At 44.1% G+C, this 141,159-nt stretch overlaps 10 protein-coding genes, 1 long non-coding RNA gene and 3 pseudogenes across 20 annotated transcripts; 11 read left to right on the top strand and 3 right to left on the bottom strand.

Moving 5' to 3' along the window:
* LOC121841099 overlaps nt 1-2,770 on the top strand; it is a 3,429-nt pseudogene extending 659 nt beyond the window's left edge.
* Nucleotides 2,771-6,436: 3,666 nt separating this feature from the next.
* LOC121841100 lies at nt 6,437-9,862 on the top strand (annotated as a pseudogene).
* A 3,691-nt stretch (nt 9,863-13,553) lies between these two features.
* On the top strand, nt 13,554-16,980 carry LOC121838843 (heat shock 70 kDa protein). Its single transcript, XM_042307454.1, has 2 exons — nt 13,554-13,704; nt 14,862-16,980. Exon 2 carries the CDS (start codon nt 14,885-14,887, stop codon nt 16,817-16,819), a length of 1,935 nt encoding a protein of 644 aa, XP_042163388.1. The 5' UTR covers nt 13,554-13,704; nt 14,862-14,884; the 3' UTR covers nt 16,820-16,980.
* A 3,650-nt stretch (nt 16,981-20,630) lies between these two features.
* Nucleotides 20,631-24,056, top strand: LOC121841101 (annotated as a pseudogene).
* A 4,350-nt stretch (nt 24,057-28,406) lies between these two features.
* LOC112225982 lies at nt 28,407-32,467 on the top strand. 3 transcript variants are annotated; one of them, XR_006080129.1, is made up of 8 exons: nt 28,407-29,014; nt 29,302-29,455; nt 29,582-29,643; nt 29,757-29,904; nt 30,840-30,943; nt 31,067-31,195; nt 31,833-31,933; nt 32,026-32,467. It is a non-coding gene; the product is annotated as an uncharacterized LOC112225982 (long non-coding RNA). The 3 variants fall into 3 exon arrangements; XR_002949666.2 differs by having other exon boundaries at nt 31,833-32,467; XR_006080128.1 differs by having other exon boundaries at nt 29,726-29,904; nt 31,833-32,467.
* Nucleotides 32,468-33,360: 893 nt separating this feature from the next.
* Nucleotides 33,361-38,978, top strand: LOC112225979 (2',3'-cyclic-nucleotide 3'-phosphodiesterase). Of its 5 annotated transcripts, none has more exons than XM_024390145.2 (5): nt 33,361-33,532; nt 34,966-35,729; nt 35,850-36,600; nt 36,718-36,845; nt 37,469-38,978. In XM_024390145.2, exons 2-5 carry the CDS (start codon nt 34,986-34,988, stop codon nt 37,931-37,933), a joined length of 2,088 nt encoding a protein of 695 aa, XP_024245913.1. In that variant the 5' UTR covers nt 33,361-33,532; nt 34,966-34,985; the 3' UTR covers nt 37,934-38,978. The 5 variants fall into 5 exon arrangements, with proteins under 5 accessions (XP_024245913.1, XP_024245914.1, XP_024245912.1 ...); XM_024390146.2 differs by having other exon boundaries at nt 34,966-35,759; nt 35,880-36,600; XM_024390144.2 differs by having other exon boundaries at nt 33,362-33,532; nt 34,966-35,753; nt 35,832-36,600.
* A 3,652-nt stretch (nt 38,979-42,630) lies between these two features.
* LOC112225978 (ATP-citrate synthase) lies at nt 42,631-71,364 on the top strand. 2 transcript variants are annotated; one of them, XM_042307188.1, is made up of 28 exons: nt 42,631-42,808; nt 47,484-47,663; nt 51,183-51,305; nt 53,727-53,789; nt 54,153-54,343; nt 55,549-55,628; nt 56,479-56,609; nt 57,956-58,074; nt 58,508-58,706; nt 58,808-58,925; nt 59,097-59,251; nt 60,554-60,647; nt 61,159-61,188; nt 61,923-62,064; nt 62,278-62,446; nt 62,538-62,642; nt 62,744-62,940; nt 63,034-63,115; nt 63,352-63,462; nt 63,620-63,747; nt 63,876-63,969; nt 68,609-68,763; nt 68,911-69,061; nt 69,218-69,361; nt 69,447-69,560; nt 69,654-69,736; nt 69,895-69,971; nt 70,119-71,364. In XM_042307188.1, the coding sequence occupies exons 2-28, from the start codon at nt 47,505-47,507 to the stop codon at nt 70,211-70,213; spliced, it is 3,309 nt and encodes a 1,102-aa protein (XP_042163122.1). In that variant the 5' UTR covers nt 42,631-42,808; nt 47,484-47,504; the 3' UTR covers nt 70,214-71,364. The 2 variants fall into 2 exon arrangements, with proteins under 2 accessions (XP_042163122.1, XP_042163124.1); XM_042307190.1 differs by lacking the exon at nt 61,159-61,188.
* A 428-nt stretch (nt 71,365-71,792) lies between these two features.
* Nucleotides 71,793-76,338, top strand: LOC112225977 (kelch-like protein 11). The gene is made up of 2 exons (XM_024390138.2): nt 71,793-72,399; nt 72,710-76,338. The coding sequence occupies exons 1-2, from the start codon at nt 71,870-71,872 to the stop codon at nt 74,292-74,294; spliced, it is 2,115 nt and encodes a 704-aa protein (XP_024245906.1). The 5' UTR covers nt 71,793-71,869; the 3' UTR covers nt 74,295-76,338.
* A 352-nt stretch (nt 76,339-76,690) lies between these two features.
* On the bottom strand, nt 76,691-79,636 carry LOC112225832 (kelch-like protein 10). The gene is made up of 5 exons (XM_024389931.2): nt 79,284-79,636; nt 78,524-79,010; nt 77,795-78,409; nt 77,562-77,711; nt 76,691-77,450 (listed from the first exon to the last, which is right to left on the bottom strand). Exons 1-5 carry the CDS (start codon nt 79,478-79,480, stop codon nt 77,082-77,084), a joined length of 1,818 nt encoding a protein of 605 aa, XP_024245699.1. The 5' UTR covers nt 79,481-79,636; the 3' UTR covers nt 76,691-77,081.
* A 310-nt stretch (nt 79,637-79,946) lies between these two features.
* On the top strand, nt 79,947-83,649 carry LOC112225831 (cytosolic 5'-nucleotidase 3). The gene is made up of 9 exons (XM_024389930.2): nt 79,947-80,111; nt 80,391-80,489; nt 80,633-80,702; nt 80,842-80,888; nt 81,076-81,161; nt 81,894-81,983; nt 82,165-82,327; nt 82,536-82,736; nt 82,959-83,649. Exons 1-9 carry the CDS (start codon nt 80,109-80,111, stop codon nt 83,067-83,069), a joined length of 870 nt encoding a protein of 289 aa, XP_024245698.1. The 5' UTR covers nt 79,947-80,108; the 3' UTR covers nt 83,070-83,649.
* A 2,640-nt stretch (nt 83,650-86,289) lies between these two features.
* LOC112225976 (peptidyl-prolyl cis-trans isomerase FKBP10) lies at nt 86,290-92,662 on the bottom strand. Its single transcript, XM_024390137.2, has 10 exons — nt 92,349-92,662; nt 91,498-91,643; nt 91,142-91,331; nt 90,907-91,052; nt 88,828-89,017; nt 88,570-88,715; nt 88,219-88,408; nt 87,734-87,876; nt 87,425-87,588; nt 86,290-87,204 (listed from the first exon to the last, which is right to left on the bottom strand). The coding sequence occupies exons 1-10, from the start codon at nt 92,540-92,542 to the stop codon at nt 87,016-87,018; spliced, it is 1,698 nt and encodes a 565-aa protein (XP_024245905.1). The 5' UTR covers nt 92,543-92,662; the 3' UTR covers nt 86,290-87,015.
* Nucleotides 92,663-93,573: 911 nt separating this feature from the next.
* On the top strand, nt 93,574-99,721 carry LOC112225724 (endoplasmic reticulum protein SC65). Its single transcript, XM_042307568.1, has 7 exons — nt 93,574-94,208; nt 95,532-95,681; nt 96,361-96,532; nt 96,637-96,765; nt 96,937-97,082; nt 97,986-98,069; nt 98,879-99,721. Exons 1-7 carry the CDS (start codon nt 93,741-93,743, stop codon nt 99,023-99,025), a joined length of 1,296 nt encoding a protein of 431 aa, XP_042163502.1. The 5' UTR covers nt 93,574-93,740; the 3' UTR covers nt 99,026-99,721.
* An 865-nt stretch (nt 99,722-100,586) lies between these two features.
* Nucleotides 100,587-131,515, bottom strand: LOC112225723 (disintegrin and metalloproteinase domain-containing protein 11-like). 3 transcript variants are annotated; one of them, XR_006080150.1, is made up of 26 exons: nt 131,021-131,515; nt 130,395-130,588; nt 125,207-125,283; nt 123,893-123,959; nt 114,958-115,040; nt 114,652-114,715; nt 114,426-114,486; nt 114,115-114,287; nt 113,945-114,016; nt 112,538-112,704; nt 112,158-112,242; nt 111,846-111,936; nt 111,301-111,352; nt 110,975-111,074; nt 110,594-110,665; nt 110,283-110,375; nt 109,939-110,019; nt 109,782-109,832; nt 109,038-109,101; nt 108,719-108,824; nt 108,062-108,181; nt 107,668-107,836; nt 107,416-107,527; nt 106,520-106,991; nt 103,570-103,587; nt 100,587-103,154 (listed from the first exon to the last, which is right to left on the bottom strand). XR_006080150.1 is itself a non-coding variant. In XM_042307566.1 (26 exons), exons 1-26 carry the CDS (start codon nt 131,076-131,078, stop codon nt 103,139-103,141), a joined length of 2,337 nt encoding a protein of 778 aa, XP_042163500.1. In that variant the 5' UTR covers nt 131,079-131,515; the 3' UTR covers nt 100,587-103,138. The 3 variants fall into 3 exon arrangements, 2 of the variants coding, with proteins under 2 accessions (XP_042163500.1, XP_042163501.1); XM_042307566.1 differs by having other exon boundaries at nt 106,520-106,610; XM_042307567.1 differs by lacking the exon at nt 131,021-131,515 and having other exon boundaries at nt 106,520-106,610; nt 125,207-125,279; nt 130,395-130,477.
* Nucleotides 131,516-135,625: 4,110 nt separating this feature from the next.
* On the top strand, nt 135,626-140,133 carry LOC112225830 (P43 5S RNA-binding protein-like). Its single transcript, XM_024389926.2, has 7 exons — nt 135,626-135,847; nt 136,286-136,490; nt 136,600-136,688; nt 136,842-136,915; nt 138,371-138,601; nt 139,478-139,531; nt 139,960-140,133. The coding sequence occupies exons 4-7, from the start codon at nt 136,880-136,882 to the stop codon at nt 140,131-140,133; spliced, it is 495 nt and encodes a 164-aa protein (XP_024245694.2). The 5' UTR covers nt 135,626-135,847; nt 136,286-136,490; nt 136,600-136,688; nt 136,842-136,879.
* Nucleotides 140,134-141,159: the final 1,026 nt, after the last annotated feature.

Genomic DNA, 141,159 nt, shown 5'->3' with positions numbered 1-141,159 from the left:
GACTTTAAAATACCAGTACATTTTGAAATATAAGTAGTTGAATATTGGAATGTGTTTGGAAATACATTTGGAAAGTATTATCATGTATTTGAAAATACTCAAATAAGTGTATTTTAAAATTAAAATATTTAAATATTCCTTGCATTTGAACCAAGGATTGTTTGTTCCTAGGTGTATTTGAAATGTATTTGGAGACCAGTATTTGAAAATAGATTAAAATAGTATTGAAATAAAATGATTCGAAAATACTTTAATTAGAAGTCGCCACAATATTTGATTTTTAAAAAAACATTTATTTAACTAGGCAAGTCAGTAAAGAACTCATTCTTATTTTCAATGACAGTCTAGGAACAGAGGGTTAACTGCCTTGTTCAGGGGCAGAACGACAGATTTGTACCTTGATATGAACTTGCAACCTTCTGGTTAATAGTCCAATGCTCTAACCACTAGGCTACGCTGCCTCCCCAAAATACTCAAATACACAGAAAATTAGAATTAGAAATACTTAAATACGCATGTATTTGAACCCAGGTCTGGTTGTTATTCAAGTATATTTAGGCTAACATCTCTGTTGGTGGAGATTGTCATTACTTGCACCTAGATTTTCATAGAATAATATCATTTTCTAAAATATTATTTCATTCATTTGTAGGCAACTAACTCCAAACCACCAAGATGTCATCAGCTAAAGGCCCGTCTATCGGCATTGACCTGGGCACCACCTACTCCTGTGTGGGGGTGTTCCAGCATGGTAAAGTGGAGATCATCGCCAACGACCAGGGCAACAGGACCACACCCAGCTATGTGGCCTTCACAGACACTGAGAGACTTATCGGAGACGCAGCAAAGAACCAGGTGGCCATGAACCCCAACAACACCGTTTTCGACGCCAAACGCCTGATTGGCCGAAAGTTCAACGATCAGGTCGTGCAAGCCGACATGAAGCACTGGCCCTTCAAGGTGGTCAGCGACGGAGGAAAGCCTAAAGTTCAGGTCGATTACAAAGGTGAGAACAAATCCTTCAACCCAGAGGAGATCTCCTCCATGGTCCTGGTGAAGATGAGGGAGATCGCTGAGGCTTACCTGGGCCAGAAGGTGTCCAATGCAGTCATCACAGTCCCTGCCTACTTCAACGATTCACAGAGACAGGCCACTAAGGACGCTGGAGTGATCGCTGGGCTGAATGTGCTGAGGATCATCAACGAGCCCACGGCGGCAGCCATCGCCTACGGCATGGACAAAGGCATGTCCAGGGAACGCAACGTCCTGATTTTTGACCTGGGTGGGGGCACCTTTGACGTCTCCATCCTGACCATCGAGGATGGGATCTTTGAGGTGAAGGCCACAGCTGGAGACACTCACCTGGGCGGGGAGGACTTTGACAACCGCCTGGTCAGTCACTTTGTGGAGGAGTTCAAGAGGAAACACAAGAAGGACATCAGCCAGAACAAGCGGGCTCTGAGGAGGCTGAGGACAGCCTGCGAGAGGGCCAAGAGAACACTGTCTTCCAGCTCCCAGGCCAGCATTGAGATTGACTCTCTTTTTGAGGGCATTGACTTCTACACCTCCATCACCAGGGCTCGTTTTGAGGAGATGTGTTCCGACCTCTTCAGGGGAACCCTGGAGCCTGTGGAGAAAGCCCTCAGGGATGCCAAGATGGACAAGGCCCAAATTCACGACGTCGTCCTAGTCGGAGGCTCCACCCGGATCCCCAAGGTCCAGAAGCTCCTGCAGGACTTTTCAACGGCCGAGAGCTAAACAAGAGCATCAACCCAGACGAGGCGGTGGCCTACGGCGCTGCCATCCAGGCGGCCATCTTGTCTGGCGACAAGTCTGAGAACGTCCAGGACCTGCTGCTGCTGGATGTGGCTCCCCTGTCCCTGGGCATCGAAACCGCCGGAGGGGTCATGACCGCCCTGATCAAACGCAACACCACCATCCCATCCAAACAGACCCAGACCTTCACCACTTACTCCGACAACCAGCCCGGGGTCATGATCCAGGTCTACGAGGGAGAGAGAGCCATGACCAAGGACAACAACCTCCTGGGGAAGTTTGAGCTCTCTGGGATCCCCCCTGCCCCACGAGGAGTCCCTCAGGTCGAGGTGACCTTTGACATCGACGCCAACGGCATTCTGAACGTATCAGCGGTGGACAAGAGCACGGGCAAAGAGAACAAGATCACCATCACCAACGACAAGGGCCGGCTCAGCAAAGAGGATATTGAGAGGATGGTGCAGGACGCTGACAAATACAAAGCTGAGGATGACGCACAGAGGGAGAAGATAGCTGCCAAGAACTCCCTGGAGTCGTACGCCTTCAATATGAAGAGCAGCGTGGAGGACGACAACATGAAAGGCAAGATCAGCCAGGAGGACAAAAAGAAAGTGGTGGACAGGTGCGACCAGACCATTTCCTGGTTGGAGAACAACCAGCTGGGCGACAAAGAGGAGTATGAGCATCAGCTAAAGGAGCTGGAGAAAGTATGCCAGCCTATTATTACCAAGCTGTACCAGCAGGGAGGGATGCCCACAGGTTGCTGTGGAGATCAGGCACGGACCAGCTCTGGTGACAGCTCCCAAGGCCCAACCATTGAAGAGATTGACTAAAGTGAGGGAATTTTATAAAGGACTTTTCAAAATGCATTAGTATCACTGCATACAATTTACTATTCAGGAAATACTTTGTACTTGTAAAAACACACTGTACATCTGTTGATTCATACCATATTGCATTGCTGGACATTGCAAATAAAATGTATTTAAATATGTTTCTCGGTCTGTTGGCTGTTTTCTTGAATTCCTTCTCATCATAACACATTGATTATTCACATTTTTTACACAATACCATGAAATATTGTAAACAAAACTTTGATAGACGGCTAAACCACCAGAGAGAACAAGTGAAGACACCCTAATGGCCACAATGTTTAGCTTATCAACTCTTTATTCTGCGATAACATCTGATACAATCACTATGGTCCTTCTTGGAAAAAGAGGCACAAATACATTTCTGGCACATATAAAAAAAAGTTTTACAGGTCACATTTTTCCTTACTTTGTGCTTATTAGTGTCAAGCTCAAAGAACCAAATACTGCATATTTGACAGATTTTGGAGTATTTAAAGTGGAACTGACAGCATTTCAACTACTTTGCAGATATGAAACAAACAGACAATCATAATATCAGTAAAACATATCAAATTCCCAGTTTATGCTTCAAAACCAACTTTATAAGAGGTTTTTAAAAAATTGGTCCTATTTGACTCAAAATTCCATGTTGTACAGTAAGGTATTGTTGGCAGAATAGATGGATGCAGTTCAATGCATGATTAATATAATTCACCAATACATTTCTTGGTAGTCCAAAACATATTTCTATCAGGTTGTAAATTATGGCTGGCCTAGTACATTGTTTGCTGCCTCCACCCATACGGGATGCAGTGTTTCAGTTTCAATGACTTCATATTTTGAACAAAACGGACGACTGTAAATAAGGCTGGGAATGCCAATACAATGAAACTATAAGGTGTTTCACCCATACAATTATTATTTCATTCAATGAAAAACATGTTTTAAATTCAAATGTTACAACAACCTATCGCTAAGTTGTTGTTATTTGGTGATAAATACTGTTTGATTAGGGTCGCAGCATATTATGGACATCTGCAAGCGTAGCGGCAAAGGCTGGACAAATGATTGATCTATTTTGCTTTAAAACTTTAAGATGCTATATACAGCATATGAACATAAGTGGACATTATAAAGGGCCATATTCTTTCTAATAAAACAATGGCCAGTTTGAGTCGCAGTTGCACGTTGTTTTGTAAAAGAAATAGCCATTGTCTGGCGAATTCGTTGGGTACATTGACTTCAATAATTCAAAACCTAGGAGCCTCGTGGTTCTCACCACATTCCATAGACTTACACAATAATTATGACTACACCTGGAGGACATCCTCCAACCTATCAGAGCTCTTGCAGTATGAACTAACAAGTTTTCCATCCAAAGGATCTGATAATTAATTTAGTACTGAAAGCATAAGCTACAGCTAGCTAGCACTGCAGTGAGTAGTTGACTCAAAGAGAGAAAGGCAATAGTTGAAGCAGCATAGAGAGAGAGAGCTAGCTATATTTCATTAGATTTTTTCTTCTTCTTAGTCTACCTTTCACGTAGCTATTGCAGCTAATTTATTCTACCCAAAGAACCTGACTCAAACAGAGAGGAATGCTATTTATGTTAGCTAGCTGGCTAAGGCTATCCAACACTGCAACTCTTCCTAGTCAATGTAAGCTTTTGGTTTTATAAATGTATGGGCACCGGGGCCGGCCGGTTTAACTTCTAAACTACTTGCTGTACACTGTAATGCGTGATTGTACACTTGGGATTGGATTGTGGGTTTACTAATGTGTTGGTTCTATTTGGTTTTGTTTTACTATAACCTTGATATGGTGACGATGTAGGTTGTGTAGCGGTTAGTGGTTATGGTGTGACGGTTTGGTAAGGAGAGGTTTTTGTGCCTAGTCACAGATAGATGTTGTGTTGTGTACTGAAGTCCACAAGTGAAGGGAAAAGCTGAGAGGAGGAAAGCTTGTAGATGCGAGAATGAATTTTACAACAAGTAAAGTGATAATGCTCTATTTGGCTGCTATGAAATTTAACTGTGTGTGTGTGATCAGGGGTGTATTCAGTGAAGGGAAAAGCTGAGAGGAGGAAAGCATTCGAGAATGAAATTTACAACAAGTAAAGTGATAATTCTATTTGGCTGCTATGAAAAACTGTTTGTGTGAAATTCATTCTGCCTATTCTGTTGCAAAATGTTTCTTAAACAGAACGGAATGGGGCGGGACCTACCTGAATTTGTCCAATATAAACTTTTGTAATGTTTTGCAACTATTTGGACTAAAGATTGCACCCCAGATCAGCTAGATGCAGGCAAGAGTGTGCAAGATGGGATTGAATGTGTCTCTGCCTGTCACCTTGATCACTCCAATTTGTCTCTCGAACTGTGCACCTACGGTATAAACTTTCATTTCTAGGCTATAGGTTGTAGCAATCTCTTGATTGGTTTAGGGAAAATTTGAGTATCATGGAGTAGCCTAAACCTATTGATGTGACATTGAGCTGGGTGAATAGGAATATGAATGACAGTCATCCAATATGCTGTAATCGAAATAAGGCCATGGTAATAAAAGGAAATCCTCCATAATCTTGAACGGCACCAACCGGCACTGCTGTGTATATAGTGTGAAGTGTGTCCTCATCTAGTAGTTGCATTTTGATATGGTAAGGCAACTTAAAGTGCGTGAAATCATAGTATTTTACTGTCAGCCATTGTTGCCATTAATGCTCAATCAGACCACCAGAGGGCTCTTTGAGCACATCTACACTCATAAGTATCCAGGGCTGAATACTTATGTAAATAAGGTATTTCTGTTTGTTTTTTTTATAAATATGAGACAATTAAAAAAATATCTCATACCAACAAAGAAAAAACATTTTATTTTTTATTGTCTCATATTTATTAAAAATAAAAACAGAAATACCTTATTTACATAAGTATTCAGCCCTGATGATGAAAAAAATCATTTCATACATTTTTAGAATAAGGCTGTAACTTAACAAATTGTGGAAAAAGTCAAGGGGTCTGAATACTTTCTGAATGCAATGCATATTAGCAAATACTTTAGCTACCATTTGTGTTTTTTGTAATTAAAATTCACAGGAGAATGTCACAAGGAGTTCACATTTGCTTTAGCATTAACAAGATATCCTCGTGATGGGGATATCATGGAGATATCTTGTTTTTGGTAAGCAAATGTGAACTGATAGGCCATCAGTACGGAATCGGGTAGACTAGAATGGTTTAGAACAGAATAACATTGACTAGAATAGAATAGAGAAGGATTAGCCAGTGTGTTCATCATTTGTCTTTCATTTAACAATTAATACTGGATATCTTAAATAGTCTGGCTTAAATACAACAAAAAGGATCTTCCCTGGAGGCACATTAACTTGTGGTGAGTTGCACATACCACTTGTGCAGTAGGCACTCAATTCTCTTACAATACATGTCTATTATTCATTAGTGAGAAAAAATTTATAGACTGACATCTCGTGAACTGTTGAGGAACTGCAGTGTGGCCGATAGACTGAAATGTCGACTGAATAAGGTTGAACCGGATGCTGTTTCATTTGTGTTGAAATTTGAATCATTAACGGTTTTTGATAATTTTAATCAATACAAATAATGTTTTCACTATTAGTGTGCTGTGTGTGTGCGTTCTGGACAGGTCTCCGCGCCTCTCGAACGCTCTGGAATAACGAGAACGTTCATTTGCATACGCCTCGCAGCCTGCGTCATTGCACAGGAATGCTGCGCTCTCTTGAGCAATGTAGTCGGAGAGTTCAAGAAATGGCTAGAAATCATGAGTGCTATTTTTTTAGGCAATGGGGATGGTATATATTCTGGTACATTCAGTACCAGTACATTCAGATTCAAACATCGACTCAACGAGAATACTAAAGGGAAAAGAAAGCAAGAAAAGAGAAGAGATACGTTCAACAGACTTCTACATTCATAAACTGTAAGTAAAGGGGAATTAATTCAGGACCCTATTTTCATAATGGCTGTGACAGTTATAAACTTGATAGAATAAACAATGATGCTATGTTGGTTGTGTGGACACAGCTGATTTAGCTATAACATTATGCCAGAATATTTGGTTAACTAATAAAGAAATAATATTATAATGATATAATATTATAATAACATTCATTGGACAGACTATGCCTACATTTTCTTTTGTAGCATATTATTATTATAATTAGTTATTTGTTCATTTTAAGAAAGTCTGCTCTAATTCTGTGAAGATAACACAATATTATTCAGGAGTGTTCATAGAAAAAATGGAGGCCTGTTGTGAAAAGAGTTTCTCTGTAATAGATTAGCAGAAATGATTGTGTCTAACACTAATATATATATTTATATATATATATGTATATATGTATATAACACTAATATATAACACAAACATTGACAACAGTGTTGTTTTCAGACCGGGGTTCAAATGCTTATTATTGTTTTTCAAGGACTTTAAAATACCAGTACATTTTGAAATATAAGTAGTTGAATATTGGAATGTGTTTGGAAATACATTTGGAAAGTATTATCATGTATTTGAAAATACTCAAATAAGTGTATTTTAAAATTAAAATATTTAAATATTCCTTGCATTTGAACCAAGGATTGTTTGTTCCTAGGTGTATTTGAAATGTATTTGGAGACCAGTATTTGAAAATAGATTAAAATAGTATTGAAATAAAATGATTCGAAAATACTTTAATAAGAAGTCGCCACAATATTTGATTTTTTAAAAAACATTTATTTAACTAGGCAAGTCAGTTAAGAACTCATTCTTATTTTCAATGACAGTCTAGGAACAGAGGGTTAACTGCCTTGTTCAGGGGCAGAACGACAGATTTGTACCTTGATATGAACTTGCAACCTTCTGGTTAATAGTCCAATGCTCTAACCACTAGGCTACGCTGCCTCCCCAAAATACTCAAATACACAGAAAATTAGAATTAGAAATACTTAAATACGCATGTATTTGAACCCAGGTCTGGTTGTTATTCAAGTATATTTAGGCTAACATCTCTGTTGGTGGAGATTGTCATTACTTGCACCTAGATTTTCATAGAATAATATCATTTTCTAAAATATTATTTCATTCATTTGTAGGCAACTAACTCCAAACCACCAAGATGTCATCAGCTAAAGGCCCGTCTATCGGCATTGACCTGGGCACCACCTACTCCTGTGTGGGGGTGTTCCAGCATGGTAAAGTGGAGATCATCGCCAACGACCAGGGCAACAGGACCACACCCAGCTATGTGGCCTTCACAGACACTGAGAGACTCATCGGAGACGCAGCAAAGAACCAGGTGGCCATGAACCCCAACAACACCGTTTTCGACGCCAAACGCCTGATTGGCCGAAAGTTCAACGATCAGGTCGTGCAAGCCGACATGAAGCACTGGCCCTTCAAGGTGGTCAGCGACGGAGGAAAGCCTAAAGTTCAGGTCGATTACAAAGGTGAGAACAAATCCTTCAACCCAGAGGAGATCTCCTCCATGGTCCTGGTGAAGATGAGGGAGATCGCTGAGGCTTACCTGGGCCAGAAGGTGTCCAATGCAGTCATCACAGTCCCTGCCTACTTCAACGATTCACAGAGACAGGCCACTAAGGACGCTGGAGTGATCGCTGGGCTGAATGTGCTGAGGATCATCAACGAGCCCACGGCGGCAGCCATCGCCTACGGCATGGACAAAGGCATGTCCAGGGAACGCAACGTCCTGATTTTTGACCTGGGTGGGGGCACCTTTGACGTCTCCATCCTGACCATCGAGGATGGGATCTTTGAGGTGAAGGCCACAGCTGGAGACACTCACCTGGGCGGGGAGGACTTTGACAACCGCCTGGTCAGTCACTTTGTGGAGGAGTTCAAGAGGAAACACAAGAAGGACATCAGCCAGAACAAGCGGGCTCTGAGGAGGCTGAGGACAGCCTGCGAGAGGGCCAAGAGAACACTGTCTTCCAGCTCCCAGGCCAGCATTGAGATTGACTCTCTTTTTGAGGGCATTGACTTCTACACCTCCATCACCAGGGCTCGTTTTGAGGAGATGTGTTCCGACCTCTTCAGGGGAACCCTGGAGCCTGTGGAGAAAGCCCTCAGGGATGCCAAGATGGACAAGGCCCAAATTCACGACGTCGTCCTAGTCGGAGGCTCCACCCGGATCCCCAAGGTCCAGAAGCTCCTGCAGGACTTTTCAACGGCCGAGAGCTAAACAAGAGCATCAACCCAGACGAGGCGGTGGCCTACGGCGCTGCCATCCAGGCGGCCATCTTGTCTGGCGACAAGTCTGAGAACGTCCAGGACCTGCTGCTGCTGGATGTGGCTCCCCTGTCCCTGGGCATCGAAACCGCCGGAGGGGTCATGACCGCCCTGATCAAACGCAACACCACCATCCCATCCAAACAGACCCAGACCTTCACCACTTACTCCGACAACCAGCCCGGGGTCATGATCCAGGTCTACGAGGGAGAGAGAGCCATGACCAAGGACAACAACCTCCTGGGGAAGTTTGAGCTCTCTGGGATCCCCCCTGCCCCACGAGGAGTCCCTCAGGTCGAGGTGACCTTTGACATCGACGCCAACGGCATTCTGAACGTATCAGCGGTGGACAAGAGCACGGGCAAAGAGAACAAGATCACCATCACCAACGACAAGGGCCGGCTCAGCAAAGAGGATATTGAGAGGATGGTGCAGGACGCTGACAAATACAAAGCTGAGGATGACGCACAGAGGGAGAAGATAGCTGCCAAGAACTCCCTGGAGTCGTACGCCTTCAATATGAAGAGCAGCGTGGAGGACGACAACATGAAAGGCAAGATCAGCCAGGAGGACAAAAAGAAAGTGGTGGACAGGTGCGACCAGACCATTTCCTGGTTGGAGAACAACCAGCTGGGCGACAAAGAGGAGTATGAGCATCAGCTAAAGGAGCTGGAGAAAGTATGCCAGCCTATTATTACCAAGCTGTACCAGCAGGGAGGGATGCCCACAGGTTGCTGTGGAGATCAGGCACGGACCAGCTCTGGTGACAGCTCCCAAGGCCCAACCATTGAAGAGATTGACTAAAGTGAGGGAATTTTATAAAGGACTTTTCAAAATGCATTAGTATCACTGCATACAATTTACTATTCAGGAAATACTTTGTACTTGTAAAAACACACTGTACATCTGTTGATTCATACCATATTGCATTGCTGGACATTGCAAATAAAATGTATTTAAATATGTTTCTCGGTCTGTTGGCTGTTTTCTTGAATTCCTTCTCATCATAACACATTGATTATTCACATTTTTTACACAATACCATGAAATATTGTAAACAAAACTTTGATAGACGGCTAAACCACCAGAGAGAACAAGTGAAGACACCCTAATGGCCACAATGTTTAGCTTATCAACTCTTTATTCTGCGATAACATCTGATACAATCACTATGGTCCTTCTTGGAAAAAGAGGCACAAATACATTTCTGGCACATATAAAAAAAAAGTTTTACAGGTCACATTTTTCCTTACTTTGTGCTTATTAGTGTCAAGCTCAAAGAACCAAATACTGCATATTTGACAGATTTTGGAGTATTTAAAGTGGAACTGACAGCATTTCAACTACTTTGCAGATATGAAACAAACAGACAATCATAATATCAGTAAAACATATCAAATTCCCAGTTTATGCTTCAAAACCAACTTTATAAGAGGTTTTAAAAAAAATTGGTCCTATTTGACTCAAAATTCCATGTTGTACAGTAAGGTATTGTTGGCAGAATAGATGGATGCAGTTCAATGCATGATTAATATAATTCACCAATACATTTCTTGGTAGTCCAAAACATATTTCTATCAGGTTGTAAATTATGGCTGGCCTAGTACATTGTTTGCTGCCTCCACCCATACGGGATGCAGTGTTTCAGTTTCAATGACTTCATATTTTGAACAAAACGGACGACTGTAAATAAGGCTGGGAATGCCAATACAATGAAACTATAAGGTGTTTCACCCATACAATTATTATTTCATTCAATGAAAAACATGTTTTAAATTCAAATGTTACAACAACCTATCGCTAAGTTGTTGTTATTTGGTGATAAATACTGTTTGATTAGGGTCGCAGCATATTATGGACATCTGCAAGCGTAGCGGCAAAGGCTGGACAAATGATTGATCTATTTTGCTTTAAAACTTTAAGATGCTATATACAGCATATGAACATAAGTGGACATTATAAAGGGCCATATTCTTTCTAATAAAACAATGGCCAGTTTGAGTCGCAGTTGCACGTTGTTTTGTAAAAGAAATAGCCATTGTCTGGCGAATTCGTTGGGTACATTGACTTCAATAATTCAAAACCTAGGAGCCTCGTGGTTCTCACCACATTCCATAGACTTACACAATAATTATGACTACACCTGGAGGACATCCTCCAACCTATCAGAGCTCTTGCAGTATGAACTAACAAGTTTTCCATCCAAAGGATCTGATAATTAATTTAGTACTGAAAGCATAAGCTACAGCTAGCTAGCACTGCAGTGAGTAGTTGACTCAAAGAGAGAAAGGCAATAGTTGAAGCAGCATAGAGAGAGAGAGCTAGCTATATTTCATTAGATTTTTCTTCTTCTTAGTCTACCTTTCACGTAGCTATTGCAGCTAATTTATTCTACCCAAAGAACCTGACTCAAACAGAGAGGAATGCTATTTATGTTAGCTAGCTGGCTAAGGCTATCCAACACTGCAACTCTTCCTAGTCAATGTAAGCTTTTGGTTTTATAAATGTATGGGCACCGGGGCCGGCCGGTTTAACTTCTAAACTACTTGCTGTACACTGTAATGCGTGATTGTACACTTGGGATTGGATTGTGGGTTTACTAATGTGTTGGTTCTATTTGGTTTTGTTTTACTATAACCTTGATATGGTGACGATGTAGGTTGTGTAGCGGTTAGTGGTTATGGTGTGACGGTTTGGTAAGGAGAGGTTTTTGTGCCTAGTCACAGATAGATGTTGTGTTGTGTACTGAAGTCCACAAGTGAAGGGAAAAGCTGAGAGGAGGAAAGCTTGTAGATGCGAGAATGAATTTTACAACAAGTAAAGTGATAATGCTCTATTTGGCTGCTATGAAATTTAACTGTGTGTGTGTGATCAGGGGTGTATTCAGTGAAGGGAAAAGCTGAGAGGAGGAAAGCTTGTAGATGCGAGAATGAAATTTACAACAAGTAAAGTGATAATGCTCTATTTGGCTGCTATGAAATTTAACTGTGTGTGTGTGATCAGGGGTGTATTCATTCTGCCTATTCTGTTGCAAAATGTTTCTTAAACAGAACGGAATGGGGCGGGACCTACCTGAATTTGTCCAATATAAACTTTTGTAATGTTTTGCAACTATTTGGACTAAAGATTGCACCCCAGATCAGCTAGATGCAGGCAAGAGTGTGCAAGATGGGATTGAATGTGTCTCTGCCTGTCACCTTGATCACTCCAATTTGTCTCTCGAACTGTGCACCTACGGTATAAACTTTCATTTCTAGGCTATAGGTTGTAGCAATCTCTTGATTGGTTTAGGGAAAATTTGAGTATCATGGAGTAGCCTAAACCTATTGATGTGACATTGAGCTGGGTGAATAGGAATATGAATGACAGTCATCCAATATGCTGTAATCGAAATAAGGCCATGGTAATAAAAGGAAATCCTCCATAATCTTGAACGGCACCAACCGGCACTGCTGTGTATATAGTGTGAAGTGTGTCCTCATCTAGTAGTTGCATTTTGATATGGTAAGGCAACTTAAAGTGCGTGAAATCATAGTATTTTACTGTCAGCCATTGTTGCCATTAATGCTCAATCAGACCACCAGAGGGCATCTTTGAGCACATCTACACTCATAAGTATCCAGGGCTGAATACTTATGTAAATAAGGTATTTCTGTTTGTTTTTTTTATAAATATGAGACAATTAAAAAAATATCTCATATCAACAAAGAAAAAACATTTTATTTTTTATTGTCTCATATTTATTAAAAATAAAAACAGAAATACCTTATTTACATAAGTATTCAGCCCTGATGATGAAAAAAATCATTTCATACATTTTTAGAATAAGGCTGTAACTTAACAAATTGTGGAAAAAGTTAAGGGGTCTGAATACTTTCTGAATGCAATGCATATTAGCAAATACTTTAGCTACCATTTGTGTTTTTTTGTAATTAAAATTCACAGGAGAATGTCACAAGGAGTTCACATTTGCTTTAGCATTAACAAGATATCCTCGTGATGGGGATATCATGGAGATATCTTGTTTTTGGTAAGCAAATGTGAACTGATAGGCCATCAGTACGGAATCGGGTAGACTAGAATGGTTTAGAACAGAATAACATTGACTAGAATAGAATAGAGAAGGATTAGCCAGTGTGTTCATCATTTGTCTTTCATTTAACAATTAATACTGGATATCTTAAATAGTCTGGCTTAAATACAACAAAAAGGATCTTCCCTGGAGGCACATTAACTTGTGGTGAGTTGCACATACCACTTGTGCAGTAGGCACTCAATTCTCTTACAATACATGTCTATTATTCATTAGTGAGAAAAAAATGTATAGACTGACATCTCGTGAACTGTTGAGGAACTGCAGTGTGGCCGATAGACTGAAATGTCGACTGAATAAGGTTGAACCGGATGCTGTTTCATTTGTGTTGAAATTTGAATCATTAACGGTTTTTGATAATTTTAATCAATACAAATAATGTTTTCACTATTAGTGTGCTGTGTGTGTGCGTTCTGGACAGGTCTCCGCGCCTCTCGAACGCTCTGGAATAACGAGAACGTTCATTTGCATACGCCTCGCAGCCTGCGTCATTGCACAGGAATGCTGCGCTCTCTTGAGCAATGTAGTCGGAGAGTTCAAGAAATGGCTAGAAATCATGAGTGCTATTTTTTAGGCAATGGGGATGGTATATATTCTGGTACATTCAGTACCAGTACATTCAGATTCAAACATCGACTCAACGAGAATACTAAAGGGAAAAGAAAGCAAGAAAAGAGAAGAGATACGTTCAACAGACTTCTACATTCATAAACTGTAAGTAAAGGGGAATTAATTCAGGACCCTATTTTCATAATGGCTGTGACAGTTATAAACTTGATAGAATAAACAATGATGCTATGTTGGTTGTGTGGACACAGCTGATTTAGCTATAACATTATGCCAGAATATTTGGTTAACTAATAAAGAAATAATATTATAATGATATAATATTATAATAACATTCATTGGACAGACTATGCCTACATTTTCTTTTGTAGCATATTATTATTATAATTAGTTATTTGTTCATTTTAAGAAAGTCTGCTCTAATTCTGTGAAGATAACACAATATTATTCAGGAGTGTTCATAGAAAAAATGGAGGCCTGTTGTGAAAAGAGTTTCTCTGTAATAGATTAGCAGAAATGATTGTGTCTAACACTAATATATATATTTATATATATATATGTATATATGTATATAACACTAATATATAACACAAACATTGACAACAGTGTTGTTTTCAGACCGGGGTTCAAATGCTTATTATTGTTTTTCAAGGACTTTAAAATACCAGTACATTTTGAAATATAAGTAGTTGAATATTGGAATGTGTTTGGAAATACATTTGGAAAGTATTATCATGTATTTGAAAATACTCAAATAAGTGTATTTTAAAATTTAAATATTTAAATATTCCTTGCATTTGAACCAAGGATTGTTTGTTCCTAGGTGTATTTGAAATGTATTTGGAGACCAGTATTTGAAAATAGATTAAAATAGTATTGAAATAAAATGATTTGAAAATACTTTAATTAGAAGTCGCCACAATATTTGATTTTTAAAAAAACATTTATTTAACTAGGCAAGTCAGTTAAGAACTCATTCTTATTTTCAATGACAGTCTAGGAACAGAGGGTTAACTGCCTTGTTCAGGGGCAGAACGACAGATTTGTACCTTGATATGAACTTGCAACCTTCTGGTTAATAGTCCAATGCTCTAACCACTAGGCTACGCTGCCTCCCCAAAATACTCAAATACACAGAAAATAAGAATTAGAAATACTTAAATACGCATGTATTTGAACCCAGGTCTGGTTGTTATTCAAGTATATTTAGGCTAACATCTCTGTTGGTGGAGATTGTCATTACTTGCACCTAGATTTTCATAGAATAATATCATTTTCTAAAATATTATTTCATTCATTTGTAGGCAACTAACTCCAAACCACCAAGATGTCATCAGCTAAAGGCCCGTCTATCGGCATTGACCTGGGCACCACCTACTCCTGTGTGGGGGTGTTCCAGCATGGTAAAGTGGAGATCATCGCCAACGACCAGGGCAACAGGACCACACCCAGCTATGTGGCCTTCACAGACACTGAGAGACTTATCGGAGACGCAGCAAAGAACCAGGTGGCCATGAACCCCAACAACACCGTTTTCGACGCCAAACGCCTGATTGGCCGAAAGTTCAACGATCAGGTCGTGCAAGCCGACATGAAGCACTGGCCCTTCAAGGTGGTCAGCGACGGAGGAAAGCCTAAAGTTCAGGTCGATTACAAAGGTGAGAACAAATCCTTCAACCCAGAGGAGATCTCCTCCATGGTCCTGGTGAAGATGAGGGAGATCGCTGAGGCTTACCTGGGCCAGAAGGTGTCCAATGCAGTCATCACAGTCCCTGCCTACTTCAACGATTCACAGAGACAGGCCACTAAGGACGCTGGAGTGATCGCTGGGCTGAATGTGCTGAGGATCATCAACGAGCCCACGGCGGCAGCCATCGCCTACGGCATGGACAAAGGCATGTCCAGGGAACGCAACGTCCTGATTTTTGACCTGGGTGGGGGCACCTTTGACGTCTCCATCCTGACCATCGAGGATGGGATCTTTGAGGTGAAGGCCACAGCTGGAGACACTCACCTGGGCGGGGAGGACTTTGACAACCGCCTGGTCAGTCACTTTGTGGAGGAGTTCAAGAGGAAACACAAGAAGGACATCAGCCAGAACAAGCGGGCTCTGAGGAGGCTGAGGACAGCCTGCGAGAGGGCCAAGAGAACACTGTCTTCCAGCTCCCAGGCCAGCATTGAGATTGACTCTCTTTTTGAGGGCATTGACTTCTACACCTCCATCACCAGGGCTCGTTTTGAGGAGATGTGTTCCGACCTCTTCAGGGGAACCCTGGAGCCTGTGGAGAAAGCCCTCAGGGATGCCAAGATGGACAAGGCCCAAATTCACGACGTCGTCCTAGTCGGAGGCTCCACCCGGATCCCCAAGGTCCAGAAGCTCCTGCAGGACTTTTTCAACGGCCGAGAGCTAAACAAGAGCATCAACCCAGACGAGGCGGTGGCCTACGGCGCTGCCATCCAGGCGGCCATCTTGTCTGGCGACAAGTCTGAGAACGTCCAGGACCTGCTGCTGCTGGATGTGGCTCCCCTGTCCCTGGGCATCGAAACCGCCGGAGGGGTCATGACCGCCCTGATCAAACGCAACACCACCATCCCATCCAAACAGACCCAGACCTTCACCACTTACTCCGACAACCAGCCCGGGGTCATGATCCAGGTCTACGAGGGAGAGAGAGCCATGACCAAGGACAACAACCTCCTGGGGAAGTTTGAGCTCTCTGGGATCCCCCCTGCCCCACGAGGAGTCCCTCAGGTCGAGGTGACCTTTGACATCGACGCCAACGGCATTCTGAACGTATCAGCGGTGGACAAGAGCACGGGCAAAGAGAACAAGATCACCATCACCAACGACAAGGGCCGGCTCAGCAAAGAGGATATTGAGAGGATGGTGCAGGACGCTGACAAATACAAAGCTGAGGATGACGCACAGAGGGAGAAGATAGCTGCCAAGAACTCCCTGGAGTCGTACGCCTTCAATATGAAGAGCAGCGTGGAGGACGACAACATGAAAGGCAAGATCAGCCAGGAGGACAAAAAGAAAGTGGTGGACAGGTGCGACCAGACCATTTCCTGGTTGGAGAACAACCAGCTGGGCGACAAAGAGGAGTATGAGCATCAGCTAAAGGAGCTGGAGAAAGTATGCCAGCCTATTATTACCAAGCTGTACCAGCAGGGAGGGATGCCCACAGGTTGCTGTGGAGATCAGGCACGGACCAGCTCTGGTGACAGCTCCCAAGGCCCAACCATTGAAGAGATTGACTAAAGTGAGGGAATTTTATAAAGGACTTTTCAAAATGCATTAGTATCACTGCATACAATTTACTATTCAGGAAATACTTTGTACTTGTAAAAACACACTGTACATCTGTTGATTCATACCATATTGCATTGCTGGACATTGCAAATAAAATGTATTTAAATATGTTTCTCGGTCTGTTGGCTGTTTTCTTGAATTCCTTCTCATCATAACACATTGATTATTCACATTTTTTACACAATACCATGAAATATTGTAAACAAAACTTTGATAGACGGCTAAACCACCAGAGAGAACAAGTGAAGACACCCTAATGGCCACAATGTTTAGCTTATCAACTCTTTATTCTGCGATAACATCTGATACAATCACTATGGTCCTTCTTGGAAAAAGAGGCACAAATACATTTCTGGCACATATAAAAAAAAGTTTTACAGGTCACATTTTTCCTTACTTTGTGCTTATTAGTGTCAAGCTCAAAGAACCAAATACTGCATATTTGACAGATTTTGGAGTATTTAAAGTGGAACTGACAGCATTTCAACTACTTTGCAGATATGAAACAAACAGACAATCATAATATCAGTAAAACATATCAAATTCCCAGTTTATGCTTCAAAACCAACTTTATAAGAGGTTTTAAAAAAAATTGGTCCTATTTGACTCAAAATTCCATGTTGTACAGTAAGGTATTGTTGGCAGAATAGATGGATGCAGTTCAATGCATGATTAATATAATTCACCAATACATTTCTTGGTAGTCCAAAACATATTTCTATCAGGTTGTAAATTATGGCTGGCCTAGTACATTGTTTGCTGCCTCCACCCATACGGGATGCAGTGTTTCAGTTTCAATGACTTCATATTTTGAACAAAACGGACGACTGTAAATAAGGCTGGGAATGCCAATACAATGAAACTATAAGGTGTTTCACCCATACAATTATTATTTCATTCAATGAAAAACATGTTTTAAATTCAAATGTTACAACAACCTATCGCTAAGTTGTTGTTATTTGGTGATAAATACTGTTTGATTAGGGTCGCAGCATATTATGGACATCTGCAAGCGTAGCGGCAAAGGCTGGACAAATGATTGATCTATTTTGCTTTAAAACTTTAAGATGCTATATACAGCATATGAACATAAGTGGACATTATAAAGGGCCATATTCTTTCTAATAAAACAATGGCCAGTTTGAGTCGCAGTTGCACGTTGTTTTGTAAAAGAAATAGCCATTGTCTGGCGAATTCGTTGGGTACATTGACTTCAATAATTCAAAACCTAGGAGCCTCGTGGTTCTCACCACATTCCATAGACTTACACAATAATTATGACTACACCTGGAGGACATCCTCCAACCTATCAGAGCTCTTGCAGTATGAACTAACAAGTTTTCCATCCAAAGGATCTGATAATTAATTTAGTACTGAAAGCATAAGCTACAGCTAGCTAGCACTGCAGTGAGTAGTTGACTCAAAGAGAGAAAGGCAATAGTTGAAGCAGCATAGAGAGAGAGAGCTAGCTATACTTCATTAGATTTTTTCTTCTTCTTAGTCTACCTTTCACGTAGCTATTGCAGCTAATTTATTCTACCCAAAGAACCTGACTCAAACAGAGAGGAATGCTATTTATGTTAGCTAGCTGGCTAAGGCTATCCAACACTGCAACTCTTCCTAGTCAATGTAAGCTTTAACTGCTAAACTACTTGCTGTACACTGTAATGCGTGATTGTACACTTGGGATTGGATTGTGGGTTTACTAATTTGTTGGTTCTATTTGTTTTTGTTTTACTATAACCTTGATATGGTGACGATGTAGGTTGTGTAGCGGTTAGTGGTTATGGTGTGACGGTTTGGTAAGGAGAGGTTTTTGTGCCTAGTCACAGATAGATGTTGTGTTGTGTACTGAAGTCCACAAGTGAAGGGAAAAGCTGAGAGGAGGAAAGCTTGTAGATGCGAGAATGAATTTTACAACAAGTAAAGTGATAATGCTCTATTTGGCTGCTATGAAATTTAACTGTGTGTGTGTGATCAGGGGTGTATTCAGTGAAGGGAAAAGCTGAGAGGAGGAAAGCTTGTAGATGCGAGAATGAAATTTACAACAAGTAAAGTGATAATGCTCTATTTGGCTGCTATGAAATTTAACTGTGTGTGTGTGATCAGGGGTGTATTCATTCTGCCTATTCTGTTGCAAAATGTTTCTTAAACAGAACGGAATGGGGCGGGACCTACCTGAATTTGTCCAATATAAACTTTTGTAATGTTTTGCAACTATTTGGACTAAAGATTGCACCCCAGATCAGCTAGATGCAGGCAAGAGTGTGCAAGATGGGATTGAATGTGTCTCTGCCTGTCACCTTGATCACTCCAATTTGTCTCTCGAACTGTGCACCTACGGTATAAACTTTCATTTCTAGGCTATAGGTTGTAGCAATCTCTTGATTGGTTTAGGGAAAATTTGAGTATCATGGAGTAGCCTAAACCTATTGATGTGACATTGAGCTGGGTGAATAGGAATATGAATGACAGTCATCCAATATGCTGTAATCGAAATAAGGCCATGGTAATAAAAGGAAATCCTCCATAATCTTGAACGGCACCAACCGGCACTGCTGTGTATATAGTGTGAAGTGTGTCCTCATCTAGTAGTTGCATTTTGATATGGTAAGGCAACTTAAAGTGCGTGAAATCATAGTATTTTACTGTCAGCCATTGTTGCCATTAATGCTCAATCAGACCACCAGAGGGCATCTTTGAGCACATCTACACTCATAAGTATCCAGGGCTGAATACTTATGTAAATAAGGTATTTCTGTTTGTTTTTTTTATAAATATGAGACAATTAAAAAAATATCTCATACCAACAAAGAAAAAACATTTTATTTTTTATTGTCTCATATTTATTAAAAATAAAAACAGAAATACCTTATTTACATAAGTATTCAGCCCTGATGATGAAAAAAATCATTTCATACATTTTTAGAATAAGGCTGTAACTTAACAAATTGTGGAAAAAGTCAAGGGGTCTGAATACTTTCTGAATGCAATGCATATTAGCAAATACTTTAGCTACCATTTGTGTTTTTTGTAATTAAAATTCACAGGAGAATGTCACAAGGAGTTCACATTTGCTTTAGCATTAACAAGATATCCTCGTGATGGGGATATCATGGAGATATCTTGTTTTTGGTAAGCAAATGTGAACTGATAGGCCATCAGTACGGAATCGGGTAGACTAGAATGGTTTAGAACAGAATAACATTGACTAGAATAGAATAGAGAAGGATTAGCCAGTGTGTTCATCATTTGTCTTTCATTTAACAATTAATACTGGATATCTTAAATAGTCTGGCTTAAATACAACAAAAAGGATCTTCCCTGGAGGCACATTAACTTGTGGTGAGTTGCACATACCACTTGTGCAGTAGGCACTCAATTCTCTTACAATACATGTCTATTATTCATTAGTGAGAAAAAATTTATAGACTGACATCTCGTGAACTGTTGAGGAACTGCAGTGTGGCCGATAGACTGAAATGTCGACTGAATAAGGTTGAACCGGATGCTGTTTCATTTGTGTTGAAATTTGAATCATTAACGGTTTTTGATAATTTTAATCAATACAAATAATGTTTTCACTATTAGTGTGCTGTGTGTGTGCGTTCTGGACAGGTCTCCGCGCCTCTCGAACGCTCTGGAATAACGAGAACGTTCATTTGCATACGCCTCGCAGCCTGCGTCATTGCACAGGAATGCTGCGCTCTCTTGAGCAATGTAGTCGGAGAGTTCAAGAAATGGCTAGAAATCATGAGTGCTATTTTTTAGGCAATGGGGATGGTATATATTCTGGTACATTCAGTACCAGTACATTCAGATTCAAACATCGACTCAACGAGAATACTAAAGGGAAAAGAAAGCAAGAAAAGAGAAGAGATACGTTCAACAGACTTCTACATTCATAAACTGTAAGTAAAGGGGAATTAATTCAGGACCCTATTTTCATAATGGCTGTGACAGTTATAAACTTGATAGAATAAACAATGATGCTATGTTGGTTGTGTGGACACAGCTGATTTAGCTATAACATTATGCCAGAATATTTGGTTAACTAATAAAGAAATAATATTATAATGATATAATATTATAATAACATTCATTGGACAGACTATGCCTACATTTTCTTTTGTAGCATATTATTATTATAATTAGTTATTTGTTCATTTTAAGAAAGTCTGCTCTAATTCTGTGAAGATAACACAATATTATTCAGGAGTGTTCATAGAAAAAATGGAGGCCTGTTGTGAAAAGAGTTTCTCTGTAATAGATTAGCAGAAATGATTGTGTCTAACACTAATATATATATTTATATATATATATGTATATATGTATATAACACTAATATATAACACAAACATTGACAACAGTGTTGTTTTCAGACCGGGGTTCAAATGCTTATTATTGTTTTTCAAGGACTTTAAAATACCAGTACATTTTCAAATATAAGTAGTTGAATATTGGAATGTGTTTGGAAATACATTTGGAAAGTATTATCATGTATTTGAAAATACTCAAATAAGTGTATTTTAAAATTTAAATATTTAAATATTCCTTGCATTTGAACCAAGGATTGTTTGTTCCTAGGTGTATTTGAAATGTATTTGGAGACCAGTATTTGAAAATAGATTAAAATAGTATTGAAATAAAATGATTTGAAAATACTTTAATTAGAAGTCGCCACAATATTTGATTTTTAAAAAAACATTTATTTAACTAGGCAAGTCAGTTAAGAACTCATTCTTATTTTCAATGACAGTCTAGGAACAGAGGGTTAACTGCCTTGTTCAGGGGCAGAACGACAGATTTGTACCTTGATATGAACTTGCAACCTTCTGGTTAATAGTCCAATGCTCTAACCACTAGGCTACGCTGCCTCCCCAAAATACTCAAATACACAGAAAATAAGAATTAGAAATACTTAAATACGCATGTATTTGAACCCAGGTCTGGTTGTTATTCAAGTATATTTAGGCTAACATCTCTGTTGGTGGAGATTGTCATTACTTGCACCTAGATTTTCATAGAATAATATCATTTTCTAAAATATTATTTCATTCATTTGTAGGCAACTAACTCCAAACCACCAAGATGTCATCAGCTAAAGGCCCGTCTATCGGCATTGACCTGGGCACCACCTACTCCTGTGTGGGGGTGTTCCAGCATGGTAAAGTGGAGATCATCGCCAACGACCAGGGCAACAGGACCACACCCAGCTATGTGGCCTTCACAGACACTGAGAGACTCATCGGAGACGCAGCAAAGAACCAGGTGGCCATGAACCCCAACAACACCGTTTTCGACGCCAAACGCCTGATTGGCCGAAAGTTCAACGATCAGGTCGTGCAAGCCGACATGAAGCACTGGCCCTTCAAGGTGGTCAGCGACGGAGGAAAGCCTAAAGTTCAGGTCGATTACAAAGGTGAGAACAAATCCTTCAACCCAGAGGAGATCTCCTCCATGGTCCTGGTGAAGATGAGGGAGATCGCTGAGGCTTACCTGGGCCAGAAGGTGTCCAATGCAGTCATCACAGTCCCTGCCTACTTCAACGATTCACAGAGACAGGCCACTAAGGACGCTGGAGTGATCGCTGGGCTGAATGTGCTGAGGATCATCAACGAGCCCACGGCGGCAGCCATCGCCTACGGCATGGACAAAGGCATGTCCAGGGAACGCAACGTCCTGATTTTTGACCTGGGTGGGGGCACCTTTGACGTCTCCATCCTGACCATCGAGGATGGGATCTTTGAGGTGAAGGCCACAGCTGGAGACACTCACCTGGGCGGGGAGGACTTTGACAACCGCCTGGTCAGTCACTTTGTGGAGGAGTTCAAGAGGAAACACAAGAAGGACATCAGCCAGAACAAGCGGGCTCTGAGGAGGCTGAGGACAGCCTGCGAGAGGGCCAAGAGAACACTGTCTTCCAGCTCCCAGGCCAGCATTGAGATTGACTCTCTTTTTGAGGGCATTGACTTCTACACCTCCATCACCAGGGCTCGTTTTGAGGAGATGTGTTCCGACCTCTTCAGGGGAACCCTGGAGCCTGTGGAGAAAGCCCTCAGGGATGCCAAGATGGACAAGGCCCAAATTCACGACGTCGTCCTAGTCGGAGGCTCCACCCGGATCCCCAAGGTCCAGAAGCTCCTGCAGGACTTTTTCAACGGCCGAGAGCTAAACAAGAGCATCAACCCAGACGAGGCGGTGGCCTACGGCGCTGCCATCCAGGCGGCCATCTTGTCTGGCGACAAGTCTGAGAACGTCCAGGACCTGCTGCTGCTGGATGTGGCTCCCCTGTCCCTGGGCATCGAAACCGCCGGAGGGGTCATGACCGCCCTGATCAAACGCAACACCACCATCCCATCCAAACAGACCCAGACCTTCACCACTTACTCCGACAACCAGCCCGGGGTCATGATCCAGGTCTACGAGGGAGAGAGAGCCATGACCAAGGACAACAACCTCCTGGGGAAGTTTGAGCTCTCTGGGATCCCCCCTGCCCCACGAGGAGTCCCTCAGGTCGAGGTGACCTTTGACATCGACGCCAACGGCATTCTGAACGTATCAGCGGTGGACAAGAGCACGGGCAAAGAGAACAAGATCACCATCACCAACGACAAGGGCCGGCTCAGCAAAGAGGATATTGAGAGGATGGTGCAGGACGCTGACAAATACAAAGCTGAGGATGACGCACAGAGGGAGAAGATAGCTGCCAAGAACTCCCTGGAGTCGTACGCCTTCAATATGAAGAGCAGCGTGGAGGACGACAACATGAAAGGCAAGATCAGCCAGGAGGACAAAAAGAAAGTGGTGGACAGGTGCGACCAGACCATTTCCTGGTTGGAGAACAACCAGCTGGGCGACAAAGAGGAGTATGAGCATCAGCTAAGGAGCTGGAGAAAGTATGCCAGCCTATTATTACCAAGCTGTACCAGCAGGGAGGGATGCCCACAGGTTGCTGTGGAGATCAGGCACGGACCAGCTCTGGTGACAGCTCCCAAGGCCCAACCATTGAAGAGATTGACTAAAGTGAGGGAATTTTATAAAGGACTTTTCAAAATGCATTAGTATCACTGCATACAATTTACTATTCAGGAAATACTTTGTACTTGTAAAAACACACTGTACATCTGTTGATTCATACCATATTGCATTGCTGGACATTGCAAATAAAATGTATTTAAATATGTTTCTCGGTCTGTTGGCTGTTTTCTTGAATTCCTTCTCATCATAACACATTGATTATTCACATTTTTTACACAATACCATGAAATATTGTAAACAAAACTTTGATAGACGGCTAAACCACCAGAGAGAACAAGTGAAGACACCCTAATGGCCACAATGTTTAGCTTATCAACTCTTTATTCTGCGATAACATCTGATACAATCACTATGGTCCTTCTTGGAAAAAGAGGCACAAATACATTTCTGGCACATATAAAAAAAAGTTTTACAGGTCACATTTTTCCTTACTTTGTGCTTATTAGTGTCAAGCTCAAAGAACCAAATACTGCATATTTGACAGATTTTGGAGTATTTAAAGTGGAACTGACAGCATTTCAACTACTTTGCAGATATGAAACAAACAGACAATCATAATATCAGTAAAACATATCAAATTCCCAGTTTATGCTTCAAAACCAACTTTATAAGAGGTTTTTAAAAAATTGGTCCTATTTGACTCAAAATTCCATGTTGTACAGTAAGGTATTGTTGGCAGAATAGATGGATGCAGTTCAATGCATGATTAATATAATTCACCAATACATTTCTTGGTAGTCCAAAACATATTTCTATCAGGTTGTAAATTATGGCTGGCCTAGTACATTGTTTGCTGCCTCCACCCATACGGGATGCAGTGTTTCAGTTTCAATGACTTCATATTTTGAACAAAACGGACGACTGTAAATAAGGCTGGGAATTTCAATACAATGAAACTATAAGGTGTCTCACCCATACAATTATTATTTCATTCAATGAAAAACATGTTTTAAATTCAAATGTTACAACAACCTATCGCTAAGTTGTTGTTATTTGGTGATAAATACTGTTTGATTAGGGTCGCAGCATATTATGGACATCTGCAAGCGTAGCGGCAAAGGCTGGACAAATGATTGATCTATTTTGCTTTAAAACTTTAAGATGCTATATACAGCATATGAACATAAGTGGACATTATAAAGGGCCATATTCTTTCTAATAAAACAATGGCCAGTTTGAGTCGCAGTTGCACGTTGTTTTGTAAAAGAAATAGCCATTGTCTGGCGAATTCGTTGGGTACATTGACTTCAATAATTCAAAACCTAGGAGCCTCGTGGTTCTCACCACATTCCATAGACTTACACAATAATTATGACTACACCTGGAGGACATCCTCCAACCTATCAGAGCTCTTGCAGTATGAACTAACAAGTTTTCCATCCAAAGGATCTGATAATTAATTTAGTACTGAAAGCATAAGCTACAGCTAGCTAGCACTGCAGTGAGTAGTTGACTCAAAGAGAGAAAGGCAATAGTTGAAGCAGCATAGAGAGAGAGAGCTAGCTATATTTCATTAGATTTTTTCTTCTTCTTAGTCTACCTTTCACGTAGCTATTGCAGCTAATTTATTCTACCCAAAGAACCTGACTCAAACAGAGAGGAATGCTATTTATGTTAGCTAGCTGGCTAAGGCTATCCAACACTGCAACTCTTCCTAGTCAATGTAAGCTTTTGGTTTTATAAATGTATGGGCACCGGGGCCCGCCGGTTTAACTGCTAAACTACTTGCTGTACACTGTAATGCGTGATTGTACACTTGGGATTGGATTGTGGGTTTACTAATGTGTTGGTTCTATTTGGTTTTGTTTTACTATAACCTTGATATGGTGACGATGTAGGTTGTGTAGCGGTTAGTGGTTATGGTGTGACGGTTTGGTAAGGAGAGGTTTTTGTGCCTAGTCACAGATAGATGTTGTGTTGTGTACTGAAGTCCACAATTGAAGGGAAAAGCTGAGAGGAGGAAAGCTTGTAGATGTGAGAATGAATTTTACAACAAGTAAAGTGATAAGGCTCCATGTGGCTGCTATGAAATTTAACTGTGTGTTGATGATCAGGGGTGTATTCATTCTGCCGATTCTGTTGCAAAATGTTTCTTAAACAGACCGAAATAGGGCGGGACCAACCTGAATTCATTTGTCAAAACGTTTTGCAACTGTTTGGACTAAAGATTGCACCCCAGATCAGCTAGATGCAGGCAAGAGTGTGCAAGATGGGAATGTGTCTCTGCCTGTCACCTTGATCACTCCAATTTGTCTCTCGACCTGTGCACCTACGGTATAAACTTTCATTTCTAGGCTATAGTTTGTAGCAATCTCTTGATTGGTATAGAGAAAATTTGAGTATCATGTAGTAGCCTAAACCTATTGATGTTACATTGAGCTGGGTGAATGGGAATATGAATGACAGTCATCCAATATGCTGTAATCGAAATAAGGCCATGGTAATAAAACAAAATCCTCCATAATCTTGAACGGCACCAACCAGCACTGCTGTGTATATAGTGTGAAGTGTGTCCTCATTTAGTAGTTGCATTGTGCTGCAGTGCGGTATGGTAAGGTACCTTAAAGTGCGTGAGATCATAGTATTTTTACTGTCAACCGTTGTTGCCGTTAATGCTCATTCAGACCACCAGAGGGCATCTTTGAGCACATCTACTCCAGACTGAAAGAAATACTGCGGGCCTGCAGTAAAACCACAAGACAGTTTTATGGGTTTAACTGAATGAATAATTATATTGAAGAAATTACTCGCCACCTTTTCTTTCTAATGGGTCGAAAACTGCATTTTTTTTTTAAACTCAAGTTTCACACTGTGGTAAATAAACATGTTAAGCCATATTTTCACCTAAACTAATTTCTATTTGATAGGGTGCCATTTAGGCAGTTTATGATATAGTTTATTTTGTTATAAGATCACAGTTTGTTATGTGGCATGTGTGTTTCTATACAATCATTCAAATAAGTTTCCATCACCAATTAGCTATTATGAGCCTTTCGGCTAGCTTATTGTCCATTTCTCATCGAGGTGTGAACTGTGACTCACATCCATCACTACTGTCAGCCCAGTATTCTAAACATGAAAACACAGCATCTACAATACTTTTTAATCAACATTTTTAATCAACGAACCAGGGACGCTCTGCACACGTTAACATTCACCCTCGAAGCAGCGTTACCCATCGCTCCACAAAAGCCGCGGCCCTTGCAGAGCAAGGGGAACCACTACTTCCCTAACTTCTACCACCCCCCAGCATGTCAACAACCATTTCAACAGTGACATCTGTTACCCTCAATATCTTTTGCCATCTCCACAATAACCTTCAACCTGGCATTTCTGCTTTCCACAACCAGAGTTGTATTATTAACCTTACCAGTAAAAGCTATGAAGTCAACTTTATTCATTATCAAAGTGTCCTTTGACACCACACTTTCAAGGTTTCTGAACAGGCCTCGAAACCATGCCAGGACCATCAGATTAACCATTTTTAATGAAGCCAGCAATGCAAATAATTCATCTCAGTGATTGACAGTATACAAGTATTATTGCATGTATACTAACCAATCGCAGTGAAATGAAATCTGGTCATGATCAGTTTCATATATTTCATATCGTATTGTCTTGATAGCGGCATTGACGTTGTTGGTTGGCTAGCAAGCAAAACTTGATGTTAATTTACACACTGTTCACATTTGGGAAAACTGGTCCACCCACTTGATAGCTAGCAGTGGAGGCTGGTGGGAGGAGCTATAGGAGGACCGGCTCTGTGTAATGGGTGGATTGGAATAAGTGGAACGGAGTCAAACGTGGTTTCTGTATGTTTGATGTGTTTGATACCGTTTAATTTATTCCATTCCAGCCATTACAATGAGCCCATCCTCCAATAGCTCCTCCCACCAGCCTCCACTGGTAGCTAGCTATCATTAGTTCAAATAAAGCAAAATGATGTACTGATATAAAAGTGCAATTGTAAACCCAATGGGTGCACATTTTTGTTTTTGCCCTAGCACTACACAGCTGATTCAAATAATCAAAGCTTGAGGATTAGTTGATTATTTAAATCAGCTGTGTAGTGCTACGTTAAAAAGCATGACGTGCACCTTTTGGGTCCCGAGGGTCGAGTCCACACAGCCTAAAGTCAGACACTAATGTGGTTTTCCAACAGCAAGGCTCAGATCAACATGGCAGTGTTGCCATTGTTTATAAAATGTTTTCATTATCAGGTTGAGGAAAAAAAACATGTCTCCAAACCCCATGTCACACACTCACAAACTGAAATCATAACCTAACAATGCAAGCGATGGCTGCAGGATGAAGTTATGAAGATGAACTGCAGAAACGTGCAGTTGACTGTAGTCAAAACGTCATGACTTTTTGATCACTTGATTTTTGTCATGTTCATGCTGTTGACATGTTGGCGCAAATCGGAGAATTATTATCCCCATAATGCAACACACTTTGAAAGGGCGACAAAAGTGATCCGCTCCAACGTGCCCTCTTGGGGACTGGGCAGCACAAGTTAACAATGCAGTGTGTGCATGCTCGGTTGCTCGTTTGTTGACTGAGTGGCATGACAAAAGATGCATTACCTCTCCCTGCTGTGGAGTTTGTGTAATGAGTGATCTGATTGAATCGCGGGGGTCCAGGAAACGAGTAGTAGCATAGATGATATATCTGGAGAAGCTCTAATGATAGCTAAACAGTAAACATTTAGCCAGTCATAGCTAGCTATTTAGCTATGACCATTTAATATATTTGCTGAGTGTTATGCTTGTGGTTGAATGCAATCTCTGTGTATATGCATTTAGACAATGTCTTCTGTTACACAGCTGTCAATCGAAAACGTATGCACTGGTTGCCAAGTCATTTGGGCTGTCTTCTCAGTCAGTGGCTTTTTTTTGCTACCTCAAGTCTACACTACATGTATGTCAAGTTTGTATTCGTAGCTAATGACAGTTTATACATTTCTTTCAGACATTGATTCTTCAGCCAGATGACAAAAATTGTCTGGTTGCCAGATCGAAATGTTATGTAAAGATGGGAGATTCTGATAATGCATTGAGGGACGCAGAGGCCTCTCTCTATGAGGACAAATAATGCTTAAAGGTGCAGTTTAAACATTGAGCATTATTCAGCCCTGTTCTATTTTCAGCCTTTGGCTTTATTGTGTAGCAGTCATTGTATTATCTCTCAGCCAGTGTTTGCCGTTATTGAGGAAAGCTTTTTATTGTCTGTTTTGTTTGGAACGGAACAGATCCCCCTGTTGGCCAGCTACTGTACTACAATTCAAAGCTTTTTTATTTTCAATGACCACTAGGGCACACTGTTGTTTCTAATTTGTCATCATGTCCCAAGCAAAATCCATTGATTTATTTGTATTCCTCATTTCCCAGGGTTTGTATCAGAAAGCGGAAGCTTTATACACCATGGGAAACTTTGAGTTTGCCCTGGTGTTTTACCACAGGGGGCACAAACGGTGGCCAGAGCTGCAGGAATTTAGACTGGGAATCCAGAAGGCCCAAGAGGCTATCGACAACTCTGTGGGCAGTAAGTACTGGGTCAAAAATATTTTTGTAAAAGACCAACAGATTGAGTACCTCATTGTTCTCATAATGCAGTTTTTGTGAGTTTTCCATCTGGTTTTCTAAATATCTTACCTTTCTACCACCTCAGACCCCTCATCTGTGAACCTGGAGAACAAGGGCGACCTGTCCTTCTTCCACAAGGCCAATGAGGTGAGTCAATGGTAAAGCCTTGAGACGACGAGCTGCATCTTTTTCATAATTCCTCCCACCTCTGCATGCGTGTCATCCTCAGGATGAGTTCTGTGTGTGGGATTGATTGGCAGGGGTAGAAGGGATGGCCGAAGGGGCTGATTCACCCCCTGAGAAGGGAGATGAGGCAGCAGAACAAGAAGACGCCTAAGAGTGAGAAGATAGCCAAGCAGCTTCTGGGAGAGCTCTACAGCGATAAGGAGAAGCTACTGAAAGATGAAGGTAGGGCAGCCAGAAATCTTTTACTTAGCCTGTTCCTGTACGTTCACTCTTTTGTCTTAGTTTCAGTACACAATCAATACACTGTCACACTTGGGAAGATGCTCTTTTATCACGTACCCTATCTGGAGAATTGGCCTCTACGTGTCCTTTGATTCCCTTTACACATTCATTAATATCAGCATGAGTTACAGAGCCCAGTGTGTGGTAAAGGGCAAATATTCCACTCAAGTCATAAATGGCCTCCAAACTTGGTGAAAGGTAAGATGCGGGGAGGGGAGAGACTGCAGGACCTATCTGGACACACGCACTGATTTCTGGCGCCAGCAGAAGCCCATCTATGCGCGGGAGAGAGACCGCAAGCTCATGCAGCAGAAGTGGAACAAGACCCGGCAGAACCCTGGAACCAACATTCTGTTCTTATTTACAATCAGTGACTCAAATGACACAATACATTATTTACCATTCATTTCTATTGGGCACAACACAACCAAAACAAACAGCAAATGCATCCAACAAGTTTATAGAGTCACAAGCTTGGTGTCGTCATTGCGTACTAGGAATATGGGACCAAATACTACGCGTTTGACTCCATTTAATACACTAAGTGAATTTGTCCAAATACTTGACACCTTCAAACGAGGGGACTAAATACATAAAGTGCATTTATAACTAAAATGTAAAACAGATATGTATGAAAATAACCTCAAATAAAAAGGTGACATTCTGTACTGTCGGCTCATAAAACATTTGATCTCAGGTCCAAAATGCTGGAGTACAAAGCCAAATTAAGAGTTTTAGCTTCACTATCCAAATAAACACGTAGGGGAGCGTATGTGATTTTTCTAACGTCCCACATTTCAAATCAAGTGCTTTTCACACACTGCATCTTATTGTTTTAACAGTGTTTTTTCCCCGCTTTCTTTGTTGTCCAACAGCAAACTCCCAGACGCAAAGTCAAGGGCACTTGATAATGTTGGCCGGGCGTACGCCAGAATAGGAAAGTTCCCACAGGCTATTGATGCGTCGGTGGAAACTCAAAGTATATGGCACATCTGTGTTTTTATGTTTGGGTTGTGTGATGAAGCAAATAGTTTAATACAAAGGACTCCTAATGTATGTATTCTATTCACTGTTGTTTGTGTATTTCCTTCTACATTCTCAGCCGGGAGGAAAAGATCCCGCTGGCCAGTGGCGGCCCGGGACTACGGCGTTCGCTCACTCGCCGTGGCCGATGAAATCGCTGATGAGAAGTGGCAACTGAACGCCTGTGTGTTGGTGGCACAGTCAGAGAGTAAGTGCAGGTAGAAGTGTGGAGATACCCCTTGTTTGAGTCGTTGATAAGTTGTGATGTGCATAGCAATAGCAATGGCCCCCTGGCCTGTATTTTAAGTTCATCTTTACAGACTCTTAAAGAAAATGCCATTATCTCATGTCTGAGCTTGATCTAATTAATATAATGTATTTTTTTATGTACTGTGATTCCATTGAGGGGCGGCAGGTAGCCTAGAGGTTAGAGTGTTGGGACAGTGTTGTTCGAATCCCTGAGCTGGCAAAGTGGAAAAATCTGCCGTTCTGCACTTGAGCAAGGCAGTAAACCCCCACAACTGCTCACCTAGCAGCCCCCACCCCCGCACCTCTCTGATTCAGAGGGGTTGGCTTAAATGCGGAAGACACATTTCGGTTGAATGCTTTCAGTTGTGCAACTGACTAGGTATCCCTTTTCCATTGACATTTATGGGATTGAATGGGAACATGTCCATACAATTCTGATCAGATGTGGACAGCATATCAATGCTGATTCTTTTGAATTACAACTTGGGGACACAAGTGATGATTTCATGGAAACTGTGATTAGTCTTTGTCTACTTGATCTTGGTCAAAGCATTGAACTGGTCCTAACAGTCTTTTCATTCTGTGTCCCCTCCCAGTGAAGCTTGTCAACTTTAAATCCGGTGTTGCCCACTTTGAAAGAGCTTTGGACAGGGCTACGGTTCTCCAGGATGACCCTGCTAGGGATGCCATCGAGAAGGTCACCTGAACATCCTTGTCAATTCATGTCACTTCTTTCCTATTGTCAAATCACAATGGCTCACTGATACAATATTTGATGCCCTTATTTAGGCTCTCCGTGAGGCAAGGCAATGTTTATGAGCGCTCATCAGAAGATGACTGAAGAGTAGCCACAGACAGATGTTCAAGGACAATGTAATAAAAACGGTCTTTTAAACATGCTTCTCTGACCTCCACTTGAGTTTTTGTTGTATACTTTTATTTTCTTTATTTATGTATAGAAAAATGGCAGACAAAATGTACATACCCCTTACAGAATAAACTTAGGAGATACAGCTGTGGAAAGGACTTCACTTGGATGGGAACAAAATTGAATCATGCTATGATGTATTACCTTGAAAATGTATTATTCATCTACACAGGAATTCAATCATTACAGTTGTGTAGTATAAGTTGATGTCTTCTTTTTCATTGATGTGTTTCCTGTAGTACTGCAACACATGCGCGTTTCCAATGTAATGTTTTGTAGTGTCTCATTAATAAAGCGTTTTCTTAAGCCTAGTTGTTTTGGAGTCCTCTTTGTTTGCAGTGTAACGTGCCACCGACTAATGATCCAGAAAGCAATTACTGTGTGACACACATGGTATTGGTAATCTAATTAAAACTATCTGAGAGAGAGAGAGAGAGAATGACCCAGAAGCTTTATATAAGGAAATACAGGTTAGAAAGACAGTTAAGATTGCCTCATGAAACTTGTGAAATCTTGCTGATCTGGCACATTTTTCAGCAGAGCCTGTTAGCAGGTGTTGGGTAACTTGGGTTTAATTGCCTGTGTCAATGTGCATGTAAGCAGGCCATTGGAGACGAACACAACAGACGTGTACTGACTGGCACAATGCACCCAGTCAAAAATCATCTACAATTCTTTAGAACGGTGTACACGTTTCCCTGTAGTGTTTTTCTGCCTGGTTACAAGGCTCGTTCCCTTTACTTCTGTACTCTGATAACATTGTTTAAAACTGGCATGCTGACAATGCTGTGATTCACTAAGCAGCTGATTCCCTTTATATGGGAATTATGAAATCCTGCCATGTTATCAGATCAGACATTGATCAGACACATCTGATCTCATAGAGTCCACAGACTATTGAGCAAATTTCCTTTACAGAACATGTATTTCTGGGGGGAAAATGTACACAGAGCTTTGTTTTTCAAGGAGTTTGTGTTGTGGATGAGGACCTAAAATCATAAACTGCCAAAATACAAAATGAATCATTGTTGTCACTAATGCCATGAATTATCAGCCTCCCTGGCATTATTGCCATGGTTTATGGAATTTAAATTCAACAAAACTCATATGTAATTGTCTTCTCAGCCAGGTCTACGTTGTCATTGATGGGACGTTCGCGTTGATAAGAGCGGGGGCGCGCAAACGATAGAAAGCACCCCGCCCTCAAGAGCACTAAACCTTGCTCGTGCTCAAGAGCCCGTAGTTTCCGTTTTCTTTCCTAGTGTTGGGGGCAGAATTCTGCGCGCAGCGCCGACTGTCCTCTGCTTTCCAGCTTTGAAAACGCCTAAATTGCAGAGTCAGCGGCATACTCCTGACACATCAGGCACGGTAAGAAACCTCCGTCGGTAATCTCGTCCCATTCATATCAATATGATAGTTAGCCCGATTAGAAGCTGCTCGTCATATAGTACGATCTTGGAACTTGACCGAAGTGATCAATCTCGCTTTTCAGACAAATCTAATTTCTTTCTCTTTGAAATAGGCTATCGCTGTTGTTCAAACGTGGCATCTGAGTTTGGACATGACATTGCCACGCTGATTTTGTTTTGTCTGTTAGCGTGGTGATTGCATTGCAGCCACTCCCCGTTTCATCATTTCATTGTTACACGGTAGGAGCCGCGTTTACACCGTCGCACTAAAAACATTCTCATCTGATCTTTTACAGAAGATTCACTCACCATAAATATTATCCTTCGATGTGCTGTTTCGAATGTCGTTTGTTTCTTGGTGAACTTGTCTAGCCTGTAACGGGGATGACCATGCTTTATATATATATATATATCTTATTTCACGAACATGTAGGCGATTGCGCTACTGACCGTCTGTTACTCAATAAAAAATATCACTTCTACATACTTTCCTTGGCGATTTTTAAAAATGTATTTTTATTGAAGTGTTTTATTTTTTAAAGCGGATATAAGAGCCCTTGTCCACACAAAAGGCTGGTATAATCAGTCGCAGGTGTTAATTTCTCACCCCGGCCTAGTCGCCGGAGGCTGAGCGCACGCCGCTACTTTTTTTCGGCGGTTTTGCATAACCTATATCTGAACCTCGCTCATTTAATCGACCTAATTCAGTACCAAATTGCTGATGCATTTTTTATTTTTTATTATTGGTTTTATGGATGAATGTTAATGCATTCTAATTGACGCTTCACAATTACGTGTTTCCCACCTACACGTATAATGCAAGACGGGCAGTAGTTCAAGCCGATTATGTGGATGTTTTGAGAATTCAGAGCCCATGAAGGCATGCAAAGATGCCAGCTGTGCTTAAACCATTTACTAATCAAGGTCGATAGAGCCAAGCCAACTACCCAATGCCTTTTATCACTTTGATTTATTACTCCGAATAATCTGATGTCCAGGACGCAAACCGGTGGAGGCCTTGCCCACAACTAGCTCTGATTCGGCAGGACTCCACAGAGAAACCGCTGCAGTACAGTAATTATATAAGGAGAGTCTGCTGCTCCCTATAACTCTTATTAGAAATACCAACAGAGATCATTTGACTCCCTCAGAAAGTGATAGTGTGGTATCCCAAATCATTGCACAAGGGAAGATTTATTTATATATATATATTTTTTACAGCTTGGAAGTTTAAAGGAATTCCAGCACCATTTCATTGTTTATGCTGTACAGTTTCAAATATAAAGTTCCTGTTTTCCAAGTATTGAATTTGTATGAGTTTCATTTGTATCATTATTATTGCATGTATTTTCAGGGTGCAAATCTTTTGTCTAAACCTGTGTTTATCATTAGGTCCATTGAGGAACCCAGATATGGATGCTGAGCAGAACCAGGTGTTGGACACAGCGACAGAGACTCGAGAGCAACAGGAGACTGGAGCAGGAGATTGCCCCCAGTCACACGACTCTCCAATAGATCCTGCAGAATCTCCAGTGAATGGGCAAGAAATGGAGTGTTTGCCAGATATGCTGACAGAGTCAGGAATGTCAGAAGAAATGCAAGAGACGGCGCCTAAAGCAGAAAAATCACCAAAGAACATGTCTCTGGAACCTTCTCAGGAGATTCAGACATCTCCAGAAGTTGTGACTAAAGCAGAGAAGTACCCAGAAAAACAACCAGAACTAGAGAGCTTAGAGGTCTCTGAGGCAGCTACAGCATTGTACTTCCAACCAGACAAAAAACAGACCACAGTGCCTGAAAAGCAGCCAATGCCAGAGAAAACACCAGAGCCTCTGCCTTTAGATGAGCCTCTAGCAGAGAATAACATTGAAACTGCGCCAGAGAAAATGGCTGAACCCGTCCCAGAGGCTGTTAAACTGTCTGTGCAGGCAGCGCCCGAGCCTGTCACACAGCCAGAATCTGAGGATGTGAAACTGCTTGAAGAGAAAGAGCCTGGGGAATCTGAGAAGCAGGCAGAATCTGGTGTTGTGTTGGCGGTGGTGCCAGAGATGCCAGCGGAGTCTAAAACTGTACAGGAAGTGGAGGCAGACAAACAGACCGAAGCTGAAATTGTACCAGAACCAAAGAAACCAGTAGAGGCTGAGGCTGTGAAGAAAGTGGAAGCAGAGAAACCAATAGAGGCTGAGGCTGTGAAGAAAGTGGAAGCAGAGAAACCAGTTGAGGCTGTGAAGAAAGTGGAAGCAGAGAAACCAGTAGAGGCTGAGGCTGTGAAGAAAGTGGAAGCAGAGAAACCAATAGAGGCTGAGGCTGTGATGGAAGAGAAACTGGTAGAAGCTGAAATTGTTAAAGAAGTAGAGTCCGAGAAACGGGCAGCAGGTGAGGCAGATGCAGTGGAGCAGCAGAAGGCCGAAGTTGTCGAGCAGATTCCCGCTCCTGGTACCCTGTCTTTTGCCTTCCTGGAGCATGAGCAGACCAAAGCCACACTTCGCACCTCTCGCACTCTAATCATCCTCAGAGGCCTCCCCGGCAGCGGCAAGAGCCTCTTGGCACGTGCTATTGCAGATAACTACCAGGGTATCTGCACTGTCTGCTGTGCTGATGACCATGGTGTGAAACCGGAGAGTCCAGAAGCATCGGTAGATGGGTACAAGGCTTTTGACGATGCTGTGGTAGCCTGCTGCAGTGTAGGAACATCTGCTCAAGTGATAGTGGTGGATGACACCAACCATACCCATGATCGGCTGGCCCGTCTTGGGGAGGTGGCAGAGCAGCACCGGCTGGTGGCCATGTTTCTGGAGCCCCGCACTGAGTGGAGCAGAGACTTGCCACAGCTGGCCAAGAGAACTCAGCGGGGGCTAGAGGAGGCCCAGATCCAGGCCATGAAAGTACCTCTTGAGGAGACGTCCCTGCCCCTTTTCTTTGGCTGGTTCCTTCTCCCTGGCATCCAGGACAAGGTCAGGTGTACGTCCATGGATTTCCTGAAGACGCTGGACACGCTTGAGGCCTTCAAGAAGCACTTGCCTGACTGTGAGTACAGCACAACGGTCTTGTGATACAGACTTCTATTGTTTATATCTGACTCTGATTTTAGTCTCTTGAGCTTGACTGTGACAACTGAGCTTGCTTTGTTTTTGTTTTTTTCAGTCACTGTTGAGGCTGAGAAAGAGGTGGACCTGGAGCAGTATTTCCAAGCCAATGGCGTTCTTCATTGCACTACCAAATTCTGTGACTATGGCAAGGCTGAGGGAGCCAAGGAATATGCAGACAAACCAGTAAGTCAAAGTATATTGAACAAAAATATAAAGTCAACATGCAACAATTTCAATGATGTTACAGTTCATATAAGTTAATCACTCAATTGAAATATATTAATTTAAGCCCTAATCTATGGATTTCACATGACTGGGCAGGGGTGCAGCGGTGGGCCCACCCACTTGGGAGGCATGCCAATTGCATGCTCCCTCAAAACATCTGACATTGTTGTGACACAACTGCAAATTATAGTGGCCTTTTGTCTCCAGCACAAGGTGCACCTGTGTAATGATCATGCTGTTTAATCAGCTTCTTGATATGCCACACCTGTCAGGTGGATGGATTGTCTTGGCAAAGGAGACATTCTCATGAACAGGGATGAACATATGTGTGCAAAATGCATATGCATCTTTTATTTCAACTCATGAAACATGGGACAGACTTTGCATGTTGCATTTATTTTTGTTTTGTGTATATTGGTGATGGGAATGATTTGTCAAATGCAACCTCATCCTATTTACCACACCGCTCATATTGGCCTTGTTGTTATTTATTTAAAATCTGATGACCAGTGCATTGTTTAAATAATGTATTAACTTTTCGGGGGATCCATTTTGAAATAACCCCTCTTTTCCCACTCTAGGCTGTTAAAGAGTTGTATGGCTCTGCGTTCGAGCTGTCCCTCAGTGCCCTCTTCGTCACACCTCGCACTGTTGGTGCCCGGGTTTCACTCTCTGGGGATCAGTTGACCCTGTGGCCTGCCGATGCTGAGGAGGTGGTGTCTGTAGTCCCAGCCGCCGCCACCACCCTGCCCGCTGGTAGCCGTGCCCACATCACCCTGGGCTGTGCGGAGGGCGTTGAGCCACAGCAGACGGGCTTCGACCTGCTGGAGATCCTAGCGCTGCAGCAAGAGGGTCAGGAGGGAGAGCTGGTGGAGGAGATGGAGCTCGGCTCCCTGGCCTACTACGGCAAGGGGAGGTGGCTGCTCAGTCTGAGGGAGCCCATCTCCGCCCAGGCCTGCTTCTCCAGCCTCTACGGGCCCAAGAAGGCTGACTCGACCAAGAGAGACGGGGACAAGAAGAAGAAGCAAAAGTGCACCATACTGTAAAGGAGAGGGGGAAGGTGGAAATGGATGGTTCTGGATGAGTGGCGTACTAGTGTTCTGATTGGTCTGTGGGGAAGTTTGTGTGTTTGTGCTACTTTTGGGGTTTGGGAGGCGTCTTGGATATCCCACCCCAAATTCACAAGCTGTGTGCCTTTCTCTATTGCTTTGCTGCACAACCCAAGAGGCCTTTATACCACAGTTTAGGTCAAGCTTAGCATCTTGTTCAGTGTCTTGTCATGCGTTTTTAGTGCCATAGTTGCAATTGGATAGGATTTCTGAAGACGAGGCCTGATTTCATGGCTCAGCTGCAGTTTTGACAGATGTAGTACTGCTTCTCCTAGTACCGCTTCTCACCGTTTGACCACTATTTTCCCTACTCAATTCATGTCTAACACTATATTAAAAAAACCTTCCGCATATGTCAGTGTTAAGCATTTAGATATTGTCATGTTTTGTGTGAGTGGCTCATAGTGTTTTCATTGCATGCCAGGTTTAGCAGATGTAGTTCTAGTCATGATTTAGCTTGTTCGCAAAAGAAGTTGCACATATATTTCAGTCATTTCCTGTGGTTTGGTCAGTTTAGCCATGTGTTTGTATGTTTGGTATGAAGGAAAGAGTTGGGTAATTTCACAAGTAGCTCATGGGCCAAAAAGGGTGTCTGTGTATGCTTGATTTGATGTGCTGAACTGTGAATGTCCTTCATAGAGGCCATTCCTAATTAACTCTTTTTGCACGATGCTGCAGAAATCAAAGGGAGAATGCTGATGAATGTGCAGTTTGTTTCATTAGCTGGCACTTACTTGGTACTTATCAAATGCTGTGAAACCAAGGCCACAATTCTGTAGTATAGGAGACTGCAGCCTGGGATCATCCCTCTTTCTGTCAACCACAGTTAGGTTTTGCATGTCAACTTGTATGTATCCGCTGTCTGATCATGACTGATGTGTAGGTTTCTTAGGGCAAAGCCATGCTTGTTTAGTTCTTCCAATGAGTCACTGTTTTTGCACATGTTTTGTACACTTAATAAAATAATTTGCTTTGCGCCAAATATTGTCTTAATGCAATGTGTACTGTTACACCCGGTTCAAGACTGTTCCCTTGTCTGTACACCAGTTGTCTTTTTTTTTTGTCATGTAAATCTTGGTGGGGAAAGTGGGATCCATGCCAGCAAAGCCACAACACTAAACAATACATTCTTTGCACTTTACCACTGCTACACCTGGCTGTCAGCGGAGCCTTGTCTGGCAGCAAAACCGTTCATTCACCCTCATTTACTGCCTCTAAAAAATAAAAATAAAAACAGCTGTAATGAGTGACTTAATAAACAAATGTGGTTTCTACTGATAATTGAGATGTACAAACTATGGCATAAGGGGATGACAAGATTGGAGGCAAGCCGTAATTTCGATAAAGACATGAGCATGCTAGGCCCGACGTCAACTACATGTTCAGCACTTTTGAAATGTACAGTGACAGAATTCAGAACATGGGCCGTTCTTACAGTGCTCTCCCATTTTTGGACTCACCTTGTGCTGTGCTCACTTGAACAGGAAGGTGGAGCGGCTGTCCTTCGTGGGCAAATTTTGTCAAAGTCTGGCGTTCTCTGGATTTATGACGCTTTCAAGACAACTGGGAACTCAGGAGGAAGAAAAAAAAGTTGAATCAAGATGACGTCAGTGGTATTCAGGTCGTAGCTCTAGAAAGAGGCCCGAGTTCCCGGTTTACAATTCCAAGTTGGATGAAAATTCAAAAAAATTTTTCCCAGTCGTAGCTAGTTTTTCCAGATTTCCCAATTGTCTTCCAACTCAAGTCTGATTTTTCAGTTTTGAGCATGGCATAAATCATGCTTCATTGACAGCATGGCCCATGTTGAATATTTATAATTTTGAACTAGGAAGAGACCCTTAATCTTAGACTTGGGACCACACAACTACAGCCACTCCACTGAATAACAGGTGAATGATTGCTTTGCAATTCTTGCAGTTAGCCACTGATTCCTTCCAAACCACTCATTGTTGAATTTGCGATTTCCATCGGCAATTTATGTCCAATGGCCGATGAGCATCTATAATTCTATAATTTCTCTTCATTATTTCTCTTCATATGACAACGATTAAAAGAATATGCCAGTAGATTGTTGACTTGATTCATGATGACCACTGCCAGCTAAGATTTTGAAAGTATGATGTTGAATGATGATCAGTCCAATCAAAGCTACTGTAGATATAACAGGATTTGACATAATTTCATCTGTGGCCAATGAGCTTGAGCCTTCTTGGATGGGCACTTCTAATGTAACTCTATGGCAGCATCCAAGGGGCTAGAATTTTAGAGCTAAACCCTTGGTGACATGGCGGTGGCGTAGTGTCCACACGAGTGACAGAATACTGAGCCAATCACGGCGCAACGCTCTGTATTTTCTGCTGGCTTGCCCCACCACCAGAGAAAGCACAGAGCTTGACTGAAACACCTGCATTTTGGAGCTGCCTTACTCAAGAAAACAAAAAAGAGACCATGTTTGTATGAGGCTTTATTAACTCAATGATATATATATATTTTTGTTACATTGTTTGCAAACTGATATGTGACATGTATTAATGCCAAAATAACATGCAAAACATGCAAGAGACCATGGTGCTAAAAATGTGGGGCTGCCCTGAATGACGTGTCGCCAATGCTGCACACCCATTTTAACAGTTAGGAAGCTATTGACTATTGACACTGTACAGTGAAACTCAGCCATTTTGTTTGTAGCTGGAGAAGCTGACCAGCAGATGGCACTCAGCCTCCGGATACTATTAGTACAATTTATGAAGAGAACATGACCTGAAGTATATTTCTCATCAGGCCAGTCAATGTTTGAATCTCCCAAAACTGAAGTGGCATACTGGTTGCATCCACTTTTGAGGAAGTGTATCCAAGGCCAAAGGCTCTCGAACACCCCACTACAACACACACAATCCTACCTTCGTTACATTTTATTCTGGAGAGGCTCTGAGTTGAATGACCCAATTGTCAGACTGTCTAGTGGTGTGCCATCACCTCCCATTGCACCATATTGCACCACAACTGTGCAAGTTTTGATATCAATCATTTACACACCGGTGTGTATGAGAGAAAGAATTTGCAACTCTTACCAAGGTCTGTACTGCCAGCTGCACTAGACTGAGGATTACACACACTGACTGTACAGGGCACTTGGCTCGTCAGACTAATATGATGCAAACGAGTCTTGCTCCTTCCAAATTAAATTGCTCCACCTTGAAATGGTCTGATTTTATTACACATTTGAATGTATAACCCTGGTTCTGTTCGTCATACTATAATGTACTATCTATCCTAGAAAATATATTGCATTGGTTAGACAGCCATTCTGCTGGTGTTTATAAAAAAACGTTGTTAGCGTTATTTTATTTGGAATTTCTTTATTTGTGCACAAGACAATACAAAACAATGTGACGAGAGTTAAAAAGGCAAGTGATAAGTGCATGTGCAGGATAGGTAAAAAATGATTATGACCTGGGATCCTTTGGACTTCCCTACCCTAAACTCTAACATTAACCCCTTACCCTAACCACAACCACAACCCTTACCCAACCTTAATCCTTAACCATTTTCAAATTAAACTAAAATCGGGTTTATATATACAGTAGATTATTATTTGGGTGTTGTGTTGAAGCCACCCTGCCTCCATCTTGACACCCCCACCGTTGTAAAATATATTTTGGAAGCTATAAAATGCATTTATTAATGTCTACACTCGTTTTGCCACATTTATTATATTAAAGACACCTTAATGCATACATTTAAATTATATTATGTGAGCTAAACATTAATATATATATATATATATAAACATTTCCTTAATGTATACTTTTTTTAGAGGACTAATGTTACTGTCCCCACTACTACTAAAAATATACTTAAATACATTCTATTTTCTTCCTTTATAACACTTATTTGAAATAGAATTCAATGTATTCCTATGGAGGACTGCTCCTACTGAGGAGTGCCAATATGGCCGACCGGCGGCTTCAAAGCCGCTCAATGGCCAAAGACAGAGCATCAGCAATCCTTGGTTTGGTTTAAATGCTGGACGTCTCAAGGATCTCAGATTCCACGGAACCCCAAAAGACTCTGAGGTGCATAAGGCACCTCCCCCTTTCAAATATTACTCGAACAAAATAAACAAACAAAATGGTATCCTGATTAATCAAACTCAAAAGCAAATCGTTTGGGATTCACACAAATAAACATACCAGGGGTAAAAAAAAGCACACTACTGCAGTTTGTACAATTTACTTGAAGGCCACTGAATGGAAATGCCTTTGGTGAATCATTGGCTACATGTTTATGTATGTATCTATATATGGTCAAGGCCAAGAGCAACGGGAAAATATAAATAGCCTTAATGTAGATGGACATCAGTTCACTGGTGTCAGAATGTTATAAACCTTTAGTCTAATTGAAAAATTGAGACAAGTTTACTGTTGTTTTCTTTTATATGATGATGTTATTCCATTCTGATTGGCTACAGTACTAAACAGACAATGCCAGCCAATCAGTGTCCTACAGTTGAACAGCGTAGTCGTTTCTTTCAACGACAGGTGGGCGTGAGCGTTATGAAGCAACAGCCATGGGGTGGTGTGACCCAATCAAAGAGCAGGGATATCAGCCAAGTTTATCGTCAGATAGGAAGAGGGGAGAAAACTGAGAACCCAGAAGTGAAATCAGTGGTCCACGCCGACAGCGAAGCCACAGATAGAAGGAGCAGTTAGCGGGATCATTGCCGGCTCATATCGTTTCTCAACCGAAACGATCCAAATATTATCAACAGAAAACCTGGGAGATCTTGTCCACAACTCTCAAGATATAAAGGTGAGATACATCTATATGTAGATTTATTTGGATGTTTACAGATTGCAAAGAGTAATTGAAAGCTGACTTGAAAGTTACATCAAGTAGTGTAACATGCGCAGTAAATAAAATTAAAAAGCTAACACAAATAAAGTGTGTGTGTGTGTGTGTGTGTGTGTGTGTGTGTGTGTGTGTGTGTGTGTGTGTGTGTGTGTGTGTGTGTGTGTGTGTGTGTGTGTGTGTGTGTGTGTGTGTGTGTGTGTGTGTGTGTGTGTGTGTGTGTGTGTGTGTGTGTGTCTCTCTCTCTCTCTCTGAGTAAGGGAAAGAAAGAGAGACACAAGACGAGTTGAACTGGTCAATCAACAGTACCAGTCTTCATTCTGTATGAAGTCAAGACATTATGAAAGCGTTATTGTGGCCACGGCTTAATTTACTATATATATATATATATTTTAAATGTGTCGACTCATGGGCTGTGGCATGTTTATTTGTTTAGAAAATGTCCGTTTTACCCCATAATGTAGTTATTTATTGCCATTTTATCATTTTCACCTATTTCATTATTTTAGAATGGAAGTCATAATGAATTAATCATTTATTTATTTATATTTAACCTTTATTTAACTAGGCAAGTTATGTCTTTGACTAAATCAAATCAAATTTCATTGGTCACATACATATGGTTAGCAGATGTTATTGCGAGTGTAGCAAAATGCTTGTGCTTCTAGTTCCAACAGTGCAGTGCAGCAATATCTAAAATGTAATCTAACAATTCCACAACAAAACCTAATACACACAAATCTAAGTAAAGGAATGGAATAATAATATATACATATAAATATATGGATGAGCAATGACAGAGCGGCATCAGCAAGATGCAATAGATGGTATAAAATACATTATATACATATGAGATGAGTAATGCAAGATATTTTAACATTATTAAAGTGACTAGTGATCATTTATTAAAGTGGCCAATGATTTCAAGTCTGTATGTAGGCAGCAGCCTCTCTGTGTTAGTGATGGCTGTTTAACAGTCTGATGGCCTGGAGATATAATCTGTTTTTCAGTCTCTCGGTCCCAGCTTTGATGTGCCTGTACTGACCTCGCCTTCTGGATGATAACGGGGTGAACAGGCAGTGGCTCAGGTGGTTGTTGTCCTTGATGATATTTTTGGCCTTCCTGTGACATCAGGTGCTGTAGGTGTCCTGGAGGGCAGGTAGTTTGCCCACCGGTAATGCGTTGTGCAGACCACACCACCCTCTGGACCGCCCTGCGGTTATGGGTTGTGCAGTTGCTGTACCAGGCGGTGATGTAGCCCGACAGAATGATCTCAATTGTGCATCGGTAAAAGTTTGTGAGTTTTAGGTGGCAAGCCAAATTTCTTCACCCTCCTGAGGTTGAAGAGGCGCTGTTGCAACTTATACACCACACTGTCGATGTGGGTGGACCATTTCAGTTTGTCCGTGATGTGTACGCCAAGGAACTTAACTTTCCACCTTCTCCACTGCTGTCCCGTCGATGTGGATAGGGAGGTGCTCCCTCTGCTGTTTCCTGAAGTCCACAATCATCTCCTTTGTTTTGTTGACGTTGAGTGAGAGGTTGTTTTCCTGACACCACACTCCGAGGGCCCTCACCTCCTCCCTGTAGGCTGTCTCATCGTTGTTGGTAATCAAGTCTACTACTGTTGTGTCATCTGCGAACTTGATGATTGAGTTGGAGGTGTGCATGGCCACGCAGTCATGGGTGAACAGGGAGTACAAGAGGTGGCTGAGCACGCACCCTTGTGGGGCCCCAGTGTTGAGGGTCAGCGAAGTGGAGATGTTGTTTCCTACCTTCACCACCTGGGGGCCGCCCATCAGGAAGTCCAGGACCCAATTGCACAGGGCGGGGTTGAGACCCAGGGACTCAAGCTTAATGATGAGTTTGGAGGCTATTATGGTGTTGAATGCTGAGCTGTAGTCAATGAACATCTTTCTTACATAGGTATTCTTCTTGTCCAGATGGGACAGGGCAGTGTGATGGCGATTGCATCATCTGTGGACCTATTGGGGCAGTACGCAAATTGAAGTGGGTCTAGGGTGACCGGTAAGGTGGAGGTGATATGATCGTTGACTATTCTCTCAAAGCACTTCATGATGACAGAAGTGAGTGCCACGGGGCGATAGTCATTTAGTTCAGCTACCTTTGCCTTAGGTTTTCTTTTTAAGTCAGAATGTTCAAGTGATCATGCATTTTAATAAACTTGGAATCCGATTCATAGAGAATCTTAATTGACACAAATCATGCATTATTAGTCCACTCTCAAAACACAGCTCTTGCTTTTTTGAAAGCACTTCCTTGCTTTCCCCAAGTTCATTAGTCCAGAACAGATATCTTCTCTAGCAGGCAGACAGACGCTTCTTTACATTTTTGAAGCACTGAAGTATTTTTGTCATTTCTACCCTGTCAGAACCAGGTGCAGATGTTTCGGTGTTATTGTAGTATAAGGGAAGGCAATCTGGAGGTGTAGGGGACCAGGCTAGGTTAAGGTTAATTGCATTCTGACTTCAGTGCTGTGAAAGACAGTGCTTTTTTTTTAAATCCGATTTTTATCAGAAGAAGCCTGTGTTTCTGCTCTAGGTGTCAGTGGTTTTGATAAGTGTGTGTGTGATATGCATATTTTCTGGTGTGTGTGTGTGCCTTCATCCGTGTGTGTTTGCGTGCTTCAACCACTCTTGATCAATGTTATCCGTGCTGGATCATTTATGTTGGTGAGGAGGGGTGATATTTCATAGCGCTGACAAGCTGCTAGCAGAGAGGAAATGGACAGATCTACTGTAGTGAGTCTGTCTCTCCTCCCATCCAGTGTTATATTGGCCTCGGACCAGAGCTATAGTGACTCAGGAAGAAGAGGAGAAGAGGGATGGATACTGAAGATGCTCCAACACCACCTCCATTCATTTATCTAATCAAGGGCTAGCAGGACAGCAGCCCAGAGCAAAGCCTTCTCTGGTAGATACCAGGCTCTTTATCTGAATTCTACCCCCTTTTTCGTGACTTCCAAATGCTCTCCAATTACCATCTTGTCTTATTGCTGCAACACCCCAACGGGCTCTGGAGAGGGGAAGGTCGGGTCATGTGTCGGCCGAAACATGACCCGCCCAAGCTATGCTTCTTTAGCACCCACTTGGGATCGGACCCCAGGCTGTAGTGACGCTGCAACACTGCGCCACAGGGCTCTTTATCTGATGAAGGACACAGAGGGCAAGTTGACTGGGTGGTCCATCACTGCAAGAATACTGAAGAGCAACTTATTGTTTTATTGTCAATTTCTTAGTAGTGATATTACGGAGACTAGTGACCTGAGTGGGTTTGTATCAGCACAGTAATGGGACACATTTGTCATCATGATATCCATCTGGTCTGTGGTAAAAGCAATGATAACGCTCTGCCTAGTGAGTGTATCAGGAAGCCAAGGCCAGATCAATAACAACAGAATTGCCACATTGTGCTGGCGGAAGGAAATGGAGGGGGGCTGGGGGATAACGAGGGTGCATCCAATGTGTGGTGGAGGATGGGGGTTGGTCACATTTGGTACTGTGAGTCTGGACATCCAAGTACCACATTCAGCTGTATAATGAATAATAATTAAATGTTCATTTTAAGAATGATCAAATCCTTTGTCCTGACCCTCTCCAAATATCTCATTTATGATTTTTATACATGTGTGTTGACAGACAGCTGCCTTTGATAGTCTCTTGGGAATATCTCAATATCCCAAGTATGGAGTTCCGGGTCACCACGTCATATCAGGACGACCCTTCACCCGTTACAGGGTTTATACACGTGACCATGACATCATCGTAGTCTGACAATCGGGCCATCAGGCTTATCTTGTTTGTGTATGAGGCTGCATGTCTGACACTGACACGTCTCATAATGTGTAGTTCATAGTAGAGAGTCCTCTCCTTCTAGTGTGATGTCTTTTACCAACTGTTTATCCCTAGCACTACAAACACTGACTACACCCTTTATTTAATAGCAGTAGGTTCAAGGTGTGTCTATGTGTGGGTGATTGTTTCTCTGTGTTTGTTTTGAGACAGCAATGCATCAGGCTCTCTGAAGGTTGTTTTATCGAGTGTGTGTGTGTGTGTGTGTGTTTTTGTCTGGTTATTGTCCTCTACACAAACTCCAGGCCCCCTCTCTGTGCTGTCTCTGGTGATTAAAGCTGTGTGTCTATCTAGGGGTTCACCTGATTTTGTTTGAGTGGCAGCCAGATGAGGGCTCATTACTCCATTAGAGTGCAGTTCCTAGACCTGGGCTAATCAACTTAGCCTCAGCATCACTGCCTGCCTGGACAAGGTTTTTTTATTTAATAGCTGGGCCAATAAAGGATAGCATACTGAAGAGATGACGGGGCAGATCCTACAACATAGATAGAGACCTCCGATCTGCAGTTTGTGTGTAAATGAATAGCTCACTATATACCATAATTATCATGTAAGAGGCTGCTGTTGTTAAAGGCTGGCCCTATCCTCTCTGATGTGTCATATTTGGGAACATAACAAGAATATCTTCTACTTAAGCTAGTCACCCTGTACTGGTATGCACCTGTGGTTATAATCGGGTTTACCTAATCTCTCGCTTTTGACCTGGCCCTCCCTCTCTCTCTCTCCCTCTCTCTCCCTCTCTCTCCCTCTCTCTCTCCTCTCAGACCACTGTTCTCTGATCTACCATGTCAGCCAAAGCCATCTCGGAGCAGACGGGGAAGGAGTTCCTCTATAAGTATATCTGTACATCTGCAGCGGTCCAGAACCGGTTCCACTATGCCAACGTGACGACTGAGACCGACTTTGACCGGCTGGCACAGGACCACCCCTGGCTGCTCACTGAGGTAAGGAATAGCTGACCCATCGAAGGCTCATTTTTCTTTAGAACCAAATACCGACCTAGTACCTATGTCTTAACAGCAGCTCTTATGTCATTCAATCACCAACGGTCAATGGCACGACTGTCTTTTCAAACATCAACTATTTCTTCATAAGGATGACTGACCCACGCAAGGTTAACTGTTTGCTCAAAACAAGGATTACATTACAGTCAGTAGATTCAGTTTGGCTACATTTATAGTCATAAATCTGTCTCCATGACTATCACAGCAGCCACCTTCCCCGACTGCAGCCTGTGTGAAATGCTACATTTATAGTCATAAATCTGTCTCCATGACTATCACAGCAGCCACCTTCCCCGACTGCAGCCTGTGTGAAATGCTACATTTATAGTCATAAATCTGTCTCCATGACTATCACAGCAGCCACCTTCCCCGACTGCAGCCTGTGTGAAATGCTACATTTTGTTTGCAGACACAATCACTTAGGCTAATGGAAGAGAGAGTAGAGTGGTCTCCTGGCTCTCGTTAGGACCCTAACGTCCTGGCTAGCAGGCCCATCTTCATTCCAGCCACTCTTCTGGCTGTAAAAACGTACATGAAGCAAGGTCAATGTAGAGGAGAATGAATGTCCGCATTGTCATCGGAATGCATCAGGAGGAATAAAAAAATGACATCCACAATGGGAGGAGACACTCTCTTTAAGAGCAGTCATAATTACCTCAGAGATGGAGGAGTCTGGGAGAAAGAGGGGTCTAATGGAATTACAGTATGACTCATCTCCCGGGGTAAAATATATCTCTCTCTGTCTGTCTGTCTCACTGTCTGTCTGTCTCACTGTCTGTCTGTCTCACTGTCTGTCTGTCTCACTGTCTGTCTCACTGTCTCACTGTCTGTCTCACTCAGCAGGGAGGCTGTTTTAGTGCGTGGAGGAGAAGGATAGAGGAGGGCAGGTGTAGGCCCAGATACACATGAACCGGTGTGACAGGATTGATTAGGAAATTACATTAACTTTCTCCCTGGGCCCTCTCTGCCTGGTTTTACTGGCAGCACTCCAGATGATAATGGCTCAAGTCTCATAAAGTCACTTCCCTCTCCATCTCTGATTAACCCAAGAGCGGTAGCAGCCAGGGGGAGGATGGAGGAATGGAAGGAGGGACCCGAGAGACTTTTGATAAACGGCTTCTATCTCCAAGCCAACAGTGTTGAACAGTCACCACCACCGTAGTCACTGTTACTAGCCGGTTACCACCCGGTACTCTACCCTGCAACTTAGTGACTCCTGCCCTATGATTGACTGAACACTGGTCACTTCAATAATGTTTACATACTGTTTACATACTGTTTTACCTACATCATATGTATATACTGTTTTCTAGTCATGGCTCATCCCCTATAACTACTGCTGTACACACCTTTTCTATTCATATACTGTCTATATAGTGGGCTCCCGAGTGGCACAGCGGTCTAAGTCACTGCATCTCAGTGCTAGAGGTGTCACTACAGACCCTGGTTCAATTCCAAGCTGTATCACAACCGGCTGTGATTGGGACAATTGGCCCAACGTTGTCCAGGTTAGGGTTTGACCAGGGTAGGCCGTCATTGTAAATGAGAATTTGTTCTTAACTGACTTGCCTAGTTAAATAAAAAATATATACAGTACCAGTCAAAAGTTTGGACACACCTATTTGTTCAGGGGTTTCTCTTTAATTTTACGATTTTATACGTGGTAGAATAATAGTGAAGACATCAAAACTATGAAATAACATATATGGAATCATGTAGTAACCAAAAAAGTGTTAAACAAATCTAAATATATTTTATATTTCAGATTCTTCAAAGTAGCCACCCTTTGCCTTGATGACAGCTTTGCACACTCTTGGCTACTTTGAAGAATCTCAAATAGATTTTGATTTGTTTTTTTGGTTACTACCGAGTCGTGGTTTTGTCTCACCAGAGGTGATGGTCGGATTTGCGTTTATCGTCGAAGGAATGAGTGTTACACCGAGGCTTGTACTCTGGAGCAGGATCGATTTGGAGGTGGAGGGTCCGTCATGGTCTGGGGCGGTGTGTCACAGCATCATCGGACTGAGCTTGTTGTCATTGCAGGCAATCTCAACACTGTGCGTTACAGGGAAGACATTCTCCTCCTTTATGTGGTACCCTTCCTGCAGGCTCATCCTGACATGACCCTCCAGCATGACAATGCCACCAGCCATTCTGCACGTTCTGTGTGTGATTTCCTGCAAGACAGAAGTGTCAGTGTTCTGCCATGGCAATTGAAGAGCCCGGATCTCAATCCCACGTCTGGGACCTGTTGGATCGGAGGGTGAGGGCAACGGTCATTCCCCCCCAGAAATGTCCGGGAACTTGCAGGTGTCTCGGTGAAAGAGTGCGGTAACATCTCATAGCAAGAACTGGCAAATCTGGTGCAGTCCATGAGGAAGAGATGCACTGCAGTACTTAATGCAGCTGGTGGCCACACCAGATACTGACTGTTACTTTTGATTTTGCCCCCCCTTTGTTCAGGGAAATATTATTCAATTTATGTTAGTCTCATGTCTGTGGAACTTGTTCAGTTTTTTGTCTCAGTTGTTGAATCTCGTTATGTTCATACAAATATGTTGGTTTGCTGAAAATAAACGCAGTTGACAGTGAGAGGACGTTTCTTTTTTTTAATATATATATATATATATATATAGGTGTGTTCCTTTCCAAATCATGTCCAATCAATTGAATTTACCACAAATACACTCCAATCAAGCTTTAGAAACATCCCAAGGATGATCAATAGAAACAGGATGCACCTGAGCAAAATTTAGAGTCTCATAGCGAAGTCTGAATACTTATGTAAATAAGGTATTTGTGTGTTTTTAAAATGTTTTAAAATTAGACATTTGTAAAAATGTCAAAATACCTGTTTTCACTTTGTCATTAAGGGGTATTGTATGTTGATTTAGGAAATGCTTTTATTTGATCAATTTTAGAATAAGGCTGTAACGTAACAAAATGTGGAAGAGGTCAAGGGGTCTGAATACTTTCCCGGATGCACTATATGTAATATTCCAGAATCGTTCTGATATTTATTTATTTGTACTTTTTTTGCAATATGTTTATGTTACTGCACTGCTGGAGCTACAAACACAAGCATTTTCGCTGCAACAGCAACAACATCTGCAAATCTGTGTACGCTACCAATAAACTTTGATTTGAGGGAGGACCCGGAAACCTACCTCCTGATCTACAGATATAGTTCTGATCAAGATGGGCTTCAAATGCTGAGGATTTGAAGTGTGTAATGATACCTGAAGTGAACTCGCCCGTTTGCGCCACACATAAAGGTCATCGTCGGCATATAACCTGTTATCATAAACAACAAATGAGCAATGTGTTAATGTGAGGCGAACTACGTTATCCTGTCATGGGTAGTCTAGTCTAAGGATGATCACTAAATCACAGTCACTTTATGTCCATTATCCTGGTGTTGTGATGCTAACAGTTCGACCCGTGTTGTCTGGTCCCTAGCGGCTGGTAGTGAAGCCAGACCAGCTGATCAAGCGGCGGGGGAAGCTGGGACTGGTAGGTGTCAACCTGGACCTGAAAGGTGTCCGAGAGTGGCTGAAGACCCACCTCATGAGAGAGACAATGGTAGGTCATTGTGCACACACACACACACACACATTCCTGGTCATGCACATTGAAACCCACCTCCCACAAGGCTCTTCAGTCTGCACTGTAGTGAACTCTTTCACTCTGCTCACTGTTTACTCTGTCTCCTGCAGAGCATTTGGTTCCACTCTCTTATTTCTCTCTTCATCCCCTCTTTCCCATGCCCACTAGTACTACCCATCCAAGTTAAGTGTGTTTGTTTTGATGCATGTTAAACGCTTGCCTCCAGAGCTGCACAGATTGATAATCGGCTCTCGGTCAGGTGCTAGTCAATCAAGCCAGTCAGCCAAGAACGGAGAGTCCTGCCTGTGAGTAAACGGGTTTCGGTGTAAGCCGAGCACGCTACAGTAGGTCCATCACTCTGTGTGCCACGTACATGTTTGTGTGCTTCATAAACCATGGGCTATGCGAGGGAGTGAGTGTGCGCGGGCTTGCGTTAGAGGTAGGCAGCTGTGGGCTGCTGGATATATCACTGGCCAGACATTTTAGATGAAAACGTCAGTCACTGCTGGAGACCATCAATAGGAAATGAATGAATTCACCGTTGTTAAGATGGTGTCGATCTGGATTAATCCTTTTCTTTCGACTGGCTTGAACAGCTGTTGCTGTTATTTTAGTATCTGGTTAACTTGTTACAGTTATAGAACATGTTTCACAATATGTTGTGTGTTTTCATTGCTTAGATGTGTTTTTGGGTAGCTGTATATGGGATAGTTAGTGTATTTGTATTTATTACGGATCCCTCTTAGCAGCAGCTACTCTTCCTGGGGTCCAGCGAAATGAAGGCAGTTATACAATTTTTTTTTAAAACAGTACAATACATTCACAACAGATTTCACAACACATTAAGTGTGTTCTTTCAGACCCCTACTCTACTACCACATATCTACAACACAGAATCTGTGTGTGTGTAGGTAGGTGCTTGTGCAGTAGCTGGATATTGAGATTAGAGGGTGGTACTGGGTATTATGCTACAGTATGTGTTATTTGTGTAAGTGAATGACATTCTGTAGTGTGTGTGTGTGTCTGAAAGAGACAGGGTGTTGTGTCCGGACGAGAGAGAAGAGGTGGGGTAGAGTTCAGTAACTGTGAACAATTTAGTCTGTCAGCTCGACTTTTTGTTCTCGCTCTCCTCTCACAACCCATCACTCTGTTTCTCCCCAGCTTATCAAATCACTATTCCCAGAGGTTGATGACTCCTCGCCTGGCTATTTCCCCAACTCTTTGACTACATAGCGTCCCTCAGTGATAGGGTGTAACCAGGATAGTTCATGTGTTACCAGGTGAATGGGTGTGAAACTGTCAGTGGTTATTATGCATCATATCAGTTGAATTGACCCCTTTTTTTTGGTCACTACTTTTAAGTTTGTTGTAAAACTTCAATCATGTTTCACCTTTCTACTTAAAAAAAAAAAAAAAACTTTTTGAGCTCCTTAATCAATATATTCCTCCAACCTTTTCGCCCCTCTCTTCTGCCGTCTCCTCCCTCGTTCTCTAGGGAGCAGTGAGAGAATCAGTATGGAGATTATTTCAGGCTAGTTTGGCCTCAGCTCGTCTTTAATCAGATGGCCTCTCTTCTCCCTTCATCGTCCCTCCTTTTTATTCCATCTCTCGGAAATGTCAACCTTCTCCTTTTTCTCCCTTCTTTTTTTTTCTTCTTCTGTCTGCTCTCCCGGGCAGTCCCTGGTTGTTTTATGCGTGGGGACCTTTTAACACAGGCAGTGTGACAGACCGCTAAATGAGCTCTCGTTTCACCTAGGACTATACTAGACCGCTGCTCTGTGTGGACGTCATCCTCTGTCAGTTTGGGCCTCCTTTTTTCAGGCTTTATTCAACTACACTTTCTTGTCCCATGGCCTGACTATTTAGTTTGTGTCTGCTCTGTGGCCACTTTGTGTTCACTTTGGGGCCTTGCGGTGTGTTCATTCATACTGCTTTTTATAGCCTCCCCCTCTCGTTTTCTCTCTTGTTTTCTCTCTCTCTGCTTCTTTCCCTCTAGTCCTGAGGGCGTACCTGTAAACAAGTGCAGTGTTGCGTTATGATGGATCCTCCTGACTCGCTACAGCTGGCTCACTTCAACTGCTCAGAGTAATAGTCATTATAGCATTGTAGTCTCCTGTGGGAATCAATGACGGTTTTGCCAAATGAAATGCTGCCTTTTTGCTCCATCAATTCTCTATTTCTCCCCAACACAATGTCTGTCTGTGAGCTTCTAAATAAGTGCTGTGTGTGTGTGTGTGTGTGTGTGTGTGTGTGTGTGTGTGTGTGTGTGTGTGTGTGTGTGTGTGTGTGTGTGTGTGTGTGTGTGTGTGTGTGTGTGTGTGTGTGTGTGTGTGTGTGTGTGTGTGTGTGTGTGTGTGTGTGTGTGTGTGTGTGTGTGTGTGTGTGTGTGTTTCTCAGGTGGGAAAAGCAAAGGGGATCCTGAAGAACTTCCTCATCGAGCCATTCGTAGCCCACAAGCAGGTGAACTATCTACGTGATGCGATTTCTCTAGTCTAGCTACCTCTCAGAGGACTGCAGCCGAACAGGTTTTCTAACTTAAACAACTCATGAATAAAATTAAAGTGAGATACTTTTTAAAGGGATAGTTCACCAAAGAAATGATACTATAGTATTTTATCCATTTGTCCACTGTTGATGCCATCCCAAATGGTGATGCCATCCCAAACGGTGATGCATGTCAGCAGTCAAGTTGTCAGGATTGAGCACTTTAAGTACAGAACGAAAACGGGTGATAGTTTTGGAGTGAATTACCCAAATGGCTTCTATGGCGTACATGTCTCTGGTCGCCTATAACTGACCGGTGTGTGTCTCCCTATCCCTCAGGAAGAGGAGTTCTACGTGTGTATCTATGCCACACGGGAGGGAGACTACGTGTTGTTCCACCATGAAGGAGGGGTAGACGTGGGAGATGTGGACGCTAAGGCCAGTAAGCTTCTGGTAGGAGTGGACGAGAAGCTGACTGAAGACGCAGTGAGGAAACAGCTCCTGACCCATGTCGCTGCGGACAAAAGAGCGTGAGTGGCGCGAAGACAGTGCATTCATTTCAAAAACAGATTTCTACTTTGTGAGGGAGAGAATTTGCACGCTGAAATAACAGGATACTAGATGAATAAAATGTATGTTTATGGGAGAGAACCTCGTTCATTCTGAGGTAGTGAAGTGAAGGGTTAGAGAGAACCTGTTGTTGCGTAAAACTAAAGCTGGCTGGCAAGCAATGGCAGCACCACTCACTACAAAACAGACAGGGGAAAGCGATGGGGAGGTACTCTGTGATAATGCAGTAATGCTGGAGGGAGAAGGAGGAGGAGGGTGAGTTCCATTAGGGAAATGACAAACTCCCTCCACTATGAGCTCGCCTTTCTTCGATCATCCCCCTCCTTTCATCCCCCTTAGCCTTATTCTGAGCCCGTTCCCGGTGCCTGACGTTTATTTTGATGGGCGTGATACAGTGCCCCCCTCCAATTTTTTTTTGTGAAGGCAGGCAGGGCCTGGGGCTGGGCTCGCCATGGTCTCGGCTGACATTGAGGAAGATTGCTCTGCACTGTTCAACCCCCCCTCACCCTCTTCCCTCATTTGGATCCCCAAACGGAGCGGTGGGCCCATCAGAACCTGTCAGTAGGAGATGAACTTAGTCACTGTGGGTGCAATGTGTCGGGCCTGACCCCCTCACTCCCTGGCCAGGGTTCTCTTGGTAGCTAGAGTAGCCCTCCTGACAGACAGGAGACTGATGTGGTCACAAGGCCACAGAGCTGCCTGCACAGCTGACAGACAGGCAGGCAGGGAGAGAGGAAGAAATGCTGCCCCCACTACAGCCACCCATCTGTTTGGACAGGAGGAGGCGGGAGTAAATGAGATGTTTCCTTCATTGAAGCGACGCTCGTCGGCTAATTTACAGGTGCAGTGGAAAAGAGCTGGCTCCTCCTCCACCACTGCCACCACCCCTCCCTCTTTCTCTTACTTCTTCCTTATTAATGTTGGCTCTGGTTTTTATGGATTTAGTGTTATATAAAGGGTGTGACTCACTGTTTGAAAGGAAAGTTCTATCGCTAAGGGAAATTAATTAGAATGAACAGTCAGTTGGCAGATCTTCCACTGAACCATATTTATTTCCCTGCACATACTAAGGACGAGAAAGGGTCTGTCTGCGTTTTAGGGAAAGTTAAAAGGTCAAGGTGTAGCTATAAAACAGTTTTTGTTGGCTGGTTATTTCTTCCTGCAGGGTTCTGGCCAGTTTCATCGTTGGACTGTTCAACCTGTATGAAGACCTGTACTTCACCTACCTTGAGATCAACCCACTGGGTAGGTCCTGTCATACAATCCTACCACATCCAACACTCCTACCAACCTCCTACCACAGCCTAAACATGATGCTCTGAACAACTCCCTCATCCAGACAAACACTCACAGCCTCATCATTTTGTCATCGAATTAAGACGTTTGGGGGGGGGGGATAAAGATCTGACGGAATCTAAAAACATCTCCTTGTAGGAAAACATATAGAGGAGCAGAAGTTCATTACAACATTCTAATTCTGAGGGGGGAAACTGGTTCAATAATTCATGTTCCTGCTGTTGGATGACTGCAGTGTGTTTTATCAGGGTGTAATTGGTCATCAGTACCAGGTTATATGCCTCGTGGCAGCTGTTCCTGTGGAGGGGAGAGGACTGGGGCTGCTGAGACCTCCCCTCCTGCTTTGATGTCTCCCCCACATCCCCTGCCTCTCCAATCTCCCCTTCCTGCAGTGTGAGTAGGGACTAGGGAGGTTAGGACGCCCCCTGGGGGATGTACATGATCCTCTCTCATTTCCCCTGCGTTCTATTTTAGAGATCACCCCCGATGTGGCACTGCTGGAGACCAGCAGGTTTCTGTGGAAACTAAACGAACAAACACAGTGTCAGTGTTTATCTAAACAAAACCGTGCCGTTTCCAACCATACCTGACCCCAGAACAAATCCACTTAGGTAGGGTGGAAGCAGTGAGGTACAGATGGAGAACAGTACTCTGATTCAATCAGAGTGGAAGAAGCCAAGTGAATGTCAATAAGAGGATGTGGTTCTTTGCCTTCTGTATTTAACCCTACAATGCCCCGGGCTAACGTGCTTCTATTTGCCTTCCATGTCGTGTCCCTCTCTCTGTTTCCTTCTCCCAGTGGTCACGAAGGATGGCGTGTATGTGCTGGACATGGCGGCTAAGATCGATGCCACGGCGGACTACCTCTGTAAGGCCAAGTGGGGCGACGTGGAGTTCCCTCCACCCTTTGGCAGGGAGGCCTACCCTGAGGTGAGGACAATCACCTGACTGCTAGCCAGAGGCTGGTATGTCCATTTTGTTACATAGAAGGAACTAGAAGGATAAGGGCAGTTTCAAGGAAGTCCTAACGTATTATACAATCACTTTACAAGTAATTGTGTATCATGTAAAGACCAGAGTTTGGGTCAATTCAGAAAGTAAATCCAATGCAACATTTTCCTCATTGAAAATCATGGCAGAGAATTTGAATTTCAAGTGTACTTCTGGAATTGAAATGGATTTGACCCCAACCCTGATAAAGACTTGAAATATATTTTCAAATAAGCCTCCACCTAAGTTAATCTGCAGAAGAATCACAGATCTACATGCTGTATCAGGTTCCTCATTAGTTATTTTTGCTGACTAGATGCACACCTGTACAGTGATCAAGGTTTCCGTTCCTTCCATGACTATTTTATGAGTCCTCTGGCTGTCCCAGCTACGGAGAGGGATGTTGATCAGGAAAAGGGACTGGGGGAGTGACTAGCACAGAGAATAATCAGCCTTGACTCATACTGAGTTAGTACCTTATCTCCATGGCGATACCATAGCACACCCCAGTAGCGACGGTTGTCAGGGTGGAGGGCTACAGGGACAACAGGGATGTAGTGACCTCATTAGACGGTATGATTCTATACCTAGATATTGTGTAATTTGTCTCCGTTTCTGTGGCCCAGTCTAGATTTAAAATGTTAGACCAGCGTTTTGTGTCTTTATTGATGATTTAATTGGCTTGTGCTTTGATAGTTGTTTTTGGCAATATGGTTAATGGTCTCTCTGTGTGTGTGTGTGTGTGTGGCTCTGGTGGGTCTGAGCTGCTTTGAGACAGAGGGTCTGTCTGGGTGCTGTCAGCACCAGACGGGCCCGTTTTAATTGGGCTGCTGTCAGTCTGGGGTGGAGCCACGGTACCAGCGGGTGCCTTTGATTGGGTGTGTCCCCAGCTGTGTCCCTCGCTGTCACAAACAACCAGCTCTGATTAGCAGCAGGCTGTTTTTACTGCCTGGAAATGTCCATGTATCTTATTTTCCCAATAGTATCAGAAATGAGTGTTTCACCACACAAGAACATCCCACATGAGCAGGTGCACATATTTATTTTTTAATCTGGGGAGAAACACTCATATTTGAAAGTGTGGACCTGGGCTAACAGAGATGTTTATCCTCTGTCGTTGAACCAGGATAAAATGAGTTTGAAAAGGGAATGACGTGAGTGGGGTATTACAGCCTAATGAAGTGGTGCTCACAAACTGATGGCCTGATCACTGCTGCAGTCAGGAAACCGTGCGTTCCCACTACCCCACTGAACCTTCAGCTAAACCTCCCCTTTGGCTCTTGCAGGAGGCCTATATTGCAGACCTGGATGCCAAGAGTGGTGCCAGTCTCAAACTCACCCTGCTCAACCCCCGTGGAAGAATCTGGACCATGGTGGCAGGAGGAGGGGCTTCCGTCGTCTACAGGTAGAGTCGCCAATCACAATGTCTCAATCTCAGCCATGCGTCTTCACCTCAGCATGCCAAACAATGCTACCAATAACATGTTTGGAGTTTCTCTCAACACTCCCATATTCTTTCATTGTGGGGGTGCTAATGGCCCTGTTAGCTTAGTTTCTGGCTGGCTCCTAGGCTACGCTACCTCGGTTGAAATTGGGTTTGGCACTCGGGGTAGGCACTCGCCTACTGTGGATTGGACTAGTGTCTGTATAGATTGTTTTAACAGTGTTGTCAGACTGGGAGAGAGAGAGACTTGGTTGATATAATTCAACTTTCACAATGCACTACTCTACTGAATGTACAGTATACTGTAGGTTTTCTTGAGGTGATTGTGTGTATGGTCCCCTGCACCCCTGTGTTTGTGTTTTTTTTTTAATCCAATGGGATCCCTCCTACACAGTGACACCATCTGTGACCTGGGTGGAGTTGACGAGCTGGCCAATTACGGGGAGTATTCAGGAGCGCCCAGCGAACAGCAGACCTATGACTATGCCAAGACCATCCTGTCCCTGATGACCCGCGAGAAACACCCAGAGGGAAAAGTCCTGATCATCGGAGGAAGCATTGCAAACTTTACTAACGTTGCAGCCACATTTAAGGTAGATATAAAAATGTATCCACAGAGCTGAACTGAAGCAATTGTGATTTAGATTCCCCTAGCGTTAGGCTAATCTGAGATCCACTCTTGTCTGGGTTCCAGGGCATTGTCCGAGCCATTCGGGACTACCAGGGCCCCATAAAGGAGCATGAGATCACCATATTTGTCCGCCGTGGGGGCCCCAACTACCAGGAAGGCCTCAGGGTCATGGGCGAAGTGGGTGAGTAGCTCCACAATAAATAAAAATACCTTTAGTGAGAGATGTTCATGGTCTTGTATTTCTCCTAATTTCCTCTGTGATAAATGTCAAGCCAATGCTATTTTTTAGCTTTGATTGACACACTCGACCTTCTGAAGACATTGTGTGTGTGTGTGTTCCATGTTTCCATAGGTAAGACTACTGGCATCCCCATCCATGTCTTTGGCACAGAGACTCACATGACTGCCATTGTCGGCATGGCGCTGGGCCACCGACCAATACCCAAAGAGCCTCCTGTCGCCGCCCACACCGCCAACTTCCTGCTCAACTCCAGTGCCAGTTCATCAGTAGGTTACACTAGGCCTATAATTAGCTACAGTGCAATTCTATCATTTTTCAATGCGGTCAAAAATGTGATGTTGCTGATTTCCAAAATAACCATCTGAAATTGTGAAAATTATGATAATGACTTTCTAATGTAAGAGATTTTGGAGAAAAAAATGCCTGGAATTTCAGCCTGTTCAGGTGGGATAATCTGATCGGATTATTCTGACCAGTCACCATTTATTTGTATATATGTATCCTCCCACTTTGAAGGGGTAATCGGGGTGGGCTCTAGAGTCTAGATGATCCTATCTGCTACTCAGGACTGTATGTAAATATATGAACATTTGTTTCAGCACGCCCACACGATCTGACCGCGCATTTCAACGGCAAAAGGAGGCTCAGGGAAATAAATTATAATTTTAGATTCTAGTTCTTTTCACGAAATAAACACACACACACACACACACAGTGATTTATTAGACAAACAGTGATGATATGAAAATAAGACTGTTACACCCGATGACCTCAAAAAATGTAAACATTTTAAAAACAGTGATTTTCAAACACTGAGATACACGGTGACGTGTTTCCCATGCTGGCACGTTGAGGTCATCTGGGGTGCGTCTTTGTGTGGTAGAGTATTGCCTGGCTTTGTATGCTGCTGTGGTTATTAAATGACAGCCAAGAGACAATACACTAGGCCTGTGCTGTAGCCTGCAGGGCTCCAGTAATAATGTGCTGCACCGGGGCTTTCAGAGAGATGCGTCCGTGGTCATGCGTGTGTTTTGGGAAGGGGGCCCACTTCCATTTGATGATGTCAGGGCAAAAGGGGGAAAATAATGAAAGCAGCAAATGCACATGCACAGGTTCGCTAAAGTGCCAATGGTGCAAATCTCACTGTAAGCACAGCTCAACTGTATGTCGTTTAGTGAATTTGAATGAATTTAAACTGTGTGGGGGCCCAGCATGTAGATAGTTTTTAAAGCAGGTTCAACACGAGTCCACTGTGCCACAGACGTAGTCTGTACATAGGGGCTCTACTGTGCAGCTGGCATCACTGCAGGTTTATCACACAAGGCTTCATTGTAAAGCTCGCACCATGCTACTCTCTCTCTCTCTCTCTCTCTCTCTCTCTCTCTCTCTCTCTGAAGGTAATGTGGTGCTGTCGCAAATAAAACATGACCGTTTTTAGGCAAGTCGTTCAACTCAAGGCTGTTCTAGGAAGGCATGTGTGCATCAGAGCTGGTGTTAACATGATTAGCTCTTCAACGGAATGTAACTCTTCCTTCTTCTGTCTTCCCTCTCTCCTCTGTCCTCTCCAGACCCCAGCCTCCAGCAGGACAGCCTCCTTCTCTGAGAACAAGGCTGGCACCGGGGCCTCTGCTGCCAAGAAGGCCAAGTCAGGGGCCCCTCCAGGTGAGTTCCTTGACGAGACCACACCACACACACACACACACACACACACACACACACACACACACACACACACACACACACATGAAACGTAAGAATGATGCTTCTCATGTATTTATGTAAAAGTCTTGCCACGTTTTAATGGAATGCAGTTTTACAAGCCGGGTTGGGGTCAATTCCATTTAAATTCCAGTCAATTCAGGAAGTACACTGACATTTAAATGCTCTTCAATGCTTGTGGAATTTTGTTTATTTTCCTGAATTGAAATGGAATTGACCCCAACCCTGGTAGCAAGAGGCTTCCTTGAGAGCCCCTGCTCTCATAAAATGTGAGTTTCTGTGTCCCAGCTCCCCCTGGTGGCCATTAGGGGTCTCACAGCCCACATCAGCCCAGCATCTGTTGTGAAAAACCTTCCCTTTCGGGTGGCATTATCTACGCAAATTCTGAATGCAATAACATTGATTATATTGTTTCTGTTTTTATTTTTTTTATTTTATTGTTGTGGCGCCACAGAGCGACAGGCGTCGTCAGACAGTCCAGGAGGTAGGACACTCCCCTGTCAGACAGACTGACTAGGGTGGGCCTGGGACATGGCTCTCCTCCTAGCCCCCTTGTGAAGCCCTCGAGCTCGGTCATGTGCTCCTGTCCTCTCCTCTCTCTCACGTGCCTGTGCTTGAAGTGGCTTTTATTTCTATGGTGTTGTAATGGTTCATCCATGGGGAACAACTAAGACAATATTGACGTATAGACGACTACATTTCTGATCACATTTGTAGTCCTTAGAGGGGAGTTTCTGACATCCAGAAACATACAGTGTTAACATGTTGTTTTGGATGGTTGCGGGTTCAGCTTCTGTCTCACTAACCCCTGTGGTTTCCTGTCGGTTGTGATGTCTCAGTCAGCGGCTGGCTGTCAGTGTTCGGTTCCTTCACTGTCTAGTAACTGTTTGCCCTGCCATGTGTCTTCTGTTGATGTTGTGTGCCCTGCTCTATCACACCTCTTAGCAGAGCAAGAGACTTCTTTAAAGCTCGTACCTCTCTGTAGTGAGTTAAAAGCCCTTTCTCTCCTGGTGCGGTAAATAGGAGATCAAGCTATTTTTCTCCCTCTGAGTAAATGTGTGTGTGTGTGTGTGTGTGTGTGTGCACGCCAAACCTCTCTTCATTGTCTGAGTGACTTTGCATTTTGTAGTTAACCTTCCCCTCCATCTCTCTCTCTCCCTCCATCTTTCCTCCTTTCCCTCTCCCTTCCTTGTCCCCTATGTGTTCCTGTCCCTGCAGTCAAGGCATCAACTCTCTTCAGCAAGCAGACCAAGTCCATTGTGTGGGGCATGCAGACTCGGGCCGTGCAGGGCATGCTGGACTTTGACTACACCTGCTCCAGGGATGAGCCCTCTGTGTCTGCCATGGTCTACCCATTCACGTATGTGTCTCTTTCTTTACTTCCTGTCTCTCGACTTCCTGTATACCACTCTAACTGTCGTGCCCCGAGACCACAGAGAGGTGTTGAAAATAACAAGCAGTGTGTGTGTGTGTGGTTGTGGTTGTGGTTGTGGTTGTGCGTTCACACGTGCTTATCTATTTGTCTGGTTCATCGTTCGATACTCAACGTTGTGACTGTCTGTGTGTGTTCCAGTGGGGACCACAAGCAGAAGTTCTACTGGGGCCATAAGGAGATCCTGTTGCCTGTCTATAAGAACATGGGCGACGCCATGAAGAAACACCCGGAGGTGGACGTGCTCATCAGCTTCGCTTCGCTCCGTTCTGCCTTCGACAGCACCATGGAGACCATGCAGTACCCACAGGTTGGTAGTGCCATCCAGAGGGTGTCATCTAATGGTGAGAGAGCAGTAGATCTGACCCACTGTGTAATGCTTCATATCCCCACCCCTTCAGATCCACACCATCGCCATCATAGCCGAGGGCATCCCTGAAGCCCAGACCAGGAAGATCATTAAGAGGGCGGATGAGAAGGGTATCACTATCATCGGCCCGGCAACGGTAGACCCCTCTTACTCTACACCCCTCACTTACAGTATGTGAGGCCTGCTTTTAAAGGTGTAGAGTGTCTTATCTAACTCTGTGTGTGCGCCCTTGGCCAGGTTGGAGGGATCAAGCCTGGCTGTTTTAAGATCGGGAACACCGGGGGCATGCTGGATAACATCCTGGCCTCTAAGCTATACCGTCCAGGCAGTGTGGCCTACGTGTCCCGCTCTGGAGGCATGTCCAACGAGCTCAACAACATCATCTCCCGCACCACTGACGGAGTCTACGAGGGAGTGGCCATTGGAGGAGACCGGTAAGAGTGTGGCTGTGTGTGTGTGAATGGGGTGGATAAGATTGCTGATGTATGTCTGTGTGTGTATAATTAATGCTTATTTTTTTTCATTAGATACCCAGGCTCAATCTACACAGACCATGTGCTGAGGTACCAGGACACCCCAGGGGTAGAGATGATCGTAATGCTGGGAGAGGTGAGGATTTGAAAGACACACACACGTCTACATCATTGCTGCTAATGGCCCCCTCCACTGAGTATAAACTAACCATAGAAAAATAAAGCTGATCCTTTTAACACAATTAATTTATTTTCATCAAGCATAGCTAATTATCGTCAACATCTATGACCAGACTAATTCCATGCTTGGATACTCGCCTCTGCAAGTGTGTGTGGACTTCCTTTTAAAAGCACTGTTGGTCTCCCATCTAGATTGGCGGCACAGAGGAGTATACGATCTGCCAGGGCATCAAGTCAGGCAGGATCACCAAGCCTGTGGTGAGCTGGTGCATCGGGACCTGTGCCACCATGTTCTCCTCAGAGGTGAGTGTGATGTGCAGCAGGAAGCGTTTGGGATGGAGGGGTTAAAGGTCATTGGATTGATATCACAGAGACTTACAGGGTAGGCATACTGGAAGAAAGGGTCTGGTTATGGGATTGGTGATGGTTTCCTATGATGTCACCTGTCTGTCTCCTGTAGGTCCAGTTTGGTCATGCTGGAGCGTGTGCCAACCAGGCCTCGGAGACAGCCGTGGCCAAGAACCTGGCTCTGAAGGAGGCCGGAGCCTTCGTACCCAAGAGCTTTGACGAGCTGGGAGATGTCATCAAGTCAGTGCAGAAAATCACACACTATGATTTCGAAAAACATACATCCAAGCCACAACGTAAAATTGACCGTTTTAATAAATGTACAAAAGCACTGTTGTGAAATTGAAGTTTCCCACCCTCATGTACAGATCAGTGTATGACGACCTCGTTGGCAAAGGAGTCATCGTTCCAGCTATGGAGGTGCCCCCTCCCACGGTGCCAATGGACTACTCTTGGGCCCGGGTGAGTATTCACAACCAGTCAGTGCCACGCTGGCTCATGTCTCCTCAATCAATCCCCTCAATCAAATGTATTTATGAAGCCCAGTTTACATCAGCCGATGTCACAACGTGCTGTACAGAAACCCAGCCTAAAACCCCAAACTGCAAGCAATGCAGATGTAGAAGTACGGTGGCTAGAAAAAACTCCCTAGAAAGGCAGGAACCTAGGAAGAAACCTAGAGAGGAACCAGGCTCCGAGGGGTGGCCAGTCCTCTTCTGGCTGTGCCGGGTGGAGATTATAACAGTACATGGCCAAGATGTTCAAACGTTCATAGATGACCAGCAAAATCAAATGCAATGTTATTAGTCACATGCGCCAAATACAACTATTTGCAATGCAAATAGTCTGGGTAGCCATTTGACTAGATGTTCAGGAGTCTTATGGCTTGGGGGTTGAAGATGTTTAGAAGCCCCTTGGACCTAGATTTGGCGCTCCGGTACCGCTTGCCGTGTGGTAGCAGAGAGAACAGTCTATGACTAGGGTGGCTGGAGTCTTTGACAATTCTTAGGGCCTTCCTCTGACACCGCCTGGTTTGGAAGTCCGGGATGGCAGGAAGCTTGGCCACAGTGATGTACTGGGCCGTTCACAGTACCCTCTGTAGTACCTTGCTGTCGGAGGCCGCTCAGTTGTCATACCAGGAAGTGATGCAACCAGTCAGGATGCTCTCGATGGTGCAGCTGTAGAACCTTTTGAGGATTTGAGGACCCATGCCAAATCTTAGTCAGATAATAATAATCACAGTGGTTGTAGAGAGTGCAACAGGTCAGCACCTCAGGAGTAAATGTCAGTTGGCTTTTCATAGCTGATCATTCAGAGTTAGAGAGAGATCAATTCATTCACTTCACACAGGCAAAATACTCCAGGTATAACAGACTGACACTAGCAAACTATTGGAGGCTGAGACAGGAGGGGTCAGGAGACACTGTGGCCCCATCCGACGATACCCCCGGACAGGGCCAAACAGGCAGGGTATAACCCCGCCCACTTTGCCAAAGCACAGCCCCACACCACAAGATGGATATCTTCAACCACCAGCCTTCTACCCTGAGACAAGTCCGAGTATAGCTCACAAAGATCTCCCCCACGGCACAAACCCGAGGGGAGCGCCAACCAGCACAGGAAGATCACGTCAGTGACTCAGGTGATGCACCCCTCCTAGGGATGGCATGGAAGAGCACCAGTAAGCCAGTGACTCAGCCCCTGTAATAGGGTTAGAGGCAGAGAATCCACGTGGAGAGAGGGGAACCGGCCAGGCAGAGACAGCAAGGGCGGTTCGTCGCTCCAGTGCCTTTCCGTTCACCTTAATACCCCTGGGCCTGAATACACTCAATCATAGGACCTACTGAAGAGATGAGTCTTCAATAAAGACTTAACGGTCAAGACCGTGTCTGCATCTCTCACATGGATGGGCAGACCATTCCATAAAAATGGAGCTCTATAGGAGAAAGTCCTGCCTCCAGCTATTTGCTTAGAAATTCTAGGGACAGTAAGGAGGCCTGCGTCTTGTAACCATAGGTACTGCCGTACATACCTACACGTACGCTATCTTTCCGATTTGGTCGGAGCAATGCTTTGTAGGTTAGCAGTAAAACCTTGAAATCAGCCCTAGCCTTAACAGAAAGCCAGTGTAGAGAGCCAAGCACTGGAGTAATATGATCGAATGTTTTGGTTCTAGTCAAGATTCTAGCAGCCGTGTTTAGCACTAACTGAAGTTTATTTAGTGCCTTATCTGGGTAGCCGGAAAGTAGAGCATTGCAGAAGTCTAATCTAGAAGTGACAAAAGCATGGATTAATTTTTCTGCTTCATTTTTGGACAAAGTTTATGATTTTTGCAATGTTACGAAGATGGAAAAAAGCTGTCCTTGAAATATTCTTGATATGTTCGTTAAAAGAGAGATCAGGCTCCAGAGTAACGCAGAGGTCTTTCAGTTTTATTTGAGATGACTGTACAACCATCAAGATTAATTGTCAGATCCAACAGAAGATCTCTTTGTTTCTTGGGACCTAGAACTAGCATCTCTGTTTTGTCCGAGTTTAAAAGTAAAACATTTGCATTTGTAAAACATTTGCCGCCATCCACTTAGTTGAAGTCAGAAGTTTACATACACCTTAGCCAAATACATTTAAACTCACATTTTCACAATTCCTGACATTTAATCCTAATAAAAATTCCCTGTCTTAGGTCAGTTAGGATCACCACTTTTATTTTAAGAATGTGAAATGTCAGGGGTCAGGTAGCCTTCCACAAGCTTCCCACAATAAATTGGGTACATTTTTGCCCATTCCTCCTGACAGACCTGGTGTAACTGAGTCAGGTTTGTAGGCCTCCTTGCTCGCACACGCTTTTTCAGTTCTGCCCACAAATTTGCTATAGGATTGAGGTCAGGGCTTTGTGATGGCCACTCTAATACCTTGACTTTGTTGTCCTTAAGCCATTTTGCCACAACTTTGGAAGTATGCTTGGGGTCATTGTCTATTTGGAAGACCCATTTGTGACCAAGCTTTAACTTCCTGTCTGATGTCTTGATGTTGCTTCAATATATCCACATAATTTTCCGTCCTCATGATGCCATCTATTTTGTGAAGTGCACCAGTCCCACCAGCAGCAAAGCACCCCCACAACATGATACATCTTGGCTGATTTATTTTGTTTTCCCATGATGTCAAGCAAAGAGGCACGGAGTTTGAAGGTGGGCCTTGAAGTATATCCACAGGTACACCTCCAATTGACTCAAATGATGTCAATTAGCCTATCAGAAGCTTCTAAAGCCATGACATAATTTTCTGGAATTTTCCACGCTGTTTAATGGCACAGTCAACTTAATGTATGTAAACTTCTGACCCACTGGAATTGTGATACAGGGAATTATAAGTGAAATAATCTGTCTGTAAACAATTGTTGGGAAAATTACTTGTGTCATGCACAAAGTAGATGTCCTAACCGACTTGCTAAAACTATAGATTGTTAACAAGAAATTTGTGGAGTTGTTAAAAAACAAGTTTTAATGACTCCAACCTAAGTGTATGTAAACTTCCGACTTCAAATGTGTGTCTGAAACAAAGGCTTCCAGGATGGCAATTTTGGGGCTTCGCCATGTTTCATCGAAATGTACAGCTGTGTATAGTCCACATAGCAGTGAAAGTTAACATTGTTTCCGAATGACATCACCAAGAGGTAAAATATATAGTGAAACAATCAGTGGTCCTAAAACGGAACCTTGAGGAACACCGACATGTACAGTTGATTTGTCAGAAGACAAACCATTCAGAGACAAACTGATATCTTTCCGACAGATAAGATTTAAACCAGGCCAGAACTTGTCCGTGTAGACCAATTTGGGTTTCCAATCTCTCCAAAAGAATGTGGTGATCGATAGGGTCCAGTATGCAGCTTGAAGGTTTAGAGCCCGAGACTATTTTCATCAATGTGTCAAGAGATATAGTATTAAGAAACTTGAGTGTCTCCCTTTGATCCGAGGTCCTGGCAGTGTTGTGCAGACTCAGGACAACTGCGCTTTGGATAAATACGCAGATTTAAAAAGTCCGTAATTTGCTTTCTAATGATCATTAACTTTTCGTCAAAGAAGTTCATGAATTTATCACTGCTGAAGTGAAAGCCATCCTCTCTTGTAGAATGCTGCTTTTTAGTTCTCTTTGCGATTGTATCAAAAATAAATTTGGGATTGTTCTTATTCTTCTCAATTAAGTTGGAAAAATAAGATGATCGAGCAGCAGTGAGAGCTCTTCGATACTGCACGGTACTGTCTTTCCAGGCTTGTCAGAAGACTTCCAGTTTGGTGTAGAGCCAATTCCATTCCAATTTTCTGGAAGCTTTGCTTCAGAGCTCGAGTATTTTCTGAAAACCAGGGAGCTAGTTTCTTATGACGAATGTTTTTTGTTTTTAGGGGTGCAACTGCATCTAGGGTATTACGCAAGGTTAAATTTAGTTCCTCAGTTAGGTGGTTAACCGATTTTTGTACTCTGACATCCTTGGGTAGGAGGAGGGAGTCTGGAAGGGCATCTAGGAATCTTTGGGTTGTCCAAGAATTTATAGCATGACTTTTGATGATCCTTGTTTGGGGTCTGAGCAGATTGTTTGTTGTGATTGCAAACGTAATAAAATGGTGGTCTGATAGTCCAGGATTATGAGGAAAAACATTAAGATTCACAATATTTATTCCACGGGACAAATCTAGGTCCAGAGTATGACTGTGGCAGTGAGTAGGTCCGGAGACATGTTGGACAAAACCCACTGTGCTGATGATGGCTCCGAAAGCCCTTTTGGAGTGGTTCTGTGGACTTTGCCATGTGAATATAAAGTCACCAAAAATTATAATCTTATCTGCCATGACTACAATGTCTGATAGGAACTCAGTGAGGAACACTCTATATGGCCTAGGAGGCCTGTAAAAAGTAGCTATGAGTTAGCGCTGAATCAGGATCTCTTATTGGCTCTGGACAATTCTATTTACTTCCATATAAGGCAAACTTCACAAACCGCATCAGACTGTGTTAAACTGAAACAGATGGAGAGCAATGGGAGGGTGTGGTGACTCTCTCTCCCTCCCTTTCCCAATCTCTCTATCCCTCTGTGCTGTAGGAGCTGGGTCTGATCCGTAAGCCAGCCTCCTTTATGACCAGTATCTGTGATGAGAGGGGCCAGGAGCTCATCTACGCTGGAATGCCCATCACTGAAGTGTTCAAGTCGGAGATGGGCCTGGGAGGAACCCTGGGACTGCTCTGGTTCCAGAGGAGGTACGCTTCTGTCCCCCAAAACATGAAACCGGGAAACAGTCAATAATACAAATACTGCCATTGTTCACATAAAACATTAAACATACACTATCATAATTGAATTTGATTCCAATTCTATGTCTCTGTGTCCTCTCTCCTTGCCCCAAGGCTGCCCAGTTATGCTGCCAAGTTCATTGAGATGTGTTTGATGGTGACTGCTGACCATGGTCCTGCCGTCTCCGGTGCCCACAACACCATCGTGTGTGCCCGTGCTGGCAAAGACCTCATCTCTAGCCTCACCTCTGGCCTGCTCACGATCGTACGACCATAGTCAAGTCAACCTCGACATTCTTAGGCCCACTTAAAACCAGCAGAGTAGCCTCTTCTGAAGACAATGCCTCTGTTTAAATAATTAATAAATTGAGCTTTGGTAGTGTCTCTTTGAGTGTTTTATTTTTGTGTGTGTGATTTCCAGGGGGACCGGTTCGGAGGGGCCCTGGACGCTGCAGCCAAGCAGTTCAGCAAGGCGTTTGACAGTGGCATGTTGCCCATGGAGTTTGTCAATAAGATGAAGAAGGAGGGCAACCTGATCATGGGCATCGGACACAGGGTCAAGTCGGTGAGCACCGTCCCTGTGTCTCTGTTTGGATGTCATGTGTTTTTCATATTTTTTTACTGTGTGTGTGTGTGTGTGTGTGTGTCAGATCAACAACCCAGACATGAGGGTGCAGATCCTGAAGGACTTTGTGAAGAAGAACTTCCCCTCCACCCAGCTGTTGGACTATGCCATGGATGTAGAGAAGATCACCACCGCCAAGGTACTAACCCTGTCATCCTCTCCTGCACCCTGGATCACCCCACTGGGATCATCTGTTCTAAACCATGTCTTCTCCTCTCTGCTGCGGTTTCAGAAACCCAACCTGATCCTGAATGTGGACGGTTTCATTGGAGTAGCCTTTGTGGACCTGCTCAGGAACTGTGGTGGATTTACACGGTAAATCCTATGCTATTTAACTCCAGTCAATTACATTCTACACAATGCAACTATACTACTGTGTCTGGGTCATCCGGCTGTCCCTTTTGTTGGCCTTCGCCTACATTCAGTGTTGCATCAACTCATCATTGCCCTCTGGTGTTTGTCTTCCCCCTCAGGGATGAGGCTGATGAGTTTGTGGAGATCGGAGCGCTGAATGGAATCTTTGTCCTGGGGCGGAGCATGGGCTTCATCGGTGAGTTGGGGGTCAGAGGTCATGACCCTGATGAGTTTGACCCTTAGAAATGGTCATGGGAAAGGGGCTATGGTGTAAGGAGCGGAGGATACGCAATATGATATTGCTAAAATTGGAACCTTACCTACGTTTCTACTTCTCCCTCAGGACACTACCTGGATCAGAAGAGGCTGAAACAGGGTCTGTACCGTCACCCTTGGGACGACATCTCCTACGTTCTCCCCGAACACATGTCCATGTAACCACGGAAACCAGGCCATGGACCCCCCCCCTCCACCCCCACCTGTGCTGTGTTCAGTCAGCCCCAAGTGGTGGGAGAGCAACAATGAGGACTGATATTATTATAGATGTGTCTTTGCAACAGTAATAAGGACAACCCTTTTTAAATGAATACAGTTTCAGTTTTTAAAAATCAGTTGGCTGATCAAACATGCTGCAACCCCGTTAATAATAGCAAGGCCTGCAAAACTGTGAAGCCGCTCTCAGTCTGTGTCTGCTAGAGAGATCAAGCAAGCGGCAGAGAGTGTGAAAAGAGGCTCATTCGTTGGTTGACCCTTAATAGTGTGGGAGTGCAGTTAATGCAATTCTCTTCCCAAGATTACCAGTAGGGATACAGATGATTGTCTTCCTATTTACTGCCAATACTACTACTACTACTACAACTTCTATACCACACCTATGCCTACAGTGAAGTACGTTGATGAGACTATCTCCCACTATCATCTCTCTCCGTAAACCAAGCATGTGTCTGTGTATCACAGACTTCCTGTGTGTCGCTGTGCAGTTCTCTTTCTTATTAAGTGTGTTGGTGCCATATTAGTAAAATCATACGCTTTCTATCAGGGGTGAGCTGTAGTGCAATAATACTAGCTACTGCTTTACAGTTCTATAGATTATAACTTTATTTATGTATAGATGTTTTAACAGCAGCAATAAATGTAATAGATAGTATTAGCATACATTTTTGATGTACTGTAAATGCCCATGAAACTGTTGTGTTTAAACCGTAAGATATGCAGCTGACCGAGCATATTGGGCTGTAAATACAGTGAAAAGCTCATCCTGTGTCCCAAACAGGACGTGTCCAGTATGGCAAAGGTACCATAGAATGCAGCATTATTTATCTGAACGTTACTAGCTAGACTAGCTCCATTGTGACCGGCTATTTCTCGTAAGATGTATCTATCTGCCTGTACTATTTGTGTTGTCATGTCAACACAATTTGTTTGATTTAATGTGATTAGTGAACTGAACGTGCCTCTGTAGAGCTGTGTTGTAATATATTTTCAGAACGTTGTGACTGAGTATATTAAAGATGACCCATTGGAACACAGCTGTCTGGTTTTCCCGGTGTCGCGGATCATAAAATAAATGTGCTATAATTGTAATTGTTTCACTGTGTCCTGCTCCATCCATCAGTTTATGAAATCATTGGTTTTAAAACAGATACATTTATGATATCATATCCAATAACAACAGAGGATGTAGTGGCCTACTAGGAGCTATCTTCGTTTTCTCAAACAGCCAGTGCATATGAGGGTCTAGACCTCAGTCCGCCTGTTCTATGCTCCGGGGGTGTAATTTCTGTACATTCATGGCAAAGTGATTCTACTCACTTATGTAACGAAGCGGGACTATGTATTGACCGTGCCCTTGTATGAAACAACATCCAGCACATGAAATGAATGGAAACATCCATGTGTAGCTTCCATTCAGGTCATTCATAGACACCCACTCAGAGAAAGTGAATTGAGCAGAGAAAGCGGAGGTTGAAGAAGCACAAAAGCTTCTCCTGTCAGCCACAAGTGAGTGGGAGGGGCTTTACGTCACATGCCGAGCAGTCACGCCTTGCGTCCACTGCGCACGTCAGTAATTCCGTCTGTGTTTTGAGTTTATGTATGTGTGTCTGCGTGTGTGTTCTTTCCCACACGAGTTTACTGCAATTCCGAATTCTCACAACCACCGCCAGAATGGCAGCTGCACCCCCGAACCCAGACGACTCTAGTCGGGGTAGTAGCGGTAGCAGCACGCCCAGCGTCCTTGTCGGGGACGGGGACACGGAAGAGGCCGAGGATTTCACCTCCTCCTCCCACTGCACAGAGCTGTCTCGGCGGCAGAACGAACAGAGGAAGCAGGGATTGTTCTGCGACGTGACGCTGGCATTCAGCAGTGGGGCGGCAACCGGGAATGTTCAGAGCTGTGAGTTTTCCGCTCACCGTTCTGTACTGGCCGCGGCTACGGACTATTTCACGCCGTTGCTGGGAGGGCAGTTCTCCGAGTCGCTGTCGGGTCGGGTTGAGATGAAGGAATGGAGCGCTGAATTGGGACCAGACCCGGAGACGGTGGAGAGTGTCATTCAGTACATGTACACGGGAGAAATACGTGTGAGCACCTGCAATGTGCATGAAGTGTTAGAGCTTGCTGACAGGTTTGTTTACAATTGAATTAGTGTTCCTTTTAATGTACATAATCCATTTAATTGCCACCTGCTAGTACTTGATTATTTGTATGTAGTTCAGTGACATAACAATGTTGTTTTGGCTTACTGGAGGTGTCACTGAAGCATATTGGCAAGGTTAGGGTTTAGGGTTGGGACGTCCCATGGATCCCGGATAGCACTGACCATCCTGTAACCTGTCAAACCTGAATTTGAGTGTGGTGAGTTCATGGGTGTCATAAATGGCCTTGCCCATGTTTGTTTCTCATGTTCTGTTATTGATTGTGTGCGTCGCCTGCAGGTTCCTGCTGCTGCACCTGAAGGAGTTCTGTGGGGAGTTCTTGAAGAAGAAGCTGACACTGGCCAACTGTGTGGCGGTGCACAGCCTGGCCCACATGTACACCCTGGACCAGCTGGCTCTGCGGGCCGCAGACATGATCCGACGCAATTTCCACAAGGTCATCCAGGATGAGGAGTTCTACACCCTGCCCTTCCACCTGGTGAGGGATTGGCTGTCTGACGCAGAGATCACCGTGGACGCGGAAGAGGTGCTGTTTGAGGCTGTGGTGAAGTGGGTCCAGAGGAACACAGAACAGCGGGGGAGGTACTTTGAGGAGTTGTTCCGTCTCCTCCGGCTACCCCAGATTAAGCCCACCTATCTGACGCGCGTGGTGAAGAACGAGGCACTGGTGGCGGCCAACGAGGCCTGTCTCCGCCTGGTGTCCGATGCCGTGGAGGGCCACGCCATCCGCTGTGAGAACCTCAAGTCAGCTGACCTGGAGTTCTGGTCGTCCTACATGGCCTCCTTCCAGCCGCGCTTCGGCCAGAACATGGACGTGATCATGGTGGTGGGCGGGGTGTCTGAGGGCGGCGACTACCTGAGTGAATGTGTGGGTTACTTCATCTACGAGGACCGCTGGGTTAACCTGCCCCACATCCACAACCACCTGGATGGCCACGCCATCGCCACCACAGAGTCCCACATCTACGTAGCGGGATCCATGGAACCGGGCTTCGCCAAGACCGTGGAGCGCTATAACCCCAACCGCAACACCTGGGAACAGGTGAGCAACCTGACCACACGTAAACACTCCTTTGGTCTCACCTGTATCAAGGACATCCTGTATAGCATCGGTGGCCACGGCAACTTCAGCCCCGGCTTCAAGGACGTGAGCGTGTACGAGCCTGAGCCGGACAAGTGGCACAACCTGGAGTCGGCGCCCAAGATCCTGCGGGACGTGAAGGCAGTGAGTGTGGAGGACCGCTACGTATACGTGACGGCGCGCACCCCGGTGGACACAGACAACGAGGACGGGCTGAAGACGGTCACCACACGTTACGACACAGAGAGCCGCCAGTGGCAGGACGTGGACTCCCTGCCGCTCATAGACAACTACTGTGTGTTCCAGATGGCCGTGGCCCCCACCAACTTCTACCACACGGCCTCGTGCTGCCCTAAGAGCTACACGGTGCGGGACGAGGCCGCCAAGCAGAAGATCAGCGCCCACATCTCAGACGAGATCCTGGAGAGCTTGCCGCCCGAAGTCACCAGCATCGAGGGCGCCGCCATCTGCCACTTCGACGAGGACGTGTTTGTGATCGGCGGCTGGAAGAACAGCGATGACGTGGACAAGCAGTACCGCAAAGAGGCCTACCGCTACTCTGCCGAAAGGAAGCGCTGGATGCTGCTGCCGCCCATGCCCCAGCCCCGCTGCCGTGCCACCGCCTGTCACGTACGCATCCCCTACCGCTTCCTGTACGGCTGCCAGCGCTACCCCATGCCCCAGAACCTGGCCCGCCAGCGGGACCGTATGCAGCAGATGCAGCAGCTACACCGGCGCACCCTCACCCTGCGCAGGCAGCTGCAGTCTCAGATCGAGTGCTGAGCTGTCTCAACCCCTGTCTGTCCATCACACCCACCCCAGTGGGAGAGCAGCCCAGTCCAGCTCCAAGCCCCAAACATCCCCTGGCAGCCATCGTCATCAACCCCCACCCATAACCTGCTGGAGCAATGGCTCCTATGTTGCTCTCATGTTGGTTCATTTTCAAGAGAACTCTGTGCCAGATCATCAGGTTGAGATATTGGTGTTAGTAGTGACTGTGGTGTTCAAGGCTGGGAGATGTGGGAGTGATGTGACTCTGTGCTGGCCAGGTGTTTGTCTATGTGGGGAGGACAGGCTGAATGTTACAAATGTGAATAGAGTGTTGTACAGTGACCAACATCGGACTACACTACGTATGTACGTCAGGCACAGGTGATGTTTATCTTTTTATACATGCATATAGTATATAGTTGTATATGTATACTTTTATTATATATAAATATTTTGTGTCCCCCTTTTATGCTTATATGATGTAGGCAATGTGACACTTAAGTACGGCAGAATCTACATTCCTCCAATCCAATGTGCTTAGTGAAGTCAGTCGTTCTCTATGACATTCCACACTGACAGTCTCTCCATGCAAATATCACACACACTTACATACACACACTCTGTGCAGCTGTAGGGTCGGGACCATACCAGTATCGCGATGCTCGTTAGTGTTGTGGCAAGTGAACATAACACGAAGCAGATTTAACTTCTTTAGGAAAACAAACATTTAATGTTTTCATCTAGAGTCACATTTATTTTTCCACAAATATTTAACATTTTACATGGGAAAAGTATTGCGATACTGGTGTCATTTTGGCCCTACCAGTCAGTTGGACCAAACCCTTACCAATGCCCAATGGCTTTGCTTTATATTAGCTTCATCTGAATGGCTCTGCTTCTTGTTATTATAGCTTTGATACAGGAGCTCAACATGAATGGAAGGAGAATAGTCTCATTCATATTTATTATCAGATCTACTGTCCAAGAGTGGACAACTTGTGACAGAGCCTGGACTCGAACCCAGAATCTCTAGTGGCCTTAGACCACAGCACCACTTGGGAGGCCCCTTAAGGAAACAGTCTTAACATGGTAACATTCCATCAACCATTGCGTTGAATTATTCTTCAGTCTTCTGCTCGTCACATTCCTGTTGGTAGGAAACATTGTGTGGAAGGCCCTAGGTGGGAGTTTGTGAGTGAATGTTTCTCTTTTTATTTTTGTCTGCATTGGTTTTATTGAGTTTAATGGCTGGAGGGTGTAGTTCCGATGGAGGACTTGATAACGTGTGTGTCTTGAGTACGGTAAGAATGCTTGGCAAAGCTGGTGAAAAGCATGCCTAGTAGTGCACTTCTACCCTTAATCACTTAGTAATATTTATGTCCGAGTGGGTTTACCTGTTATATTTGGCCAATTTGTATTTTTTTATTTATCATTTATTCCAACTCCAGCCGATAATCTATTCTGTTCCCATGTGAGAAAATATGTACACTACAGTGATTTGCCTAGTAATCCAAAATGAATGTGATGTGAAGTGTGAGGCAGCCCTGTTGCTGTACCTCAGGGCTTATTCAGGGGTTCATCTGAGGGATCCGGCCACATTGTTGCATGTTCTCCTCACCCCCCAAAGACAATCAGGGGGAGGGGGGGGGGGGTTACTTCAGGGGTACTCTGGGCAGAGCAAAATTCAGTTGGTGGTACGGTAACCAAAAAAGGTTGTGAACCACTGGTATAGACTAGAGGGTATCCTTATGTTACTGAGCGGAATGACCATATCAAGGTGAATGTGTTGAGTTCAAGAGTTCATTGATTGTTATAAGCACTATCCCTGAAGCTAATTTATAACATAAAGCACTATGATTTTGAGAATGCAATGAAAGTGTATTTCCTCAGCTTTGTTTCTCTTGCATAGCATTTGAAATAATTGTCTTGACATATGTTGGCAATATATATTTTGCTTTGCATGTGGCCGTCTGGCATTGTGTCAATATATTGGATGTAAAAAAAAAAAATGCTGATGTCATCACTTGCAATTAAAATGTCCATTTTTTTTATACGACCTTGGTTTACCATCTATCTTGTGTAAGGGGTTATCTAAATTCTGAATGTCATTTTGGCCAATATTATTGGGCAGTTTTCAAGACTAGCTCTATAAACATCTGTCTTTTTCTTGGGTGGAATTTTCTCCTCCAATGTGACAACCTCCTTTTTTATTTATTTTTTATTTTTTACAAAGCATAGAGAATGATAGAGAGCATCCCTATATAGTTCCGATTATGGCATCTGTGAGCATGGGCAGTGTCATCGAGGCATTCTCCATTTTGAAGTAGTCCATTTTCTTCTTCACAATTGGCTGATCCCTCCTGATGACCATGAGGGATCAGCCAATAAAGTTGGAAGTCCCACCCAGTTGACAACATTAAAGTGTTGGAAGACCTCGATGTTGCTGCCAATGCTAAAACAGTCTTTTGGCCACTAGAGGCCTCTATCATTTTCTATGGAACTAAGCTACATACATACATGTGGCCATCAACAATGCTGAGTACTATGCACAGAGTCATTGGGCATGAGCCAATTACAGTAACACATTCAGTACAGTCAATCTTCCCTTCTAACACAGTAGGAAAATAATAGCACAATCACCCTTGCAGATGCAATAAGAAATATAGAAATGTATATATGCATATGGGATTTCCTCTGGGACAAGCAGTAGTGGATTTATTTGTGCATGGTAAATGCCAGTGGTAGGTGGGATACGGTGGGCAGGAAGGGGTCAGGGTGGGGGATAGGGACGAGGGGGCGTCACACAGACAGGATGCTGTTGGAAGCGGAGAGCTTCAGTTCTTCCCGGGGGGACTGGAGGGAGTCCCGGGGGGCTGCATACTGGGCCACGTTGGGAAGCCCGTGCACCACGCAGCAGCTGAGGGCACTGCGGAAGATGCCCATGTCGTGGGCGTCGTACCACTCCTCTGTTTTCTCGTCATAGCACTCCACGTTGAAGGTAGTGGTGAAGCCGTTGAAGCCCCCCACCACGAACAGGAGGTCGTCCACCACCTCGATGCCAAAGTTGCTGCGCGGGTTGAACATGGTGGGCACCGTGCGCCATGTGTTGGTCAGCGGGTTGTAGGCCTCAGCGTTACGCAGGCGGTTAGCCCCATCGAAGCCGCCCACCTGGGAGAGGACAGAGGAAACTTGAGTCAAATATTTCTTAACTTTCAGCTCTTACTGAATAAGGCGTTGGAAGTGCATTGTGCATGTACTGCATATGGATGTTCTGCTCACCGCATAGACCTGCTCCGCATAAGCGATGACCCCCACACCGCTGCGCCTGCTTCTCATGGGGGCGGTCAGAGTCCACTGGTTGGTCTGGGGGCTGTAGCTCTCTGCTGTGAACAAGCACTCATTCCCATTGAAGCCACCGCAGATGTACACCTAGAGAAAAGATCGTGCCAACATTTTATAATCAAAAGTCATCCATCATGAAGTTCTCTCCCAGGTCCCTCTGTTCCACTCACCTTGCCATGTAGTGTGGTAGCACTTGCATCACTCCTCTGCTCATGCATGGGTGCAATCAGGGTCCACTGGTTAGTCTCAGGCTCATAGCACTCAGCGGTGTTCAGTCGTACGTAGCCGTCAAAGCCACCCATAGCATAGATACAGCCATCCAGCACCGCCACACTGACGTAGCAGCGCCGAGAGTGCATGGGGGCCACCTGGTGCCAGGTCCGTGTGACAGGGTTGAACTTACGTACACTGTTAAAGTAGTCAACGCTGTCAAAGCCACCCACACAGTAGACAAAGCCATTGAGGTAAGCAGCTCCATGGTAGGCTCGAGGGCTCTCCTCCTGGGTCACATTCACCCACCGGTCAGCCCGCGCATCGTACGCCTCAATGCCATTGGTGGGGCTGCCACCACTCCAGCCACCTATGGCCAATAGGATGGCATAAGGCAGGCGTGGGCGGGTCAGAGGGTTGCGGAAGTCAGTGTTGGAGGGCCCGTTCATGTTCAGGTCGTACATGGCCTTCAGGGCACTGATGATGATAGGCTTGCAGTCATCATTGTCCTTCACCAAGGTATTGTTCTTCACGTTGTTCATGAAGTAGTCGGCTGTCATCAAGGCCATGCGGACCTAAGCACACAGACACAGACAGACAGACGTGTGGCTAGCAGTTGAATAGCACGACACCCAAACTTACAAAAGTTATCCAACAGTAAAACATTGACACTATTGTTCACCTCTCACCTTGGGCAGCAGCACAGACACGTGGGCCTTGCGGTCCTGAGGCGAGTGGTTGATCCAGCGTAGGACCGCCTCAAACACAACATCCTCCTGCTTCACATTCAGGTCGTCCTTTTCGATGATGTCACAGAGCTGTGCCAGAGAGAGCTCCATGAACTCTTCCGAGAAACGCACCATCTCAAAGTGGTGCAGGATGAAGAGGTAGGCCCGGCGGCGCAGATCAGGGCAGGAATAGAAATCTGCAAACTTGCAGATGCCGATGCAGTTCTGCAGACAGAGCTGGGCCTCCAGATAGTCGCAGCAGGCCCTCACGATCCCCAGGATGCAGAACTGGTCTGCAGCCGCCAGGAGCGGTTCCACATTCTCCGCAGTCACAGGCACGGAACGTGTGTAGGCATACTCGATGATCAGGCGCATCATGTCTGGGTTCACACCAGGAATGCTGTAGACCCGCTTTTCAACGTTGTTCCAGCCACTTGTGAAGAGAGCACTGTGGGTCAAGGGTCAGAGGTATAATAGCACAGAGAGAAAGAAACATCATCAAGGTCTCAATATTCTTCTCACTACAGCATTGCAATTGAACAAAGTTCCTCAGGACTCCCCAAAAGTAACTAATAATTACAGAGAGTTGGACCAAGCCAGAGATACCATAAATCTACAATGTTCTCACATTCTCATTCAAAGTCAAGTGATGCCAGAATGGGAATGTCCTCTGGCCAGCACATCCCAACCCAACCTATCCCAACCAAGGGAAGCTACTCACCGGAAGTATGAGCTGCATCCACACAGGATGTTCTTGTGGGCATTGAACTCGATGCCATTGACTTTGATGACCACATCACAGAGTTTTCCCTCCAGGCGTAACTCGTTAAAGATTGTACAGGTCATAGCACTCATTTTCCTCTCCATGTTGCATCTTTGAAATTTGGTGGAGGTGGCTGTCTCTTCCAGTTCATTCATTCCTTGCTATATTTAATGGGGTTTTGCTAGCTCTTCAGCTTAGACATTTGGCTGGTTTACTACAGCAGCTGTGTTCATCTAAGGATTGTGAATTGTGAATGTTCCACTTATATTATGTTCCAGAATTGTTCATTATTACATCACAGCGATGAGCAAATGGAATCAGAGCATCAGCCTCACCTGTCATAAAAAGTTTGTGTTTAATTTGATATATCTGACTGTTATGCCTACTGATCGTACAGTGAATGTGTAACAGTCATTTAACACTAATATTTGACACTACGTAATACATTTGATTAAATACAGTCCATTTCAGACGTAGTGAGAGGGAAATCGTGAATTAAGAATACATAGAAGCACACAATTTGCCATAATACTTTGTTCTGCTCTATCAGAACATAAATTATATTAGGAACATTTTAATACTGCTTTTGTGGTACTGGGGAAGATGTTAAACGCACACACTTACTTCCTCAATTTATGCAAGTAAATGCGCGCCCTCAGCATAGACTGGTTATTGCAGCGTAGCTGACTAGCTAGCTATATAACTTATTGATTGCATTTCTAGCTAGGTCAATCGTTTGGCTCTTTGATCTTTTCTTGAATTAAACAACATCTCTCTAGAAAAATGGTACGTGTACTTTATTTTCCTGATTGCCACTGAACGAATGACTGATGGCTAGCTAGCTATCAAACGTAACGTTAACGTTAGTTATTACAAACTAAGTTGGCTGCCTAAATTTCTGTGGTAAATTGCTTTGTGGTAAATCAGTGAAAAAATGTGCCCTTGAGCAAGGTGCTAAATTGCTCCTGGATAGGAGTGTCTGCTAAAATGTTTAAAAAAAATAGAGTGCTGTAGTATTTAGTTATTCTGTTTTTCTCTCTCCTCACTACTTGTCTCCCTCCATAGATCCCAGAGCTGTCCAGTCCCTCAGTGTGTATGAGGGACCCTCCCAGGGTGGAGGAGATCATCAAGACCATGCAGAAGGCTGGCACCAGCAAGATTCAGGTACCACCACAGAGATCCTATTCAATTGGGATTGTATACGTCATCCTATGGATACCACACCCACGTGTTTCGATGTAATTCTCCTAGTTCCATCCTGAGAGGTTTGCTTGATAATATGCTGACAATGTCTCTTGCTTTTTCAGGTCATTTCAGACTTTGACATGACCCTCACACGGTTTGCCTACAATGGGAAGCGGTGCCCTACCAGTCACAGTAAGTACAAAAGCTGGGATAGATTGTACGGAGAAGATACCAATGTGTACGCAGAGTTAAGGGGTCAATATCTTGTCACTGATGGTTTTTTTCCGACAAGCCCACGAGAATGATGATTGCATCAGTATTATTTTTATAGATATCCTGGACAACAGCAAGCTCATCAGTGAGGAGTGCAAAGCACAGGTATATTTCAAATGTCATCAGAAAAACAACTAGACCACAGAACTTCTTCTGATTTGGCAGATACATTTGTGTAGATTAGAAAAACGATGACACAAGATTCATTGCTTTACATATAACTGTGTCTTTTCTAGATGCGTACTAGCCAGTTTTTCCCTTTCTGAGTGTTGTCCATTCTCCCTCCGTTCAGCTGAAGGACCTGCTCAACACATATTACCCCATAGAGATCGACTCCAAACGGACAGCGGAGGAGAAGCTGCCCCTCATGGTGGAGTGGTGAGTCACAGCTCTCTCTGAGCCAATCACTGCCCTTCTAGACCAGGAACGCATCACTTTGCTGTCAAACTGACCAATACCCTCTGTTCTACATCAGACATAGGCACCTCCCTGCGGTCTCATTTACCCAATGAGTCCCACTGTAATCCTGCCGCGTTTTTTGACTTCTGGGTTTGACTTCTGGCTTGTACCAATCGGATTCGTCTTATTCTTCTGCATCCAACCATTAGTCTGTGTGAAAAGCTGAGACTCTTACGGAACACACACATTTTGCTCTATGGCGCGAACGTAAGGGGTTCTTCTACACAGAAGGTCATAGGAAATCCTAGGACATAGTGTCTATAATACTGTAATAAGCTCACATAGCTCACAACTCCAAACAGTTGTCATTGACCGTTTGGATATTCATTCCCCACTGACCAAACTATTTCTCTACAGCATTCATATAAATTAATTTTGATCCGTTTTTTTTTTTTGCTTCAGCAGACCTTCTTTTCTTTTTGACATGTGTCAATAAACTCATGAATGGAACTGTTTCTGTCAAGTTGTTCTGTGTTCTACTTGTAGCCCTGGTTGTCCTGAAAAATAACATGGAAAAGCACTTCACTGTGAGGCTAAATATAAGGGCTGGACATGCAGATAAATGAAAGTCAGATAAATGAAAAGACGATTTTCGCTGGGGTCTCGGGACTGATCGGGTTAACCAATCCCCTTGTGCCGTTCATCCCGTAGGTGGACTAAAGCCCATACTCTTCTGGTGCAGCAGCGCATCAGGAAAGACCTGCTGCAGGATGTGGTGAAGGAGTCCGATGCTATGCTCAGGTGAGAAGACCCTGCTACTGTTGCCAAGCCACAATTATGGCTGTTTAGTAGCGTAAAGTCATCGATAGCACAGTATGGTACCAAATGATGAAGCCTTATCAAGTCAATAATGTTAATGACGACCAGGATGATGACTGTAATGGTAGTGATTACAGCGCTATCTATGCCGCTGTCTCCCCAGGGAGGGCTACCAGCTGTTCTTTGACCACCTGCAGGAGCACAGCATCCCTCTGCTCATCTTCTCTGCTGGGCTAGGAGACGTGCTGGAGGAGGTGATCCGCCAGGCCGGGGTCTTTCACCCCAACGTCAAGGTCTTCTCCAACTACATGGACTTTGATGAGACTGTGAGTAGGCTATCGCTGACACACAAACCACAGTATATACGATACAGGTAGCCTCTATGGAATTGAGTGGGATAGAGGGGGTTGTCATGAAAACGCTTCGTTTCATTGCATTAAATGTGCTTTTCCTATGCTAGTGACCACGCAAAGACTGGGTGAAAGGTTAGTGGTTTGAATGAGGATTTAACCCATTGGTGTCCCTCATTCTCAGGGAGTGCTGAAGGCCTTCAAAGGGGAGCTGATCCACATCTATAACAAGAGGGAGGGAGCTCTGCTGAACACGGGCCACTTCCAGGAGCTCAAGTCACGCCACAACGTCCTGCTGTTGGGAGACTCTCTGGGGGACCTGACCATGGCTGATGGGGTGCACAGCATGGAGAACATCCTCAAGATCGGCTTCCTCAACGACAAGGTACGGTAGTACTGGCTACACGTACACCAAAGCTCTCTCTTTCACCTAATAAACCCTCAACCACGCAAAAAAGAAATGTTTTTGTTTTTACTCTGAAGTTTTATTGTTTTAAGGCAATTGAGTGCTTGTTTTAATGCACAGTCAGCTTATTCAAGCACTGTTTAAATGTCATTGGACATTGATCCCTTGTTAACCGTTCCCCCTCGACATGATCTTTCTCAGGTGGAGGAGAGGAAGACGTCCTACCTGAATGCCTATGACATCGTGCTGGTGAAGGATGAGACCATGGAAGTGCTGAACGCCCTGCTGCTCCACCTCACCAGCACCAAGTGACCAGTCCAGGAAATTAATCTCACTGGCCAATCAGTAATGAGCCTTCCGACGCTACAGGAAGTATGTCGTACTGGTTTAGGAAGCTCTTGCTCAGGAAGTGCCAGTAGTGAGATACCATGAGTCAAGTCAGAATGGTATTGTTTTTGGTTTGTCTTTTACTAAACCTCCAATGGCTGTTTGTGTGGGCCGCTGGGATGGATCCCAGACTGTGTTTTGGAGTCTCCCTTCCACGCTCCTCCAGTTGAATCCTTGTTGAACACTTACAACTTGAGAGCAACATCCTTTACAGTCCTACAATTTGATTCGATTTACTCGACAACCCTACTATCACATTCTGAATTGTTTACGAACCGTCAATAGTCCAACTGAAATGGGACAGGAAAACTAGGTGACTTTCCCATCTGGTAAATGTGTATTGGGTTCATGGGGAGAGAAATGTTACTGGTGATATGTCTACATATGAGGAATATACAGTAGAAGTCAAAAGTTTGGACACACCTACACATTCATGGGTTTTTCTTTATTTTTACTATGTTCTACATTTTAGAATAATAGTGAAGACATTCAAACTATGAAATAACACATTTGGAATCATGTAGTAACCAAAAAAGTGTTAAACAAATCAAAATAGATTTGAGATTCTTCTAAGAAGCCACCCGTTGCCTTGATGACAGCTTTGTACACTCTTGGCATTCTCTCAACCAGCTTCACCTGGAATGCTTTTCCAACAGTCTTGAAGGACTTCCACATATGCTGAGCACTTGTTGGCTGCTTTTCCTTCACTCTGCGGTCCAACTCATCCCAAACCATCTCAATGGAGTTGAGGTTGGGTGATTGTGGAGGCCAGGTCATCTGATGCAGCACTCCGTCACTCTCATTTTTGGTCAAATAGTCCTTAGACAGCCTGGAGGTGTGTTGGGTCATTTTCCTGTTGAAAAATACATGATAGTCCCACTAAGCACAAACCAGATGGGATGACGTATCGCTGCAGAATGCTGTGGTAGCCATGCTGGTTAAGTGTCCCTTGAATTCTAAATAAATCACAGACAGCAAAACACCATCACACCACCTTCTCCATGCTTCACGGTGGGAACCACACATACAGAGAACATCTGTTTTCACAAAGACACAGTGGTTGGAACCAAAAATCTCAACTTTGGACTCAAACCAAAGGAGATTTCCACCAGTCTAATGTCCATTGCTCGTGTTTTTGGTCCAAAGCAAATCTCTTCTTATTGGTGTCCTTTAGTAGTGTATCTTTGCAGCAATTCGACCATGCAGTCTCCTCCTCCTGATTCATGCAGTTGATGTTGAGAAGTATTTAATTGGGCTGCAATTTCTGAGGCTGGTAACTCTAAAAGAACTTATTCTCTGCAGCAGAGGTAACTCTTGGTTTTCCTCTCCTGTGGCGGTCCTCATGAGAGCCAGTTTCATCATAGCGCTTGATGGTTTTTGCGACTGCACTTGAAGAAACTTTCAAAGTTCTTGATATTTTCCGCATTGACTGACCTTCATATTTTAAAACAATAATGGATTGTCATTTCTCTTTGCTTATTTGAGCTGTTCTTGCCATAAAATGGACTTTTACCAAATAGGGCTATCTTCTGTATACCACCCCTACCTTGTCACAACACAACTGATTGGCTCAAACGCATTAAGAAGGAAAGAAATTCCACAAATTAACTTTTAACAAAGCACACCTGTTAATTGAAATGCATTCCAGGTGACTACCTCATGAAGCTGGTTGAGAGAATGCCAAGAGTGTGCAAAGCTGTCATCAAGGCAAAAGGTGGCTACTTTGAAGAATATCAAATATAAAATATATTTTGATTTGGTTAATACATGATTCCATATGTGTTATTTCATAGTTTTGATGTCTTCACTATTATTCTACAATGTAGAAAATAGTTGTTGTTTTTTAAATAAAGAAACACACTGGAATGAGTAGGTGTGTCCAAACTGTTGTATGGATCTAGATGTTGTTGTCTTCTCTGTATAGATGAAAGGTGAAGGAGTTACGGTTTGTTTGTCTTGTGGGACATATCTTTGTCATATAAAGGGAAAGAAGACAGGATAAAGGTCAAATCTAACTGTACTTTTACCTTGTCAGTTTGAAACGCCACTGTCTTATCTTAGTGTTCTATACACACTGTCTTTTTTTGTTTCGTAAAGACTTTGTTCTCCTCTCCCTATTTTTCTTGAAAAGTGTCTATTCTACGAGAGTGACTACAGTAAATTATGTTCATGTTAGACGCTTATTTACTTTCAGATCTTAATAACAGACTACTGTTTTATGTGGATGTCATCAGTATGGAATCTGGTGATACTGTGCCTCGGTATTATGGCATAGGTTTGTGTGCGTGGCTACGTTTTTATACAAGGGACTTTTTTGGCGCCACAGTGCCACCATGTGGTCAAAGTAATAGTAATTAGAGCCATGTGTATATATTGACATTTACAGTATCACTCCATGCTGGTCTCAAAGAATCCATCCACCTTCAGCCTTAATACATTGAAAGTACATGAGTCCGTGAATATTTGGCGTGTTTGTATTTTCTCTGAAATGCCATCACTTTCTGTAAAACAGCGTAGTTTTATGTTTGATCTTTTCGAGGCCAATAGTTGCCTTTTTTCGAGTCCTGTGAAAGTAATGGTTGACCTATTCGGTCTATGGTGAAGAACATCTGAATATTTAGTACTTTTAATTTTTTTGTATGATGGCAAAACATTTCATTGCCACATAAGAGGTTTTTAGTTTTTGGTAAAGCCATGGCATCTGATTCTATTGCTATTATTAGTATGTTTTGCCAAATTATAGTTTCACCCAGTTACATGTTTAAAGATTTGAAGTGGAACTCCCTTCATATTAAATGGTGATGTCACTTGTACAGTGCGCAAGAATCAGGTCATACATTTCTCTTGTGACGTGTGCTACTGAGGGGACAGTGTCAACTACATCCTCGACTGAGTGTCACTAGATTGTATTTTTCCGCCTGTATGAGATATGTAGGCATAACAGGATAACCTCTCCACAACTGTAAATAAAATGTGGCCACGGAACCCTCGTTTCATTTCATCTAGGTCTATTTCCTTTTTGTAAAACATGCCAAAATGTTGTAATCACCACTAATGCCATTCCCAGGGAACTCTATACTAATGTTATTCCCAGCCTACACAATCCCTAGACAAGGAACATGGATCCCAAACACAGGAAACGATGCATTTTTTATCGTTTTTTTTATTTTTAGAAAACATGTTTTTTGTGATGTATGTTCTACAATGCAAGGAAGGCACTTACAAAATCTTGTATTGCACAAAATATCCACTCTTAAAATATACAACCTACAGTCTTAAAATCATTATCTGGGAAGAAGGGGAGGAGTGGGAGACGGCTGTTTATTCCTATCAGCCATTTTGAAGCCAACTGCATTGCATCCTGGGAAGAAGGACCATCCCAAATGGCTGACAAGGTAGTTCAATGAAAGTGCTTTTAGCAAAATGTTTCTCAGAGTCAAACATAATGAGGCTGATGAGAATAAGTTATTTATAAAAAGTACAGATGAACCACATTTTCATAAGGCAATTTACAACACATGGGAGGCAGTCCTTCGTTTAAATAAGTATGGACCATTTTGGGTCATATTCAACCAGTGGAGGCTGCTGAGGGGAGAACGGCTCATAATAACGGCTGGAACGGAGCAAATGGAATGGCATCAAACCATGTGTTTGATGTATTTGATACCATTGAACTTAGTCCGTTCCAGCCGTAACCACGAGCCTGTCCTCCCCAATTAAAACGACACCAACCTCCTGTGTTTACTACATAATAAAATGTATTTAAGAGCTCCGCTAGTTAGCAACCCCCTAATTGCATAGATTCTGTCTGTCAGTCTGTTGTGTCTCTCTCTGCCCCCCGCACCCTTCCGCCTGGCTCGACAGTACCCCCTCACAACTCCTCATGTCTGGCCTTGTCAGAATCCTCCTCCACCTTCAGTTTGAGCTCCTCAGCCACTATCTTGCCATCCCTGTTGCGGTCCTGGTTGTTGAACATGTCCTTGATGATGCCGCCGGCATCCATCCCTGGCCTCAGGCGACCTGTGCCCTCTGCCACCTGGATGTTTATGAAGGCTGTGAACTAGAGAGAGGGAGAGCAGAGAGAAATATGAAGAGTTGTCCTTTCAAGAGCGACACCACTTGAAGAATATTTGCAGGTTTAGATGGTCACCTGACTTGTCCTGACCTACACAAGGATGCTACCAGCACCAGCGCCTTACCAAGCAAAGGGCAGAATGTATCGGGTGAATCCTGACTTCGATTGATGGATCATGCTAAATGTCTGGCGTGTGTTATCTTACCTCCTCCAGAGGGACAGATAGATCTTTGTTGAGGTCCATGGCAGGGAACAGGGGATCCGGGCTGTCCCCCAGCCACACAAACATGTAGCCGTCAGGCACTCCCTTCTGCAGGTCCAACAGCTCCAGCTCAAAGTGCAGCACGGCACTGCTGGGAACGCCCTTGGCTGCAGGGACATGGAGGGGAGAGCACGATGAGAGACATTGAGACAGTGTCTGAATAATGTCATGTCCAAATGCAAGATATCTCCATGCAGGATTTGGTTCTGGGTTTCAAGATGAAAGTGATCCATGACTAGTCCGTTCACTCACCTCCATTTTCTCCATGTCCCAGGTGGGGTGGGACGATCACCACCCTCTTCTCTCCCACACACATGCCCCTCAGGCCCTCGTCCAGACCCTCAATCACTTTGTTGGCTCCCAGGGTGGTGATGGGGGCTTTCTCATAGTGGTCCCTGGAAGAGGAGGGAGATATTGATCAAGGCCCTGGACGATGCTCCAACATGCGATCAGTCAGTAGGAATTAAGTATGTAGCCCTATACTTTCTACATTAAGATGTATATAATATGTAAGATACAGTATATAGTTATATATATGGCTGGTTTCTATATCTTGGTTATATTTGAATTTCTACACAACATACATAGCCGATAAGTCTTCATGTCTGTTGGCGTGGAGGCCTAGTGATATCAGTCAGACAAGTAGCCAGGGGTGATTAGATTACATGACTGGATCAGGCGTTGCAGTGTGGCGTTGCAGTATGGCGGTGCGATGGACAGGAGGCGCTCCTACTCACGAGGAGTAGAGCAGGGTGCCGTCCATCAGGGAGCAGTTGTAGCGGTACTGGATCAGGTCGTCCACCTCACTGGTCAGGTTGCACTTCTCGGGCTTGCTGGTCACCTTGATCTCAATGAGGTCCTTAGGGTTGTGGAAGTCGATAACGTGGATGTCGAAGACCAGCACGGCCGAGCCAGGGATGATGTCTCCTAGAGTGGTGGTGGGGGGGGGGGAGAAAAAGAAGAAGAAAGGAATTTGAATAGGAGTAGGGAGATGACTCATCGTGGGCACTGGACAATAATGTGTAAATGCAACTCTGACTCCTCCCACCCCAAAACCTTTGGCCAATGCCACAGAACCACATACTCACCAGTTCCCTTCTCCCCATAGGCCATGTGAGGAGGAAGGATGACACGCCTCTTCTCTCCGATACACAACCCTTGGAGGGCCTTGTCCATGCCCTGGATCACATAGCCCATGCCAATGTAGGTGTTGTATGTGCTGTTGCGCTGGTAGCTGCAGGAAGAGGAAACATAGCAAATGCAAATTAGAGTCGGTCTCCACACTCACTATTGACTCACACAAGTCTTGGTTTGACAGACAGTAGATGTACCTAACACGTTCCTACCTGGTGTCAAAGCCAGAGCCGTCCTGGAAGGTACCGTTGTAGTGGTAACGGATGTAGTCTCCCACCACGGTTTTACGGGTGCAGGTCTTAGGCACCTCCTTGACCACCACGGCGATGTCATCCTTAGGGTTGAACAGGTCGATCATGAAGACCTCAAACACCAGGGTGGCCTGGGATGGGATCACGGTGCCTGGAAGAGGAGGATGGGTGTTTGGAGTCCGTTATATTATCTGTACACAGCCCAATGCAAATCTTACTTCCTCAGAGGGGTTGGTCCACAACATAGTTTTCCATCTGTAATATGTCTCGGCAACTGTTGTTATGGAGTGACACTTGAATAAACATCTCTAGACTCTAAACTCTATGTAGCCTACTATACACTTCCTGTTTTATCAGCTGTTAAGGGCCCAGGCTAGGGGTTATAAATAGTGTTTACCATATCCCTTCTTCTCATAGGCTAGGGATTATAAACAGTGGTTACTAGTAGTTCCCTTCTCATCATAGGGGCGGCAGGTAGCCTAGTGGTTAGAGCGTTGGACTTGTAACCGAAAGGTTGCAAGATTGAATCCCCGAGCTGACAAGGTAAAAATATGTTGTTCTGCCGCTGAACAAGGCACTGTTCCTAGGCCGTCATTAAAAATAAGAATTTATTGCCTAGTTAAATAAGGGTAAAATAGGGTTATAAACAGTGGTTACTAGTAGTTATCATAGGCTAGGGATTATAAACAGTGGTTACTAGTAGTTATCATATCCCTTCTCATCATTATAAACAGTGGTTACTAGTAGTTTTATCATAGGCTACCCCTCATAGCCTGGTTTATAAACAGTGGTTACTAGTAGTTATCATAGGCTAGGGATTTTATAAACAGTTTTTACTAGTAGTTATCATAGGCTAGGGATTATAAACAGTGGTTACTAGTAGTTATCATAGGCTAGGGATTATAAACAGTGGTTACTAGTAGTTATCATAGGCTAGGGATTATAAACAGTGGTTCTAGTAGTTTATCATATCCCTTCTCATCATTACTTAGTTGAACATCTTGGGATTATCTGGTTTTCATCTCCACCTGGCAGGGATTATAAGAGCCTGGTTTCTCATCTCCATCCTGGCTAGCCAGAGGACTGGCCACCCCTCATAGCCTGGTTTCTTCCTAGGTTTTGGCCTTTCAGAGTTTTTAGCCACCGTGCTTCTACACCTGCATTGCATTTCTGTACAGCACTTTTTTCAGCTGATGTAAGAAGGGCTATCATAGGCTAGGGATTCTAAACAGTGGTTACTAGTAGTTATCATAGGCTAGGGATTATAAACAGTGGTTACTAGTAGTTATCATAGGCTAGGGATTATAAACAGTGGTTACTAGTAGTTATCATAGGCTAGGGATTATAAACAGTGGTTACTAGTAGTTATCATAGGCTAGGGATTATAAACAGTGGTTACTAGTAGTTATCATAGGCTAGGGATTATAAACAGTGGTTACTAGTAGTTATCATAGGCTAGGGATTATAAACAGTGGTTACTAGTAGTTACCATATCCCTTCTCATCATAGGCTAGGGATTATAAACAGTGGTTACTAGTAGTTATCATAGGCTAGGGATTCTAAACAGTGGTTACTAGTAGTTATCATAGGCTAGGGATTCTAAACAGTGGTTACTAGTAGTTATCATAGGCTAGGGATTATAAACAGTGGTTACTAGTAGTTATCATAGGCTAGGGATTCTAAACAGTGGTTACTAGTAGTTACCATATCCCTTCTCATCATAGGCTAGGGGTTATAAACAGTGGTTACTAGTAGTTATCATAGGCTAGGGATTCTAAACAGTGGTTACTAGTAGTTACCATATCCCTTCTCATCATAGGCTAGGTTAAAAAAGACAATGTAATAATTCCATGCGGAAGCTTTCGAAAATAAACTAATTCATGGGACCAGCAATTGATTACTAGAGCTGTTGCTAACTAGCAATGCTGGTCCCATTAATTGCAAAGAGTTATGGGAAATTAGAATCCTGTTGTCTTGACCTTGTAATCTTCAGCATAGTTTATAGGCTAGGGGTTATAAACAGTGGTTACTAGTAGTTACCATATCCCTTCTCCTCATAGGCCAGGAAGGGTGGGATGATGATGGTGCGTGTCTCTCCCACACACATGCCGATCAGACCCTCGTCCATGCCCTTAATGAGGTAGCCCATGCCCACGTACGTGTCATAGGTGCCGTTCCTAGAGTGGCTGAAAGAGACATGGACAGAACGGTTAACACACACACACACACACACACACACACATACAGCATGACTGAGAGTAGATATGGACCCCACCTGGAGTCGAAGGACACGCCGTTCAGCAGTGTGCCGTTGTAGTGATAACGGATGAAGTCAGTAGCCTCCACGAGGCGCTTGCAGCTCTCAGGTTTGCTGAGGCTGCGTGTCTGGACCTTGTCTTCTGTGTTCCAGATGTCAAGCAGAACCACGTCAAACACCAACACAGTGTCAGCAGGGATCACATCACCTAGGAGAGAGAGAGACAGGTTGGGAAATCATTGTGAGCCACTGGAATATATGATTGAGGCCAACATCAGAGGATAACTATTTGTGGAATTTAGTTTGTACAGGGCACACTACCTGTCGCCAGGCCCTATGTAAAGGTCATATACGTGAATGAAATGAGTTGTTACCTGCTCCTATGCTTCCATAGGCAAGGTGTGGGGGGACGGTAACTTTTCTGCGCTCATTGACACACATGCCCTGAACTCCCCTGTCCAGACCAGTGATGAGACGCCCCAGTCCCACCTGGCCACTGAAGGGTGCACCACGTTCATGACTGAAGAGGGGGGGGATGGGTAGAAGAGAGGCGGAGAGAGAAAAGAAGTGACATTCCTCAAGAGTACACATATTATACTTATTTCAATGGTAGGCTTGGTCTACTAAAGTTATTCTATTCCTATTATTATATTAATGTTAACTGGTTGTAAACCATGTATCTAACCATATCTGAATGGGTTATGTGCAAAGAATGAAATAAGTCATGATCAAAATACAAAAGTAGGCCATCGTAAAATAACCGAATAGGCCTAAATAATGCATTTTAAGATGTCGCCTAGGCCTAGCCTGTCAACGAACTGACTGCAGCTGTTCGCCTGCATTGAGTCTGCGTGGCATGTCGCAATAGTAAACCCCGTATTGAACGATATTGTGGAGAGCGCCACATAGGTCTCGTTCGGGGAGGCACTAACGCACACGGCAGCTGCAAAGTATCTGTGCAGAAATGCACAGCGCAGGGGCAAAGTTGCAATGTATATGTGAATCACAGGGTCTTCAAAGTTTCAAAATGGTTGCTTAGAGGTGCTGCAAATTTCGAGACCGGACACGTCTGCAACAGGCAAACTGCGTGAGACCATATAGTCAAACGAACAAAAAATGTCCCCCAGCCGACACAGAATTTATTTGCACAGGAATCAGATAGTGCAGAAGAGCATCAAAGCTATGTCAACAGACCTATACAAGCGAGTCGTGCGTCGTAGCTTACCTTGAATCGAACTTCTTGCCGTCGGTGAAGGTACCGTTGTAATGATAACGGACGAAATCTCCTGTTTGCACTTCTCTGGGACAAACTCTTGGAATGTCATACCGATCAATAACCACGTCTTCTAATGGGCCCGGGCTACAGCTTACATGGGTTCCCGTTACACAGAGAAAAATTAACGCAAATATTGACTCCATTATAAACCTATTCTTTGGTGTTTTGTTAAAGTATGAGAAATGGACAGATGACTTCTCCGTTGGTTACCGTCTATGGATGGAGAGAGAGAGAAGTGCGGACGTAGCTTCAGCTCATTCGGAAAGGGGAGGTGTGAATCCAATTCACCCCCTCCTTTTTAGAGGAATTCTGTAAACGTGTAAAGTCGCCCTCCGCCATATATAACAGGCCTAGGTATATGACTCGAGCGCAAGCCGGAGGAAAGGATTTAAAGCATAGCCTACGCCTATAATAAAGCGTTATTTAGCGTAGGCCTACTATGTAATAACGTTTGTGATATACTGTTTACAAAGACTTATTATTTGTATGCCTATCGAACATAGACAGTGAGTGAGGGTTATTTGCACTGTGTGGGAATACCCCACCCGTTTCTATAGAGAAGCTCATTTAACCGGGAGGCGCCCATCTGGCTGAGTCGGAAAAAGAAAGGCCCAGAATGACGTTCTCGCAGGTCCTAAATTCCAACCTTTGGACAGCTTCTCTATTTAAATATGAACTGTTATGTATCTAACGTTTACAAATAGGCCTATGTTAATTTGCTGCTCATATTTTCACTGTTAAAAATAAAAATCACACCCCTCTCCGTGACCATCTCATCTGGCATTCCATGTTCCAACATGCTCGCTGGAATGTTCGTTAGATCCAACAAACCTACGCATGCAAAGACAACATTGAAGAGTTGTCGAATCTGTGAAAAAGTATTTGCTTTAGATGTTTAAATATGGCAATAATAGCATATTCCTTATTAGACCACCACACAGTCTTAATTTACATATTTTATGCACTTTTTTCCAGTGTCTTATTTTGCTCCATATATATATATATATATATAAATAATGTAGGGCCTACCATCGGCCAATCAATAAAGTTTTTTGTTGTATTCTACTGTAACTTGGTCAATGTTAATTCCAAAAATATTGAGGGCGTTATGACCCAGGGACTAACCTAACCCCGAAATCACTGCCTCCGACTGACTCCTTGTGAAACTCCTGCAGGGGAACCCTGACATTTCTGTCCCCTCCTCTCCGTCTCTCCAAGCCGTGCCAAGGCTCTGTACGTGTAAACAGACATGACCATTTACTGGTGAAGAAAACCCTGGAGAAATTATCCCGAAATCGTATTTGGTTGGAGAAACAGAGGGCATAATAAAGAATAAGCACAATGGCCCCTACAAACGTTAAAGAAACCTGGCTTTCATTTTGTTTCTGTGTAGTTTTGGTCGCTCCGGTTCTGGTCGAAGCCCAGTATGAGAAATATAGCTTTAAGAGTTTCCCACAGAACGACCTAATGCCACTTGAATCTGCGTATGGACATGCTCTGGACCAGTATGCAGCGCAGAACTGGAGGGACAGCATCAAGTACCTGGAATTGAGTTTGCGTCTTCACCGGCTCCTGAAAGACAGCGAAGCATTTTGCAGCCAGAACTGTAGCACTGTCAGTCGGGACAATGATACCCTCTTCGCGGACAGCAGTCTCCGCATCATGCGGCATTTCTTACTCCGGGCGTCATGCCTTAAAAAGTGCAAAACAACATTTCCAGTGTTTACAGTAGCCTACCCAAAGAGAGATGTTCTGGAAGCCTTTGAGAAGAGGGTACCCTACCGGTACATACAATATGCTTACTACCAGGTGAGATCAAATAGTTATTCTGCTGGATGGGTGTGGATGTTAAATACATTCACGGTAAGATACCCAAATAACGGTTTACAAATGTCTACATGTCTATAATACTGATGATCACCGTGGGTTTTCCCTTTAGTAGATAATAGGCATAATTGTAAGAATCTTAGGAAATGTGGAATATATTTTTCATTATAATATTATCATCTAAATGTAACAACCTGCCCTGACACACCTAATACACCTTTATGCGTAAAACGAATACGCAATAGGCCGATATTTACATAGGCTAATGTCATAGCCTGATACTTCTGAAGAAATATCAAATATTAAGTAGCTTGTTTTCCATGAGCAAGACTGTGACACAAGCGTGAAACAATCAAGTTTTTCGTAGACTTTCCCCAGCCCACCTGTTAAGAATGCTGCAAACTAAGGAGTTTAACACACATGCCACGTCTCTCTAACAGCGCCCCGTTAAACAGTCCCCCAGTAAGAACAATCGCCTTATTATTTTCTACCAAAGCAAACACCACATGAGGTAGAATACCAAGCAGGCAAATCAACAGCGTTCCCCCTGCAAAAATAAAGAGAATTTACATTTAAAGTGAAAGTAAGCCAAACGCGTGCCATTGGAATGTGCGTAAAATATACGTGTACAACCATTTCTACAGCCTGTGCGCACACGTGAGTGTTATAATCGGAATGTTTCCTCAGGCAAGCCCACTCCTCCATAGGAGAGCATCTTCTCAGATCAGCATCTGCCTCTATTCACATCCAGACGATCTCATAGGTGTTCCAGGTGCGTGTGTCAGCCAAACTGGTGATCTCATGGCTCTGTTTCTTCACTTGTTCAGATATACGTCAGTATTCCAAAAACCCTCCTCCATAAAACAGACCAAGAACACTGTTTGAATCTACACAGCATGGGCTCTTGACAATTGCCAGGCTTAGCTACCACATAGTAATCTTTGAATATAGACAAACAGTGTTCTCCTTACTGCCAAAAGTGTTGATTGACAGTTGATCATTTCAGCACATGCCTTAAAGCCATATTGAGTCAGTGGCTGAAGCACACCTCCTAGCAGTTGGTGAGGTGATTTGAGGTTAGAAGCCATGCTATTCTGAGGACTAACTAGTGTTAGCAAGACCTGCTGCATGTAGAGAACCCCTTGCTTCAGCTAGGCATTCATTAGAACGAGAGATAGTGTCTGTAGAAGTCATCCAACGATGACACTAAGTACCTGGGAGCCAAGACCGACCAATCAGACTACTGGACCCTATATGACCCATAACAATAATGATGATACATTCTGTATCCCCTCTCTCCCACAGTTAAACAACATAGAGAGGGCCGTGTCAGCGGCCCACACATTCCTCCAGAAGAACCCAGAAGACCCCTTCATCTCCAAGAACATGAACTACTACAAGACCCTGTTTGAGCTGGACGAGTACCTCATCGACCACGAGGAGCGGCCCTACGAGGTCAGTGTGAGGTCAGCTCACAACCAGCCCCCATATACATCACAACTATCTCTGATACCCGTCACCTGGCACGGTAGTAGAACTAATGGCTGTCCAAGAAAAACTTCCAAAAGGACTAATTCGAGATAAAAAGGAGTTGCTGTACAATGGATTAAAGTCAGCAAAACTAAATCAATCTCTGCCTTTTCTTCCGAGTGCTTCAACTCCCTTTTTTTTACCTCGAATTAGTCCTTTTGGACGTTTTTCTTGGTAAGCTATTCTCATGATTTTTGTCATTGTTGTTGAGCACCCCTCCTTTCCTTTCTTTGCTGAAGCGCGAAGGTCCACCTGGACACAGTACTCAAACTATTCATTGAAAATATGTGTTGGTTAGTATGTTATCGATGGCTTTCTCAGTCTAAACATGAATGGCTGAGAAATACTATAGTATTTCTTCACAACTGTTAGCAAAAAGTCTCTGAATAGAATGTAGGTTCGAATTCTATTCAAATGTTGGTTGTTGTTCTGCAACTGCGTGCTATGTTTCCCCCAGTCCCCCTACTTGGCATCCCTCCTTTCCTGTCCTTTCAGCGCATATCTACTGTCTCTAACTGTGCTGTCCTTTCTGACCCCTGGCTGTTGTCCTTTCAGCCCATGTCTAGTGTCTCTAACACTTTGATTTGTCCTTTCTGTACTCCAGCCTGTGTTCCTGAAGGCTGTGAAACTGTATAACTCTGGAGATTTCAGCGCCAGTTCTCGGGACATGGAGCAGGCCACTACGGAGTACCTCAAAATGTACGACCTCTGCCTGGCAGGCTGCGAAGGGTCATATGAGGTCACAGAGTACAAAGACTTCTACCCTACACTGGCAGGTGAGTGTCTGACAAACCCTCATCTACTCATGGTCCCAATTGAGAGGGCAGAGACTCGAGTCATAGCAGTATAATCTCTCTCTCTCTCTCTCTCTCTCTCTCAGATCTCTACACCGAAGTTCTGAAGTGTAAAGTGAAGTGTGAGGAGAACCTGAAACCCAACGTCGGTGGTTTCTTTGTGGAAAAGTTTGTGGCTACCATGTACCACTACCTTCAGTTTGCCTACTATAAACGTAAGGGCATGAAAGTGTCACACCTCGATAGAGCTCCGAACTCTACTGCACTTGCATTTCATGACCCAAAATAGTACAGCAACTATTCAATGTAATAACACTGTGTAGTTACATTACTTGAGTAGAAAGTTGTTATGCAGTTGTCAGAGGACCCTCCCTCCCTGTGTGCAGTGAACGACGTGCGTAACGCGGCTCCGTGTGCGGCCAGCTACATGCTGTTTGACGCTAACGACCAGGTGATGCAGCAGAACATGGTGTACTACCGCTTCTACCGAGAACAGTGGGGCCTGGAGGAGACGCACTTCCTGCCTCGCCCGGTGAGTAAACCCGTTAGCTTTATATAACCTTCGCGCCTAACTCAGCATCCCGATGTGCCCTGTCAAGACTGAACATGTCATTTCTGATTAATACGAACCATCATCTAGAACAGTGGTATTAAAAGTCAGGGTCGCGACCCTGAGAAACGCAGTGGGATGGGCAATTTTTGTTGTATGGGACAATACACAAACGTTTTGGCGAAAGATAATCTGAAGGGACCCCCCAAAAAAAACTGAGTAAATGTATTTATTGGTTTCTTTTCATTTTGATGAGAGATGAAAATGCAATGAATTAAAGGTTATTTGTTCATGTAAAAAATGGGGCTCTGGCTGAAAAAGTTTGAATACCACTGATTTAGAATTATGGTAATAAACTTTACCCAGATTAACCTCATTCCTGAACCTGATTCCAAACAAGGTGTGTAATAGTTTCAGATTCGGGGTATGGCCTAGCTGTTGTTTCCTTACTAAAATATGCTATGGGGAGCACCACAGCTCCACACAAACCAAGAAAAGGAAAGCTGTGACATATAGCTATTGTGTGAACACCAACTCCCTACAAAAGGTGGCAATTAAAATATTTGATATTCAAATTGAAAAGGTTTAGGTCCTATGATTTCTTGGTTATGCCCTACCAGTACAGCACTTACAGCAGCTGCAACGCCATCAATGAAATAAAACCAACAAAGCTCCCTGAAACATATTGGCCTTCTTTAAACTGCGATCGTTCAAATGGAGTTAGTGGTGCTGCAGATACTTCATGGTATGCTAACTGGAGGGAAAAGGAGCATTCAAATAAAGGGAAACAACTAAGCGCAAATATTTTTGGGGGGGCTGTAGCTTTGTGTTCTCCTTGCTTCTTGTGTCAACCAATGATATTGACGCGCCACGTTTGTTGCGCAGGAGGCACTGAGGTACTTTAACCAAACGACCAAGCAGAGGGAAATGCTGGAGTTTGCACTGAACTACCTACAGACAGATGATGAGGTAAGGCTTGCCTGCAAAGGGGTGGAGATGGAAGTAACAGAGGAAACCCGTTTTTATGTGCAGGACAAATTCTGGGCAGAAGCACTAAACTCAGAAGTAATCAACTGTAATAAATTGTCTGGTTCGTTTCAAATCTGGCGAGATTTTGATTTTTGGGTTGCCGAGAATATTTCCAAAGTGCAGAACAATTTTTCGGGTATAATAGCTAGTATGCTACTTTGTTTTGTGCGAGGTGACTGAAAAATGGCCGGCAAAGTGTTTGAATGAACTTCATGGAAAGAAGTGGGGGGGGGGAAGGGACCAGTCAATCACAGTGTTTACTTTGATTCTGATTCTGACTACAGGGGATCTATGAGGGAGACTACTGTAGAGAGAGTGGGATGGATAGAGGTTGAAAGAGGGTCAGTAGCTGGAAGAGAGAGAAATGGAGAGAGAGATTGAGATTGATAGGGAGAGAGAGGGGCATTGTATTTTCCGACAGTGGAGTGTGGTATGTAGCTGGGAGGTGTCAGACACTGCCACATGTGTTTTTCTCTGGTCAGCCCCTCCCAGCGAACCACACAGCCTCAGCTTAGACCTGAGAGGGGAGAGGAGGACCGAGAAGGAGAACGGGAGGGAGAGGAAATTACAGCATGCACTAGTAGTGAGAGATTCATAGGGAAAGAAAATAAGAGCCAAGAGAAAGGCAAAGAAAGTGTGAGAACGATGACAACATTGTGTTAGCATTACGTCCAAGTGAAATCAAGCCTCATCTTGAAGTGTAGATGTGTTGTTGTATGTCTGTAAATCAGTGTTGTGTTCCGTGGCAGGATGTGGTGAGTCCAGAGGAGGTGGCTGCTCCCTCGGCCCCCCCTGACGCTGAGTTTGAGGGGATAGGAGATTACGAGGAGTCCTTCGTAGCAGACTGGTGGCAGGAACCCAAAACCAAGGGGGACGCTGGGGAACCTGCAGCCTGACCCCAAACACCAACTCCACCATGAACACAACCCCTCCCCCAAACAGAACACTTCTCAAATCCCCTCTCAAAGAATATGGACAGCCCTACAGAGCCAGACCCATCCAGAAATGCCAGGGTACTATATTTAGTACACCCCACACATTAAATTGTTCCATGGTATATATACAAACACACACAGACACATCCTTTCACAGCTTAAGGAACACAAAAGGGAGAATTTACATTGCCAGTTGCACACAGTTCCACCATTAACAAGATCACACAAACACCCACACAGGACTTATTGAAGGTCCGAAACTGAAAGCTAAGTGGTGCATCTGTTTTTGGCATAAGGAGAGGGAAAAGAAAGGGAAAGGGGGGACACCTAGTCAGTTGTACAACTGAATGCCTTCAACTGAAATGTGTCTTCCGCATTTAACCCAACCCCTCGAAAGGTGTATTATAAATGTTAATACTGTATGACTGTTATTGTTGTTGTTGCCTTTCTTATTTCATGAAATGATTTGCCTTTGTGCCTTAGCCCTGGTAGTATGGCACTGATCTATGCCTTCTGTCAATATCTAGGATGTTTGATGTTGAATTCTGACCTATTGGAGGCGTATTTTGTTGGTCCAGCGGTATGATAAAAATCCACACAAAATGCTAAGTGAACAACGGCAGAAAGTGTGGAATAAAGTGACGTATTATTTTACTACACCGCTGTTATTGTCTCTTTCAGCAAATCCATTGCAGTACAGACGTACAGTATAATGGAAACGTACTTATAACATCCTTAGAATGTGTTTACACAGGCAGCCCAATGCTGATCTTATGCCCAATTATTGGTGGGATTATCTGAGATACTCTAAGGAGGTAGGGTTTGAGATGTTGTGTTCAGACCTCAACTCGGTTTTGGGGTGTAGGGTTTGAGACGTTGTGTTCAGACCTCAACTCGGTTTTGGGGTGTAGGGTTTGAGCGTAGCCTGACGGTAGGGAGGGGCAGTTCCTCTTGCTGCTCCGTAGGCAAGTACCATGGTCTTGTAGTGGACGCGACCTTTGACTGAAAGCCAGTGGAGTGTGCGGAGGAGCAGGGTGACATGGGAGGATTTGGGACGGTTGAACACCAGGCTGGGTGCAGCGTTCTGGATAAGTTGCAGGGGTTTGATGGCACAAGCTGTGAGCTGTCAACCGTGATGGAGAGGTCTTGGGACTGTGCAGGCTTGCAGAGAGCAGTGTGGACCACTGCCATTCCTCATCTTCATTTAAGAGAACATTGAATGAGGTGCAATGAAGTCAGAAACTAGAAATACATCTACGGAAAAGAAGGTGTCAAAAAATGTAAATGCACAGTATTATCGTTGGCCAAGTTCAAGAACATAGAATACAAAGCAATGTACACTTTTTCCTAGTCTCTTGAAGATTCCCTTTAAGAGTCTTATATAGTGAATCACATTTAGGAAGTAGTTACTGAATGACTAAACAATAATTAAACACATTGAGCAAAGTACATACATCTTGGCCACAAGTAATGACACCATTGTCATAGCAACCCAGATATATTCACACAATGGAACCAGAGGAAAGAAATACTTTTGACTTTAATCTTTTATTTCCCCTTCATTTCAATTCATCTACATTGTTTATTTCAATAGTCTACTTAAAAAGATAGTGTTTAAAAATATGGGATATGATGCGTTTTCTCTGCTTCCTAAATTCAAAACGCAAGCAAACTGGCCACCATCTAAAGATTGTACACATTCTGTACATATGGTGAGGAACTATAGTGCATCTGCCATAGTACAGACACTCAGCTGAATCAAACAGACCTCTCCATACACCTAGTGTACCAGACCCCAGGTTGTGTCCCAAATGGTACCTGATTACCTTATAGTGCACTACTTTTCACCAGCAGTGCACTACGGGCCCTGGTCAATAGCAATGCACCTCATCTCATCACATTTCCACTGAGGAAGAGTCCTGGGGTCGTTTCAAACTCACTGTGCTGAAGCATCATCAGCGTAAGGCTCAGAGCCTATCAATAAGTGTCCAATATTTACATGGCATTTAGATTGACAGCTGCAATAATAGATAGATGGCCAGATTGCTAGCTTACTAGGCAGTGTGCCGGGTAGACAGATAGATGGACAGCTAGGAATGGCTTAAAGGAGATGGACAGTTGTATGGCAGGAGACAGATAGATACTTAGTTGAAACAGATCAAACAAAGCAATATTAGCATTGCATTTTAAAACAATTTCATACATTGTATTCAACATTCAGTATTATCTTCTTGTACATACTGTATATACAAATAGATGTGCATATGTGTTCCCACATTCTGTAGGGCTAGTGCTCGTTTAAGTTGGTTGTTACATATTCAATACAAACCATTTGTTTGTTAGTGTGCTGCCATTGGCTCCCGAGCACAAAGCCAGGCAGAAAGATAACTTTTTCTAGAAGTAAAAATCTATAAACTATCTACCAGTGTTTTGTTGGCAGGAGTGTCATGGTGAACAAGGGCATAACTGTCCCAAACACAACACGTACCTTTCTCATTCACCTGCTCTCTTCCTCGCGTAATCTCTCACACACGCACACACAAAATTCCAGTAACTTTTTCAACATTCCCTGGTTTTCCAGGAATCCTGGTTGGAGGATTCCATATTTCCCTGCTTATTCCTTCACAATTCCGGGAATCTTCCAACCAGGATTTCCGGAAAACTTGGAAATATTGGGATAGTAACTGGAATTTTGGTACCCTACACTCACACACATGCTCACACACACGCTCACACACACACACACACACACACCACACACACACACACAGAGTTTCAACCTCCTTTACCATACACACTTTGGGCCTCTTAAGAAGGTGGCAAATAGAATACAGACACATACAGACAGGCTCTGTTAACTAACACTATGTGGAATGTTGTGTTGGTAGATCTACAGTTGAAAACACTGAGTTACGGTCTCTGCTGCATTTTAAATATGATCCCAAAACCATAGGGTCTAACTCCCCCTTCCTACATTTCAACACATCTCAACAGACAGGAACAAAGAATGAACAATCTACATAAACCCTACATCAGTCCATGATGTTTTGAACGGTCTACTGCTTTTGTTTCATAGTCACTCTCACAATAAGTTGCTCTTCCTTCTTTGGAAATGGCCTGTACACAACAAGTCCAACACAGGACTCTTCTTGGATCACATCCGTGTTGTTGTAACTAGATCATGTCTGAATCTGGGTTGTCATCCAGTCACCAGACAAGGACTCTTCTTGGATCACATCCGTGTTGTTGTAACTAGATAATGTCTGAATCTGGGTTGTCATCCAGTCACCAGACAAGGACTCTTCTTGGATCACATCCGTGTTGTTGTAACTAGATAATGTCTGAATCTGGGTTGTCATCCAGTCACCAGACAAGGACTCTTCTTGGATCACATCCGTGTTGTTGTAACTAGATAATGTCTGAATCTGGGTTGTCATCCAGTCACCAGACAAGGCCTCTCTGAAAGGGGCAGTTCAACTGATCCAATGGCCACTTGATTCTTTGATCAATGTTTGTTTTTCTGTGTTTCCTTGACAACATCCTATGATTTAAATCGTTTTTCAGATGGCAGGTCTGGGCCAGTCCAGCATTCTCAAACAGCGACCAGAAGTGTGTTTCCAGACAAGCATTGGAAAGACATGTCTCATACTGAATTTGTCCACTGTTGACATGTTCTTCATGGGACTGTCGTAAGCGGAAGGAAAGGGAACTACAGTACGCAGACACCGAAGTGCATAATACTTAGTCGCTGGAAAGGAGGAAGACCCTGACGCCCCTCTAGGGACCAACAACAACCTTCTCATTCTGTCCATGGCAAATACTTTATCCTGATTGGATAATAAAATTGGCTGGTATGCAATGTGGGAGGTGCTACACTGGCCCGGAGGGGCCGGAGATGGACAGGTGGACAGACAGGAAGTGGACAGGAGAGGAGATGTTAACAGAAGAGGTCTGGAGAGGTTCGGGACAGGAGTGGAAGACTTGTTCTTTTTCCCTCTTCTCCGACTTGGAAACATCACAGAGTGAGAGAAAGACAGGAGCAGACAGACAAAGACAGACAGACGGACAGACATCTTATCCTCCACCAGATCTGGAAAGAAAGGAAACCGAGTAAGAGACTAAAGGTTGTAAGGTTGTAAACAAGTTGAGCAGTTGATAGAAGGTGATCGTAGGACTTGGTGTGAGGAGAGTGAACAAGACATGAAATGGAACTGAAAGAAAACTGCATTCTGGGTGGAATAGATTCATGAGGTGGAGAAGACAAAGGCTGAGACTGACGCTGGAGTTTTGCTGTGCTATATGGTAATTAGGTCAGAGGATGAAATCAGCTGTGAAATTAGGTCAGTGGAGGAATGAGGTTTAAGGTCAGAGGTGGGATGATGTCAGAGGTCAACTGTGAATGAGATGGGGTCTGATGGGGTCTGAGGCCATGCTGTGAAGAACTATGGGATGAGGGGAGGGGGGGTGAAGGATGTCACCCTGCAGTGTCAGGGGCTAGGCCATACCTTCCTCTTCGGATATTCCTTCAATCAGAAAGATGAGGAGCAACACATTGGGAGAAGAGACACGAGGAGAGGAGAAACATCAGTGACAGTAGGAGACAAAGTAGGCTTAACGACAGTAAATACTGTGTAGTGATGACAAAAGCATTTCAAAATCATGGTACAGTGCCTTGCAAAAGTATTCACAATCCCTTAAAATGGATTTAACTGTCGTTTTTTTGGTCAACAATCTATACAAAATACTCTGTAATGTCAAAGTGCAAAACATAGTTCACATTGTAAAAGGTTCATAGGAAAATGTAATAACTAAAATATGGTCGATGTGTAAGTATTCAGCTCCCTGGGCAATACATGTTAGAAACACCTTTGGCAGAGATTACAGCTGTGAGTCTTTACACACCTGGATTGTGAAAGATCAGCCCATTTATTCTTTTCATATTTCTTCAAGCTCTGTCAAGGTGTTGGGGATCATGGCTAGACAGCAATTGTCAAGATTCCTGGCCACTCGGGAAATTTCACTGTCTTCTTCGTAATCAACTCCAGCATATTTGGCCTTGTGTTGTAGGTTATTGTCCTGCTGAAAGGTGAATTCCTCTTCTGGTGTAAAGCAGACTGAATCTGGTTTTCCTCTAGGATTTTTGTCTGTGCTTAGCTCTATTCCGTTTCTTTTTATCCTGAAAAACTCACCAGTATCCATACCATGATGCAGCCACCACCATGCTTGAAAAAAAGTGCATTCCTTTGTCGTGTTTCTTTGCAGTATTACTTTAGTGCCTTGTTGCATACACGATGCATGTTTTGGAATATTTTTATTCTGAATATTTGTGTTCTTCTTTTCACTCTGTCGTTTAGGTTAGTATTGTGGAGTCACTACAATGTTGTTGACAATGTCAGTTTTCTCCCATCACTGCCATTAAACTCTGTGACTGTTTTAAAATCACCAATGGCCTCATGGTAACATCCCTGAGCAGTTTCATTCCTGTCCTGCTGCTCAGTTTAGAAGGACGACTGTATCTTTGACGTGTTTGGGCGGTTTAATACATCATCTACAGCACAATGATTAACTTGGCCATGCTTAAAGATAGATATTCAATGTCTGATTTGTTATTGTTACCCATCTACCAATCACTGCCCTTCTTTACGAGGCGTTTGAAAAGCTCCCTGGTCTTTGTAGTTGAATCTGTGCTTGACATTCAGTACTTGACTGAGGGACCTTACATATGTGGTATGTATGGGGGACAGAGGAAGGGTTAGTCATTTAAATATCATATCAACCCCTATTATTTCACACTGTGAGTCCATGTAACTTTTGTGATTTGTTAAGCCACAGTTTACTCCTGAATTCATTTAGGCTTGTCTAAACAAAGGGGCTGAATACTTAGGCAATGACTATATTTTATCACATTTCTATAAATCCTGTTTTTTTTAATTTTTTTTTATTCTTGCACTTTGACATTAGAGTATTTTGAGTAGATTGATGACCAAAAATGACAATCAAATCCATTTTAAAACCACTTTGTAACACAATAACATTTGAAGAAATTCAAGGGGTCTGAATAGTTTTGCAAGGCACTTTATAAAGCCTATTCAGAGTGATGTGTAGTAGACAGTGTTCTCCCACTGCTCACTCCAAGACTACAAGAAGTCCAGATTTTTGACACTTGTTTTCATACCCAAACGAATTGTGTTGTAATTAGGGCTGGCACAATTACCGTATAATCGTGTAACTGGCGATTATGGATGAAGGCCATCATGAAATGAAATAACCGTCATAACAAAAATGTTTTGTGTGTATGTGTGTGTGGAACGAACAGCCGACTGAAGACGGGATGACCGGGAAATCGTGCGGTAGAGTCCGTTTCCGCAGTATCGTGGACTCTTACAACGTGATGAAACTTTGTTGCGTCTTGATGAAACAAACAAGGTGTTGTAGCAAACAAGTCTTTGGTTGCCTAGGCAACTCCCGCTTCCCTGCAGCAGCACATGCAGTCAGGAGCGGAGGAGAAAATGTGCGTCTTAAAAAAAAACGCTATTCAAACGATTATAACGGTGTTCCCGGTCATTTGGCTGACTAATAACCGTCACAGCCATAGTAGTAATAAACAATGTTCTTGTTGGTTCAAATGAGCATAAGGCGTGCTACTACTACAAGAAGATATTGCAGAAGATATTTAACCGACCACATTAATATTGACACAGATCATGCACACATGCACACACAGTTACCCCTGCCCCCAAAAGGATTACTCATTATTCCCAGCAAAATATGAACTATTTGGAGAAATTAAGTTTGATGAACCAGACAAAGAAATGTAACACAAATTTGATCATTCTTGATGCAAGTGATGACAGGGAAGTGATGTAATCCTTTTGGTTCAGAGACTAAGGAGTGAACAGGCATTAGCAGGCCAGGCATGCACAAAGCTAGGGCTCTACATAGACAGCCACTGCAGCGAGGGCACTTTGGTTAGGGCACTACTGAGTGGTCACTACTTTAAAGACACTCCAACTGAAGAGCTGCACCAAAGAGAGGTCTCATAGAATGAACACTACACAAGGAGGCTTCAAAGAGAACCACAACAGTTTGGGAACTTCACAGGAGACTACAGGGGAACTGTCCACTCCTGTAACCTGGCAGGAGAGCTGGGTTGGAGCCAGTCTGAAGGTGTGAAGGGGAGGCATCTCTTTCTCTTGCTGGAGAGATGTATGGAGGAGGTCAGGGTTCAATTCTACCAGATCTTACAAAGTGAAGTATCAGAGGTACCAGGCCGATATACATACTAAATATGTACATATGTTTCCAAGCAATTGGATGGGGAACTCGACCCATGTGACCCCACCGTCGGCGGGGCAATGAGTTGCAAAGTGGGTGAAGTCGGGTTTTTTGGAGGGGTGTGAGTGGGGGCCTTGGGGAGAAGCAGACAGATACACAGAGGCATGCCAGAACTCTTACTTAAATCCCCATCCTGTCCCCCCTAGGACTATAGCTGCCAGAAGAATAGCACCTGCGATGGACCCTATTATGATATTGGTGCCACTGGGACCTGCGCAGAGGAAGGAGGGGGGAGGAAGGGTGCGGAGGGGAACAAAACAACACCACCAAAAACACACGTCAGAGGACAGCATCGACACTGTACATCAACAACATCCGGAAAGAGAGAGAAGGAGAGAGAAGGAGAGAGAGAGAGGTAGAAAGGGTACCCAAAGAAAGAGAGTAGGAAAGAGAAAGAGAGAATAAGAAAGGAAGTGGGGTGGAGGAAGGGGGAGCGCATGGGAGAGCGAGGGGAGATCAGGGAGACGACAGTTAAAAAAAGGAGGGTGTTTTTATTACTTCTTTCTCATCCCCCTCTCCTTGCTCTTTCAGCTGGACACCCTCTTGCTTAGGGTGGATTTGGTTTTTGTGGTCTATGAGAGCCCTATGAGCCCTGTGTCAATGGAAAGGGAAAGGGGGATACCTAGTCAGTTGTACAACTGAATGCATTCAACCGAAATGTGCGTTCTGCATTTAACCCAACCCCTCTGAATCAGATACAGACTGCAAGGTAGGAAGGAAGACACTTGAAGATAGAAGCCAGGTGCCTGTAACTTATAGAAACACCCACACAAACACACAGACACACGCATACAGTATACGCACACATGTAGAGACAAAGTCGGTCAGTTCCCCTTACTTTACTCCACTGCCCTTTCATCCAAAACATGACTAAGGCGATAGCTATCTGAAAAGCTAGACTATAGCTACCCTACACTCCATATATGTACACAAAGAGATAACGTGGTGGTAGACAGACAATGAGAGGGATACGATGAGAACAGACAGACAAACAGACAGACAGAGGAGCTTTGGACCTTTCTTCTCCGTGCTGGCAGGCGGCGTGGGGTCAGGGATGGGGTCAAAGACACTGCAGTCCTTCCCGGTGTAGTCCCTGTCACAGATACACTTCACCTCGTTACTGCATGTCTGAGAGAGAGAGAGAGAGAGACAGAAATATTAAAACTAAGGAGAACAGTAATCAACGTTTACTTTTGAAAGCACCAACCCATATCCCTTTATTTAAATGCAAGCATGTGCGGTGGGGTGGTCCCTGTCTGTCTCCTCACCCCGTGGTCAGAGCAGGTGCGTCCCAGCGTGGAGCCGGAGCAGGTGCTGAGGTTGAAGGCTGCCACGGGGAGACAGCGGCGCTCCAGACACATCATATTGGGGCCGCACGGCGTACCATCCTCTACGTAGCCCAGGTCTGACCCATCCTCCAGCAGGACATGCCCCCCTCTGGACACACAGACACACAGATGGGAGAGGAGGAAGAGTAGAGAGGAGATGATTAAAAAAAGAGGGGAGAAAAGAGGAGGAGGGAGAGGAGGAGAAAGATGAGAAAGAGGAGGAGGAGAAAGAGGAGTAGTTGAGAGGAGGGGGAGAGGCGACGAGGGATAAAATATCAATCTATAAGAGTCTCCCGAACATAAAACATTAAAGGGGTAGAAAGGTATAACTCACCGGCAGTCCAGGTACTTGTTCTGGTGGTATATTGTATGGCTGGTCACTTCCCCCTCCAGATCCCCAAACTTTGGCTTCACCGTCATATTGGCACAGAACAGGAAACCACACAGCACATCCCTGAGAGAATGAGACAGAGAGAGAGAGAGAGAGAGAGAGAGAGAGAGAGAGAGAGAGAGAGAGAGAGAGAGATGGAGAAGGGGAAAGAAAGAGAGAGAAGGGGAGAGAGAAAGAGAGGGGAGTGAAAAAGAGAGGGGGAGAATGGGAGAGAGGGAGAAGGGAGAGAGAGAAGGGAGAGAGAGAGAGATGGAGAAGGGGAAAGAAAGAGAGAGAAGGGGAGTGAAAAAGAGAGGGGGAGAATGGGAGAGAGGGAGAAGGGAGAGAAAGAGAAGGGAGAGAGAGAGAGAGAGAGAGAAAGACAGAGAGAGAGAGAGAAAGACAGAGAGAGAGAGAGAGATGGAGAAGGGGAAAGAAAGAGAGCGAAGGGGAGAGAGAAAGAGAGGGGAGTGAAAAAGAGATGGGAGAGAATGGGAGAGAGGGAGAAGGGAGAGAATGGGAGAGGAAAGAAGATGGGGGAGAAAAACAATCAGAATAATATAACTCTGGTCATGTCTATTGTGTAATAATGACTTATCACTCATGTGATAGAAGGCTCACGGCTTGTTGCACTGCAGCCATCCCTGGCCCTCAGGACTCGGCCCACAGTTGCCCTTCTCTGTGCCCTCTGCATTCAGCTTCTCATAGCAGAAGCGGTCTGCTGAATCTGAGACAGCACACACACAACACAACACACATTAGATCCATTTCACCGCCGTCTGTAACTCAGATGAAGTTCCATATCAGTCCACAAGATGGCATAGGACTGTCATGGGCATGGGCATAGCCATAGAAACAGTACCAAGACATTACTACTGGCAAGTGAATTAGTCAGGGGTGTGAAAGATATTCAAGAAATGAATGAATCATTAGTACTTACTGTAGCCCCACAGTCCCTTACACTGGCCATCGAGAGTCCTGCACCGACCACTATAACAACGACCCTGAGAGAGAGAGAGAGAGAGAGGAGTGAGAGGGAGAGAGAGAGAAAGAGAGAGAGCGAGAGGGAGAGAGAGATAGACAGAGAGAGATAGACAGAGAGAGAGAGAGACAGAGAGAGAGAGAGACAGAGAGAGAGAGAGACAGAGAGAGAGAGACAGAGAGAGAGACAGAGACAGAGAGAGAGAGACAGAGAGAGAGAGAGACAGAGAGAGAGAGAGACAGAGAGAGAGAGAGACAGAGAGAGAGAGAGAGAGAGACAGAGAGAGAGAGACAGAGAGACAGAGAGAGAGAGAGACAGAGAGAGAGAGACAGAGAGAGAGAGAGAGAGAGAGAGAGAGAGACAGAGAGAGAGAGAGAGAGAGAGAGAGAGAGAGAGAGAGAGAGAGAGAGAGAGAGAGAGACAGAGAGAGAGAGACAGAGAGAGACAGAGAGAGACAGAGAGAGACAGAGAGAGAGAGAGACAGAGAGAGAGAGACAGAGAGAGAGAGAGACACAGAGAGAGAGACACAGAGAGAGAGACACAGAGAGAGAGAGAGACACAGAGAGAGAGAGAGAGAGAGAGAGAGAGAGAGAGAGAGAGAGAGACAGGAAGATGAAAACAAAGGATAACAGCCAGACAGGCATATCTCAACAACACACTGACTGCAGAGCAAAACCCCATTCAAACAAAGGTGTGCCTTACCTGACTACTGTCACACATGTATCCATCCAGCTTGTGCACATTATGTGGGCACTGCAACAGAAGAAAATGACATACAGTATGGTTTACCTCAGACCAACTCATGCTCCCAAAGACTCCATCTCCCAGCATGCACCAGGGAGATCGTGTAGCATCGTACCTGGCTGGAGTCTCCTGTGCAGCTCTCTGGGATGTCACAGTCATTCACAGCCTGTCTGCACACCGCTCCTCTCAGCTCATACTGACACACAAGAACAACATCAGACACACATGACCTCGTACTGTCACGAGAGGTGGGCCACGTAGTAGCACCAACAGACCCGTAATACTCAAGATCGGATGCTTTTATCATTAAAACTTCTTAATAAAAAGGTTTGGTAATGAAATGTTTGGTAATGAACGAGTTAAATACTGAAGAGGCACCCGCCTCCATAGAGTGGACTAGCTAGTGTGATGAGTAATATGTAAATGAGGCGGTGGTGGGAGTGGAGTAGAGGGACTCACCCTGCACCCACTGCAGCACAGGCCACTACTGCACATGGCATCGTGGGTCAGGGTACACTTCTTACAGCACGCTCCTCCACTACGGGCACACTCCTACAGACAAACACACACAGTCACTGAGACTGTTCCTCGTACCAACATTAACCCTTCCGTGTCACCGTGACAGTGTCTGTCTCAAACGGAACCCTAGTACCTTTATAGTGCCCTACTTTTAACCAGGGCCCACAGGGCTGTGGCAGTAGTCCCATCCATGCTGGAGGGTTCTGGTCCCTCATCATGTATGGGTTACAGTTCCTTAAAGAGACCCTCACCAGCTGAGACCCACAGTCACACTCCTCCCCTGTCTCCACGAAGCCGTTCCCACACTCAGGAGGGTCCAACAGCTGACAGAGAGACGGAGGGATAGAGGCAGGCGAGAACAGACAGAGGGAGAGACAGTAGACAAGTAGGATGGGAGGAAGAAAAGAGGGGAAGAAGGGAAAAGGGAAGGTTGTAAAGAAGAGGAAGAGAGAGATAATCAAGGATGGGCACAGAGCTGTATGTAAATATCTAATATGGAGAAATGAGGACATTGGGATAATTAATTAGGCTATATATAACGGCACTCCTGGGACCTTCAGCTTACACGCCACTCCCCACTAGACCATCAGGCTAGGCCAGCCTCCCACATCCCTCACCCACACCAGCCTCACCTTGTTGGGCTTGTTGAAGAGGCAGCTCCCGCCCCCCTGGAGCAAGAACTGGATGTACTCGTCAACACTGCAGCGAGAAAACTTTCTGGGCAGGTAATATCTGCACACACACACACACACACACACACAATTTTGCAATCTGACTGAAATGTTACTATCTGTGGTAAAAAACCTGCTAATTGTAGTAGATGGATTTGACAATAGCTTATCAAATCACCATGGTACCATCTGGTATTAAATAAGCCGAAGCCAAACGCTTGTGAGAACATTATGTGTTCTGTCGACTGATGTACTGTATGTACAGTATATGTAGTGTCAATCTTTACCCAGTGTCTTCCATGATACAACCAAGCCAAGAATCAGGACATCTGCAGTCTCCTGAGAGAGATGGAGAGAGGGAGGGAAAGGAAAACAAGGAGGGTGAAAGAGGGAGTGAAAAGTCATGCAAAAAAAATGTGATGGTTAATGACATTAATCTTGACTAGAAGGAACTTACGTTTATTTAATGAGGTAAATCCTTGAGAAGAAAATTAAATAATTTCACAAGTAAAGTTTGAAATAAACTCAATCCATCGCTGCCTGCCTCTTTCCATCCATCCCTTCCTCCCTCCTTTTACTGAATCCATAGGCTCCGGTCTCCTGTCACTACCTCTCGCCTTAGTCTTTACACTATCTGTACCTGTTCCCTCTCTCTCCCTCTCTCTCGCCTGCTCTCTCTCCCCCTTCCCTTCCCTTCTTTCTTTCTTTCTTTCTTTCTTTCTTTCTTTCTTTCTTTCTTTCTTTCTTTCTTTCTTTCTTTTTTTCCTCTTTCTTCCCTCCCTCCCTCCCTCCCTCCCTCCATCATCCATCCCCCTGATTTGACCATCCTTACCCGCAGAGCTGCGTATGTTATTCCACCTCATCCCAATGTTCTGACCCAGACTCTGGCACAGAGTGATGGCCATAGGACCCACGTTCCCATACTGGAACACAAACACACACATCCACCCTGTATCAATGGCGTTCTCTTTGACTGAAGTTACGATCCTCACATTCTTCACTGAAGAAACAAAGAAGTCAAAGAAGAGTCATTCTTAAATGTAGCAGTTGTGTCAGTTCCTAAACCATGAGCATGGACTATGAGCCCATTGTTGTGAGTCACAGTCCTTTGAAGCTGAGTAGGAAACACACAGGTCTCTCTTACCTCGTTGATGCCCCCTCCTCTGGTGAGAGAGCACACCCCTCCGGTGTAGGCCGCCCCACTGCGACTGCTCTGGAACGTACGCCCCCTGGAGCAGATGGAGGAGAACAGGGGTCAAACCTGGACTAAAGGACCAGGACATATTGTAGTATATATAAACCGGCTGCAACCAGTCAACAATACTGATCTCGTCCAAAATGGCACCCTATTCCTTTTATAGTGCACTCCGTTTCACCAGAGCCCTCTGGTCAAACGTAGTGCACTATTGAGGGAATGGTGTGGCATTTGGGACGCAAGCCACAGACTGCCCCAGGTTAGATACAGGAGCATATCAACTTCCTCTATTTTTAATTTCAGGGGGACATAGACAGGGAGGCGCTCACGAGAAGAGGTGCACGGTGTCACTTTGCTCCTTAATACTGTCCTTCCTGTACTTCATGAAGTTCTGCAGCGTCGTCAACGGGTCGGTCACCACGGGAACCATGTTGGCCGACGACCAGGTCTCCATGGCAACCAGCACAATGCGTGTGTTCAGCTGTTCCCTGTAAATCTGCAGGCCAAACATACACTGCTGGTATACACAAATTCATATCTAGGAGCATGGACATAATAAGTAAGATAAACTCAGCGAAAATAGAGAAGTCCCTTTTTCAGGACCCTGTCTTTAAAAGATCATTCGTAAAAATCCAAATAACTTCACAGATCTTCATTGTAAAGGGTTTAAACACTGTTTCCCATGCTTGCTCAATGAACCATAAACAATTAATGAACATGCATCAGTGGAACGGTCGTTAAGACACTAACAGATTACAAACGGTAGGCAATTAAGGTCAAAGTTATGAAAACTTAGGACACTAAAGAGGCCTTTCTACTGACTCTGAAAATCACTAAAAAGAAAGATGCCCAGGGTCCATGCTCATCTGCGTGAATGTGCCTTGGGCATGCTGCAAGGAGGCATGAGGACTGCAGATGTGGCCAGGGCAATAAATTGCGATGTCCGTACTGTGAGACGCCTAAGATAGCGCTACAGGGAGACAGGAAGGACAGCTGATCGTCCTCGCAGTAGCAGACCACGTGTAACAACACCTGCACAGGATCGGTACATCCGAACATCACACCTGCGGGACAGGTACAGGATGGCAACAACAACTGCCTGAGTTACACCAGGGACACACAATCCCTCCATCAGTGCTCAGACTGTCCGCAATAGGCTGAGAGAGGCTGGACTGAGGGCTTGTAGACCTGTTGTAAGGCAGGTCCTCACCAGACATCACCGGCAACAACGTCACCTATGGGCACAAACCCACCGTTGTTGGACCAGACAGGACTGGAAAAAAAGTGCTCTTCTCTGACGAGTAACATCTTACAGAAAGAACTGGCAAATCTGGTGCAGTCCATGAGGAAGAGATGCACTGCAGTACTTAATGCAGCTGGTGGCCACACCAGAAACCGACTGTTACTTTTGATTTTGACCCCGCTTTGTTCAGGGACACATTATTCCATTTCTGTTAGTCACATGTCTGTGGAACTTGTTCAGTTTATGTCTCAGTTGTTGAATCTTGTTATGTTCATACAAATAGTTACACGTTAAATTTCCTGAAAATAAACAATGTTGACAGTTGAGATGACGTTTATTTTTTTTTGCTGAGTTTATGTGTGATTGTTCTTATAGGCTACAACCTAGCCTATGATTATTGATATGGCTTTAACTTCAACATAACAATATCATCATAAATGACGATGGGTATCAATCAGTACAACAGGTAAGTATGAAGTGACAGAGCTCTTACTGCATCAGCCATATTGACCACTGCTTTGGCAAAGTTCCTGGCCTGGGTAGTGGAGCGTCGCAGCTGCACAAACTGCAGACAGACAGCAAACGTTAGGTACAGTGTGTGTGCGCGTCACACACACGCACGGACTCACACACATCAGTTCTTTTCAGAAAAGGCCAACTCACCATTTCGTAGTCGTTGACCACCATCAGCTCGATGTATTTGGTCTCTGACTGCACAGTGGGCCTGCGCGGAAGCTGTCTCTTAGAGCGCCTCAGCACCTCACTGACCCGGGGATCCTTCATCTGCTCATCACCATTACCTCTGGCTCTATCCCCCCCACTGTCGTCTGTGCAGTCTGGACACAATACAACACGGAGGACTGAGAAATGACATCAAAGAGCATGGATCGACCAATATCAATGTGTCTTCTCATTGGTTGTTATGAACATGAATGATTGTATAAAGGACAGAGGATGTAGGATGTTGCCAGTACCTTGACAGTCTGAGGATAGTCTGACATCAGGCATCCTACGCACTAGGTGGGCCCCCTCAGTCTAGCGAGGAGTCAATGAGACACGAGGAGAAAACAATACCATCTTTACTACGTTGCTCCATATTCCTCATCTGCATCCATGTTACTATGAATGAATGAATCAATAACATCAACACTACTCCACAGGGCTACCTATACCGCTGTCTCCCAGCCACCACACACTCACCTGATTGGTCCCGTCGAAAAGAGGCTCAATCCCATAAGAGAACATCCCATCAGAAAACATACCACTGAGAGAACGAGAGAGAGACAGAGAGAAAGAGAGAGAGAGAGAAAGAGAGAGAGAGAGAGAGAGAGAGAGAACACATTCATTATATATCTGTAAGACTCCCATTGTATAGCAATAATATTAGTACATGAAGATCAAAGATACCATATAGCTTATCAAAGCCATAGTGCCAGTAATGTACTGAGTCAGTGTGGTGAGGCAAGGCCATTGACAGACAGTTTATAGCTATGGGGAGAATCTCACCATAGGCCAAGACAGGTGGAGAGAGCTGCCCAGGACTCTGGTAAGCCCCTCAACCTCCCTTGGTAGTAGCAGTGCTCCCCTCCCTGTGGACACAAAGATCATACCATTGTTAATATACAGTCACATGCTCAAGTAAGTTGACTGTGTAGTGGTACATTGGATTGCAGGTTTCCACACACTGACTGCTCATTTCACAGTCCCCTAAGAAAACAACATGGAGTCCCCAGGAGTTGTGCTTTAAACAGTTTCTACTTCTATTCCCTCTCTGTCGCTCTGTCTCTCTCTCTCTCTCTCTCTCTCTCCCTCCCTCCATTATACTGCTAGCTGTATGTACTATACGCAACCTACTTGTCCTCAACTCTACTCTATTCCAATCCACTCTATTCCACTCTACTCTATTCCACTCCAATCTATTCCACTCCAATCTATTCCACTCCAATCTATTCCACTCCAATCTATTCCACTCCACTCTATTCCACTCCACTCTATTCCACTCCACTCTATTCCACTGCAATCTATTCCACTCTACTCTATTCCACTCTACTCTATTCCACTCTACTCTATTCCACTCTACTCTATTCCACTCTACTCTATTCTATTCCACTCTGCTCTATTCCACTCTACTCTATTCCACTCTACTCTATTTGAAATCCACTCTATTCCACTCTACTCTATTCCACTCTACTCTATTCCACTCTACTCTATTCCACTCTACTCTATTCCACTCCACTCTATTCCACTCCACTCTATTCCACTCTACTCTATTTGAAATCCACTCTATTCCACTCTACTCTATTCCACTCTAATCTATTCCACTCCACTCTATTCCACTCCATTCTATTCCATTCCACTCTATTCCACTCCACTCTATTCCAATCCACTCTATTCCACTTTACTCTATTCCACTCTAATCTATTCCACTCTAATCTATTCCACTCTAATCTATTCCACTCTACTCTATTTCACTCTATTCCACCTAATCTATTTCACTCCAATCTATTCCACTCCAATCTATTCCACTCTATTCCTCTACTCTATTCCACTATTTCACACTCTATTCCACTCCACTCTATTTCCACTCTATTCCCACTCTATTCCACCTACTCTATTCCACCACTCTATTCCACCACTCTATTCCACTCTACTCTATTTGAAATCCACTCTATTCCACTCTGCTCTATTCCACTCTGCTCTATTCCACTCTACTCTATTTGAAATCCAATTCCACTCTATTCCACTCTACTCTATTCCACTCTCTATTCCACTCTACTCTATTTGAAATCCACTCTATTCCACTCTATTCCACTCCATTCTATTTCTATTCCACTCCACTCTATTCCAATCCACTCTATTCCACTCTAATCTATTCCACTCTAATCTATTGACTCTACTCTATTCCAATTCCACTCTACTATTCCTATTCCACTCTAATCTATTCCACTATCCTATTCCACTCTACTCTATCCTATTCCACTCCATTCTATTCCACTCCACTCTATTCCACTCCACTCTATTCCAATCCACTCTATTCCACTCTACTCTATTCCACTCTACTCTATTCCACTCTACTCTATTCCACTCTACTCTATTCCACTCTACTCCACTCTATTCCACTCTATTCCACTCTACTCTATCCTATTCCACTCTACTCTATCCTATTCCACTCTACTCTATCCTATTCCACTCTACTCTACTCTATTCCACTCTACTCTATTCCACTCTACTCTATTCCACTCTACTCTATTCCACTCTACTCTATTCCACTCTACTCTATTCCACTCTACTCTATTCCACTCTACTCTATTCCACTCTACTTTAGCTACCGCTCTGACAATGGAGGGGTCTTCTGTGCAGGGAGTTTATAAATACATCCAACCTTATGTTGCCCCACAGTGGGAACAGCTTGGAAGGAACAACATGCAGCGAGAATGCATTGGGCTGGCTAAGAATAAACCTGTATCCCAACCGGCCGTGATTGGGAGTCCCATAGGGCGGCGAAACAATTGGCCCAGCGTCGTCTGGCCGGTGTAGGCCGTCATTGTAAATAAAAATGTGTTCTTAAAGTTACTTGCCTAGTTAAATAAAGGTTCAATTTAAAATGCAAAATTAAGCAGTGGATGTCAAAGTGTGGAAGAGGAGGACCACACACACGAGACCTCAACACAGATGAGGAGGACATCCAGCTACAACACTAATGCTCATTCTGAGTAAAACATCTACCTTGCCTGCAACCATCTGAGCCCCATCCTTCATTGGTGTGAAAGAGCTGGCCGAGTGTAACAACATAAAATGTTTAAAACAATGACTTTTAAAACTGCAGAGCAAATAAAACTATTGGCAGTAAAAACATCCCCTTGGTTGGAGAACTACCCAAACACTTATTACACATGGTTAGAAAGCACAGTAACAATTAAACACGGTAACAATTAACAAGACAATTAGCAGTTGGGGTGTGTGCAGCCAGTAATCAGGACACGCTATGGAATGTTTGAATTGAATGGCAAATAAACAGCAATACAAAGACAAGCATATTAGGCTACATGCTTGGACAGTTATACACTCAGTGGTCTGTTTATTAGGTACACCCACCCGTCGGACCACCCTTTGCCCTCCAGAACAGCCCGGATTCTTCGGGGCATGGAAACGTTGCTCAATTGGTATCAAGGGACCTAACGTGTGCCAGGAAAACATTCCCCACACCATTACACCACCGCCACCAGCCTGTACTGTTGACACCAGACACTATGCGGCCATGGACACTGCTTACACCAAATCCTGACTCTGTCATCAGCATAACGTCACAGGAACTGGGATTCATCGGCACAGGAAATGTTTTTCCACTCCGCAGTTGTCTGTTCTGCACACCACTGTTGTACTCAGCTGTTATTTGCCTGTTTGTGACCCATCTGTTAGCTAGCCATTCTCCTTCGACCTCTCATCAACGAGCTGATTTCGCCCACAGCACTGACGCTGACTGGATGTTTTTTGTTTTTCGCACCATTCTCAGTAAACCCTAGACACTGTCGTGCCTTAAAAGCCCAGGAGGTCGGACGTCTCTGAGATACTGGAACTGGCACGCCTGGAACTGGCATGCCTGGCACCGGCGATCATACCACTCAAAGTAGCTTAGGTCTCTCATTTTGCTCATTCTAACTTTCAATTGAACAGTAACTGAATGACTTGATGCCTGTCTGCCTGCTTTATATAGCAAGGACGGCCATGCGACTCACTGTCTGTAGGAGCGAACCATTTTCATGAACGGGGTGGCCACTGAGTATAAGTCTCAAGCCCAGGTGAAGGCCTCTCCTTCACAATTAGTCTCCTTCAAAAGATTAGAAAACCTTTCCCGTAATGGCTGATCTAAAGTAGTCATTGAGCCACTACTGAGTATGAGATTGGGATAGCAGGTATACAAAACCACTCTAATAGAAGCAGAGATAGAGACACAGCAACCACTGCTGGCATAGAGTCAAGCGCTCTGCCTGGTCTGGGAGTGTGAGTATGTGGCTCCATCCCTGCAGGCGTACTGTACTGTACCTCCCACCCACACCACTGCTCTCTAAAGGAACCAACTGTCTGCAAACACACACACACACACAGAAGGACTCTCTCTGATACCATCACCCATCCTGCCATTGTATTCACTGGCCTTGAACTCAAAATGTTCCTCTCTCTCTCTCTCTCTGCCAAGAACTTAATGACACTGCAGAGCTGACTTGTTGCCATGGGAACAAGCTCCTGATTGGCTAGTGAGGGCAGAGGGAGAGTTGGGAATGAGAGTGGGTGGGGATGAGAGGAAGGCTCTTGCTGAGGCTGGGGGGCGAGGGGCAGTTAGTAACGTGTGTAGTACAATGAACCAAATAGAAAAAAACACTACTTTTCCTCAATGGTTTTCTAGAGGCACTGACATTCCTGTAGTAGTCTACAAGCCACTCAATCACACTGTAGCATTCATTCATTTAGGTGAGACGGTAGTCAATACTAATGTCATTTCAATCTGATAAGTGCCGCCAACAGGATGGACGTATCTGATTTCAGTAAGACACGAAACAGATCTCTGTAGCCTACTGGACAATAGCATACAATGTCAACAGTATGTCAACAGTATGTCTACAGGACGTCTACAGTACGTCTACAGTACGTCTACAGTATGTCAACCGTATGTCTACAGTATGTCAACCGTATGTCAACAGTACGTCTACAGTACGTCTGCAGTACGTCAACAGTATGTCAACAGTATGTCTACAGTACGTCTACAGTATGTCTACCGTATGTCAACCGTATGTCTACAGTACGTCTACAGTACGTCTACAGTATGTCTACAGTACGTCAACAGTACGTCAACAGTATGTCTACAGTATGTCAACCGTATGTCTACAGTACGTCTACAGTATGTCAACCTTATGTCTACAGTACGTCTACAGTATGTCAACCGTATGTCTACAGTACGTCAAATCAAATCAAATTTTATTTGTCACATACACATGGTTAGCAGATGTTAATGCGAGTGTAGCGAAATGCTTGTGCTTCTAGTTCCGACAATGCAGTAATAACGAACAAGTAATCTAACTAACAATTCCAAAAAAAAACTACTGTCTTATACACAGTGTAAGGGGATAAAGAATATGTACATAAGGATATATGAATGAGTGATGGTACAGAGCAGCATAGGCAAGATACAGTAGATGATATCGAGTACAGTATATACATATGAGATGAGTATGTAAACCAAGTGGCATAGTTAAAGTGGCTAGTGATACATGTATTACATAAGGATGCAGTCGATGATATAGAGTACAGTATCTACGCATGCATATGAGATGAATAATGTAGGGTAAGTAACATTATATAAGGTAGCATTGTTTAAAGTGGCTAGTGATATATTTACATCATTTCCCATCAATTCCCATTATTAAAGTGGCTGGAGTTGAGTCAGTGTCATTGACAGTGTGTTGGCAGCAGCCACTCAATGTTAGTGGTGGCTGTTTAACAGTCTGATGGCCTTGAGATAGAAGCTGTTTTTCAGTCTCTCGGTCCCAGCTTTGATGCACCTGTACTGACCTCGCCTTCTGGATGACAGCGGGGTGAACAGGCAGTGGCTCGGGTGGTTGATGTCCTTGATGATCTTTATGGCCTTCCTGTAGCATCGGGTGGTGTAGGTGTCCTGGAGGGCAGGTAGTTTGCCCCCGGTGATGCGTTGTGCAGACCTCACTACCCTCTGGAGAGCCTTACGGTTGAGGGCGGTGCAGTTGCCATACCAGGCGGTGATACAGCCCGCCAGGATGCTCTCGATTGTGCATCTGTAGAAGTTTGTGAGTGCTTTTGGTGACAAGCCGAATTTCTTCAGCCTCCTGAGGTTGAAGAGGCGCTGCTGCGCCTTCCTCACGATGCTGTCTGTGTGAGTGGACCAATTCAGTTTGTCTGTGATGTGTATGCCGAGGAACTTAAAACTTGCTACCCTCTCCACTACTGTTCCATCGATGTGGATGGGGGTGTTCCCTCTGCTATTTCCTGAAGTCCACAATCATCTCCTTAGTTTTGTTGACGTTGAGTGTGAGGTTATTTTCCTGACACCACACTCCGAGGGCCCTCACCTCCTCCCTGTAGGCCGTCTCGTCGTTGTTGGTAATCAAGCCTACCACTGTTGTGTCATCCGCAAACTTGATGATTGAGTTGGAGGCGTGCGTGGCCACGCAGTCGTGGGTGAACAGGGAGTACAGGAGAGGGCTCAGAACGCACCCTTGTGAGGCCCCAGTGTTGAGGATCAGCGGGGAGGAGATGTTGTTGCCTACGCTCACCACCTGGGGGCGGCCCGTCAGGAAGTCCAGTACCCAGTTGCACAGGGCGGGGTCGAGACCCAGGGTCTCGAGCTTGATGACGAGCTTGGAGGGTACTATGGTGTTGAATGCCGAGCTGTAGTCGATGAACAGCATTCTCACATAGGTATTCCTCTTGTCCAGATGGGTTAGGGCAGTGTGCAGTGTGGTTGAGATTGCATCGTCTGTGGACCTATTTGGGCGGTAAGCAAATTGGAGTGGGTCAAGGGTGTCAGGTAGGGTGGAGGTGATATGGTCCTTGACTAGTCTCTCAAAGCACTTCATGATGACGGATGTGAGTGCTACGGGCGGTAGTCGTTTAGCTCAGTTACCTTAGCTTTCTTGGGAACAGGAACAATGGTGGCCCTCTTGAAGCATGTGGGAACAGCAGACTGGTATAGGGATTGGTTGAATATGTCCGTAAACACACCGGCCAGCTGGTCTGCGCATGCTCTGAGGGCGCGGCTGGGGATGCCGTCTGGGCCTGCAGCCTTGCGAGGGTTAACACGTTTAAATGTCTTACTCACTTCGGCTGCAGTGAAGGAGAGACCGCATGTTTTCGTTGCAGGCCGTGTCAGTGGCACTGTATTGTCCTCAAAGCGGGCAAAAAGTTATTTAGTCTGCCTGGGAGCAAGACATCCTGGTCCGTGACTGGGCTGGGTTTCTTCCTGTAGTCCGTGATTGACTGTAGACCCTGCCACATGCCTCTTGTGTCTGAGCCGTTGAATTGAGATTCTACTTTGTCTCTGTACTGGCGCTTAGCTTGTTTGATAGCCTTGCGGAGGGAATAGCTGCACTGTTTGTATTCAGTCATGTTACCAGACACCTTGCCCTGATTAAAAGCAGTGGTTCGCGCCTTCAGTTCCACACGAAGGCTGCCATCAATCCACGGTTTCTGGTTAGGGAATGTTTTAATCGTTGCTATGGGAACGACATCTTCAACGCACGTTCTAATGAACTCGCACACCGAATCAGCGTATTCGTCAATGTTGTTGTCTGACGCAATACGAACATCTCCCAGTCCACGTGATGGAAGCAGTCTTGGAGTGTGGAGTCAGCTTGGTCGGACCAGCGTTGGACAGACCTCAGCGTGGGAGCTTCTTGTTTTAGTTTCTGTCTGTAGGCAGGGATCAACAAAATGGAGTCGTGGTCAGCTTTTCCGAAAGGGGGCGGGGCAGGGCCTTATATGCGTCGCGGAAGTTAGAGTAACAATGATCCAGGGTCTTTCCACCCCTGGTTGCGCAATCGATATGCTGATAAAATTTAGGGAGTCTTGTTTTCAGATTAGCCTTGTTAAAATCCCCAGCTACAATGAATGCAATGAATGCAGCCTCCGGATAAATCGTTTCCAGTTTGCAAAGAGTTAAATAAAGTTCGTTCCCAGTCTACAGTATGTCAACCGTATGTCTAGAGTATGTCTACAGTACGTACACAGTTTGTCTACAGTACGTCTACAGTATGTCAACAGTATGTCTACAGTATGTCTACAGTACATCTACAGTATGTCAACCGTATGTCTACAGTACGTCTACAGTATGTCAACCGTATGTCTACAGTACGTCTACAGTACGTCAACAGTATGTCTACAGTATGTCTACAGTACGTCAACCGTATGTCTACAGTATGTCTACAGTATGTCTACAGTATGTCAACCGTATGTCTACAGTATGTCTACAGTATGTCAACCGTATGTCTAGAGTATGTCTACAGTACGTACACAGTTTGTCTACAGTACGTCTACAGTATGTCAACCGTATGTCTACAGTATGTCTACAGTATGTCAACCGTATGTCTACAGTACGTCTACAGTATGTCAACCGTATGTCTACAGTACGTCTACAGTATGTCAACCGTATGTCTACAGTACGTCTACAGTATGTCAACCGTATGTCTACAGTACGTCTACAGTATGTCAACCGTATGTCTACAGTACGTCTACAGTATGTCTACAGTACGTCTACAGTATGTCTACAGTATGTCAACCGTATGTCTACAGTACGTCTACAGTATGTCAACCGTATGTCTACAGTACGTCTACAGTATGTCAACCGTATGTCTACAGTACGTCTACAGTATGTCAACCGTATGTCTACAGTATGTCTACAGTATGTCAACCGTATGTCTACAGTATGTCTACAGTATGTCAACCGTGTCTACAGTATGTCTACAGTATGTCAACCGTGTCTACAGTATGTCTACAGTACGTCAACCGTATGTCTACAGTACGTCTACAGTACGTCAACCGTATGTCTACAGTACGTCTACAGTACGTCTACAGTATGTCAACCGTATGTCTACAGTACGTCTACAGTATGTCAACCGTATGTCTACAGTATGTCAACCGTATGTCAACCGTATGTCTACAGTATGTCAACCGTATGTCTACAGTACGTCTACAGTACGTCAACCGTATGTCTACAGTATGTCTACAGTATGTCAACCGTATGTCTACAGTATGTCAACAGTATGTCAACAGTACGTCTACAGTATGTCAACCGTATGTCTACAGTATGTCTACAATATGTCAACCGTATGTCTACAGTATGTCTACAGTATGTCAACCGTATGTCTACAGTACGTCTACAGTATGTCTACAGTACGTCTACAGTATGTCAACCGTATGTCTACAGTACGTAGACAGTATGTCAACCGTATGTCTACAGTACGTCTACAGTACGTCTACAGTACGTCTACAGTATGTCTACAGTACGTCTACAGTATGTCTACAGTATGTCAACCGTATGTCAACCGTACGTCTACAGTACGTCTACAGTATGTCTACAGTATGTCTACAGTACGTCTACAGTATGCGGAAAACAGTAGTAGCTTTTTCAGAGGCATGATTAGAACTTCTATTATAACTAGGGCCATGTGTTTTGCGCAATCATGCGACATAGCAAGAATTTATCCTGTATTTTAAGCCTTTTCCAAAAATTATTTATACCAAAAATGAAAGCAGTTGTCTGAGGATGGATTTGACATACAAAGAAAATGGTACAGTTTGTTGAAAAAGCTTTAAACAACGGTTTAAATCCAGGCATATCAAATGATTGTGCAAAACACAGGGCCCTAATTATAACATACACACACTCAAACACACACACACACACACACACTACCATAGACTGCGAGGGTTTGCCGTCTTGGTGGAAGTGCCGCTCCACGTAGTCTGAGGACAGGAGGTTGCTGCAGAGAGAAAACACAGAGACATCTCTGTTATTATGAACAGACACCTCTCTCACAAACTATACCGCAAGCCGAGCTCTACACTACGTCTAAGACAACGAGGCGCATCCGTCATGTTTAGGATTTATCCTCGTTCTCTGCATATCTATTCTGCTTGGGAATAGATACACAGTCTGTTCGAATATGGTCCGTTCTTAAATGTAATTCCTTTCAGAGTTCATGCATGAGGGCGTTGTGTAATGCATGGCTGTAGCGTACAGCATATGGATGTGATTTATGACGTTATCGTAGCTAGGCAGTAGCCGTAACAGAGTAGCGGTGGTCTGGCTGCTGTGTTGACTCCTTTACTGTGCTGTAGGGGAGTTACAGTACATTAAGCACATTAATAATAAAGTCATGACAATCCGGGCCACTCTCTCTCTCTCTTTCTCTGTCCCCCCCATCCCCTCTTTCTCTCTTTCTGTCTCCTGTCTCTCTCTCTCTCTCTCTCTCTCTCTCTCTCTCTGTCCCCCATCCCCATCTTTCTCTCTTTCTGTCTCCTCCCTCTCTCTGCCCCCATCCCCCTCTTTCTCTCTTTCTGTCTCCTGTCTCCTCTCTCTCTCTGCCCCCATCACCCTCTTTCGCTCTTTCTGTCTCCTGTCTCCTTTCTCTCTCTCTGTCCCCCCATCCCCCTCTTTCTCTATTTCTGTCTCCTCTCTCTCTCTCTCTGTCCCCATCCCCCTATTTCTCTCTTTCTGTCTCCTCTCTCTCTGCCCCCATCCCCCTCTTCCTCTCTTTCTGTCTCCTCTCTCTCTCTGTCTCCCCATCCCCCTCTTTCTCTCTTTCTGTCTCCTGTCTCCTCTCTCTCTCTGCCCTCCCATCCCCCTCTTTCTCTCTTTCTGTCTCCTGTCTCCTTTTTCTCTCTCTGTCCCCCATCCCCCTCTTTCTCTCTTTCTGTCTCCTGTCTCCTCTCTCTCTCTCTGTCCCCCCATCCCCCTCTTTCTCTCTTTCTGTCTCCCGTCTCTCTCTCTTCTCTCTCTCTCTACAGTGGGTAGCTGTATTGAAGGAGCTCTCGGGGTCTCTGTGTCCCTGACGCTCCACTAAGCATTTGATCATGTGTCATACATGGAAGGAGAAAAGTGTATTTGCTAACGGTAGCGGTTATGGAAATGCCAACGTTGATGATTGTGGCGGTTAAGAAAATACGGACTGATGGAAATGGGGTGTGGCGAATACGTCAATCAAGTTGACAAATCAAATGTACTCACTGGTTTAACTCCAGGTCCAGGGTGAAGGTGTGTCCGAAGGTTTCCACCTGGAAACAACTCTGGGCCAAATGGACTGGCTTAAATAGGGAGGAGGTGAGATGAGGATCGAAAGAGAGAGAGAGAGAGAGACATTACAGGAAGAACCACTTAAAAGTAAACCACTCTAATAGCGGTTCGCCCGTTTGGTGAGTCACAATGAAAGCTTTCATTCTGTAAGAAGTATCACAAACCAACATATGTACTGTACAAATGCATTTCTGCCAGCGCAATACTGCGTATGTATCAAAAGCACTTTAGCAGCTAACATAGTCGGATTGATAAAGTGTCCATTGATTTGGCTGGACTGAATCCATTCCAACAGGCAGTACTGAAGCCATCCAGGAAGTGCATTTGTATTCAGCCGTAGAGATGGACGGGAAGAGGGTTTACGGGAAAGGAGAAAGCTTTACATTTCCATCTACATTAAGCTGGTGTGAAGCCAATGTGTTCCTACTGTCGGCTGCCAAAAAAAATGGAGAGGTAAGGAGAAGGCAATGAGGAGCTTTACTGTCTGCCAGAGATTTATAGCAGTCAAAACACAGTGTCGCCAAAAGCACAAACAGTGCCAGCATTCAATCCCAGCCCACTGTAATTCTGTCTGCAGGATACAGGCTGCAGTGAATCGTTGGACTTTCACTGAAACAAGACTCCCATTCGGAAATCATTCCCTCCAATGATTCCACACCACTCAACTTCAGCTGGAGCAGGGCGAGGGCAGTTCTGCTTGGCTAAAGGAAGGATTCAAATGTGGTGTCATGGATATCAATCCAAGGAGTTCTGTAACGTTTTTATGTGTGAAGAAATCAAGACGGTTCATTTTGGTCAATCAATAGATCAGTAGATTTGTTTGAATCGATCAGTATTTACCAGCCCTGAATCATAACATCCCTCGGGATATTTAGGTGGCAACCAACAACACCCCTGTCTGTAACATCAAGACATCTTGATACTGTTCTAATGCCAAAGTCGGTCCTCCGGGAACCTTGTGATAGCAGGTTCATTACTCAGTGATTGTAAATAAATCTGAAACGTGCTGTAGAAACTGATGTATCTTCACTTCCAGTCCATTGATTAAAAAAAGACATCTGAGGAAACAGTAGGTGGTACAACTTGGAATCAAAGTTTACCTATGGAATAGTTGATCAATTCATGAGTCAGAATGACAGCTAGGAATATTCCTTCTAAACTTATTTAGAATCCTCCATAAAAAAAAAGAAGAAAAAGTGAACTACAAAAAAAAGAGAACTAAAGGCAAAAAAAATGATTACATGTAAACCAACAGAACCCTCCTAATTAAGTAAAAATATCACCCTTTACCAATTAAACCACTTCTCAAAAAAATCTCCAAAAACAACAGCACCGGGCTTTTACACGATCCCCATCCAAATACCCATGAGCCTCTTTAAATATTTCAATCACATCCCACGGTAGGTTAAACCAAGCAGCGTAATCAGAGCCAGATTTATCTCCAGATGAGTGTAATGATTCTCTCAACCAACTCAACTCAACACTCAACCCACCAGAAGGGTATATTACAAAGCAGGATCAATAAGTTAGCCAGGTAACATTGATAAACAACCAGAAATGGCTATTGATTTTCTGATTTTTTAAGAGCTTTACTTAGAAATCTGTTTTTGGTTGTTGAATCACTTCGACCATACTCATTTCAAGCTTATCCTTAAAACAAATGAAGTTATTTCCGAATATTTAGGTGAGTTATCTTGTTAACTCATTGATCTCTGGTGTCCCACTGATAGACATAGACCTACATAGAACCATACCCTCAATCCCACTTACAACTTCCTCTTCAGAGAAAGAGAGCGGGTGTATGATTTTTTTTTGAAAGAAAGGGGTTGGAGGGTGAGGTAGAGATAAAAGGGGGAAAAAATAGGGGGATTTTGTACCAGTGGAGATTTTAGCCCAAGTAGCACTTCTCACACAGGCCTGTTGAATCATTGAGGGGGACATAAACTCAGTGAAAAAATAAAAGTCCCTTTTTCAGGACCCTGTCTTTCAAAGATAATTCGTAAAAATCCAAATAACTTCACAGATCTTCATTGCAAAGGGTTTAAACACTGTTTACCAAGCTTGATCAATGAACCATAAACAATTAATGAACATGCACCTGTGGAACGGTCGTTAAGACACTAACAGCTTACAGACGGTAGGCAATTAAGGTCACAGTTATGAAAACTTAGGACACAAAGAGGCCTTTCTACTGACTCTGAAAAACACCAAAAGAAAGATGCCCAGGGTCCCTGCTCATCTGTGTGCACGTGCCTTAGGCATGCTGCAAGGAGGCATGAGGACTGCAGATGTGGCCAGGACAATAAATTGCAATGTCTGTACTGTGAGACGCCTAAGTCAGCGATACAGGGAGACAGGACAGAAGGTTGATTGTCCTCGCAGCGGCAGACCACGTATAACAACACCTGCACAGGATCGGTACATCCGGACATCATACCTGCGGGACAGGTACAGGATGGCAACAACAACTGCCCAAGTTACACCAGGAACGCACAATCCCTCCATCAGTGCTCAGACTGTCCGAAATAGGCTGAGAGAGGCTGGACTGAGGGCTTGTAGGCCTGTTGTAAGGCAGGTCCTCACCAGACATCACTGGCAACAACGTTGCCTATGGGCACAAACCACCGTCGCTGTACCAGACAGGACTGGCAAAAAGTGCGAAGGAATGAGCCTTACACCGAGGCCTGTACTCTGGAGCAGGATCGATTTGTAGGTAGAGGGTCCGTCATGGTCTGGGGCAGTGTGTCACAGCATCAACGGACTGAGCTTGCTGTCATTGCAGGCAATCTCAATGCTGTGCGTTACAGGGAAGACATCCTCCTCCCTTATTTGGTACCCTTCCTGCAGGCTCATCCTGACATGACCCTCCAGCATGACATTGCCACCAGCCATACTGCTCGTTCTGTGCATGATTTCTTGCAAGACAGGAATGTCAGTGTTCTGCTATGGCCAGTGAAGAGCCCAGATCTCAATCCCATTGAGTAAGTCTGGGACCTGTTGGATCGGAGGGTGACGGCAAGGGTCATTCCCTCCAGAAATGTCCGGGAACTTGCAGGTGCATTGGTGGAAGAGTGGGGTGACATCTCACAGCAAGAACTGGCAAATCTGGTGCAGTCCATGAGGAGGAGATGGACTGCAGTACTTAATGCAGCTGGTGGCCACACCAGATACTGACTGTTACTTTTGATTTTGACCCCCCGCTTTGTTCAGGGACACATTATTCCATTTCTGTTAGTCACATGTCTGTGGAACTTGTTCAGTTTATGTCTGTTGTTGATTCTTGTTATGTTCATACAAATATTTGTACAAAGTTTGCTGAAAATAAACACAGTTGACAGTGAGAGGACATTTCTTTTTTTCTGAGTTTACTTCAACACACCATTGAATAATAGAGGAATGGATGAGATAGGAGCTCTCCATGAGAGATCTGAATATTTCACCCCACAGAGCCTTTTATCATGAGGCCAAGCAGATAAAATCACATTCACACAACAGGCTTCTGTTTCAGATCTCTTTCAGATACTCTTCTCTCCGGTGGACTGTAATTCTGAATCTGTGGCATGGGGTGACATAGTGGGTGAGTACAGTTGGTCAGAAGGTTTTGGGTTCAAGTCCCAGATATTGTGCCCCAACATAGGGTGTAATACCATTGGTTACAGTTAAATATATACAGTTTACAAAATAAAAATATAAATGCACTATGTAACAATTTCAAAGATTTACTGAGTTACAGTTCATATAAGGAAATCAGTCAATTGAAAAAAATTCATTAGGCCCTAATCTATGGCTTTCAGATGACTGGGAATACAGATATGCATCTGTTGGCCACAGATATTTATAAAAAAAAAGGTAGAGGCATGGATCAGAAAACCAGCCAGTACCTGGTGTGACCACCATTTGCCTCATGCAATGCAAAACATCTCCTTCGCATAGAGTTGATCAGGCTATTGACTGTGGCCTGTGGAATGTAGTCCCACTCCTCTTCAATGCCTGTGTGAAGTTGTTGGATATTGGCGGGAACTGGAACACGCTGTTGTACATGTTGATCCAGACTCCAGAGCATCCCAAACATGCTCAATGGGTGACATGTCTGGTGAGTATGTTGGCCATGAAAGAACTGGGACATTTTCAGCTTCCAGAAGCAGATGAATGTCACGACAATGGGCATCAGGATCTCATCGCAGTATCTCTGTGTATTCCAATTGCCATCGATAAAACGCAATTGTGTTCGTTGCCTGTACGTTACTTATACCTGCCCATACCATCACCCCACCACCACCATGGTGCACTCTGTTCATAACGTTGATAATAGCAAACCACTCACCCACACAACGCAAATACTGTGTTTGTGAAGCCAGTTGAACGTACAACCAAATTCTCTAAAAATTACATTAGAGGCGGCTTATGGTAGAGAAATTAACATTAAATTCTCTGGCAACAGCTCTGGTGGACATTCCTGTAGTCAGCATGTGAATTGCATGCTCCCTCTAAACTTAAGACATCTGTGGCATTGTGTTGTGTGACAAAACTGCACATTTTAGAGTGGCCTTTCTTGTACCCAGCACAAGGTGTAATGATCATGCTGTTTAATCAGCTTCTTGATATGCCACACCTGTCAAGTGGATAGATTATCTTGGCAAAGGAGAAATGCCCACTAACAGGGATGTAAACAAATGTGTGCACAAAGTTTGAGAGAAATAAACTATTTGTGCATATGGAACATTTCTGGGTTCTTTTATTTCAGCTCATGAAACATGGGACCAACACACATGTTCCGCTTACATTTTTGTTCAGTGTATATACAAGCAAGCTGAAGACACCTGGAGGTTCAGAGTAAGAACAGCACACCTGCCAGTCACAGAGTGGAAGTTAGGGCATTATGGGACTGATGATAGACGTGTGCAGTTTGGGATGGATCTTATGATACACTTGAAAACAAGAGACGGCCATAACAGGCAAGACAGGGTTCGCACAAGTAATTTGGGTGGGGAGAAACCATGACAGTGTCAACAATGAACTGGGAATTTAATGCAAGAGAGAGAACGAAAACGAATAAATAACACACCAATAAGAACGGGTTGCCACACCCACTTCTCCATTGCAGACAGTGGTCTATACTTACGGGGGTACCTCCCGTGGTATTCTTCATGCGAGTATCCAAATAGCCGTGGGACATTTCTTCCTCCGACTCCATCTGCTGCACCAGCCGCTTTGGATAGGCGACTTCGACCGCAATGTCGCTGCTGTCTCCCCGCTCCTCTGGCGAGAACCAATCCCACAAACTCGCATCCCGCAGCAAAGTCGACCTGCCGTCGCCTGTAACGCAGGAGACATGATAACGGCCAACTTTAAACCACACACGGTTTATCACACAGAAAAACGATACTTATTGTTTTAAAAAATGATATTTGACATAAATAGACTGATATGGCACCGCGTCAGGCGCTGGTTCTACAGTACGTGCAAGCCCTTGATATAAAAGGCGACAGCGCTGCGGTGAAAATGTGTTGATGCAGCAAATCTACCGCATCCGTAGAACTGAAGGAGAGGGATCTTATTAAAAACACTACGTTCTTGGCACAGGGGCAACTATCTCCAGCTGCGCGCTACCCCCACACACACTGTTGTAGAGTAGTCTACAGAGGAAGAAGTGATTGCAGATGCAAAAATTGGGGAAAGCCTACATTGGGCAGGGGTAAACTTGGAAATGAAAAGGGTGCTTCCTCCCTCTCCCGTCATCCCTCTTACCTGACACGGCAAGCCTCTCGCCCACTGCAGCAAAGACCAAGCACCACACCGCCAGCATGATGTTCACATATTCCCCCGAATTAACATCGAGTGCGTTACAATGTAACAGGCGCAGATAAAAAGAAAACCGACGCTCAAACGATTATGGCGAGAGAGAAAAAACACCGAATGAATCTGGTTGACAGCTGACGCCCGTCCTCTCATCTCCCCATTCAACTCGTAGCATACAGTCTCACCGATATCAGGCAATTGAATTAAATAGCCTATCACCAAATGAAAAAAGAAGCAGGCCTAATAGCCTATGCCAGAGCCGATCAATATTGGAATTGGCAAATTAGCCTAGATTATGTAGAATAGGTCAAATGGGGAGATTTGAGTGCACGTATGCATACATCCTACATGATTGTGCGTGTGTAAGCTGTATGTATGCATGAGTGTATGCGAATCTGCGGTATGTGGAAATGGTAGATAGAAAATGAACAGAATTGCGTTGGGTCTGCGGTGATGAGGACACGTGGGACCATAGTACCCTCCCCTCATTCTATCTCCAAGCGTCCTTCCGTTGCCATGCAGTTCTCTATCTGCACACGAGCGGATGCGACAACCCGGGTACCAAGGTGCCAATTGAGGTAAACATAGTAGGGTTTTGTGTGTTCATTCATTTTCTATGAGGACTTATGGATTGCTCGAGTCAACACGAGTAATTCATGAAGATCCTGAATAGATAGGTTCATCCATGGATGGATGAGGTGGGAAAAATGTTCTTCAGAGAAAACACAATAGCCTGCAGTATCCTATAGAAATGGACTTTCATTGTCCAGGGGCCTACATATTGTTCAGTATTGTGGTGCAGCTAAACTCACTAACAGAATGTATTGTAGTGAACAAAATGGAGATCCACACAGCAACTGAAAGTGGTATCTAATAGCAGGACATGGTGCAACCATTGTGCCCAGAGGTGTGTATGGTAAATACAGACGCCATTCTCCCTCCCTATCTCCAGCTGTCCACTACCATGAGGAGACACAGAAGCTGCAGGCACACATTGGGAAATGGGACAGTGAAGAGCGATGACAAGCTATTGTTGGAAGAAGTGGGCTTGACTAGCAGGCTGTGTGTGTGTTGGAGCTGATAAGAAGTGTCCTGAGGTGACTCCATGTAAGCTGGATGTCTTAGATGATCATACAGATAAAGCTGAATGTGCAGAACGAGGGCTATTGTTGTGCACAGAATAATAATCATGCCATAATAGGCCATTTCATTAAAGGAGAATTGAGCTTTTTTACAACCAAATCAACATTTTTGATTTAAATGGAATGTTATAGAAGGGTCCAGACTCTCTAGTCTTCACTTCCTCATCCTCATCGTGCAGTACAGGGGCTCTTCACTATTCTGACTGAACCCGAATACCCGAGACCTGGCCCGGGAACCGTGTGGGTCTGGGTCCAAAATTCTATCTTTTCCCTCGGGTCTGGGTCGGGTCCTGTTGGTTTGTCATTGGGTCTTGGGTCTATGTAACTATAGCTGATAGACCCGAGTGGACCCGAATGGACCTGACCACAGCTCTGTATAGCCTATAGCATATTTATTTTAAGCTAACATGGTGAATTTATTGACATATTTCTTAACATATAAATACATATTTATGAGCAACTTGGCTGATTTGTGGGTCACTCGGTTCCAATCGGTTCTGGTCTAGACCAGGAACCTGTTAGATACAGGAACAGGTCGAGTCTAGGTCTGGTTGTTGTCGGGTCTATTCGGGTTCAGGTCTGATTTTCTCCGGTCAACGTCCTCCTTTTTTTTTGTTGATGATCGGGTCTGTTTGGGTCCAGGTCCAACTTTTTGGACCCAAGAAGACCACTTTTTTGGTGATTTCACTTATTTTTGAGACACTTACCCCAACCGGCAATTCACTTCCTCATCCTCATCGTGCAGTACGGGGGCTCTGAAAAAACATGAACAAATGCTCCAAAAATACCCAAATATGTCATTTTAAAAATGGAAACACTCTCAGTATAGTGATGTTGGTCCCTCAGATTTGTGTGCTAAAAATGAGAACTCGAAAGTGAATATCTTCTCCTCAGCCACCCAGGCCATGGGTCACCCAGACCATCCTTCTACTTCAGGAGCGCTCCTATAGCTGGAGTGCACTAAGGCCATGACTGAGATACACTTGCCAACTTTGCGTTCTGCCTAATGCTGCATTCATATTCATAACCAAATGGGAAGTTGGTCATTTCCAGTTGTGAAGTAGTAAATATGAGTTGAATGCATTCATGCGCTTTGAACTTGTTGAGAAACGCTGATTAGCTCATGGCAAACAAGCTGTGTCAACAATAAACTAAAATTACAGCTACCATGCTCACAAATTATAGTGCTCAAAAACCATATTTAATAGATTGCTTTTTATAAATCAAGTTTTGTTGCATTTAATTCATAGGGTAATTTTTTTCAACCTTAATCATATCATAATCTACTTTTACCAGTTGAATGTAGACACAAATATAAGACTATTTTATATTAAATTCATTATTTTATATTCAAGTAAACACTTTATTCAAATATGCAAACGAGGTGAAATCTCATTAAATGGCAGTTAAAGACAAATACACTGAATTTAGACTAACAAACGCCAAACGCCTATTTAGACCTAATCACCATCTCTTCAAAGTCACTAAATATAGTCCAGTTTGTAACACTCTCTATGAAATGGGATGTTAAATGAAGTGTAATTGAATGTAGTGAGATTAGAAATTATTGAGGTATATCCATTTTAAAGTGGATAAAATGAATTAAAATGTTGAGGGACCAAAATAATATTACTGGATCAAAATACCAACAAATCTAAAAATTGATAAGGAGATGCATGTGGGAGAAGTCGGAGCTCAGGGATGATAGACACGTTTCTCACTAGTAATTACCAGTAAGAGGGGCGTTCATGATTTTTCCCAGTCGTATGTGGTCAATACCGTCTATGAATGAAGGTTATGAAGGCAGCATATGAACAGCCCCTATCCGTGGCATATTTAAGCTAAAATACTCAAGGAGGTGTGGTATATGGCCAATATACCATGGATAAGGGCTGTACCTATGCAGGTAACCTAGTGGTTAGAGTGTTGGACTTGTACCTGAAATACTGCAAGATCAAATCCCCAAGCTGACAAGGTAAAAATCTGTCATTCTGCCACTGAACAAGGCAGTTAACCCAGTGTTCCTAGGCTGTCATTGAAAATGAGAATTTGACTTGCCTAGTTAAATAAAAGTTTAAAAAATGCATGACACAATGTGGAGTGCCTGGATACAGGTGCCTTATTATTATTATTTTTTTTAACCCCCTTCTTTAAAAAGCTGCTCGTTTAACCCGGAAGCCAGCCGCACCAATGTGTCGGAGGAAACAAGTTCAACTGACAACTGAAGTCAGCCTGCAGGCACCCTGCCTGCCACAAGGAATCGCTAGAGCGCAATGAGCCACATAAAAATGTGTAACCTTTATTTAACTAGGTAAGTCAGTTCAGAACTAATTCTTATTTACAATGAAGGCCTACACTGGCCAAACTCAAACAATGCTGCACCACCCTATGGGACTCCCAATCACAGCCAGTTGTGATACAGCCTGGATTTGAAACAGGGTGTCTGTAATACTGAGATGCAGTGCCTTAGACTGCTGTGCCACTCGGGAGCCTCTCCGGCCAAGCCCTCCCCTAACCTGGACGACGCTGCGACAATTGTGCGCTACCCTATGGGGTGCCTTATTTCTATTATTAACTAGTTACCAACATAATAACAGTAAACAAGAAATGTTGCGTCCAATCCTTGGGATTGGTAATAATAGTTTCGTTTGATCAAGGAATTAATAAACTCTTGCAACAAAAAAATGCTACATCCTTATCTCTCTCTCATATCTGATTGTAGTAAGATATGCCACCCTCTGCTGTAAGAATACAGTAGTTGCGTCGCAGCGTGTTGAATACATGATGAACAGTGGTGATCTGTGTTGATTTAAAAAAAATATAAATATATATATAATATGTTTGACGTGACCTGCGTTTTGTATGTTTTTAAGTTCTGTTCAATTGAACGGAAACGGTGCTGTACTGAACGACCAGTTGAAGAGCCGGTAATGTTTGGTTTATCGGTTGGGAACGCTGTCAGCATGGCCACTGGCTTTTAAAGACGTCACGCATTGCTTCAAGCCAGTCCGCCACACCCACCAAAAGTACCTCAAGGTCTGTTCAATAACATGTTTTTAAAAATATTTTTAGCTTTATTTAACTAGGCAAGTCAATTAACTGCCTTGTTCAGAACGACAGATTTGTATCTTGCCAGCTCGGGGATTCGATCGAGCAACTTTTCGGTTACTGGCACAACGCTCTAACCCCTAGGCTACCTGCCGCCCCATGACTGGGGAATTGTGTCGTTCACTGCAAACCGTCTCGCAACGTAGCAAACGTTCAAGCGAACTGTGTCCACCTCAGGCATCGTGAGATCTGACATGTCTGCAATCAGTCAGCCTGGAACACGGCCATTCACTGCAAACACTTGACACCTGACTTTAGCAATTAATTCGGCACACATGCAACCTGGGTCAATTAACCTCAGTGCACTCTTAGAGGCTACAAGAGTTGTTGGCGTGGGGAACAGTCTCCTCTTGATTGGCAGTGTAACCGAATAGACGACTGTTTTCAGGAGGCTATGAACGCCGTAGCCCACGAACAGGACTCGGGTCCTCGACAACAGTTTTTCAACTGCAACCATGCTGATTGTGGGGCGACGTTCAAACGGGAGTGGCGTTTGAAAGAGCACGAGACCGTGCACACAGGAGCAGTAAATATGATATGGGGACATGGCTGATAATTTAGTGATTTTCGAATTCAGCTATGGTTCACGTGGATTTAACCCCATTCCCGAGCGAATTGATTTCGTGTAAAAAAAAAAAAAATGTTTTGCTGAAGTGCGTAGACTCGCGATAGTTCGAATGGGAAAGTTATTTCTGAAGTTTGAGCCTCATGATTGGAGTCAAAGATTACGATTGTGTAAACTATCATTTATTGCCATCTTGGTTCTCGTTTCTCAGCAACCTTTTCAATGCGAAGTGGCTGAATGTGGCCGTAGTTTCTCACGGAAATCTCACCTGAGCCGCCACGCACTTTGCCACTGGTGAAAGAATTCCGGTGTTAATTTCAGTTTACGTTTCATTTCGTACCCATGGGTTAGGCTATAGTTTGAGATTTAACTCACACTAGTTAATGTTTCACCCAACAGATGCACATTTTGTGAGTTGCACAACTGCTATCTTCAACGCGGACAAGTTGAAGTGACACGCCCATTTTGCCCACGGCGAAAAGGACAAGTACTTTAAGGTTGTTGTCCACTAGATGGCGCCGAATAACCACGTTGCTTTTTGGAGATTGCCCACATTCAGCATCCTCTATTCCCTTTTAAACGGATCCCCTTGGCCCTGGCATGTGTATGTTATGAAATGTGTTCTTGCCATTTAAGAAACCATTTCCTTTTATTTACCATCATCTCAATGTGCTGAATGTTATATTGACTTGCTTAATTTTCCCCATGTGCAGTGCAATTTCCCAAATTGCTTATTGACATTCAAGAAACGGAGGGTGTATAAATTACATTTGAAGGAGCATGGAATAGCTACTGCTTTCATGTAAGTCACAATCTTTAATTGATCATGTAGGCCTTATAGCCTTTGAAAATTGCACAAGGCCCAAGCTGTTGACGCATACTCTCTATTTAAAACACAAGTGTATGTTTTAGTAGATTAAAGGTTAAATTATTCGGTCCCTGGTTTTCTCTTCAGATGTTCAAAGAGAGGATGTGGAGTCAGGTTTGACACGCATGTCGCTCGCAAAGCCCATGAGAAGAAACATGCAGGTTTGTTCATTCGCCAATTTTGTCGGTCTTCTATTGCTGTCCTGTCTTGCGTCAATCAATTCAAAGATCTCACCTTTTGTATCGCTATAAAATTTTATTAGTCACATGCGCCGAATACAATAGGTGTAGACCTTACAGTGAAATGCTTACTTACGAGCCCCTAACCAACAATGCAGTTTAGAAAAAATATGTCTTAGATAAGTAACAAGTAATTAAAGAGCAGAAGTATAATTTAATTATTTTTTATATATATACACACACACACAGGGGGGTGGGGGTGCCAGTTGAGGTAGTATGTATGTAGGGTTATTAAAGTGACTATGTATAGATGACAAGAGTGGCTGGTGTGGTTGGGGGGGGGCAATACAAATAGTCTGGGTAGCCATTTGATTAGCTGTTCAGGAGTCTTATGGCTTGAGGGTAGAAGCTGTTTAGAAGCCTCTTGGACCTAGACTTGGCGCTCCGGTACCGCTTGCTGTGTGGTAGCAGAGGACAGTCTATGACTAGGGTGGCTGGAATCTTTGACCATTTTTAGGGCCGCCTGGTATAAAGGTCCTGAATGGCAGGAAGCTCGGCCCCGGGGATATACTGGGCCGTTCGCACTTCCATCTGTAGCTCTGCTCAGTTGCCATACCAGGCAGTGATGTATCCAATCAGGATGCTCTCGGTGGTGCAGCTGTAGAAACTTTTGAGGATCTGAGGACCCATGCCAAGTCTTTTCAGTCCCCTGAGGGGGAATAGGTTTTGTCGTGCCCTCTTCACGACTGTCTTGGTGTGCTTGGACCATGTTAGTTTGTTGGTGATGTGGACACCAAGGAACTTGAAGCTCTCAACCTGCTCCACTACAGCCCCATTGATGAGAATGGGGGTGTGCTCAGTCCTCTTTTTCCTGTAGTCCACAATCTCCTTTGTCTTGATCACGTTGAGGAAGATGACGGTAGCAGTTGTCATTGACTCTTAACCTAACACTGCCCATACATCTCTCCCACTCTGCAGGTTACCATTACCCACAGCCTGAATGCAATAATTTTGAGCAAACCTGGGGTAAAATGCACAAGCACATGGCCAAACCCCCTTAACTGGCACTGTTACTGAAGACTACGAAAAGCACGAATTACTGTACCAGTCCAGGCCAACCTGCCTTTACTGTTTGACTGTCATTGTTTTCACACTTTTGAATATTTTTCCTCGGTCTTTTACCACTTCTGTAAATGTCCTGCCTTCTACCCTGCTAGTTCTATTGTGACAGTGTTTGGGGGAAACGGCCTAAGATGTGTTGGCTGACTATTAATGCAATTAAGGGGAAGTTTATTTTATTGGTAACCTTCCGTGTCAAACATTCATACCCTTTACTCTGCCACCAGCTGCCTCTGCTCATACCATCTGTTTTGACTAATGGACAACTTGTTGGGCAGGAATCCAGTAGTGACATTTGCCTCTCTCCTGTCCCTGCAGCCACATTCACCTGTAAAGCTGTGCCAGAAGGTGTTTAAGCATGTGGACTCTCTGCGTAGACACAAGTGGACCCACACCCTGCAGAAGCCTGTCCTGCTGTGCCCCAGCAGTGGCTGCAAGGCCTACGTCTCCACTACCTTCAACCTGCAGCACCACATCCACAAGGCCCATCTGCAGCTCCTCAAGTACCATTGCTACTTCCCCGACTGCCACAGGACCTTTGCCATGAGGGTATGTACTGTGGGGCCTGTGTTCCGACGGCGTGAGACTGGTGTTCTAGGATCAGGTCCTGCAGTTCAATATGCTCTAAGGTGAAACTGATCCTCTATCAACACTCTTACTGAGCCTTTCACTCTTTTGGAGTAAGGACCCTAGTTGTTACACTTCCTGTGCTCCCCTGGTTAAGGGTTCCTTTTATCTGGCCAGGTAAGCGTTTGCAGTTAAATTATACAAATGTGTCAACTTTCCAGAGGGCATTTAGTCATTCAAGGCCCTAGATATAGTGGAACTGTTTGCCATTTCCATTGTCTTAGGCATATTATTTGTTTAGATGAGGGATGGGCAACTCCAGTTGGTGTCCCACTTTTGCCTAAGTTAACACACCACTCCAACAATTATCTGTTTGGAATGCAATTAATCAGCTGTTTGCTAGGATGGGGGGGGGGGGTGAGACCGCTGCTTTTAGGCAGTCTAGTTTGCTGTTCTCTATTGAACACACTTGCAGCTTAGGGCAGAAAGCTACCTCTTCAGCCTGCCTGTCAGCTGTCTTACTAAGAACATGCATCCATAACTGTCTTGTCTTCTACAGTGACGACATGCAGTTGGGTTTCAATCTCTGCATATGCAAAGCAGCCTCATGAATTTCTGAGTCGTCACTGAATGTCTTGTCAATTAACTTCTAGTGGCGTATTTTCTATCACCTCCCCGTGGACAAAATGAAATTTTAATCGCAAGAAATATTTGTCCATGTAGTGGATGGAGATGTTTGCCGTTGTGGCGCTGGTACGGTATAAATGTTAAGAATAGATTTGATGTTCATACTTTGCTGCTGTCATAATGTTTGTACTCCATCGTTGTCGTGATGAACATCTCTGTTCAATCTTCCAGGAGAGCCTAAGCAGACACCTGGCTCACCACGACCCAGATGCCAACCCTGAGAAGGTAAGCATGTTTTTAGTCCAACTATCCTCTGTGGGTAAGATGACGTGAGTCTACTGTTTGGAGTGCTGAGTGTCTGGCTCTGGCCAGGTGATCATTGGTCTGTATGTGTGCCCTGAACCATGTCTTTGAACCAGTTGAAGGTGGAGTCCCTTAGATGTCTGGTAGATTGATGGGAATCTATAGCAGCTTTGGGCATAGTGGGGCTCGAGGGAGGGGTGGTGTTGACTCGCACAATGTCAGTCTTGTCTCAATTTGTCCAGCTCTGAAGCCCCTACAGGAACTGAGGTCCTTCTACACAGGCTTCCTGTCTACTGGGCAGTTAAAGTTAATGAGCGTTCTGAACATTTGTAGTGGTGAATTGTTCCACTAAACATTTTATACCTCCGAAATCCATTTTCCTCTGTCGCATCTTGTTTTTCTCTCTGTAGCAGAAGCGCAAGCGACCAAAGAAGTACTGGCAGAAGCGTCTGGAAGGCCACCAGCTGCCCCTGGTGGAGGACGACCTGCGGCACCTCTTCGCATTGCGCATGAGGGTATCACGACGGACCAAGGTTGAGGTTAACCTCTCAGGCCCTTCAAGAACTTTGTGGAATCGGAGGTAAAGCCTACCCTCCTTCCCTAGGCCCTGTGGAGGTCACACAGCCAGAGGTCACTGTGGTCAGGGTTTAAACTGAGATCTTGAATGAGTTTTTTGAAGTAAAAAATCTTGAATGATTTTTAAAAAAATGGTACATATAAAGCTATTTGTCTCATTGTTTTCCTGTATAGAAGCACTTGAGTTTTGTTTGCATCCTTTGCCTGATCAGACCTGACCCAATATAAATAAATCTTTTGAAGTTGTTTGTCTAAATGTTCAGGGAAGATGGGATTGTGCCACCTAGTTTCTCTCCCAACTAAATCAGTAATGACCTGTCAGGGTGCTCAATCACCCTGCATCAGTCCTTAGTGTAAATACGGCTTGGGTCGTGTCTCTTGATCAGCGGGAGGTAATGACTCGGTTGCATTTTAATGATGCCAAGGAATGCAACCGGAACCAGCGACGCAAATTTTGGCACAAACCATTTTGTGTGATGTCAGTTTACAGACCTAGTGCCATAATGGGTGTGCAGATTGACTTGCATTGACGTGAACTTTTCCTGACCTATGAGTGATGAGTCCCCCACCATTGATTCTTCAAAGCGCAGGGCTCTGCTCAGGCACCAGGTCCACGTCACTAGATGACTCCTCAATCCAAACCCCCGGTAGAGGGGGAGAGCTGAGAACTGTCAGTACAAAATTGTCAGCTTTACAATTGGTGTGCCTTTTGAAAGACTGCAGAATAATTTAAGTCTGACCAGTGACGGATTGTATCAAACATTTCTTCCATCAGTCTCTGCCCCTATCTGCCACTTCAACTGAATTGCTCTGTAATGTGGCTAGCTTTCTAGTGTTTGTTCCATCAGAACCCTGTATGACTTCAGCTGACTGCTAATGGCTAGTCTGCTGTGTTGCTGCCTACAGAGTGCGCTCCGTGATTAAATCAGTTTCCACCTGAACTTGTCCAATAAAGCTATACTGAATAAAAATGCAACAATTTCAAAAAACTTACTGGGTCACAGTTCAGATGTGGAAATCAGTTCAATTGGGCC

The sequence above is a fragment of the Oncorhynchus tshawytscha genome, linkage group LG27 (assembly GCF_018296145.1).
Source record: "Oncorhynchus tshawytscha isolate Ot180627B linkage group LG27, Otsh_v2.0, whole genome shotgun sequence".
NCBI lineage: Eukaryota > Metazoa > Chordata > Actinopteri > Salmoniformes > Salmonidae > Oncorhynchus > Oncorhynchus tshawytscha.
This window is presented reverse-complemented; position numbering and strand designations above follow the sequence as displayed.

Bases quoted from the DNA above. Each gene is read 5' to 3' on its own strand.
- LOC121838843 (XM_042307454.1), top strand. From the start codon at position 14,885: ATGTCATCAGCTAAAGGCCCGTCTATCGGCATTGACCTGGGCACCACC.
- LOC112225979 (XM_024390141.2), top strand. From the start codon at position 34,986: ATGGATGCTGAGCAGAACCAGGTGTTGGACACAGCGACAGAGACTCGA. The intron at 36,601-36,717 runs GTGAGTACAGCA...TGTTTTTTTCAG, and splicing joins CAAGAAGCACTTGCCTGACT to TCACTGTTGAGGCTGAGAAA. The intron at 36,846-37,468 runs GTAAGTCAAAGT...TTCCCACTCTAG, and splicing joins AGGAATATGCAGACAAACCA to GCTGTTAAAGAGTTGTATGG.
- LOC112225978 (XM_042307188.1), top strand. From the start codon at position 47,505: ATGTCAGCCAAAGCCATCTCGGAGCAGACGGGGAAGGAGTTCCTCTAT. The intron at 63,748-63,875 runs GTCAGTGCAGAA...CCTCATGTACAG, and splicing joins GAGCTGGGAGATGTCATCAA to ATCAGTGTATGACGACCTCG. The intron at 69,362-69,446 runs GTGAGCACCGTC...TGTGTGTGTCAG, and splicing joins TCGGACACAGGGTCAAGTCG to ATCAACAACCCAGACATGAG.
- LOC112225977 (XM_024390138.2), top strand. From the start codon at position 71,870: ATGTGTGTCTGCGTGTGTGTTCTTTCCCACACGAGTTTACTGCAATTC. The intron at 72,400-72,709 runs GTTTGTTTACAA...CGTCGCCTGCAG, and splicing joins GTGTTAGAGCTTGCTGACAG to GTTCCTGCTGCTGCACCTGA.
- LOC112225832 (XM_024389931.2), bottom strand. From the start codon at position 79,480: ATGAATGAACTGGAAGAGACAGCCACCTCCACCAAATTTCAAAGATGC. The intron at 77,712-77,794 runs GTGAGTGGAACA...TCTTTTCTCTAG, and splicing joins CTACCACACTACATGGCAAG to GTGTACATCTGCGGTGGCTT. The intron at 77,451-77,561 runs GTGAGCAGAACA...GTCCTCTCCCAG, and splicing joins ATGCGGAGCAGGTCTATGCG to GTGGGCGGCTTCGATGGGGC.
- LOC112225831 (XM_024389930.2), top strand. The intron at 80,490-80,632 runs GTACCACCACAG...TTGCTTTTTCAG, and splicing joins CTGGCACCAGCAAGATTCAG to GTCATTTCAGACTTTGACAT. The intron at 80,889-81,075 runs GTATATTTCAAA...CCCTCCGTTCAG, and splicing joins GTGAGGAGTGCAAAGCACAG to CTGAAGGACCTGCTCAACAC.
- LOC112225976 (XM_024390137.2), bottom strand. From the start codon at position 92,542: ATGGAGTCAATATTTGCGTTAATTTTTCTCTGTGTAACGGGAACCCAT. The intron at 91,332-91,497 runs GTAACAACTCAT...TCTCTCTCCTAG, and splicing joins CTATGGAAGCATAGGAGCAG to GTGATGTGATCCCTGCTGAC. The intron at 91,053-91,141 runs GTGGGGTCCATA...TGTCTCTTTCAG, and splicing joins GGCGTGTCCTTCGACTCCAG to CCACTCTAGGAACGGCACCT.
- LOC112225724 (XM_042307568.1), top strand. From the start codon at position 93,741: ATGGCCCCTACAAACGTTAAAGAAACCTGGCTTTCATTTTGTTTCTGT. The intron at 97,083-97,985 runs GTGAGTAAACCC...TTTGTTGCGCAG, and splicing joins CGCACTTCCTGCCTCGCCCG to GAGGCACTGAGGTACTTTAA. The intron at 98,070-98,878 runs GTAAGGCTTGCC...GTTCCGTGGCAG, and splicing joins ACCTACAGACAGATGATGAG to GATGTGGTGAGTCCAGAGGA.
- LOC112225723 (XM_042307566.1), bottom strand. From the start codon at position 131,078: ATGCTGGCGGTGTGGTGCTTGGTCTTTGCTGCAGTGGGCGAGAGGCTT. The intron at 115,041-123,892 runs GTAGTGTGTGTG...TTGTGTCCACAG, and splicing joins GCAAACCCTCGCAGTCTATG to GGAGGGGAGCACTGCTACTA. The intron at 108,825-109,037 runs GTAAGTACTAAT...GTGCTGTCTCAG, and splicing joins TAAGGGACTGTGGGGCTACA to ATTCAGCAGACCGCTTCTGC.
- LOC112225830 (XM_024389926.2), top strand. From the start codon at position 136,880: ATGTCGCTCGCAAAGCCCATGAGAAGAAACATGCAG. The intron at 138,602-139,477 runs GTATGTACTGTG...TCAATCTTCCAG, and splicing joins ACAGGACCTTTGCCATGAGG to GAGAGCCTAAGCAGACACCT. The intron at 139,532-139,959 runs GTAAGCATGTTT...TTCTCTCTGTAG, and splicing joins CAGATGCCAACCCTGAGAAG to CAGAAGCGCAAGCGACCAAA.